Genomic DNA, 144,179 nt, shown 5'->3' on the forward strand with positions numbered 1-144,179 from the left:
TACCTCATTACTACCCAAAGAAATTCCCAGGAAACCCTGTCGAATGCCTTCTCGGCATCCAACAGGGCAGCCCCAACCGGGACACCCCTAGCCTGAGCCCAATCAAACACAGAAATAAGTTGTCTGATATGGTCGGTAGTTCCCCTCCCAGCGATAAAGCCATGTTGTTGTAATGAGACTAGAGGGCTAATGACTTCCCCAGTCTCCTTGCCAGACATTTCGAGTATATTTTATTATCAGCGTTAATTAGGGAGATTGGTCGATATGAAGAGAGCTCATAAGGATCCTTTCCCTTCTTCTTAAAAACTACTATCACTGTTTGGGACCATGTGGCCGGGGGAACCCCGGCGAATGCTGCTTGAAATACTGTAGTCATTATCCCCTCTAGAGACTTCCTAAATTTAATATAAAACTCCAAGGGGATCGAGTCTGATCCCATCGCTTTCCCTAAGGCTAGGGATGACATATCAGCTTCGATTTCTTCCCAGGAGAGCCCCTCCGACAATGCGTCTTTTTCCTGTTCCTTTAAGCCCAAATTCACTTTTCCCGCTAGGTAGCTCTCCGCGTTTACGACTGGTTCAGACGCATACAGCTTTTCATAATATTTTTTAAATGCATCCTGAATCAAAAAGGGAGTCTCCACCATTTTGCCATCGACATCTTTAATCTTGACTATCCTAGACTGGACCTCTTTTTGACGCAACCTATTAGCAAGGACTCCCCCTACCCTTTCTCCATACTCATAGAGCTCGCTTCTATGTATTTGATAATTAGCAGCGGCTACATCTGCATAGCCTTGGTATATTTTCGCTCGGCAAGCAGCCAGTTCAGCCTGCACCTCCTTGACCCTACCTGCACAATTTATCTCTTAGACTAGCTTTTGCTCCAGCTGGGATAAAACTGCTAAGTCCTCTGTAGCCCTCAAAGATTCTATTTTGCGTTTCCTCGCGGAGAATCTTAGTGTCTCCCCTCTTATCCCCGCTTTTAATGCGTCCCATACTATATCTATCCTGGCTGATCCTATATTGTTTCGAACAAATTCAGGAATCCATTTATCCATCCAGATACAATAGTCCTCATTAAGCAGGAGCTTTCTATCAATTGTCCATTTTATACTCCTAGTTTTTAGTCCTACACAGTCAAACTCCAAGACTATCGGATTGTGATCCGATATAATTTTAGGTAAAATCTTAATTGATGCCCTTGATAAAACGGCATCAGAGACCAAAAAATAGTCTAGCCGTGCCATCCTACCTTGTGGGGCAGAATAGTATGTGTAACCGTCTTGACCTGGATTGAGTTCTGCCCATACATCATATAGTCCTTGATCCTGCACCAACGCCTGCAAGCTCTTAAATCCTCGCGGCTTCCTACCCATATAAGATTCCTCTGTCCTGAGATTAATCTGCGAATCAATATGGATATTTAAATCACCACAGAGGATCATGGGGTGTGGATATAATGCTAATTCTATATTAATCAGTTGGAAAATACTTGGGTCGTCCAAATTTGGACCATATATTGTGCATAAAGTAATAGTCTGCTGGGCGACTGCAGCCTCCATAATTATCCAGCGTCCCATTTTATCAGCTTTAAACTTCTTGACTTTCAGTAACCCCCTTTTCGCTAATATCGCTACTCCTTTAGCCTTAACTGTCTGTGATGTACAGGCCAAAAGTTCAAGGCCTAAAAACCCAAGCCAATCCCTATTAGCCCATGCAATATGCGTCTCCTGCAAGAAGAGAAGATCCCACGAACTTAAGTGGATGATTCTGGCCAGCACCCGTCTTTTCCTAAAGTAATTCAGGCCACAGATATTAAGCGTACAACATATTAATTTCCTCATCCTGCTCAAGTCGATTTCCAAATTTGATCATAACACCATAGCGTTGTAGCTTTCTTCTACCACACAGATATTCATCAGACCTCTTACTGAGCCCTAATACAATTGACATATATAAGGTTTTTTCATACACTAATGCACTTTTAATTCCAACATATAGGTAACTGCAATCTTTAACAAAAATAGTCTAAACAAAATATAAAGTACGTAGATCATGCCCCTCTCTGGATCAATTACACCCTGCTTCCCCACTCCCCCACACCACCCCTCCCCGAACCCACCCACGCCTCCCACTGAGCTACCACCCTTCCCCCCCTTTACCCCCTATACCTCCCACAGAGAGCATTGGGGATCACTTCCCCTTAAGATGAAACAGCGCAGTGCCCCTCTCCCACCTTCCACCTCCACAGGCCACTTTCAGCCCTCCATATTCCACATAGAAAAGGAAAAAAAACAGACCCTACCCCCCTAACTGCAGACCAGGGACTTATTCAGAAATTCATATATCCCGATCCTTCCCTAAATACTGAATCTATTAATCGTACAGCCAAATAGAGAGGAACAGAGGAGACCTCAAGGCAAAATCCAAAGAGCCTACGATATCCTACCGTAGTCCCTCCTAACAACAAAAGTAACCTGACCACGCTGGCCTATTAGGCATGCTCACTGAGTAGTTCCAAAACTGTAACCAAGAGCAGAAAAAAAAAAAAAAAAAACAAGCCGTATACAATAATCAGATTGACAGAAGGTGCTCTTTTGCCTTGATCTCAGAAGTGAAGAACTGACTACGGCCGTCCTTGACCACCTTCAATTTAGCTGGGTTCTGGAGGAACACCTGAGCACCCTTAGCTTGAAACCCTGGGATTAGCTGTCTTAACTTCCAACGTTGCTCGACCGTGTCCTTACAAAAATCCGGTCGGACAAAGAAATCACAACCCTTAGCGCTTCTCCTTCTATTAGGCCGTGCTAAATCATATAGCTCCTCTCTTGCCCTAAAGTTGCATAATGAGATCAAAATAGCTCTAGGAAAAGCTGGCCCTTGACCTTGAGCTTTCTTCTGTACAAATGGGAATCTATGCGCCCTTTGGACTTCCCTTTGCCAGTCCCAGTGCCCCAACTCTGGGAATGCCTCAGAAAGTAACTCCACCATGAACCTTAGTGGATCAGACCCCTCTTTACCCTCCGGCACCCCCAGCACTCTCAGATTGTTACGCCTAGACCTATTTTCAAGGTCCGTTATTTTCCAGTGAAGGTCATCCCTATGTGCCTTGAGAGTCCCCACTATTCCCTTCTGGGCACAAAGTTCATCCTCCAGCGTCGAAATCCTAGTCTCTGCCTCATTCATCCTTATGGCTACATCCGAGCAGGTCTTAGCGACTCGTCTGACAGCGTTCTGCAGCCTTTTACAAGCATTCTGTGTGCGTACTAACCCGGCCTGGGTCTCCACTCTATGAGTCATGATTAAATCATAAATAGTAGCTAAGGTGATCTCTGCTGGTGCGGATGGGGTTTTATCTACCATTGAGTGGCCCTGCGGGGCTGGGGCTGGGGCAGCTCCACCTGATCTAACAGAAGCAGCATAATTAGGCGAGCTTTGTTCGTCCCATACAGAGGAAGCCTCTGATCTCCTCCCCACCCCTCTTCTGGCCTCTTGGTCACCTTGCGCTGATAGATCTGCATAGTCCTCCAGCATATCCTCCTCTCCCCCCGTGCTTGTCCCCTCCAGCCAGTCCTGAACCACGCTGTCCACCGAGGATCTATCGGATAGGGAGAAGAAGTCCTCGACCGTAGAAACTTTGTCTGGTAGCACCAAGTGCTCCCTCAGTGGCTCTGTGCTTCCTGAATTTATATTAAGCTCAGTTAATAGAACATCCGCCCTTTTCTGGTCTGCAGCGCTTAATCCAGCCTTGTCGTTCTGCTGCAACTGCTGTGCTGCCAAGTCCACCACCTTGCTTAATTGCTCAGGTCCTGCCTGGACTCCATCTCCCAGAATGCCATTACCAGGGCTTACCGGAGCCTGAGCCGGGATATGCACTCGTTGCAGTTGTTGTGAGTCCTGTATGCTGATCTTCTGTGCCATCTCCTCGCCCTTACTAGACATACAGAGTGGGACTACACCCCCACGCGTTTTACCCTTTGATTTAAACATCGCTGGAATATGATGCGATACACTCGGAGAGGCCAATATATCCCCCTCTACCTCAGCTGCAACAGGGGTTGAGATTACCAGCTGTGGGGTGCCATTTACCTCCTGCCGGTAAGTTGGAAGCTCAGCGAACCCATCAGCCACCTTCTCTGCAGGTTTCTCCCTTACTGCTGCTTGTCGCGTTTTAGCCAGTATTCCAGCTGCCTGCACAGCCCCTCTGTTACGCCCAGAGCGAGTGAGGGCATTCTTCCCTGTCATGGCGCCACAGAAGCCAGCAACGGGACCCAAGAAGCGCCGCTGCCGGCTCCACGAACTCGATAAGCTCCGCAGCGCGCCCCAAGCTGCCGCAGCTGTGAGGAGTCTCCACAGCATCAACGGTGCGATCGCTGCCTGCAGACCCCAACGCTCCGCCAGCCAAAGCGATACCGAGACGATAACAGAAGCCGGTCCAGATTTCAGACCTCCGCTAAATTTTTAACACCAGCATAGACGCCCCCGGTCTGTAATCCGTAGGGTAGGTAAGTAAAAACGCCGTCAGAGGTTCCACGGAGATGGAGGTGGAAGCGCACTCGCTAGTCGGTCATCGTAGCGGCCGCCATCTTTGCTCGAGACAAATTCCAGTATCTCAAAATAATCTTTTACATTTCATTAGACTCTGTGCTGCAAACCAATACACTTCAGCAACCGTCATTTACAGCAACTTCAACCTACAATGGGACCTAACTGACCTCGCCAAACACTCTGATCTTATCCAAAGACACAATGCTACCCGCATGATCCGCCATCGCCCCAGAAGAAACCACTGCCACCATGAAGTCCATCCACTAAGGGTCTCTTTCAAGCCTCTGTCCCCACCAGGTCTACTCCAGAGGACTGCTATACATCAGTACCATGCTCACATCCATTTTGAATGCCTCCAACTCTTCCACAACCTTCCCAGTCGTTGGAAACATGAAACTCTCCTCCCATTGCAAAAAAAAAAACCCTATGCAGACACTTCAATGCTTGCCAACTACAGACCAATCACCCCACTACCATTCCCGTCTATGGTCTTAAAAAAAAACATTAATAGATGCCTCCCCGAATACCTCAATGACCACCAACTCTCAACACCACTCAGTCTGGTATCAGACCCAACCACAGCACAGAAACTGCAAAAAGCAGTGAAGCAGATCTCAAGCAGCAGAGCAGTCCTCTGAGAGCACAAGGCAGGCTTCAGACAGTAGGGCAGTCGTCTTGGTGCAGCAGGGCAGTCCTCCAAAGTACACAACAGGCCACAGGGAGCAGGGCATTCCTTAGAGTCCTCCCAAAGATCCAGAAGTGAACTGTAGAGTGTTTCCAATGGCCCAAGTTTTGTACCTGGAGCCAGCTTTGCAGTGGAAGAAACTTCTGGAGTCCGCCCCCCCCCCCCACATAAGTGTCTGCAATTTCCTGCCTCCCTGCCCTGAGTCCAGGCTGTCTGCAGTCACACTAGGCTAGTGTGAAGTTCTCTGGGTGTGTAGCTGAGGAAGTGATTTTGAAGTGCTCTCCCCTTTCATCCTGCTAAGATCCATATTGTTTGGCTGTCTGGGAGGAATACATAAAGGTCAACTATCCCTAGTCATGTGATCTAGGAACAGGCTACAGGCAACAAATAGTTTGGACAAGAGAATGACAATGTTCTAAAAGTGGCATTTTCTGAATTGTGATTTAAAATCCAAGTTTAGCATTAAAAAGGATTTTAAATTACAATTCCTTAGACACCCAAACATGACATTCATTTCTACCTCCTCCCAAACAAGGACTTATATTTAATTTCATTTCCTGTTTAACCATGCTTCCCACTGAACCCCTCAGGATCTCAGGACCTGAACTCCAAAACTCTTGGAACTCCACACATCACTACTCCAGGTGTAACATATTAGTTATCGAGGTGGCATCTCAATCCTTCCCCAGTAATGTTTGAGAATATTTTGCGTACATCTCTCAGTGTTAAATACTCCACATGTAACAATTTAAGATGAATAAGTCAGAAACTAGAGTTGCTTGAAACTGTATTCTTTTACTTTAAATTTCTAGTCCATTCTCCCATCCCAATCATGCTCTAGACCCAGGGATGGATAGGGAAGGTGGGGGGAGGGAGAGAGGGGGAATGCAGAATGGCTTTTTGGGGCTTTAGGAGTAAGGGTGCGACCAGATACCTGGAAGAACCAGGCCCCACACCCTTCTTTATTAAAAAAATAATAATAATAATCTATCCCTGGAATCCAGTGGGCTTTCTCCCGCCCAGGTGTAACTAGAACCACGGTTCACTGCGAACTCATTTCAAGGTAACATTCTATAATATGTGGACGCATAATCCATCCACGACTGGAAATCAATCATATACCCACCAAACATTAGAGCTGTTAAATATATTTACTCCTGTGCAATATTGTAAGCCAAAATGACAGAGCTTTGATCAGTGATCACAGTGCAACAAACGTGAAAAAGTGATGTGTTTATCAATAAAGTCAAATGACTCTTCACTCCAGAGAATTGTTTGCTGTACAGTCAGTGAGCCTGTGCTGTTTTGACCTCTCTGGTAAGTCAGAGGTCATCATCAGGATTGGGGAATAGTGAAAGGCACGAAAGTCTAAAAATACAAAGTAATAGTTGCTAGAGGAGGTGGGTTGATAAGGATTGAGGGCCTCATTTTCAAGTCCATTGCGCCGCCGGTGCGTCATTTCTTTAGACGCACTGGCAGCGCAGTGTGCCTGCCCATATTTACAAGGCCACGTAAAGTTACCCTGCGTGTCTTTTCATGGCCTTGTAAATATGGGCAGAGTAATGCTTGGAAGGAGCATTCCATGGGTGTTGCTGTGGGTGTTCCCACACAACATTAATGGAACCTGACACATTCGCAGATTTACAAAGTGTCGTAAAACTGGAAATGTGTTAAATCCTACGCCTCCCCAGGGGTATGCTATGGTCACTATTAGATGAATATTGCAGAAGTTCTATATGGGAATATGAAATGGGGTGAGTAATGTGGCCGGCCAGATAATTAAGGCTGAACCAAGGTATTCATGATGGTCCAATTGTAGGCACTGAGTGGGGGGGCAGAGCAACCAATATAGATCGAATTGGCAAAAGAAAATTGCAGCAACGTTTAAGGGCATACAACAGAGTGCGAGTGCCTTCTGTAATGGGCTGAGTTTCAAGGGTGGTGCCTGGTGAAGAAACAACGGCTCGGAGAATTCAAGGCTTGAATGTGCAAGGAAATTGATCAAATGACAAAGCAGGATGTTACGTTATGCAGATTTGTAGAATGCAACATCACTTGGTAGGGTATCATGGCGCTGAGCAGGTGTGTCTAGCCATACCTGTGGCCTAGTGGGACTGCTCGAAAAGCCAGGTATTCAGCTTCTTGTGGAAGTGAGGAGGAGGCTCAAATGTGTGGCAGCAGATCGTGCCATGCTTGAGGAGCGATGTAGAAGGCTCAATAGCCAGATCTCGTTTTCCCGAAAGTGTGGGAAGTGTACAAGTAGGAGTCTGCATGAGCCGAGGTGTCTGGAAGGTTTGTGAAAGTAGATGCTATTATTGAGGTATGCTTGGCCAGTTTTATGTAGTGGCTTGAAAGTGGGGGTGAGGAGTTTAAATTGTGCTTGTTTGTTTATGGAGAGCCAGTGGATGGTGTGCGCAACCGAAACAGCAGAGCGAGTTCGCATGGGTGTGGATGGAAATGAGGCGACCACATAATGAAGCACAGGTAGCATCAGTACAAGTCATCTGGGCCGCGTATTAAAGTACCTGTCGCTGCAACATGCACTGCTATGGACCACATATCCAGTAGCCTAGAGGGGAGTTTTCTGCTAAAGGACAACAAACTGGAGAAAGTGATGTACAGTACCATATTGTGTACATTGATTCAAATAAAATAACCAAATATAACTCCCATGGCATGAAAATCATCAATACATGTTGTCAACAAATAAACATTAACACAACCTAAAATACTATAGGGGCAAGCAAAATATTGTGTATAGGCCCGACATGATCAGAGGCGGAAGAAAGCTTGGGGCCTTTAGGAGTGGGGGGGGGGGGGCACATCCAATGCCTGGGCATCCCAACCTACACACCACTTCCTTTCTTAAAGCAAAAAAACAACAATTATATTAATTAATAATATTCCTGGTTTCTCTTGGGCTTTCTGGGCCCCCAGGGAGGGGTTGGGGACACAGCCTGATACTAAGGCAGATCAACCCAATTATTTTTTTTTAATTAAAAGAAACACTTGTTGCTTTGGGGGTAAAGCCCCCATCTGCCCGCGGAGGGTGGGGTGGAGGGAGAGGGGATAGAAAGTGTTGATGTAACTGGATGGGTTACAGCCTGATGCCACAACAGGCATCACCCACAATTTCTTTTTTAAAGTATATTCCTTGGTAGGTAGAGGATTTTCTGCCCTGCTAGGGACATTAAGGGGTAACCTACCCCAGGGACTAAGGTCAGAAAAACTGAATTTACTTTTTGAGGAGGATCCCCTTTCCATAGTGTTATGTGGGTGTATCCCTGCTTTGAAATCGTTCTCCTACAGTAATCAATAAACAGGGATCCACTAGCAAGGGGTACCATAGGGAAGGGGATGTTGCCATAGTATGCTTTTCAGATGTAAAATAGTCCTTCATGCATTCCAATGTAATAAATTACTAGAAGGTGGAATCATACACCAAATAACCAGTAACATAGTGAGACAAAAATACTGCTCTAACCAACCATATTTATATCTTAAAGAATTGGTAAGAATTCGTCTGCAGACAGCTGAGCTGTCAAGCAACAAAAAAGGGAGGCTTTAGAAAGCAACTGGTTATATTTCCATGGACAGTCTACATATTGCTCGACTCTATTGTCTTTAAAGTATGCCGCTGTGGCATTAAAGAGATGATAATGCTAGGATTTGCCCCATGGATGCTAGCGGAGATGCACAACAGTTCAGCTACAGAACATCACAATTATTCAAACACACACAAAAAGACAGAGCTTTACTAATTTTCTTCTTAAAAGATATGCTTCGATGAGGGGTATGCGGGGTGAAAGCTCTTGGCGCTGTGTAAGCGACTCAACCTGTTCCTTGCTCTGTTAGACCAGATATTGGTTCTGGTGAGACCGCACAAGCACCTCTTGACAAGTGCTCTACGTGATCATGGTTTGCTGCTTACCAACAGAGTTCGAGGCTCGTTAGGTGATTGTGGTCCACTTAAATAGTACTCCTTTTAACCTGTGTAGCTACAGCCACCATGACACTACCAATGTTTGATGGCGGCTGATTATAGTAGAAAGGGCTTGTCAGTTGGGAAGCTACCTACATTACTGGCCTAGTATATTGTGAGCAGGCCCCCTCATTCCATCTGTGTTGTGTGCATGAGTGCTTGGGTATGTGTTACAGCCAGATCACTAGGGTTTAGTGGTTGGCAGCGCTTAGCGTCACCCTTCTCCATGCACTGCTCCATGAACACCGCCCTCCACGTACAAGCGTTTTTAAAGTTAAGTGCAATTGCATGGCTTGCAAGCCATATTGGAGTAAAGAGACTTTCACTTTCATTCAGCCTCCACTAAAACAGTTCTAGTAGGTCATTCTTTGATGTTGTTTAAGCAACATCTAACAAATCCAAGGTCACAAGGCAAGGCCAATGCTGCTCACCTTCAACAGACCAGATGGGCTGCTCTCCCATGCAATGCGCCCTGTGCTTTGGGGTGCTGGAGAAGAGGCTATCCAAGTGCAACGCACAAACTCAGTATCCGCTTAACCTGAAACCAGTATCCATTAAGAAGTGGGTCCATGAAAGAAAAATGCACTTTAACCCTCATGTGTCTCCCTCCCTCAAAGGTTTTGGGGCTACATATGAAAGTAATTGCATAGTTATACCATGGACGCCCCCTTGGGGAAGGAAGGGGTCACAGCCAGTAGATTTTCTTATCCCCCAAAGTCAGCTGTTGCGTCCCAAAGAAAAGGGAAAAACACACAAGTACTTTCTACATACTCCTTAGAACTATACTTAGAAGTGCCGAGGCTCAGTCGGACAGACCTACCAGAGACGCTCCTATTCTTGCAGCGTACTGATAATGAGCCGCGCTCTGAACCCCTAGAATCAGTACACAAAAACCATGACACATTATTGTATTAGTATTTATTGTACTCCAATCGAAAATAACCCATATGATTTAAGAATATCACCTTATTAATGGATAATTCAGATCATGATTGTAATCCACAAAAAACCCTTCCAAACATTATTAACCACACATGTATAAACAGTCTAGAATATACACACATTGCATTTATGTTACCATGTGGTTTACTGCCAAGTAAGAAAATGGTTGCTTACCTGTAGGAGTAGTTTTACAGCATGAAGAATTTTCTGAATTCACAAACTGAGCATTATTTTGCCATATAGTGGTTGGGTCTGAAATTGTCCTTAGTAATGCCTACTCTATCTTTTTTTTTTTTGCGTGGGTGTTGTCTGTCTTCCGACCATCTGGTGCTATGTCAATCCTTGTGTGACATCAGACATATGACCCCGAAAGTTTGATGTAGCCGCCATCTTCACATTCTTCCCCTCCACCCCCTTGGATACGTTGATCTGTTTGCTTCCTCTACCTTTACTGTTTTCTCAGTTGTACTTGTTTGAAAGGAATATGCTACTTACCAGTATGCATCTGTTCTTGGCATGTAGAGCTGCAGATCTACACACTTTTGCATAGATCGCCATCTGATGTTGGGCCCGGATGTTTGCAGTTTGTTTTTCCTCTTGGAAAGTCTTTGGAAGTCACGAGGTCGGCGACTCCTCCCTTGGATCGTATTGCGCATGGGCTTCGGCTCCATCCTCAGATTGTTTTTCGTCAACAGGGAAAGATGGAGCGTAGTAATAACAGTGAAGAAACCCATGTGTGTTGTATCTAAATAAGCTAGACTGGAACAGATACAGGTAGCCGGGGAGGCGGGTGGGCGTGTGTAGATCTGCAGCTCTACATGCCAAGAACAGATGCATACTTGTAAGTAGCATATTCCGTTCGAGGCATATGAGCTGCAGATTACACACTTTTGCATAGACTATATAGCAGTTCCCAACCTTAGCGGCGACCACCAGTATCTGTTGCAGTGGTTTGAAATAGTGTTTTTAGTACAGCCTGACCCACAGCAGCTTGTTGCTTGGATTGCACATCTACACAGTAATGTTTAGTGAAAGTGTGCGGTGTTGACCATGTAGCTGCTTTGCAGATATCATCTAATGGGATGTTCCCTAGAAAAGCCATAGAATCCCCTATCTTTCGTGTAGAGTGGGCTTTAGGGGGAACAGATAGCGTTCGTTTTGCTTTGTGGTAGCAAATCTGTATGCATTTTACAATCCACCTACCTATCCCTGATTTTCAGATGGGGTTGCCCTTGTGTGGTGGAGAGACAGAGACAAACAGTTGTTTGGTCTTTCTGAAAGGTTGTGTTCTCTGGATATAGTAAAGTAAGGCCCGTTTAACATCTAGCGTGTGTAGAGCCCTTTCTGCAACAGATTGAGGTTGCGAGAAAAATACCGGTAATTCTACCGATTGGTTTAGATGGAAGGGGGAAAAGACTTTGGGTAGGAATTTTGGGTTGGTACGGAGAACAACCTTGTTCTGGTGCATTTGGAGAAAAGGTTCTTGTATAGTAAGTGCTTGTATCTCACTGACCCTTCTAAGGGAAGTGATGGCTACAAGAAAGGCTGTTTTCCATGTGAGAAATTGCAGTTCGCATTTATGGAAAGGTTCAAAGGGCTGTCCCATTAGCCTTGTGAGAACTATATTTAAGTTCCACATAGGTGAGGGTGGTACTCTGGGGGGAATTATTCGTTTGAGGCCTTCCATGAAGGCTTTAATGGCAGGCACTCTGAAAAGTGATAGGTGCTGTCTGTTCTGTAGGTAAGCGGCAATTGCTGCGAGGTGTAGCCGAATGAATGTATATGCTAGGTTACACCTTTGTAGATGGAGCAAGTAGCATATGATGTGCTGTATAGATACGTCTAGAGGGTTGATTGTGTTGTTATGGCAATAAACAACAAATCTTTTCCACTTTGCAGCGTAGCAGGCCCTAGTGGTAGGGCGTCTAGCTTCTCTGATGACAGTCAGGGGGAAGGTTAAGGTATCCGAATTCTAGGAGCCAGATCGCAAGGTTGAGCTGAGCTGGGTCCGGGTGTCTGATCTCTCCATGGTTCTGGGTTAGGAGGCATGGTGAGAGGTGTAGCTTTTGGTGTGGTACTACCGAGAGTTCCAGCAGCGTGGTGTACCACGGTTGTCTGGCCCATGTTGGAGCTACTAGAATGAGTATGAGGGAGTGCTGTTGTAGCTTTCGCACCACCAATGGAATTAGTGGGAGAGGTGGAAAGGCGTATGCGAATTTGCCTGACCAGTTCATCCATATCGTATTGCCTTTGGACAATGGGTGTGGGTATCTGGCGGCGAAGCTTGGGCATTTTTTGATTTCGTGGGTGGCGAAGAGGTCTATCTGTGGATGCCCCCACATCTGAAAGAACGGGTGAAGAACCTGTGGGTGAAGTTCCCACTCATGGATCTGCTGCGTCTGTCTGCTGAGCAGATCTACCATGGTGTTTTGGACTGCTGGGACATGTTGGGCGAGGAGAAAGATTTTGTGTGGAATTGCCCATCTCCATATGCTCTGTGCTAATTGAGAGAGCTGTGGAGAGTGAGTGTGCTGTGAGAAAGTGGCTCTGTATATACTGTTCCCTAAGAGGTCCAGGGTGTACAGAGTCCACAGTCCCCCAGGGGCTGATAGAGGTTAAAGTTAGGTATGACCTTACTCTCTGAAGTGGTAGCTTGGTCGAGCAGTAAGGCAGTACCAGAGGACAGTGTAAAGCATTTGTTGTACACACTCAGTCAGCAAATGGTCTCACACACTCAATAACTGAACTCTAGGCCAATGGTTTATATATATAAAATATATGCTTGTTTTATTTTTAGAACCACAAAGGGAATAAAAATATACTTTCTCAGAATGAGAGGTTGAATATAAATACTTTTGCAATAAGCAATGGATTTTTGTAAATAGTCACAGTTGGTTGCCATAAACAATCCTATTTCCTAAACATAACAATGCATTGAGCTCAATGGTAAATTCAGGTTATTTGTAATAAATTACTTTTCAGATTACTTTTGTAATTCCAGGTCTGGCTCCTAGATCCAGCCCTGGGACAATATTCAGCATCAAGTGGTGAAAGTCGACTTAATTACTGTACTGATTTTTAGATAATATTTAGCTATTTCAAAAGTTGACACTTAGAAAATATTTCAAAGAAAACATTCAATGGATCTCTATGGCAAGAAATTCAAGTTGCAGGTAGAGTACTTTATCGTTACTTTTGTAATCCAGGTCTGAGTACCTAGACTCAGCACTGGGGTCTTTATCAGAAACAGGTAAGTAATTACGTTTGCAGAAATTGTATGATTTTAAAAGAATATTTTAAGATTGCAGAAATCAACACTTAGAAGAAATTTCACAGAAAAGCAGTCAATGGTTTCCTATGGAAGAAAAAGGAGTTAAAGGTAAGTGTAGTTGTGGGTACTTTTCAGAGTCAGTGCTGGGCACCAAGATCCAGCACTGGGAGCTCACCTAAGAGCAGGTGAGTAAATTAGTTTTTGGTACTCGGCTGATTTTTGGTGAATATTTTGAGTTTTGAAAAGTTCATGCTTAGAAGAATTTCCAAGAAAAAACCAGCCAATGTTACCCTATGAGGAAAATGAAGATCGCGGTTTAAGGGTAAGTTCTCGACTGGCAGAGTTGAAGTTCTGGGCATAGACTCAGGGGTCTCCCAGTGTCAGGTAGGTACAGTCAGTTCACCCTCAGCGGTTTCAGGACGGCCGGGTGCAGAGAGAGTTAGGCCCAATGTTAGCCTATGAGGAATAGGGGGGCCTGGTTTGGTGGCTGCTGACTAGCAGGCCACGCGGCTGTGGGAGCTGGGCTCCTGGTCACTCACTCAGGGCAAGTGGGGAAGTAGGCTAGTGTAGAGATTGCACTGCCAGGGCCACTCGGGCGGCTGGGTGCAGGGTGCTTTTGAGCCGTCGGGCGCTCAATGGAAATCAATGGGAATGTTCCGGTTTGGAAAAAGGCTGCAAGCTCGGGGACGAGGATGCTTCAGGTGCCACCACCACTTACAGAGGTAAGTTGGGTAGTTGTAGGTTAGGTGGGTACTCCGGGATTGGGCACAGGGGGCCGCAGGGCGCCGGGTGCAGGGGTGCCTTTTGATGTCGGAAATCTTACCCTCTTGTTGATCGCGGTTGGGGTGGCACTCTGTTCCGAGGCTGCAGGCTTCTTCCGGAATGTCGAGGGGGGTCCTTGGGTGCCGTACTCGGGGTCACAGTCGCCGTGGGGTCGTCCTCAGGGTCTTTGTCCACTCCGGCACTGGCCAGGCCTGGCTGGTGCAGAGTGTGTTGGGTTCGCGGTTCCGGGCTGCTGCCAGGGGTTAGAAATAGGTTTCTGAGTAGAGCCTCTACTCATGGGAGTCCCAGGGGCTTAGAGCCAAAAGGTAGCCAGGTCCTCCGGGGTTTGGTGAGGTTGCTGGCCACAAGAGATGCCGCGCTGGTGCAGGTCCGGGAGTCGACAGGCCGGTAGGGCTGGGGCCAAAGCAGTTGGTGTCTTCTTCCCTTTTTAGCAGCTGCAGGGCAGGTCTTTGTTCTTCTTGCTCTTCTTGTAGTTTTTCGAATCTGGAATCTGGGGAAGGAAGGTTCAGGGTGCCCCTAAATACTAGATTTAGGGGCGTTACAGGTAGGTGAAGGCCAGGGACCAATGGGTCCTTGTCCTGTGGTGGGTACACCCCCTATTCTGCCTCTCTCCTGTGGGAGGGGGGCAGTAGCCTAATCCTGATAGGGTAGGGCCCCCCATCTTCAAGATGGCGAGAGCCCGGGGATGTGCTTCACCTCGCCACCCCCACCTGAGGGGTGGGGTGGGCAGGCTGGCACATCCCCTGTCCTTGTATGGGGTTTCCGGCCAAGCTTCCCGCCAGAGTGGGGGGGTTGCAGTGGCCTGGGGAAACTCCAAGAGGCGGCATGCCTTTGAAGCTTCCCTTTGCTCATCCTGGGGGAGGAGATTTATCACCTCACCCAGGATGTGCATTGTTGCAGGCCCGGGAGAGCAGGGGCTCTCCCACCCAGGGGTCCAGCAAAGTGTCTGCTGTGTGGCAGCCTGGGCAGCCTCAGAGCAGACGTGGATTGTAGGTTAGTTGTAAGGGGGCATCTCTAAGATGCCCTCTGGGGTGCTTAGTACATTAAATCCCACACTGGCATCAGTGTGGGTTTAATGTGCTGAGAAGTTTGATACCAAACTTCCCAGTCTTCAGTGTTGCCATTATGGTGCTGTGGAGCTCGTGTTTGACGAGCTCTCAGCACCATGTACTCTTGAATGGCAGCACTGCACTTACAGTGCCCAGGAATGGACCCGGGTACTGTAAGGGCACAGGGCTCCTGCTCCTGTGCCCACACCATAGGCGTAAAGCACCCAGCTAGAGGGGTGACTGATATATGCCTTGGCAGTGTAGGTGATGGGCATGGCACACAGAGATGTGTGCCATGTCGACTCTTTGTTTTGTCCTGCACCCAGACACTCAGCCTGCAAAGGCAGTGTGTGTGTGTAAGGGTACAGGGCCTCTAAGGGTGGCACAACGAGTGCTGCAGCCCCTAGAGGCCTTCCCTTGCCACAAGGCCCTGGGTACCTAGGGTACCATTTACCAGGGGCTGACATGTGGCTAGGGTTTGCCAATTTGGAGTTGGTGTGTTTTAAGGAAGGAACATAGGCCCTGGGCACCTGATTGGCAGGAGTCCAGGGTACACTTAATCAAAGTACATACAGCAATTTAGCAAAAAGTGGGGGCATACCATGCAAGAAAGATGGCACTTTCTCACATGTGTGCCGCCTTGTTTTTGAATGTAGTGCATGGCCGTCATGTTGTCTGTGCGAAGAAGGACTGCCTTGCCTAAAAGCTGTGTCTGAAAGGATTTTAGGGCTAGAAAGATTGCCAGTAACTCCAGGTGGTTGATATGGAGTAACGTTTGTTGCGGCGTCCATGTGCCTTGCACTGTGAGGTGTAATAGATGAGCTCCCCAGCCGGAGAGCGATGCGTCTGTTGTTAGGATTATTTGTGGAACCGGGTCCAGGAACGGTCGACCTCTAGAAAGATTTGTGGTGTTCCACCACTGCAGAGAGCGATGGGTGCGACCGTCTACCAACACCAGATCTGTCAGTTGCCCCTGGGCCTGGTTCCATTGGGGTAGGCTATGGCTTTTGAGGTGTCTATGGTGGCACCGAGGTATTGCTTTGTGTGGGATGGTGTTAGCTGGGACTTTTGGTGGTTCATCGTGAAGCCTAGCTGGTGAAGTAGTTGGATTGTAGTGGCGGTGTGATGTACACATTGGTTGTAGGACGTGGCTTTTATTAGCCAGTCGTCCAAATATGGGAAGACGTGAATGTGCTGTCTTCTGAAGTGTGCCGCCACTACCGCTAGGCACTTGGTGAATACCCTTGGTGCTGTTGTGACCCCGAATGGGAGCACCTTGAACTGGTAGTGTTGCCCGTCCACTACAAATCTGAGGTACTTTCTGTGAACATGGTGTACTGAAATGTGAAAGTATGCGTCTTTCAAGTCCGGTGTGGTGAGAAAGTCGTTCTGGGAGAGGAGCGGAAGTACCTGCTGAAGTGTTACCATGTGAAAATGGTCCGAATGTATGTATGTGTTTAGAGGCCGGAGATCTAGAATAGGTCGTAGACTCTCGTCTCTTTTTGGTATCAGAAAATATAGGGAGTAGACCCCTAAATTTTGCTGATTGGCGGGGACTTGTTCTATTGTCTGTTTTTGTAGGAGGGAGATTACCTCCTGTTTTAGTAATGTGGAATGTTCTTGTGACATTGGGCGTTGCCTGGGTGGAATGTTTGGGGGGATAGATGTCAATTCTAGGCAGTACCCTGAGCGAATAATTTGGGTCACCCATCTGTCTGAGGTGATGGTCTCCCAGACCTGAAGGAAATTTTGTAGCCTGCCCCCGACCGGAGTGGGATGGTCTGGAGGGAGCGGGGGGGAAGTCATTGGGTAGGCGGTGTGGCAGAGCGGGCGGTATTTGTTTTGCCTCTGCCTTTATTGTTATTGTGAAGGTGGATTGAGCAGGGGATTTATAGGAAGTGGACGCGCTATCTGAGGAGTAGCCTCTAGCCGTACCCCAAAAGGGAGAGCGACGAAAGGAGTGCCTAGGAGTGTGTGACTGCAGGGCTCCCATAGATTTCGCCGTATCCGCGTCCTTCTTCATTTTCTCGAGGGCCTCATCTACCTTTGGGCCGAATAGATGTTGTTGGTCAAAGGGATGATTTAGGATGGAGGCCTGTACCTCAGGTTTAAAGCCTGAAACTCTCAGCCAAGCATGGCGACGGAGGAGGACGCTAGTGTTAATGGCCCTGGAGGCTGTGTCTGCTGCGTCTAAGGCACAGCGTATAGAGGTGTTAGTTATAGTCTTGCCCTCTTGAATTAATTCATTGGCCCTATTTTTGTATTTTTCTGGGAGATGGTGCATGATGGTTTCTTACTCATCATAATGCGCTCTATCGTATCTGGCCAATAGCGCTTGAGTGTTGGCGATACGCCATATATTGGCTGCCTGTGACGCAGTGCGCTTTCCTGACGCGTCTAGTAGCTTTGACTCTTTGTCAGGTGGTGGTGCTTCGCCTGACGCCTGGGAGTTTGACCTCTTCCGTGCAGTGGAAACCACTAGGGAATCTAGTGGCGCTGGCCCTTTGATATAGGCAGGATCTGTGGGGGCAGCTTTGTACTTTTTCTCTATGCGTGGGTTAATGACCCTAGCCCTGACTGGGTCTTTAAAAACTACTGGCGCATGTTTTATTACCCCCTTGAGCATAGGTAGTATGGAGGTAGACCTATGTGCGGTATCAAAGGTGCCGAGGAGGAAATCCTCCTCTACCGGGTCAGTGTGTAGCTCTACCCCGTGATAATGTGCCGCCCTCTGAAGTAGGTGGTGGAAACCTAATGAGTCTTCCGTTGGAGATGGCCTGGACGGGTAAAGGTCATCCTGTGGGACGTCTGGAATGTCTGGATTATTATAGTTGTCCCATGGGTCTGGGGATCCTGTAGGGGTGGGGTCTTGTGGCACATCCCCTGGATCGTAATATGGGTCCCCCTGATCATCATCGTCTGGAGACGGGGTCGGGGAGCGATGAGGTGGGGGTGGAGAAGGCGGAGGGGGTGGAGGTGGAGAGGGTGGAGGAGGTGGAGGAGGTAGGGAAGGCATTCTGAAAGGGGAGGTAGCAGAGTCTTTCCTCTTTGGAGGTGGAGGCGGAGCCGGTTTGTCCAAATGTCTCTTTTTAGAAGAGAGTGCCAAATGTCCAGTTTTTAGATCCTTGGTAAGTGTCTCTTGGAAGGGATCCGGAGTAAACAGTTCCTGTGACAATGTTTGTTCCGTCGGCGCCGAAGGTTTCGGGGGAGATGACTTTTTAGGCTTGTCCGTGCCGTGCTTTTTGGGAACCTCCGATTTCTTGGCCGGCGCCGAGGTGGGCTTCGGCGCGGAAGTGTCGGTGCCGAGGGCCTTATGGGGTTTGGTCGGTACCGAAAGGCTGGGTTTCGACCCAGAGGGCTTCGGTGCGGAGCTCGGTGTCGAGGTGGAGGGCGGTTTCTTTTTCGGTGGCGAAGTGTGTTTCTCGGCACCGCTGGAAGGCTGGCTCGAGCCCGAGCCGCCGGAAGGCTTATGTGGCTTCTTCACCGGGCCCGAAGGTGGGGTGTTTGAAGCAGTGTCTCTGGTCTTGCCTAGGCCCGGAGGCGAAGGCGTGACCGAAGCCTTTCTGTGTGTCGGCGCGGGTGTGGGAGGGGGTATAGTACTCACGCCCCTCTGCGCCGGGGTGATGTCCTCCACATCCGAGTCGTCGGCTTCCGAAGCACTGACGAGGTCCTCTTCGGTGTGCTGCTGTCCCAGAGCTTCAACGTCGTCTCTGAAGATGTCGACTGGAACGGAGGTCGAGGAGTGTGCCATGTTTCGTCTGGCTCCTTCGATCTCGAATTGTCTTTTTCGATCTGAAAGACTTGCAGGCGGGACAGTCTCGAGCCTCGTATTCAGGGGAGAGGCAGAGGTTGCACACCTCATAAAGATCGGTGTGGGGGAATTTGGACCCACATCGAGGGCACTTCTTGAATGGAGTTCTTTCCATCAGCCGGGACCGGAGCTTGGATAGGCCCAAAGGCCGCCGTCGACTACTGTAATCGAAGATGTGTAGAAGAGAAGGTGATTGAGGAGATCTGGATCTGAACAATACCGCGATGAGCGAGGATTCCGCTTCGATCGTCGAACTGGAAATGTTCGGAACCGGAGCGCGAAGTATTACATCTGAGCCCGATGGCGGAAAAAAACAATCTGAGGATGGAGCCGAAGCCCCTGCGCAATACGATCCAAGGGAGGAGTCACCGACCTCGTGACTTCCAAAGACTTTCCAAGAGGAAAAACAAACTGCAAACATCCGGGCCCAACACCAGATGGCGATCTATGCAAAAGTGTGTAATCTGCAGCTCATATGCCTCGAACATACTCTTCCCTTGGTGGAGGTCAGGGGGTCGCATGTAAAACCAGAAAGTTCTTAAGCTGCAAAACTACTCCTACCGGTTAGTAACAATTTCAGTTTGCAGCTTGAACCTTTTCTAAATTCACATGCTGTGCACTGATTATATAGCTATATTCTGTCTTGTGGGGAGGCTGTGTTCTCTGGAGAATGTGTTTCCAAATAAATGTTTTAGTACTCTTTGTCCAACTTGTGCTTCCTTGTTGACTTGGATGTCCACAAAGTAGTGTTGCGTGAAAGTCCATTTTGGCTGCTATGCAGCTATCGTCCGTCTTCCAGTGCCACACTTTTTAGGAAGCTACTGTTGCTCCTTTTCTTCTTTTTAGGTATTCCCATGGTCTCTCCTTTAGTGTTATTCCTGCTGCCTTGTGGCAGTATCAGATTGCCTGGACTAGCCATCTTGCTATCATCCCCTTGGTGAGCTGAGTGGCTCTGTTCGTATGGGAAGAAGAAACGAAGAATTGTTCTTTTCTTATTGTCTTTATTCTTTGCAGATAATACATAATTGCTAGTCTTACATCTAAAAGTGTGTAGTGCTTTTTCTGCCTTTGTATGTTGGGAAAAGGCTGGCAGGTGGATGGCCCCATTCGCATGGAACAGCAATACCACTTTTGGTGTGAACCTTGGATTTCTTCCCATTACTACCTTATCCTTGTGTATGTGCAGGAATGGTTCTTGTGTAGTCAATGTCTGGAACTTGCAAACGCTGGTTAGTGATGTGATGGAGATCAGGAAGGCTGTCTTTAGCGTTGAGAACTTTAGTTGACCATTCTGCACTGGCTTAATGTCATCAGTTGTGTCTGTACCACACTGGGGTTCCAAGTTGGTATTGGGCAGTTCTTGGTGGTGATTATTTCTTTGCTCCTTCTAGCAAGTGCTTTCCTACTGGTGCTGTGAAGTAACCTCTCTCTATTACTCCTCTCGTTCATGCTACTATGGCCGCTAAGTGGTTCTACAGCGAAGCGTAGGAGGTGCTTGTCTAAAAGGTCAGTGACATATGTAATCACTGCGGCACCTTATGTTCAATTATCTACTTCTCCTTTATTGTTACACCAGTTTAGGATTTTTTTTTTCTTTTGCTACTGTAGAATTTCCTTGCGGTCTGTCACGTTGCTTCTGTAAGTATCTCTATAGATCAGGTGGGTAGGTTAAGGTCTCTGCACTCTACATCCACAGGAACCATGATGCCTGGGTGAGGGTTGCTATCTCTGGGTGGCATACTTGACCTTCCTATATTGTCAGCAGGTCTTGAAGTGGCAGAAGTTTTATAAAATTTCCCTAAGAAATATCCATCAGATCTGAAAACCATGTGTGTCAGGCCCATTGTGGGGCTATTAGGATTACTGTGCACTGTTCCGGTGTATTCTGGTTTATCATGTGGTATCATTGGAACTGAGGGAAAGTGTAGGCAAAGGTCCCGGACCATTTTATTGATAGGACATTCCTTCGTGACCTTGGCTGGTGGAATCTGAATTTGAAATTTTGGTATTTGGCGTTCTCATGTGTTGCGATTAGATCCACTTGTGGCGAGGACCCATCTTGGGAAGACGCTTAGCTGGACTTCCAGTCTCGACTATCATTCGCGAGCGTTGTTTGAAAGTCTGCTTAGCCTGTTTGCTTGTGTCTTTAGTTCCCCAGGTAGGTGAATACTAGTGATTTCCTGCTTTCAATTGCATATTTCCTGGAATAGTCTTGACAAAGTGTGTGTTCTGGTAGAAGACTACGTTTGTGTCTGTCTACAGGAGTACTGTTCTTCCCCTCAGGTGCTTTTGAAAGGTCTTCAGTGCTAGGAACACCCTCTTCCGTTCCAATATATGTGTGTGTGTTCTATTGCTTCTGCAGGGTCCCATAGTTGTTGGATCCTTAGGTCGAGCATGTGCGCACCCCACCCTGTGTGGGGTGAGTCTGTCGTGATGGTCTTTGAGGGAGATGATGTTGGCGAAAGGCTTCACCGCTGTGATGTTCTTTAGGTTTCACCATCGAATTTCATTCTGAACCTTGCCTGTACAACCTCTAGATCATCCCAACACTCAGTTGCGTGTGCCTATAGTTGCAGCCGCTCCTGTAGTGTAGTCTCACGTGTGGTACAGGGGCGGTCCATGAGGCCATCAAGCTCATCATTTTCCCCTCTTTACTCACTGTCAGATCTCGGCCTTTCTGCTAGAGGTGACTTTGCTCAATCATTGCTTGAATCTCTTGTCAACAGGGATGGCCCTAGTCGTCTTCGAGGCTAGGGCTGCTTCCAGGAATGTCTTCTGCCTTTTTTTGGTGTAGTTGAAGATTTTCCAAAGGTTTTTTTTTTATGTTGGTTTTATTAGCATTTTCGTGCATAATAAGATAAACAGAAGAACATCAAAACAGTGTAGCATATTTTGGGATACACAAGTGCATTACACAAATTCCATGAGATGCCGGGCCAGCCCGCACCAGGCGGAAACTGTCACCCAAATACCACACTCACAATGAACATCCTACAGTTGTCCAGCTTGGGCTTGCCGGCCCACAAGACGCTATAGCACAGAGGTCTTCAAACTTTTGGATGCCGAGACCCCCCTGTCAACATTTTGAGGCGTAAGGACCCCCTCCTGACAAAAATGTCTAAACCTGTTGACTAAATCGCGTGGGATGAAAATGTGAATGAGGTTATGTGATGCAGCGTATTTTGGGATAGCATTGCTTCATTATTTTGACATTTGTTACACACAGTAACACCGAGGAAAGATTTCACCCAATCAGTACCCATTTATAACCAAAATACAGCAATTATCATCAGAAAGATTTCAAGTCAACCTTTGTGAAGGCCCTTCCACTCTGCAGGAATACGTGCTGCCACATTAGAAGCTCACCTGACCCTGGACGGGAGTAGCAGGGGTCCCTTAAAACCCTGGGGGTCTTGTGCAAGTTAAGCAGTTTACCCATGCAGCTTTCCTCTCACCCCCACCCTTCCATCCCTCTCTCCTTTCCTAACCCCGGATCCCTCTCTCACTTTGCAGGCCATTTTCTTTCACCCCTTTTTACAACTTCTGAATTCTTCCCATTCAACCTCTCACTTCACTTTTAATCACCTCTTGCCATTTTGTCTTTTCACTGCCCTCATCTCTAACAGTCTCTCACATTTATCTCATGGCCTCTCTGGCCCTGTGACCTCCCGTGCCCCTCAGCACTTCTCATTCACCTCGTCTCTCCATTCAAATTTTTTTCTATTTGTATCTTACACCTCTGCAGTCCCCCCATTCCTCTTTCACATCTCCCCTTTGTTCTAACAGAAGCCCTCATCTTTGGATCACACTCACTTCTTGTGTGTCCACACTTCTATTCGACAATTCACATTTCTACTCATCCCTAACCTCTTCAATCAAACTCTCTCACTCCCTTGCTGTCCTCTCTCATCCTCTCATCACCAAGCATACGGGTCGGACCCGTATGCTCCTCTCGGCAGGTGCCACTCTGCTTATTGTTCCCTAATTCTCCTTCTCCTTCTGTGTGTTTCTCATTTGCCTTCAGGCAGTAGATGGTTATTAGCCTCAGGACATCTTTTTGTAACAGTAGCGCACTACAAATGTAAATAATATTAATAGGGAGAAGCAGGGGAGCCACTAGACCAGAACTTCAGAGGGGGGGGGGGCTAACACTCCCAGTCAGGGCTGGTCCTAACGCTGGTCGCACCCGGTGCATCAGTCTTTTTTGATGCCCCACCCCCGTTTCCTCCTTCTCCATGAATTCCTTCACTGCCACTCACCAACAATGCACCACATTTATTTATTTATTTATTTAGGTTACTTATAAAGCGCTAACAATCATCCCGGGGGATATCACGGCGCTGCGATTGCTACAGTGAGGATGCAGTGGGAAAAAATAGGTGTCTTTAGTCATAGTCAGGGAAAAGAAAAGTTTTCAGTTGTTTCCTGAACGCCAGATGATCCTCTGTAAGTCGAAGGGCCATGGGAAGTTCATTCCACTTCTTTGCGGCAACGTGGGAAAAGGCTCGTTCACCCATTCTGGCTTTCTTTACCCTCGGTATGCTGGCCAGAGCCGCGATTTGTGAGCGGAGGTGTCTAGTGGGCGTGTAGAACCGGATCCTGTTTCTAAGGATGAGAGGGCCTGTCTCATGAAGTGCTCTATGAGCAATGCACAGCATCTTAAAAGTTGCTCTCTGCTTCATCGGAAGCCAGTGCAGATCTCGCAGACAGTTTTTGGCCGAGTCATATTTCCTTTTCATACAGATGGCCTTGGCTGCTGCGTTCTGCAGTGTTTGTAGCTTGATGAACAAATACTCCGCCATGCCAACAAACAGAGAGTTTCCATAGTCCAGCCTGCTCATCAAGAGAGACTGAATTAGGATCCTTCTGCAATCTAATGGAATCCAAGGAAAAACTCTTTTGAGCATTTTCAGGATCGCAAAGCCTTTGCCGCATATAGCGGCTACATGAGCTTTCATGGAAAGGGACGTGTCGATCGTTATCCCCAGATTCCTTGCTGTTAATGTAGGGGCTGGGGGGATGCCCAATGCTTCGGGCCACCAGGTGTCATTCCACATTTGTGTGTGGCCTCCAAACAACAATATCTCTGATTTGTCTGCATTCAGCTTGAGATAGTGTTTATGCATCCAATCAGCCAAATCTGAGAGGCAGCTCCTAAGTCTGTCCTTGGAATTGGTCTTCTCATCCAGGACTACCGTAAGTTGGGTGTCATCTGCATAGGAGCAAATTTCCACCCCCCATTTTCTGCCAATTCCGGCCAGAGAAGACACAAAAACGTTAAACAGAGTAGGGCTTAACGAAGCCCCCTGTGGGACCCCATATTTGATGGTCCGGGGGGAGGATGAGAACTTGCCCAAATGCACCGATTGGGATCTTTCCAATAGGAAGGACCGCAACCATCCCAGTGCTCTGTCCCTAATGCCTCTGGTGGCTAGTGTCTCCAGGAGCAATTTGTGTGGGACGGTATCGAATGCCGCCGAGAGGTCCAACAGGATTAGGGCAACTGTTTTCCCCTGGTCCACCAGCATTCTGATGTTATCAAGCACGGCCAGGAGAGTTGTTTCCGTACTATTGTTGGCCCTAAAACCTGTTTGCGTACTGTCTAATAAATTATTAGTCTCGAGAAAACTGACCAATTTTCTATTGACCAGTTTCTCCAAGACTTTCGACAGGTAGGGAAGCTGGGAAATAGGTCTATAATTGGCCGGATTGTTAATGTCTAGGCCTGCTTTTTTTAAGAGGGGGGTGACTATGGCATTCTTCCAACTGCGTGGAAATTCTGCAACTTCTAACGAGTGATTCAAAACTTGAGTTACTGCAGGGCAAATGAAGGGAATAATTTGTCGGAAGATATGATGGGGGCACGGATCCAAAGGAGAGCCAGATGTAATTTCAATCATTGTTTTGCCTACTTCCTCTTCGGAAAATGGCCCAAAGCTAGTGCACAGGACTTGAGGAGAGGGGGGCTCATGATCTATGAGGGGTCCTGCTTCCGAATTAGGGAAAGAAGCATAAATCTTGTCTATCTTTTCACAGAAGAAGCTGCTTATTTTATCGCAGCTGATTTGTGATGGGATCAATTCAGATGATAGACTAGACGGGCTACATAGCTCCTTAACTATTTTGAAGAGTTCTTTGGAGGAGTCTTTATTCTCTAGAATCCTCTGGGAGAAGTAGTCCTTTTTTGCTTTCCTGATGGCCAAGGTGTAGTGCGACAGAGCTATTTTATACATTGACCTATTCTCTTGAGATTTTGTTAGCCTCCATTTATGCTCAAGCTTGGTGCATTTCCTTTTAAGTGTCTTTAATTCCTGGCCGTACCATTTTTCTGACTTAGTACGGCTGGGTTTGGGATTCCGACGCTGTCGAGAGCAATGCTCAAGGGCCATTGCGATGTGATCCTGCAGTCTATCCGTTGCTTCGTTGACACTTATTTCCCCTGTGGTGTGATATACAAAGTTTTCCTTAAAGGTTTCGGCCTTGAAGTTAGCATAACTTCTTTTATATGCTGCTATTTGATACAAGGGCTTAGTGTTCTTGACTGATAGTTTTATATCTCTCTATAGCACCTTTCTGACAAACATTTCATTTTGTATAGCACTACTCATAGTTTACTCACACTCATTTCTAGGATCTGCATGATACATATTCTTTGTAGCAGGCACATTAACCCTCTGCACTGTGTTGGTGACAAGAGTGCCCATGTGAGTGCACATTGAGCGATGCAACAGTGAGAGTAGGACAAGAGGAGTGACTGCAGGGTGAGTGAGGTGGCGTATGAATTTGGGTGCGGATGCAAGTTCAGAATGGGATGAATGAATGTATGATTACTCATGGGCTTGTTTGATTGAGTTGCATATTGAGTAGTGAGGGGGACAGGTGATTGAAGTGTCACATGAGTGCAGGATGAGTAGTGTACTCGTGTGACTGCAGGTTGAGGTATAGGGTGAGCAGCACAAGTGCATTGTGAGTGCAGAGTGATCACTGTGAGTGCAAGGTGAGCGGGTGAATGGTGCGAGTGCATGGTGATCAGTGTGAGTGCATTGTAATCGCTGTGGGTGCAGGGTGAGCGTGAAAATGAAGGGAGAGAATGAGGAATGAGTTGTCTGAATGCAGGGTGCATTCCCAGACCCATGAAGTAACTCAGCATGTTATTGACGTCGGCGTAGAGTTTAAGATCTAAGTTAAACTATTGCGGCATTAATCGGGGATCGAGGGTGAAGGAAATAAATAATGTGCTGATCCTGTAACAAACTTCCAGTCCTATGGTTAAGGTTGCCAGCAGATTATTTTGATGGCCAAGTCGGTACAAAAAAAAGCAGTCACCTAAAGCAGTATTTTCAGCACTTATCTGTGCATACTTCCAACAGCAAATATAAATAGAAAGCACTTTTAATTGTGTTCTAGGGCTGCCTCAATGATCCATGACTGATAATTAAAGAGAACAAAGACAGAAAAGTCACATAACGAATGCATACATACTTTTTTATTTCTATGTCTATTTAGTACCAAGAGGAGATCTTTGCAGGCTCTTTAAACAAAACACAGCAGGCATTTTTCTTTTGGCAAGCCTACTTTGTATTCCTTTCCTTGAAATGCATTCTCACACTACAGCAGTAAATGTAAAATACAAATGAAAGGAATAGGCTGAGTGGGGGCCCAGGGAGTACTGGAACCAGGAAAAAAACCTAAGCCTCTGTAACCAGTTTGCAAAGGCATGTAAAAATGCAAATGGTCTTTAAAGACCTGTGAAAAACATGGGGGTGCCGGAGATAAGACTCCAGACACTGCCCAGCTGAGCCCCCAGCAGCTCAAGTTTCACTGCAGCAGCCCGGGCTGAGACACAGGACGGGGGAAGAGGTGGGGGGGGGGGGATGAAGCCCTTGGGCCTGGGCAGAAGTGTGACTGGGAAGGCGCGACCCCCTTTGCATCACTCCACGGCCCCCCGGGGGTCGCGCCCCACAGTTTGAAGACCCCTGCTATAGCACAACATGCTAATCTACAAGGGCCTAATCACAATGCCATGGGCAGTAGTGAAACAAAAGAACTCCGCAACGCCCGGGTGGAGCTCCCTCCTGATATCTTCGCAGTTGTCAGTTCATCATCTCCCTAAGCCTAGCATTCATGTGACACCAAGTACCTCACTGGAGAGTGGAGTGCCTCACCAGTCTGCTATCCAACACCCAATTAATGTCTCCCAACCACACTATAGGCATCCCCCATACAGGAGCAATTCCCACTCTATCGTAACAAAGCACTCCCCATCGTCCCTATTCGGTGCGTATACATAACCTGCACAGTTGGAATGAAACCTTTGGTGCCATCCATATCGAACCCCCGGTGACGTAGCTTGAGTAAGTGGAGGAGAACAATTGGAACCTCCATTTCTTCTGCAATTTCTGCACATCCCCATCTAGCAAAGTGTCTCTTATAACAGTGCTATATGTATACCAAACAGTCGTAAACTCTATAGCGCTTAACAAAAGTTTTCCAGGTTCATACACGTTTGTTTAGACATTACACCAAGCAATCTACAAACCAACCGCCAGACCAGGATGGGCCTCTCCACCCAAGCGCATGCAGCCACAGACATCTCATTCCTCCTACACACCTCAAATGTGTGCACCATGCATCAATATGCTGCATAAACCAAACATGAACTCCCCACCCCAGGTAACACTCAGTCTGTCTCCCCACCCATAGCTGAATCCCTCCCTGAATTTGCCAAGTTAGATGGGTGTGACTACCATAGTATGCAGTGGAGTAGATCTACGCCTCCTAGAAGATTTTTCAAAGTTGTTGGAGAATCTCAGGTCCTGTAACATCTTCATGGACTTGTTTAAGTTGTTCTTGCATTGTTTGAATGTTCTGGACTTCACTGGCCAGTTGTCCGTGTACACGTGCATTCATTTTAATTTGAAGCGTGACACTACCACAGCGAGACATTTTCTATATATTCTAGGTGCTTATTTTATTCATAACGGTAACACCTAGAATTGGTAGCAAGTCTTGTACACCACGAATCTGAGCATTTGTTTTGCATAATCTGTTCATTGGTATGTGTAGATATGCATCTTTGAGATCTATGATTGCCATTGCTGCCATTGGCAGGGAGGGAGGGGGAACCTCAGAGTGTGAAACCTGCATCCTATCAATATACTTCATGTCTTTGACCTAAATGCTTCCGACAAGACTTGGGATGACTCAAAGTAGCCTCCATGAAATAACTTTTGCAGTAAGACTCAACGTTGAACAGAAAGCAAGGGCGCTATTAAAGACATTTGGGCTTGTATCATGAACCCAGAAGGTGCCAGCTCCATCTCTTTATCATGTTTTTAAGTGTACTATGCTACTTACCAATTAGTTACTGCTTTGCCTTAATAAAAGGCCTTTAATAGAGTCTTGCGCTAATGTTATCAATTGTCGCATTGGTCCTGAGTAACTTTCCAAAGTAAACTTTGGCTGCTCAACCTTGCAACCTTAGGAGTGAAGTGCAACAGGATTGTGGCCCTAAAAAGAGTGTCCATTTGGAATCATTGAGAGCAAGGGCTCTTGTCTCAGTTAGTGGCCAGAAGAAATTCGATAAAGATTATGGAGAGATTTTGGCTAGGCCTGTTCTGGAAGCCTATGTGGGCACGATTCCACAACAATTCCAATATGGAGCTGAACTGTATATCTAAGCGTAAAAAGCAGATGGGAAGTTGAGGAAGAAAATGCCTACAAAATGTACGGTCTCTACCTGGATCTTCAATGATCCAGGCCATAAGAATGAAAACGGACATGGATCCTGGAATCTAATGGCCTGCAGGGCCCGGATAAGATTCTGGAAGCGCCTAAGCTCGGGGGAAGACCAGAAGGTTTCTCAGTTGTGTAAAATTGAAGTGGGCAAATGGGGTTAGGGAAATCTTAGTAAGGGTTTGTAGGGGCATATGAATTAAGTTGTGCCACAAAATCTACAAATTGAGATTGTAAAGAGAGCTCAGGGCACTAGGCAAGGAATTATCTGGAAGTGAGGACAAACAGTACCTTGATGGTGGAACATAATCCGTTCATTTCATGTCTAACTCATGGCAAAAGGAAGTGGGGTACTCGCATGTGGAGGCATTACCCAGTCACTGCTAAAGAAGAGAAGTGCTAACGTTAAGGGTCAGAATTAACCCCTGCTATACCAATGAAAAGAGAAAAGTGGCCATGATTGATCGCGAGGAAATCTACATGTAGCTTATATACCAAGTGCGATTAATTGCACATTTTATTGGCTTGTTTTAAGATTTTGACTGCACAGAAAAGGTTTAGACAGAAAGGAAAATACGTTCTCAATGCCGAAAGTATTTTTGTTTTATAATTAAGCCCGGCACAATTTACAGTTGCACCATCATAATGCGTTTGTATGAACTACAGTGCTGTCCAAATGTTGACATACCAATTTCAATGGTGAACGTATTTTCCTTTCTGTCTAAGCCAGTCACAATTTACAGTAATGCGTTTGTATGTATTAAAGTGTTTTCAGAATGTTTAGATATTCCTTTAAGAAGAGCATGCTTGCGCTCTGTGATTGGTAATTTTCCCTTTGAAATCGATCCCTTGAGCTCCCAATCCTATTCGATTACGTGCATGACTTGCACGTCTCCCAATGAATATTTAAATGACCAGTTGACATGAACCGGGGTTAGTTGCCTGATTCATCGGCGCTTCCCCACAAGGTATGTCACGTTTCTCTTCTGCTCTCCACCTTGGATGCGCACGCCAGCTCCCCTTAGAAACTTCCAACCAAGTCCACCGCAAACGCTTTGTGCTATATCAATAGGCATTGGTACACGCGCTGCTACTCAACGGGTTTAGCGCTGACCTCATTTTTTAAAACCTTTAATACCATGTATCTGTACGTTTTCTCCAACAAGCACGGGCACTCGCATTGTCGTGCCATGTTGCAGTTCACGCTACCCATCACCGTACGCTTTAACGCGCTTTTTATCAAACGCTCGTATGGTTCCAACCACCAAGGGGCCGGAACTTTTAACTCGCGCTGTTCTCCCAGCAAGCGCTCCACTGTGGCGTGTTGAGTCACGTACACGAGCTACCTCCTTTTCCTGTGCCTAATACACGCTTTTCAACCCTGATTAAGCGCGCATATGGATTTAACTACTAAGGGGTCTTAATTTGTAATGCGCGCTATACCTGCTTATCATCTAGCGCTCGTTTTTGCTTTTAAAGGCCCACATTGACTCACCCACCACATCGATACTGGGCTCCCATGCATTCTTTGCATTTTTACCTTTAGAAATCTCGCGCGTTCAGTATAACTCCGAACTGAACTCAACAACCTATAGTCCTAACCCTACTTTGTAGCCCTGACCAAATGCGCGTTTCACCTTTGACCCCTTGGATGAGGTTCTAATTTGAATGTTCCCCTTTTCTCCTCCCCACGCACCTTTCTCCCGCTTCTGTCCCCACTATCCTGTAGGAGCCGCGCAGGCCCTTAACTCCACTTCCCAGCACAAAGGATCCCTGCTGATCATGGTAAATTGATACTCCTTAGTACATACCCGTTGGATTTACTCCTTGTTCAGACACACCCCCTAACCGTTTATCATTGCTTTTAGGTGCACCCCTCCCTTCACCCGTCTCCCTCGTCCTGAGGAAGACCCCCACCACCAAGACGCTCAGTTTGCTTGTTCCCTTAGGGGTCGAAACGTCAACTTTCTTTCTCTTGTACATCATACCTGATTGACAGTGAATTGTCAACTGCATCGGTCGCCTATGATTTTGCATTTATTGTTTAAGCCAAGATATCTGGCTGGTTAGGTTCCCTACTATTGGATGTTAATGTATATAAATGCACCACCTTCCCACTGCACAACCACTTGCACTGATCCTAATTTCACCACTTGTCACCTCACATTATTTGCACCTGCCTTCTTAAAATTGTAGAATGCAAAATATAGTTTATCTTGTGAATTATTGATCTATTGACAATCGCTAATTAAATTTCAAATCATTTACTGTATGATATCATTTTTTTGGGTGTTGTCACATTCTTCTCTCCATTTACCATTTATTGGTTGTTGATACATTGTGAATGATTTCCACTGTGACTATCCTTTTGTGTATGACTTAGAGTCTTGGCAGCCATGTTGTATTCCTGTGAATCTTTGATTGCCCACTGCATTCAGGAGATGGCGTAGAAGAAAACGACTGAAAGGTATTAGGAAATTTCCAAATTGGGTATTGATGCATTTCCCTTTAGGGCCGGTGATCCAGTTTATATTCCCGACACTTTCCATGGAGAAGGCACACCTGCAGTCCTATATGACCACTTACCTGTCAGACATGATGGTTCCATACAATCGGCACAACTTCTTTGGCCAGCCGCCAAGACCACACTTTGAGCCAGCAAAGCAGCACTGGCAAGCAGCACTGGATCTGTGTTGCATCTGACCAAGATGGGATCACTGTCTTCCCGCAACTGGACAGGGACACCCCACCCTTACGATAGCTACCGCCCTATTTCTCTTTTGAACTCCAATAACAAGATACTTCCCAGTGTCTTAGCAGCCCACCTCAAACGAGTTGTTCTCACCCTGATCCACCGTTCCCAGTTACGGTTCGTCTAGAGGCCACTTGCAATCAGTTGCACACTTTCTCTGGCTGTCCAAGGATTCATCATGGGCAACTCTGGCCCTTTCACTGGACGCCGAAAAGGCATTTGACAGAATTGAAATATTTGTTCTGTACCCTACAACAGTTAGCCATGGGTGAGGACTTCTTTGAAAACGTTAGATGGTTCTATACCTCGCCCACAGCCCAGGTCAACTGAAGGTGTTTTCTATCAGACACATTCCCGGTCCATAGAGTAACCCACCAAGGCTATCCCTCTCACACCTGCTGCTCCTTCTCACCATGGGACCACTGGTGGCAGCCATGCCTCATACATCAAGGGAATCCCCATCCAATTTATTATAATTTAATATGCAGAGGATATCCTGCTCACCCTTGGCGACTCCCTCTTGGCACTCGACCTATGTTCCCAGTAAGGTGTGTGCACACGAGCACCTTACACTTTCACAGTGCCCAGCACCTCTGCAGGAGTGTACAGCATTTTACGGCACTAGGAGAAAGACTTCCCCAGCTGCTGATGTAAAAAGAATGCAGCGGGGTGGAAGGAAGTTTTCTTTTCGTGTGTGCTTCAAAAGGAGAAGGGATCCAGTTGAAACAAGATCCTGCTGGGGTCCCTTCAGTATTCTGATGGGGCCCCTCAGGGCAGCAATGTGAAGAAGCAGCTCTTTAAGTAAATAAACGAATGCATTTAACATCTTTAAAAGTCCTCTTGCTTGAAAGGACTTGACAAGGTGTTAAGTGCATTGACATGTCAAGAGGCTGCAGTGGAGACACAGGTTCACTGGTCTGGGGCTATCAGGCTGGTCTTACAGGTGTTTTTTTTGGCTGTGGCCTGTATTATGGGTTGGCGGGCCAGTTTTTACTGTCGATTATCACAAGCACTGTCTGCAGTAAACACAAAAGCAAGGAGTGTCCCATACCTTGTAAAACACAAACCGTATGTCTTTACACGTTCAAAACTGCCCTTAATTTGCAAATGTAGGACACTTTTTTAGCAGTTTCATTCACTGATGGAGACCGCTTGCTGTCCACTCCAAACTTGAAGGCACATGCATGGCTACAGTAACAAGCATTGGCAAAGCCAATAGGTTTCGTCTATGCAAGATCTATTGACTTTATCAATGTTTTATAGATATGCTGCACAGCAGCACAGACTTAAATTAAAGGGGGGAAAAAGTGCTAGGACACAGCCAGCGTGGACCACACCATAGAGATTTTTTCCTCCAAGCCATGTTGCATAGCAGCCCATGCTGCTATGCAGTATAGCTACAAAAAAAAAAAGCATTGACAAATCCAAATAAATCTCTTGGTTATGCAAGTGCTATTCAGCTTTAATGCTTTTGTGGTGGACTGGAAGTTGGAGAGAGGGGGGGGGGCACTTGAGGTACTTATCCTTGTATCCAGAGGCCTGGAAGGGATGGTCTCTGTTATTCTTGTGCAGCTCATAATAGGAAACCATTGCGGACAACACAAAATGACTAGTTGGGGCACCTACAGATGGTGAAAAAGGTAGTTGCTCCCTGCTTCACCAATGTCCTGGGCATGCTGCTTATCCTGATGCAGACCTCTGTTCTCCACTCTATTGACAGGGGGATGGAGTTTTTGTGTAGGGTGCAGTACGACCCCACTTGATCACCTATGGCTAGAGCAGGAACCGGGGCCTACCCCACATTGAAAACTACCATATGGCCCTACACCAGTTGTACTCCATGTGGCCTAGGGCTGCCAATACAACTCGCTGGTTGAAACTGGAATTAATCACTGTACACAGAGGCTCCGGCCTGGACATCATCTATTGCTACAAGACCCCGCGACATAGCCTCTAATCCCCATCATACAGGCTATGTTGAGGATTTGGAACCATGTTCACAAACTGCAGCAGTGCCATGTAGGACTACACCTCCGTGCCCCTCTCTAGAACAACATTGCCATACAAGTAAATAGCAAACCTATGCTCTGGGGCATGTGGTGAAACTCTGGTACTGTCTCCCCGAACAACCTCAAATGCATGAGCGATGAAAATATTTCAGGCCCTCCGGGAGAGCTCCACCTCCCCCAGTCTCAGCAAGGGTGCTATGTGCAACTCAGTCACGGTTTATATTGAGTCCCCAGGACTCTGCTGTGGTAATTCCCAGACAGTACGTGAAAAACTGGGGTATCCTTCAATGGCGTCTATAACCTTATTGTCCAATACCTGCATTCCATGTCTCTCCTACACACTAAGTGGCAGAGACGACACCAAGTAGAGAGGGAAGAGCAGGTTTGGGTGGAACTGATAAAAAAAAAAAGCTGGACAGGGAGAGGGGGGGGGGGGGGGGGAGTGGGGGGGGGGGGCAGGGGGGGGACTTGTGAATCCAGACGAATGTTCTGCCTCTTTAAGACAGTCCAAGACTCATACTAAACCACAAGAAGATGGTGGCCTTAGGCCTCCTTCACCACTCCCGATACAGGCAACATCTTGCACATACCACTCCATTTCGCCATCTTTCTTTGTGGCCTTTGTCAATGTAGTGTTGAGAGTCTGGTTGCAGTTCTCGAACACAGAATTGTACTCCAGTGTTCTGAAACTCTCATGCAAACTGGTCTCATTGGCATTCCCACATATAGGAAGTTACATAGACATTTTATTATGTATACCACATTCTTGGTATTACAATTCATAAGGTTAGATTTTCTAGGGTGATCTAAAGCCTACATCAATCTCCTTAACCTTTTTTGTCAATGGGCATGCATTACACTTTGCATATGATGAATGTACTGCATGTGGCAAAAGGTTCCACAGAGTGGTCAGAGTGTTTTGATCTGAGAATTTTTTGTTTGTGCGTGAAACAGCAGGTCTTTTATTGCTTGTCCCTCTCCTAAACGAGAACGTGGGGTTTTCAAGTTTAAGACCACAAGTTGGTAGCATTTGGTATCAAACATCTTGTCTTTTGTCTCAGATTTACAGAGACATGCACCCAGATGGCACCTTAGAGATGCCCCCTGTAGCCAGACTAGGCTCTCACGGTGCTGGTAGACATATCTTCTAGCCTGCCACCAGACTGGTTTCCGATTGCCCGGCAAGGGAGAGCCCGTGCTCTCAAGAGATCAGGCACAATGTCTGCTTGGTAGGTGTCCTCACCTCCTCCAGCAGGATGGCTAGCAATTTGGCATATCAAAACCAGCTGCCTCAAAAGCCGCTGCCACCTTTGAAATGCAAACTCCCCCACCAGACATGGGAAAAGCCACCACTGCCCTGGGACCAATTTGGCACCAGAGCAGGTGGGAAATTAGTTATTTCAGAGGCGTTTCACCTACAAGCTAGCAAAACCCCAACGGTGCGCTACCTGAAGTGGCTAGAGAAGGGTTTCACCACCTTTCTTTGTGAAATAGGCACTTCTGGGTCAGGGTTATGCCCACTCCTCACATGAAGTTGCTATATATAGTGGGGGGTGGGGGGGGGGGATAGTTGCCCTTTTGGCTACTACCTCATACTCCCATAAAATACCTTTAAATTGAGTATTTAGGGCCCCCCTGCCCGACACCAGGCCCACAGATTCCAATTCCTGGGAACTGAAGACTACAAAGAAGAGACGCCGTGAGCACCAAACTGCTTTGCAGCTTGCTCCATAACACTTGAAACAACCCAACTCGTCCTGCATCTGTGCATCCTCCCCAACAATTGAAGGACAGCCCAGCACTTTGTTTTCCTTAAGTTTGCAGATCTACCGACAACTATGAGAGCCTTGATCTCCAGTGGCCGGCCAGCCAAGACCCTCTGCACTTGAGCTCTACAGCCTGGGTCCACGACTTGCGACTGTGTCCCCTTGGCACAGAGGACCCCACAACATAAGCCCCCCCTTTAGGTTCATCTTGACTTGCCACTAAATCCCACATTACAGCCCTTGTTTCAAGTCCCATTCACTTAAACGTTATAGCTCTGGAGGCTAACGTCCAAACCGGCACCTCTGCACCTGGACACCCCAGGGCAGGTAAAGCAAAACTGCTGCTGGTACATTGGACCATGCTGCTGGTACATTGGACCATGGCCCCCTAGCACCTTAAATTCCAAAGGGCACCTCTGATTTCCATCTGCAGGTACCAGTTTGCTATCTGTATTGTTCTCCCATTGAGACTCAAGTCCAATTAACATTGGGGCATTCAAGGCTCATGCCTCAAAACCCGAGTATTATTTTATTCTAAACTAGATATATTCGCTTGCACTCAAGTTATTCTAAAATGATGGTGTATAAAATTCTTATAAATATCGGCTTCATTTTTATAAATTGTTCTTGGATTTCTTATAGTGTGTGTACCATTTATTGACTGTGTGTATACAAGGAAAATTCTACTTACCAGTATGCATCTGTTCTTGGCTCTGTGCTAAGACCTGTATGTTAAGCAGTGCAACCCCAGATACCATTTTGTGTTAAGTCAGTGAAACCAGCCTCCCCCCCAATCTCCTGAGACAGCAGTATTCTGCTGTAAGCTGTTTAAACTGTTTAATAGGCACTGTGCACTTTGTTTTTTGGCCAGGAGAGGGAGCAAAGCTTTATACAAATAGTGTTGTTAGAGGACAAGTTTTAGGGCCTTACCAAAGTGTGGATTGAGCCTGTCTGTCTCCTAGGAGATCTCTGAATAGAGCAACTCCCTAGTCCCAGCCCCACTCCCAGGCCAGCAGACCTAGGACTGCTATTGGTTTTCCCCAGTTCCAAGCAAATCTGAGCCCTCCTCTCACACCTGCCTAGGCCCCTTAAGGTTTTGCTGGGTGCACCCCAAATCATTCTCCTCCATCTTCTGAGTTGCAGCCCAGATTGCAGTGAGAAGACTCCAGGAAGTGGTTAGGAGGCAGACTAGTGCTGTCTCTTTCCTAAAAAAAAAGGTTGGAAAAACGATTTTCCCTACCTATGAATGCATCATCTTATTTTTTTCTTTTTAAATTTCTTTACCTATCTTTGCCTGTGGCTGTTACAGTTAAATTGTAGTTTTAACCTGCCAGTGATTGCATAATTTATCCCATGTTTTTGTGTTTAAACTGGTGTTTTTTTTCTGCCCGTGACTGCTTCCATTTAACCTGTTGAATTGTGGGATTTGCAGTCCAAACTCTGTAGTTTTCCCCTCTCATTCCCCATGTGTGAGAAAGTGCCATCTTTCTTACATGGTATGGCCCCACTTTTTGCTGAATGTACTTTGACTGAGTGTGCCCTGGACTCCTGCCAATCAGGTGCCCAGGGCTTATGTTCCTTCTCTAAAACACAAATTGGCAAACCCTGGCCACATGTCAGCCCCTGGTAAATGGTACCCAGGGCCTTGTGACCATAGAAGGCCTCTAAGGGCTGCAGCACTCATTGTGCCACCCTTAGAGGCCCTGTACCCATATATATACATACATATACACAACCCCCCCCCCTCTTGCAGGCTGGGTGTCTGGGTACAAGACAAAACAAAGTCGACATGGCACACATCCCTGTGTGCCATGCTCACCACCTACACTGCCATACATCAGCCACCCCTCTAGCTGGGTGCCCTATGCCAGTGGTGTGGGCACAGGAGTGGTGTGGGCACAGGAGCCCTGTGCCCCTACAGTACCCAGGTCCATTCCTGGGCACTGTAAGTGCAGTGCTGCCATTTAAGAGCACATGGTGCTGAGAGCTCGTCAAACACAAACTCCACAGCACCATAATGGCAACACTGAAGACTGAGAAGTTGGGTATCAAACTTCTCAGCACATTAAACCCGCACTGATGCCAGTGTGGGATTTAATGTACCAGGCACCCCAGAGGGCATCTTAGAGATGCACCCTAAAACCTAACCTTCAATCCACGTCTGTTCTGAGGCTGCCACACAGCAGACATGTTGCTGGACCCCTGGGCAGGAGAGCCCCTGCTCTCCTGGGCCTGCAACAATGCACATCCTGGGTGAGGTGCTAAATCTCCTCCCCCAGGATGGGCAGGGGGGAAGCTTCAAAGGCATGCCACCTCTGTTAACTTCCCAGGCCACTGCAACCCCCCACTCTGGCAGGAAGCTTGGCCAGAAACCCCAAATAAGGTTAGGGGGATGTGCCAGCCTGCCAACCCCACCCCTCAGGTGGGGAAAGCAAGGTGAAGCACATCTCCGGGCTCTCGCCATCTTGAAGATGGGAAGCCCTGCCCAATCAGGATTAGGCTACTGCCCCCCTCCCACACGAGAGAGGCAGGATAGGGGGTGTACCCACCCCAGGACAGGGACCCATTGGTGCCTGCCCTTCACCTACCTGTAACACCCCCTAAATCTAGTATTTAGGGGCACCCTGAACCTTCCTTCACCAGTTTCCAGATTCCGAAATCCGAAGAAGAGCTAGAAGAAAGAAGACCTGCCCTGCAGCTGCTAAGAAGAGGAAGACACCAACTGCTTTGGCTCCAACCCGGCATCTCTTGTGGCCAGCAACCTCACAAACCCCGGCGGACCTGGCTACCTTTTGACTCTAAGCCCCTGGGACTCCCATGAGTAGAGGCTCTACTCAAAATCTACTTCTAATCCCTGGCAGCAGCCTGGAAACGTGAACCCAGCACTCTGCACCCGCCAAGCCTGGCCTGTGCCGGAGTGAATAAAGACCACAAAGACGACACTACAGCGACTGACCTCGAGTCCGGCACCCAAGGACCTCCCTCAACACTTCTGAAGAAGCCTGCAGCCTCAGAACCCCTCCCCCCCAACCACAATCAACAGAGGGTAAGATTTCCCAACACCAAAAGGCTCCCCTGCACCCAGCACGCCACGGCCCCCTGTGCCCAATCCCAGGGTACCTACCTATCCTCCAACTACCCAACTTACCTCTTGAAGTGGTGGTGGCACCTGAAGAATCTTCGTCCCCGAGCTTGCAGTCTTTTTCTAAACCGGAGCTTTCCCATTGAAACCAATTGAGTGCCCGAAGGCTCTAAAGCACCCTGCACCCAGCCGCCTGAGTGGCCCTGGCAGTGCAACCTCTACACCTATCTCGTTCCCCACTTTCCCTGAGTAAGTGATCAGGAGCCCGGCTCCCACAGCCGCGTGGCCTGCTAGTCAGCAGCCACCAACCAAGGCCCCTCCCTCCCCCCCCCCCCCTACCTCTCATAGGAACACATTGGGCCTAACTCCCTCTGCACCCGGCCACCCTTGTGCCGCTGAGGGTGAATCAACTGTACCTACCTGACCCTGGGAGACGCCGGAGTCTATGCCCAGAACCTTAACTCTGCCAGTCGAGTACTTACCTTTAAACCGATAACTCAATTTTCTCCACAGGGTAACAATGACTGTTTTTTCCTGAAATTTCTTTGAAGTGTGGACTTTTCAAAACTTAAAATATTCACCAAAATCAGCCGAGTAACGAAAATACCCACCTGCTATTAGGTGAGCTTCCAGTGGTGCCCAGCACTGACTCTGAAAAATACTGACAACTGTACTTACCAGTAACCCAATTTTCTCCCATAGGAAATCATTGACTGTTTTTCTGTGAAATTTCTTCCAAGTGTCAATTTCTGAGAAACTTTAAATATTCTTTAAAAATCGTATAACTTCTGAAAACGTAATTACCTGTTTTGGATAAAGGTCCCAGTACTGAGTCTAGGCACCCAGTACTGGATTACAAAAGTAACGAGAACATACTATACCTGCAACATGAAACTACTGCCATAGGGAATCATTGACTATTTTCTATGAAATATTTTCTAAGTGTCAACTTTTAAAATAGCAAAAGATTATCTAAAAATCACCACAGTAATTAAGTCCACTTTTATCACTTGTTTCTAAGTACTGTCCCAGGACTGAATCTAGGATCCAGTCCTGGAATTCCAAAAGTAATCTATTGCAAATAACTTGAAACTTCCACTGAACTCAATGCATTATGGTTTAGAATTGTGTTGCCTATTGCAACAACTTGTAATTATTTACAAAAGTCAATTGTCTATTGCAAAAGTATTTACCTACAGCATCTCATTCTGAGAAAGTATATTTTAATACCTATTGTTGGTTCTAAAATAAAACAAGCATATTTTTTATATATTTAAACCATTGGCCTAGAGTTCAGTTATTGAGTGTGTGAAACCACTTGCTGACTGTGTGTGTACATCAAAATGCTTTACACGACACTGCCTTACTGCTCGACCAAGCTACCACTTTAGAGAGTAAGGTTATATCTAACTTTAGCCTCTGCCAAACCTCTGGGGACTGTGAACTCTGTACACCCTGTACTTATTTGGGAACAGTATATACAGAGCTACTTTCTCACACCATGACTATCAGTTTTTCCCTCCAAATGTCTCCTTTGCTCTGTGCTAAGACCTGTATGTTAAGCAGTGCACCCCCAGCGACCATTTTGTGTTATGTCAGTGAAACCAACCCCCCCCCCCCCCCCCCCCCCACAGAAAGCAGTAATCTGCTGTAAGCAGTTTAAACTGTGTTTAATAGGGACTGTGCACTTCGTTTTTTGGCCATGAGAGGGAGTAAAGCATTATACAAATAGTGTTAGAGGACAAGTTTATTAGGGCCTTACCTGCAGAAGTCCAAAGTGTGGATTGAGCCGGTCTGTCTCCTAGGAGATTTCTGAATAGAGGAATAGCTTCCAACTCACTGGCCAGCAAACCTTGTCTAAGGTAGCTATAGTCTGATTATGGTTTGGTACATGTGTACACTGATTGGTGGTTGTAGCTATAGTCTGATATGGTTTGGTACATGTGTACACTGATTGGTGGTTGTATCTGATGTTTCTATTGGGTTAGGGTCCTCATTGGTTGGGTATTTGAGGGTTCCGATTGGTTTCTGGGTCTGTGATTCAATCAATGTAGGGTTAGGGACTAGGGTTAGGATTTCTATTGGAAGTGGGGACTAGGGCTTCCTGTGTTATTGGGACTAGGGTTAGGCCTTTAATTGGAAGTAGCGATTAGGGCTTCTGGAGTTTTTGGTTGCTGGACTAGGTGTGGGACTAAGAGTAGGATTAGGCTTTCTATTGGAAGTAGGGACTAGGGCTTCCTGTGCCACTGGTTGCTTGGACTAGGGTTTGGACTACTGGTAGGGCTAGGGCCTCTATTGGACGTAGAGATCAGGGTTTTTTAAACTGATTGGGTGCTTGGACTAGGACTCAGATTGGCTTTAAGGTCCTGGTCTCCTATTGGCTCTAGATTTTAGGGCTAGTGTGATTGGATAGTGTTAGGACTAGGGTTCCCATTGGCTGAAGGGGTCACCTGACTACTAGGGTTATAAACGGCCAAGGCTTAGGGCGTCTCAGCCCAGACGCTAAGGGTGGAGAGGACAAGGGTGAGTGCTTGTTTGAGCCTGATCAGAACCTGGTCCAGAAATGCTGCCAATTCATTAATACCCCACCCTATGTATGTGTCCCTCTGTATATAAGCAATAATTTCACTATAGAGATGTACCTAACTTTGTGTATTGCTTTGTATAAACATGTAGAATAATTATGTTTTTATAAAAACAATCTTTGGTCTACATGTACTTGCTTCCATTGTGCATCTATGTACCTCCATGTACTTGGATCTGTGTGTCTGTTACTTTTCTCCTGAAAAAGCATATCCAATGCACTACCCTATTTAACATCCTGTACCTTTATCAATATCTTTAATCTGCACATAATTAACTCCTTTTTGCATCTATATACTTTCAATGTATATATGTATCTATATGTTTCACTTTCTAATTTAGCATTTCCAATGCACTACCCCATTTCTCAGTCTATACTTCTCTCAATATATCTTCAAACCCAACTGACTCATCTCAAACTTTTCTACTACTCTTTCCAATGCACTACCCTATCTCTCACCCTATACATCATTTCATGCTCTACACCCACTCTCTCATTTATCCCGAACCCCATACCACTATGTTCCCCAAAATAACCCTTTCCTGACTCTCTCCTACTCTACCCCTCCTTGCATCATCGGACACTTCTTTTACTATACCAATCCCCCAAAACAAACCTTTCTAAATTTTTCCATCTGACTCTTCCCCGCCAAAAACCCTTTTTACTCATCCAAAAGCCTTCTACGACCTAAAAAAAAAAAAGAAATCCTTAACTCTTCTATCCCTCCACTATCCTTTTCAATCAAAATAACAGACTAACAAGTTCACTTCTCTAATTCCATATTCCACTATACTGATTCACCACTAATCCTTGAGGGGTTCTAGAGTAGCGTGCTACTCGCCAACAAAGCGTTTCAACACCTCATCAGGCTTACAAGCGCTATATAAATGCAAACCTTTCTTTCCTTTTTCTACCCCTCTCCAACCCTTCTCAATCCAAATAACTGACTAACATATCCACCACTCAAATTACATCATATTTCAATATACTAATTTTCAACACTAATCCTTTATGGGTTCCAGAGTAGCCTGCTACTCGCCAGTAAAGCACTTCAACACTCCATCAGGGGTAACCGGCACTATATGAATGCAAACCTTTTTTCACTTCTATCCCTCCGCTATCCTTCTCACTCCAAATAACGGACTAATATCCACCACTCAAATTACTTTCATATTTCACCATACTAATTCACCACTAATCCTTTATGGGTTTCCGGAGTAGTGTGCTACTCGCCAAAAAAAACCGCTTCAACACATAAGAAGCGCTATAAATACAAACCTTTTTTCCTCTTCTATCCTTCCAAATCCAAATAACTAACATATCCATCACTTACAATTTACTTGCATGTTTCACTATACTAATTCAACACTAATCCTCTATGGGTCCCGGAGTAGCATGCTACTTGCCGAAAAGCGCTTCGACGCCTAGTCAGGGGCAGTAAGCGCTATACAAATGCAATTACAATACAATGTAGAGCTGCAGAATGACATACTTGTGCATAGATCACCATCTGGCATTAGGCTCGGATGATTGAAGTTTGTTGTCTTGGAAGAAGTCTTTGTAGTCACGAGATAGGTGACTGCTCCCTTGGACAATAGTGCACATGGGCATCGACTTCATCTTCAGATTGTTTTTCGCCATGATGGGAAATGGAGTTTGTAAGAAACAGCAAAGATGTCCATGTGTAATGTATCCAAGTAAGAGAACACTGAAAGAGAGGTTCCGGGGAGGTGTATTTCTGCAGCTCTACATGCCAAGAACAGATGCATACTGGTAAGTAGCATTTCCCGTTCGAGGAATTCGAGCTGCAGAATACATACTTGTGCACAGACTGTATAGCACTGTTCTCCCCTAGCAGTGGTCACCTGTATCAGTTGCAGTGGTCTGGAAAAGTGTTTTAAGAACAGCCTGGCCTACAGAAGCCTGTTGATTTGCCTGCACATCTACACAATAGTGTTTGGTGAAGGTGTGTGGCGCAGACCAGGTTGCTGACTTACAAATTTCATCTAAGGGTATGTTCCCTAAGAATACCATGGAAACCCCTAGGTTGAGTGCGCTCTAGGGGGAATTGTTAATGTGCATTTTGCTTTCCGGTAGCATATTTGAATGCACTGGACTATCCACCTGGCAATTCCAGCTTTGGAGATGGGGTTTCCTTTATGAGGTGGAGAGAAAGCTACAAATAGTTGGTTTGTCTTTCTAAAAGGTTTAGTTCCGTCAATGTAATAAAGTATAGCTCTTTTGACAAAGTGTGTGAAGAGCTCTCTGCTACAGAATCTGCTTTTGGGGGGAAAAACAGGTAATTCCACAGTTTGATTAAGATGGAAAGCAGAGATTAATTTGGGAAGGAATTTTGGATTTGTTCCAAGAACCATCTTGTTATGATGTATTTGTAAGAATGGTTCTTGTATGGTTAAAGCCTGGATCTCACTTACTCTTCTGAGAGAGGTGATTGAGACAAGGAAAGCTACGTTCCATGTAAGGAACTACAGTTTGCATTTGTGTAGAGGTTCAAATGGAGGACCCATGAGCCTTGTAAGGACAATGTTTAAATTCCACTCTGGAGAGGGTGGGATTGTGGGAGGCATTATCCTTTTAAGGCCTTCCATGAACGCTTTGATAGCAGGTATCCTAAACAGTGACAAATGTCTGTTTTGCAGGTAAGCGGCAAGGGTAGCAAGATGTAATCTTATGGATGTGTATGCTAGATTACATCTTTGTAGATGCAGTAAATAACGTTTGGTATTTAAGCATCTAGCGGGTCAATTTTGTTGTTATTGCAGTAAATTACAAATCTTTTCCATTTGGCTGCATACCAAGCTCTAGTAGTAGGGCGTCTCGCTTCTTTAATAATGTTCATACAATCTGGTGGGAGGTTTAGGTAACCGAATTCTAGTAATTCAAAAGCCAGATTGCCAGGTTCAGTTGAGATGGATCTGGATGACTTCTCTCCATGGTTCTGTGTAAGCAGCTTTGGGGAGAGCTGTATTTTTTGGTTAGGAACTACTGAATTCCAGGAGTGTTGTGAACCATGGTTGCCGGGGCCATGTTGGAGCAACTAAGATCATCTTGAGAGACTGTTTGAGCTTGCGCACTACTAACGGAATGAGCGGGAGTGGCGGAAAAGCGTACGCAAATCTGCCTGACAAGTTCATCCATATCGCATTGCCCTTGGAGGTGAAGGTTGGGCATTTTGCATTTGCGTGTGTGGCAAACAGGTCTATCTGGGTGGCCCCACATCTGGGAAAAATGGATGAACTTGAGGATGAAGTTCCCATTCGTGTATCTGTTGTGTTTGGCGAGTTAGCAGATCCGCAATCTTATTGTGTACTCCTGGAAGATGGTCTGCTAAGAAGATCTATATTTTGTGGGATGGCCCATCTCCATATGCTTTGCGCTAGTTGAGAAAGCTGCAAAGAATGTGTTCCTCCTTGTTTCTATATATAATACATTGCTGTCATATTGTCAATGCGGACAAGGACAGTTTTGTTGATGAGATGGATTTGTAATGATTTCAATACTAGAAACTGAAATTTTGCCAGTCATTCTAGGTGATTGATGTGGTGCACTTTTTGTTGAGTGGTCCACCTGGCCTGAATAGTGTGTTTTAGAAGATGGGCTCCCCAGCCGATGAGTGATGCGTCCACTGTTAGCACCTTTTGTGGAACTGGGTCTAGGAACAGCCGCCCTTTGGAAAGGTTTTGTGTGTTCCATCACTGCAGAGAGCGAGGTTTGCGACTGGCCACCAACACCAGATCTGAAAGAGGACCTTGAGCCTAGTTCCACTGATGTGCTAAGCATTCCTGTAAAGGGCACATCTGAAGTCTTGCATGAGGTACTATGAAAATGCTAGAGGCCATCATTCCTATGAGCTGCATGAACACTCAAGCCGGTAGTGAGGGTTGGGGTTGAAATTTTGTGATGAGGGTTTGCATACTGGCTATCCTGGCTGGATTGGGGTATGCAAGAGCTTTGGAAGGGTCTATTGTTCCCCCCAGATTCTGATGTATGTAGGAGGGCTGGAGATGTGATTTGGTGAGGTTTATTGTGAACCCAAAGTCGTGGAGCAGCTGAATTGTTTAGAGAGTGTGGTGAACACACTGGCTGTATGACTTTGCTTTTATCAGCCAGTCGTCCAGGTATGGAAACACATGAATTTGTTGTCACCGCAAGTGTGCAGCTACTACCGCAAAACACTTTGTGAAGACTCTGGGTGCTGTGGTTACTCCAAATGGGAGGACCTTAAACGGATAGTGTTGTCTGTCCACTGTGAACCTTCCATATTTCTATACACCCTGCTCACAAGAAATATCTAAGTAGGCGTCCTTGAGATCTAGAGTGGCAAGGAAGTCACCATGTTGTGAAGCAGTGGAAGGACCTGTTGAAGACTGATCATGTGAAAGTGATCTGACTGTGTAGATAGAGAGGTCTGAGGTCCCGTCCTTTCTGGGATGAGAAAGTAAAAGGAGTAAACCCCTGTCCCTTGATGGGAGGGGGAACAGGTTCTATTGCATGTTTTTGAAGCAGTGAGAGAACTGCAGTTTGAGAAGCGTTCGATGTTCCGTGGACATTGGATGTTGTTTGGGTGGCATGTTGGGTTGGGGGGAGGGGGGGGGGGGGGAGGTGGGTTCTGTAATTTCCAGGCAGTAACCATACTGGATAATTTGTCTTACCCACCTGTCTGTAGTGATGGAGTTCCAGACAAGTAGGAACTGTGAGTCTTCCTCCAATCGGAGTGGAATGGTCTGGAGGGAGCAGAGGGAAGTCATTGTTTGGTAGTGGGGGAGGTTCGATTGTGGTTACCTCGGCCTCTCCCTTTGTTACTATTTCCCCTGTACCCACCTCTAAAATATCCCTTGTTGGTGGAGGTTTGTGTGGGGCTTTGTAGGAGGAGGAAGTAGTGTCTGTACTGATGTTTTTTCATATTTTCTAAAGCTGTGTCTACAGCTGAGCCAAACAGATGTTCTTGATCGAACGGCTGATTTAAGATAGTTGTTTGCACTTCTTGTTTGAAACCAGAAATGTGCAACAATGCATGTCTACGTAGTAAGACAGGTGTTAACAGATCTATATGCGGTGTCTGCTGCATCGAGGGCACATTTGATGGACGCATTTGTAATTAACTTGCCCTCCTGGACCAGATCATTGGCTTTGGCCTTGTATTGGTCATGCAAATGTTGAATTAGGTCCTCAAGCTCATTGTAGTGAGCCCGGTCATATCTGGCAAGTAGTGCTTGTGCATTAGCTATCCTCCAGTGATTAGCTGCTTGGGAGGCCACTTGTTTGCCCGATGCGTCTAGCAGTTTAGACTGTCTGGCAGTGGAGCATCACCAGAGGTTTGTGAGTTAGCACGTTTTCTTGCATTGGACACTACCAGAGAATCTAAAGAGAGTTGTCCTTTAAAGTAGGTGGGATCGTTGGGGGCAGGTTTATATTTTTAACTTGAGAGGAGCGAGAATCCTGGTCCTGACAGGCTCTTTAAAGAAGTCTGGTGCATGTTTAATGACACCTTTGAGCATAGGCAGTGTATGTATTGTCTTTTGTGACTGGGCAAAAGTATCTAACAGGAAGTCTTCTTCCATGGGGTCTGAATGTAGTTGTGCACCATGAAATTGCACAGCCCGATTAATAAGCTGAGTAAACCCTATGTTGTTATCTGGGGGAGATGGCCTTGTTTGGTATGCATCTGGATCAGGAAGGTCTGGAGGATCTGAAGTATCATTGTAATCTGCTCATGTATCCTGTGGTATAGCAATGTCATCATCAGGGTCATCTAAAGGGTAATTGAGTCCACCCCCGTCCCCTGTGTCATCTTCATCCTGTGGTGGTAGGGTGAGCATGGAGAGAGTCTAGGAGAGTGTATGAGAGGCTTTGTAGGAGACAAAGGCTTAGTAGGAAGAACAGGATCTTAGGGGTGAAGGTGCGAAGTCTCTTTTCCTCACAGGCACCACAGGAGTGTGAGGTATCTAATTTCCTCTTCTTTGTTGGGAGACAACAATATGGCCTGTTTTAGGGTCCACATGCAATGTCTTGTTTCGGATCGATAAGATCTGGTTGAAACAGTTCTTCCTGGTTGTTGTCTCCTTTCAGGGCCTATTTTTTCGGTTCCGAACGTGGTTTGGATTTGTGCTCTGGAGTCGTAGGAGCGGTTTCGTGCTCCTTTGGCTTTGATGTAGAGTCGAAATCTTTTTCGGATCAGAAGGTTTTCCAGGGTTTGTTCGGATCTGAGGCCTTGTGGTCTTTCGGTGCCAAGGAGCGCGACGCAGAGGGTTTTTTGGACGTAACAAGAGTAGGATGTATTCTCGATTTCAGTACAGACTGTTTTTGGGGTACTGATATGCAGCTTGCTCGGTCCAGAGCTGCCAGAAGGCTTTTCCTTTGTCCTCTGAAACGGGCCTGGAGGCGGGGCTTCTAAAGTTCTTTCGGTCTCGACTAAGGCCTTCAGGCAAAGTTTTGACCAGAGCCTTCTTTTTTATTCGGGTGGGGCAGGGACAGAGGCATTTGTACTCGCTCGTCGTCTAAGTGAGGAGTCACCTATCTCGTGACTACAAAGACTTCTTCCAAGACAACAAACTGCAATCATTCGAGCCCAACACCAGATGGCGATCTACGCACAAGTAAATATTCTGCAGTTCATATGCCTCAGACATGCTTAACACTCCTCTCCGATAAGCCTAAGCTACTCGGACACACTACCACAAATTGAGCACTTGGGGCTATTAAAGTAAGACCTGTAAACCATAAGGGTCATCTGGACTTTTTGCATGGTGTGCCCTTACATTGGCATCATTACATAAAGAGCCAGCTTCCTACATAGATGCTTACCTTTTATTAAGAGTAAATCAAAGATTTGATAGAGGTTTGCAGAGAACATTTCAAACATCACTTGACTACAAGGTGTTCAATTAGCATCATGAAATCTAACAGGTTAAAAGATTAAAATAAGACATGGTTGAGAGCCCAAACTATGTACTCTGCTCCAAAAGTTTTGAATCGGGGGGGGGGGGGAGGGAGAGAAGAGACGCGTTAGATGATGTAGGCAGCAAATAAAACGTGTGTCTATGCGAAAGTGAAGTATGTAAAAAAGCAGGCACAAAAAATGAGTCCAGAGATGATCATTGGTCTCAGTACTTACAAATGAAACTGCATGATTTATTTACTTGAAACTTAACACAACTGCGTGGGTTCAGCCCAAGATGCTCAGACACCCACCCATGCAGAAACCACCACTCATATGCAATGAATCGTACGTTTCTCCCAATTGAGACTCAAGTCCAATTAACAGAATCCTCCAGATAATAAAAATGCGATATCTTCCCGTCAGGTTTTAATGTTGTTCAACTAAACAGATCCAAAGATGGCTAGAATTCCCCATTTGTTTTCAAATTAAGACAATCAAATCCGGCAGTGTTGACGTCCTGTTTGTTCACTCCTATTTTCTCCATCGATGCTTTGCTCATGGTCTACAGGTTGTGATCCACAGATTTAAACAAAAGCATTCCATACTAGACATGATGTAAATAACAGGAAAAACTCCATATGTCTCCCCCACAGCCACATTTGTAAAATACATAGCCAACCATAAAACACTAGCCATCCATCAGAAAGTTACTTGGAGGGAAAAAGGACAACAATGATGTCAGAAAACTACTATGGTATTCTGCAATGATGCACCCTCAGATTAGGCAAGTCCAAAGAAATGACAACTACTGCCAGATATAAATATATGTATACACACATTCACTGTATGCACATACATGGGGGGCCGTGGGGGGGAGCACACCATGTTCTGAGGAAAGTTGCAGTATTGAGAATGTCAGTGTAGTTTACAGATGCCTTTTAGTCTTCAATACCTTCTTAACTTAATGACACGGCAAAGTGAACAAAAATATAACAATAGCGGCTTGAGAAAAAAGGAGCATGGCTTAATTTTGCACTTCACCCCGAGTAACCTCCTTGGGAGCTCGTAATGGATTTGAAATGTGGTTTCAAGATCATCCAAATTTGAGACAAGTTAGGCAGCAGTTTCATCTTGGATAGCAGATGAGCCCTGGAAACAAACACCAATCAAGGGCTGGTAGCAAGTTTGCAGAGGGTCAAAGAGCTAAAGGTGCAACAAACGGATTGCCATCCAAAACGTTGGTCTTTCAAACCGCAAAAAAATAAGCAACCCCTGAAGGCAATTGTCACTCAAAAGCAGACATCCGTAGACTGATTCACCTGAGGTGTGCACTGCAAGCCATGCTCCTTTACTGAGCGCAAATAAACATTTTTCCATGAACAGTGGGATTTTAATCAAAACAATATTCAAAAGTGAGAGGAGCCATGTGGATTTAAGTCCTTGTCTAACTAAAAGGAATATGTTCCGTTTACCCAATAACACACCTGTGCTGTCCCAACAAGCACAATCGATCCACCTTGGTGGCAGTGAATACTAATAAAATTATGGAACTCTCAAAGCCTGTGGTAGGGGCCTCCATATGTGCTGTAAGCCTAATTGCTTATATGAAGTAATACGCAAATTACTTCACCAGGCAAGAAAAGACCAACACTGGAAGAGATGCAAGCTCCGATAATGTTCCATAAATTAAAACATTACCTGCAAGAGATTTCAGAAGCAAACCAAAGCCGACGTCTAATTATATGTAAATGGAGGGAACGCAATTAAAACAAAAACAATTTTAAAAATGCAAAGAATGCATTTCACCATCTATTAACCCTTAAGAATAAAAAGTCACCATCCTTTAACCCTGGCAGCATGCAAACATTTTAATGTTCACATAAAAATGAGCTCTGTTTTGCACTGTAGTTCATAAACACTGAAAATTGGGAGATTCAGGAGGGCAGTTTTGAAAACAACTGTTGTTGAGATCTCAATAAGCACTACATTAACCTGAGCAGAATCAGAATGTGGCTGGTTTGATTTCTCTTGCCTCCTGGCCCGGGAGTAATACTTTCAATGGTCGCTAAACAACTGCTTAGCCTGCACCAACCTATCTACTTACAAAAGCAGTTTAAAATATGAGGGGCAGCATCAGGGCCTCGATCTTAAGAGGCACTGTAGTGTTACACATTGAATGGGATGACTCACTGCAAGATTAATGCACGGCTGAGAGGAACTACTAAAGGTAACAGGCACCAAGCCATGAAGATTTCTGGCCTGACCGGTGCATTTTAAAACAACGCAAAGAGATGTAAGGCCTGTTGTCACCTGGGTCCATTAGCTTTCCGATATCTCAGAGGTGAGGACGGTGAGAAGGGATTAGGCAAGGAAGGGTGAAAACCCATGATTTTACGGTTTCTTCAATAGCATTGTGGTGCAAGCACCCGATTATTGTTTGATGTACAGATTGCAAACCCCCTTGCAAAAAAATAGAATATCCCAAGTCCGATAAGCATACTGCCAAAACAATATATGTTGTAAAGAAAAAAAATCCAAGCTTATACAATACGATCCCTTGTCCTTCAGTCCCGCCCCCCTCCCTCCCAGGTACTCGAGTCACAGTGTCGAGTTATCTTTTCATTCCCGCCTGGCTTTTGTGCAGCGTTGTCCCAAATACTTAGGGACACAGTCTTTTTTATTTATTTTTTTTAAGTTCTGTAAATTTCAGTACTTCACTCCTGGAATAAACTCCTTGGCATCAGGATTCAGATTGCTTTTGCTCTGTAAAGAGGAAAGGAAAAAATTAGCTAGGTTAAGTAATTCTACAAAAAATCTATATTTCTTTGGATTTTTTAATAGATGCATCTTTAGAACGTTGTATCAAGCAACATAATCCATGTGCCAACAATTAGTAAACAAAAGTTAACTTTCTTTCAAAAACGAACACTAGAACAGAAAACTTCCTCTTCCTGCATCAACTGATCTGATTACCTTTTGCGCATCTATATTTAACAATAGATCTGGTCACTCGTTACTGTGAGACAAATACCAAGCCACTCCCGACACAAACCTCACCCCTTCCCACCAAAATGGATGTGCAAAGGTAACCCAAAACCCTAGAAAAAAGTCAAGATACAGCCTTCATGGGCCCAACGTAGTTTTATATATGGACCTAAAATTTATGAAAATGACTACACAAAAGAGAATAAAATAAAATCTTGTAGGTTTTAAAATGGGTACAGGTTTAGTACAACAACAAAAAATGAAAGAAATCTAGTTTCTTTCCACTTTAAATTATTCTAAATAATTCTGGTTCATAAGCAAGCTGGATATTCCGAGACTAGAACAAATGTTATTACTATTCCAATTATTGCGATTATATAAACAGACCATAAAAATAAATTGTTCCAGAATCTGTAGAAAGGTTCAAATTTGGTCCAACACCTCAAGGAGGGATACTGCAGATCCTCTAAATTACACTAACCAGCTAAAAGAGGGTCCTTTACTTTGGGCTAACAAGTTGTTTCCATTATTCAAATCATTAGAAACAGAAATACTGCCATTGTGGCCGGGCATCCCACTGCAGTCAGTACTAAAGAAAGACAGCCAGTAACTTACTGCTAAGTACGACAGGATTAGATACAGAGGGGAAAATATTTGCTAAACTACTATCAAATGATAGTAATTCTGGATAGAACAAGTTCTGAAGCCCTCCATACCAGACAGAACTCAGACCAGATTGTGAAACCACTGTTCGAGTCTTGGCAGTTGATAATACTCACTATTTAAGGGAAACAATGTTATACTGCTGTTATGCGTGCCTCTCACTTGGGGTCCTGAGTGATATTACAGAGAAGTCCAGCTTCGCTCTTGTTTTCTATTTCATGAGGGATGCAAATGAAAAGGTCATGTTGGCTACACCCAAAACCTACTTGCTGGAAATAGACCCATGCCCCAAGAGGAAAACAAGCATTGGCATAGCCAATAGGTCTCGCTTTTGGGACCTTACAAGTATTTAGTTATGACTGTTGCATGGCTAAACACTTATTAGGTCCCAAAGGCCAGACCTATTGGCTATGCCAATGCTTGTTTTCTTTCTAATCGCGGCACCGGTGCTTTACTTTAAACATTAAAAAGTGAATGAAGCGCGGGTGCTGCGATTATAGCAAAAGTAAAGAAATAGATGTTTGTTTCTATTTCTTAACTTTCGCTATAATTGCAGCACTGGCGCTTTACTTTTAATGTTAAAAGTAAAGCATCAGTGCCGCGATTAAAAACAAAAAATGCTACTGCCGGCCACAGCTTGCAGTGCATGTGCGCGAGTGGTGCACGCACAGCAGTAATCACGCCATATGGCGCCTCTGCTGAAGCGCGCGCCTGCGCACATGCACTGCAAGCTGTAGCCGGCGGTAGCATTTTTTTTAAAGCACTTACTAAAGTCTCTCCGAGCAGCGCATGCGCGCTGACTCAGCGAGACTTAAAAACAGAGCTGAAAGTAAAAGAGGGGCTCAGTGTTTCACAATGGAAGAGTGATGTGGTAAAAATGGGTGCAACACAGAAAGCTGCATTGAGAACCTAATAACAAATGGGGCAATCGGACCCCAGAAACAGCAAAAGTCTGAACCTATTTTAGATGCTTTCAGGCACCCAGTGGGGTTCCGAATGGATCCACCCTTTCAGGTATGCTAGAAAACATTCAATTATTGCCTCCATGTTAGTTAGCTGGTGGGGAATACCATCTACTCTATGCTAAAAAGTATGTGAACCGTATAGCCACTCAACTGGCAAAGCTGGAATATGAACAGAACTACAGAAAACAGATTGATCTGGGAAGAAGAAACTTCAGCATATCAATTCCACAGTGTTTCTTGATGAAGTTAGGCTGGTGTGCTGTTTAGTTCACAATTTACATCAGGCTACCTATGTATAGAAAGCACACATAGCTATATAGATGTTTTGGAGATAACTGGGTGACTGCTGATAAATGATCAGACATATGTTTTTTAGGAATGGGGCAGTTGTAGGGCTGGGGTAGTCTATGTTAAGGGGCAGGGCTTTAGGCATCAGGGCAGGGGGAGTTTTCAGACCTCACAGCGGTGGGGGAGGGTTCATAATTTAAGGCGGGGGGGGGCAGAGTAGTAGTGAAGTTAACCACGCATACCCACTAACCATTCATGCCTTTACAGCAAAATAGTGCGGTAGAGGCACAACTGGTTTAGCCATGCGTGCCTCTATCATACAACTATCATACAACTGGGTCCTGCTAACCAGGTTCCCAGTGCCTGTGTTCTTTCCCAAAACGGTACCTTTTTTCCCCACAAGTGGCACACCTTTGACCCACGTTCAAGTCCCTGGTAAAAGGTACCAATGGGACCAAGGCTTTGTGACCAGAGAGGGTCTCTAGGGGCTGCAGCAAGATGCCACCCCAAGAGACCCACCCCATGTACATTCTTAGTATAGCTTCACTATGCAGTTATAATGTCAGAGTACACTGATGTAAGTGCTGTATTCATTAATAAATGCATTCCGAGGGCACCTCAGTTGCCCTCTGAAAACCTACCTACCCACTAGTGTGTGCTTGACTAATCTGCAGCAACATGCCCCTTCTATACGCGTTTGACCTCCTGAGGTAGGAGCTTTGAGCTCTCATGGGTCAGTAAACAAAGCTGCTCTGGATGGAGAAGCTTCACGCAGACAACAGAGCAGGAACAGCAGTGAAGGGTGATGAGCCTCAATGACTTCTTGACCTTTGCTATGCTAGCCAGGGCCTCTCCAGCTAAAGGAGATGTCCAACCCCCTGACCAAGCACCACTTTTGGCAGCAAGGTCAGCAGGAACATTAAGCCAGACAGGTGTCCCATGTAATCCAGGACAACCTCTATGGTGTGCTGAGCTGAAGTGACTCCCCCCTCCTCCTCCCCCCTTTTGAAAATCTTCCGTATTGTTTGAGGATTTTAGTCAATAGGATTAGGAATATACCCCTCCCCAAACGGAGTGGACATACAAAAGGATGTAGTCACCCTAAAGACAAGTAGCCCATTGGCTACTAACTTCCATCCCCTGTAATGCCTCTATATTGAGTAGTTAGGGGCACCGCTGAACCGTAACTTTGTCCTCTTCCTTCATAGGTAGTGAGGATCTAAGAAGAGCCGTGCAGCAGAGGAAGACTATAGCCCCCCAAACCTACTGGCCTGTCTGCAGCCTCAAAGATCCAGCCAAAAACTACAACTGCTGCCTTCAACAAAGACCAGAACTCCAGTGAACAGCAGCACGTTCACCAAGAAACTTCAAGACAGGAAACAGACCTGCGGAACAGCAAAACCCCGCTTCCGGATCCACCTCTGCACCAGACGCCTCCGACCAGAGTCCAAGTGGCCCACTGGCCCCAGTGATCCAGAGCCCACTGTGAGCAGACCCCCTCCTGGACTCCACAATGACTTGTGCAGCCGCAACACTAATGACCCCCAACTGTGACCAGCTCCAGTAAGGATTTTTCAACCGCAATAGACACCCCTGCACTTGCAGCCACCCAACCTTGGGAAGCCTGAGCAACTGTGCCGAGGTGACCCTCAACATCCAAACTAAACTGCTCAGCCACCGGTTTCCCTCATCCAGCTTCCTAGTCCAAGCCTGCAGCCTTTGTTCAAAACAGTCATCCTCCATTGATTTGTACATGGGGCCGACACGGTTTTGGCACTATGTATACACCCCCCCCCCCCCCCCCCCCACGTACTAGTCTTAAACCCCAGAGGTTGACCTCCAACTCCGCTTTACTTCCCTCTAATGAGCACGACTTCGAGGGCCCCCCGGCTTCATTGTTTAACAATGGGTACCAGACTCAATTTGACATCTGCACTTGGCTGCCCCAATGCTGCTGGTGGTAGTACAGTCTTGGTGCTAACTGAATCTTGCCCTGACCTAAAACCCCAAAGACTGGGTGTGTGAGTAAAGTACTGACATGTAAAATTGCATTCTTGTTTTCCTCCCACAGGATAACATTGCTCAATTGAGATATTGCACTAAGTGCATGTTTTTCTAGGCCCGCAAAGTATTGCTATTTCTAAAAACTATATCTTGCTGTATATATCCTTTTATTCACCTGGCAATAGACTGTTTAGTAGACCAGACCTTGTCTAACGGGACCATAGTTCACAAATAATTACGTTTTTGAACGTCACTGGTTTTATCTACGTAGATCCAGAAGACCCTCCTTACATCCAGTGAAAGAAGAGTCCTCTCTGCAGAGCATAGACTATTAGCATGAAAAACTGTCGATAGAGCTTGCAATTCACTAACTACTCTCGCTGATGTGATTCAAAGAAACTGCACTTTGTAAAGTTGTTGGAAAGAAGCTCTTTGTATAGAATTAAATGGTTGGACTTCGAGACAGCCCTAAGTTGAACTCCCTTGGAGATAGGTTTTTCCACCAGTGGAAAAAACTTCGAGCTTTTCCAGATGATCTACTGCAGAGATTTTTGCTGTAATCCACTAGGTCAGCTAGTGGAACAGTGTACAGCAGCACTGAAAACATGTTTTGAAATCTACCACGAGTACCCTGACAGCAGCAGTTTGAACCCTACTGCATAGATCAGTCTCTGTTTTTAAACAATAATTCACCCCTAAGTGTACCTTGATGTCCACAAGTAGGGTGCAAAATATTTAGGAGTGAAATATATGTGACATTACAAATGTCACGTTCGTTCAGTGACTTGTCCGACTATAGCCGGTACATTGGAAAAGTCAAATTGGAATATAAATATATATTTTAAAAATCCCATTTGATGGTGAAGACAGATTTTTTTAAATAAATATATAGGAAATGAAACTTTTACAAAGTTACTTTTACCCAGCCTGAAGCTGCAGAAGACTAATTTGCATTAGCTCTCCAGCAACTGCCCGGCTGGTACTCTGCCTGAATTAGGTGTGAAGGAGGATTGAAAACTGCCATCAGGGCAGACAGAGACAAGGGCCTGGGAGTGGAGAGGTCTTTTCTTCCCCTAGCAGGAAGACCAGCTGGGTTTGGCCCAGAACTTAATTTACTTGAAGTGAGTTTATAAGGAAAAATAAAAGGAACCGGATTGCTTAGAGGTAACCAAGAAGTTAAGCTTGCCCAGACCATATCTGTTACTACCAAGCTGCCCACCTTTGCACACTAGTTGAATGGCCAGTCAGACTCCACAGAATGGTCCCAGGGAACAGCCTTACAGGAAGAACTCTCAAACTTCCATGGGTCCAGAGGGACGTAGGCCCGCCAATCTATAACTATCTGAGAATACTAAAACTGCCCTAAACATTAGAAAGTTTAGCGTGAAGGAGACCCAATATATTGATACTTTGTGTGCTTCACTGTAGTTTCACTTCTTAAAGCACACACTCACTTTCAAAAACTACACCTCCACCCAATCACTAGAGAGCCCTAGTCATATGTTTACTTTATAAAGAGTCTTTGTTAATACTACATAAAAAGGTTTTCCATTTTACATTTCCATGGTACATTGCGAACAAATTTATCTAATGAATGAGGAGAGGATGTGGCCCAACTGCTAGATCAGGAGACCTCTGAGCTGGGGAAAAGGGTAAGAGTCTTGGCAGGGATGCTGAACATCCCGGGATTCTGGCCATATCATTTAATCTCCCTGTGCCCAACAATTAAATTTTTATATGACAGTCTGTAAAGCAACTGGTGCTCATGTAAAGCACTTGGGATACCCTTGGGTCTAGTTCACGCTACATTAAAAAAAAAAAAAAAAATCCTGCCAAAATAAAATTATATATATATATATATATATATATATATATATATATACACACACACACATTACTAATTACAGATCAGGAAATAAGCTAATTTGGTCTAAAAGAAGTCAGAACAAACCCTTATTTTGGATATATGTATTGCACCTGGTTCTTAGGGATACTGGGATGCCCCGGTTTATGTAGGCTCTAAATCAAAACTAGCATAAACTCTTCCAAGGCAACGATCATGCTAACAGCCAGCAAAATTACACACACCTATAAATTAGAGTTGGCAAAACAACCCATTTTAAGATGGTCTAACAAGCACTACCACACTGCAAATCTTTTATTCCAAGGGTTTATCCGAGGGAGTAACCAACAGCAAAACTCTAGCTTACTAAATTAAGCTGTGAGACTCCATGTAACAAAATCCCAGTCAACAGCTTTCAACAATGCAACAACTCATCACAATGACCTACAGGCTTGAATAATAAAAGCATTTCACGATAAATACCTTGGTCATACATGCTCATAACAAATGGATCAGACCTGTGGTAGCTGACAAACTCTTAATGAACCAATTAGGCCTATTGCCCTCATCTTTAGCGTGTGACCATAAAATTGGATGCCTCCCGTATTGCATAGAATGCCGGCAACCATCAGGCATAGAAATATAAGATTGTATGTACAAAAAAAAAAATTACAGTTAGCAAAACCTCCATGAAAAGGCGTAACAAGGACTATCACATTGCAACTCTTCAATTTCAAAATCCTTGCCCCACATGTCAATGAGGTATTGTCAAATGGCCCATTGCCACCTTCTCCAAGTTAGCAAGAGCACACTGCAAACAGTACACCGCTTTGCGCACGTTACTCATGGCTTTAGTTTTGCAACTGCTTTGTTTTTGCTTTACACATGAGAACTGACTGCTGTGAAAACTCTGCAGGTTCCTGGGATTAGTCTGAATATTATGAGCAAAGTCGATAAACAATGCCCCTTGTTATTCTGTTCAGGCCCTAGCACCTAGTCAAAATATACCAATGCAGCTGTTTGAGAAATGGGAGCACACACTAGGAGAGGAACTTTTCCAGGGAGAAGAGCGAGACAGCACCTATGATGGAGATCTACCAGCCATCTATAGTCTAAGGTATGGGGTCTGCAGACAAAGTCCAGAGATCTTCTAATCTATAATATCGTCTTTTCATGATATCCCCTTTCATGATTTACGGACTAACTGCTATGCTGACCCCATTTGTATTCTGCATTTTTCCGCTTGTATTGGCACGTATACTGCATACTAGAACATGGAAGTTAAGATAAATGTTAATCTTATTAGGGTCTGTCAGATCTTATTGTTGACAAGTACAAGTGTGCGAGGGAAAGGGTGTGTCTTACAACCACGATTCCTGAGAAAGACCGGAGTGTTGTGTTCTGGGGTGTCTAATCATTTGTTTCTCTGTGAGCGAGTAGGAGAGCAAGTGAGACTATAGCTAGTCGGTCCTGGGATCATGGGTACTAAGGTAGTAGGATGACTCCGTCCCTATGCACTAAGGTCCCATAATCCTACGCATATTTGTGTTTGTGCAGAATCCCTGCAACATGGCGCTGCCAACGTTTGGTCTGGTACTTACTCGTGAGACCCCCCCCCCCCCCCGAGTAGCGCATGTGCTTGTCCATGAAACCCTCTCACAGGTTCCAGGAGATGTCCGTGGTGGGGTTCTCAGCCTCCTATATTTAAAGGTTTTTCAAGCTTGACATTTAAAAGGTTTGTTTTGTGCCATCTTTTCCTTTTTATTCCATATTTGATGTGGCGCAACCGGTCGCTAGTGCGGCACATAACCATGCTGCGGTTACGGTTTTCTTAACTCAAACACGGAGTCCTCAGTGCTGGGGATACCATTGTTTGTGGTTGAGGCGGATCCCGCGGTAGATGTGAATGAGGATTTTTTTAATGAATACACGAGGGCTGCTGTTCCAGCAGCTTATCTTCCTTATACATTGACTGAAGTTCCGTTGACATCCTGGGAGCATACCTTTTGGTTTAATGGCGCCCTTACTCACCCTGTATCTTATTCGTATGGGCCCCTTATCTACTGATTGGGCCACTTGGCCGGTTTTGGCTGATTTTACACCGCATCCGAAAGATCTAAATCTTACTGTTGTAGAGCTATATCTGTTATATACACAGTTGATACATATTCAGACGTCTCATACGGTTTGCCACATGCACTTCAGACTGCTACGGCTGGAGCTGCTCCTCTGCCGCCAGGACACGGCGGTGGTCTTGTCATTAGTCGTGTAATGATTAACTCCGTGATGGGCAAGTGTCCCCAAAATTGCGAGGGCTTGCCATTTTGGCTTGCACAAAAGTTTGAGCAGCTCAAGGCCGTTTTTCCACATTAAACTCCCCTTGAAAAACACAGGATACTTACAAGGAGTTTATAGAGTGGTCAGATTCCTGCTTTAGCTGACTGCACCACCTGGGGACAGTGTTTGCTTCAGTGTATATACTGTGCTTTGGCACCCCCTCCATGACCGTTCTACCAAGCGTTGTGAAAAAGGTGAAGGATGAACACAGGGCTGGTCCGTGCCTGGATTTGGGGATGAAGTTAGTGGGCATGTTCCCCATTATCTCCGATAGGGTTCTGGACAACATTAAAGGTGAAGCAGTTTGCAAGTGGAGGACGTGGATCGACAGTTGCAGATTATTATTGCAGATGTGTATACATCTTTGGGTCGCAATAGCTTGGGAATACGGCCGTTCACACAGGTACAGAGTAAACCTCCACCCCTGAAAAGGAGGGCAGTCTAGTCTTTCCTAAAAAAGGCCTGGCACAAGGATCAGCAGCAGCAACACAGACGCCTGGGTGGTGTGCTGGTTTGCCTACATCAGACACTTCTGAACGCAGATACGATTTGCATGGCCTCATCAGCCAATGAATTGCCAACAGCGTGTGCTCCCACACACTGATGTCCTAAGGTATGAACATGTGGGAGTGTCAAACCTTACTCTGACCCAAAGTGGTGTAAGCTTTATTGTCCTACTTACAGAATCATGACAATCATTGTGTCCAGAAGAATAATTTGTCATTTTAGGTTTGTAAACAGTAAAATAAGTCGCACACAAAGTGTGCGGACTTCGGGATCAGCAAACTCAAGGGCCAAAACCAAAGCACGTAATTCAGGTAAATTGTGCTGTACAATACTCAAGGGATTGTGAGTGCACAAATGAAGATCTGAAATAGCCATCTACAATCGAGCCTGCCACAATTGCGCAGGCTGCAGAATAAGCATGCTATTAACCAATGGCAGGCTGTGCAGACCCATCAGTGTAAATAATGCATTTGTACTGATCAAGAGGGAGTGCTGATAAAGGAGGATGAACATGTTCATATTGTTAAAAAATCCTGTGTTTGCAAAGAAGGATCAAAGATAAAATTGACATCAGCTGACGTTAACAAACTGGCCCATTCTATCCAACAGGGATGCTGGTCTTTAGAATTTGGCACACTAGCCTTCGTGACTGCTTCTAAAGCAGGCACTGGCAAAACCATGAAAACACGTTTTCCCTGAGCCAGAGAACGTTCTTAGAATCTGCATCTGCACTGCTGTCAATATTTTTTCTGTAGAAGAAAAATGGAACTCAGCAGGAGTATACAAATGCAATTTATAAGCAATGGGAACAGCGTCTCCTTCACTGAAAGTCACAAAAGTAAATCTGAACACTCATGGTACAATCCATATGACCAAATTTGTCGAATTCTCTCGTTGACAAGAACTGAGTCGCAAGCAGATCAGACTACAAAGAACAAAGTACTGCGGTATGTTCCAGAAGCCAACAGGAAGATGAAAAAGAAGAAGGTTGCATCAACGCATAAAGCGGTTTGATACGCTGGGCATAATCAGGAATGCAAGTCCTGCCAAAAAAACAAGCATTGTAAATGCAATAGGTCACGCCTTTTATCAAGTTAAAGCCATTTGCTTTGCTATACAATACCATTAGCAAAGCAAATGGCTTTACTTGATCAAAGGCGAGACCTATTGCATTTTCAATGCTTGTTTAGGTAGCCATGCGCTCTACAAATCACGTGAATAAATACATTCTAGTAGGATCAAACCCAAACACTGTGCCTTAGAAACATAGTCTGGATCCTGGCTGCAATATACATTTGGCAGAGGCTCTTACTTGAACACAGATGACTGACCAAAACTATTATGATTGCCTCAACAGGTATACTCCCAGATCTTTCTAGAAATGGGTGACCTCCCACCCAGGCTGCCTGATCTGTGTGCGGGCCAATTCACATGTTGTGGCCATTTTAGGACTTTCCTTTTATGCACATGTTGCCAAAGACTGTGTAGATTACAGAGGTGCCACTTAAGGGGTTGGTTCTGCCTTCTTTGAAATCTGTTAAAGAGTTGTGAAAAACGAGGAAGAAAGGCTTTTGCCTTCAACAATGTGTGCCTCTTTGTGTGGGGTGTGGTGTTTGAACCTAGCACCCTAGCTTGGTTGTCTCTGGCTTCACGCCAGCATTCGGTTCCCATGCATTCAACAGGATTTCTGGAGGTCTGCTGAACCAGCATAAAGGAACGTTTTATGAGCAGCAAAACTCTGAAAAATCCTGTATTTCTCCAGGGGAAGAGGAGGAAGGTGTATGGCCATTGTGTGGACGGGGAGGAGCAAACCGCTGACCATGAAAACGGGAAGCAGGACTGCACCCCAGTTAGAGGTCCTATTGAGGAATGAACAAACCAGGAGATGCAAAGAGTCTGCAGGGCAGCGGTCTAGATCCAAACTGAGTATGCCAGCTTTGGAAGAGTTGAGGCGCTGCAGGAAACACCCCCTGGAATCACGCATGAGCGCGCCCCAGCATTCCATACTAGAAGGCTCACATCACAAGCATCTGAGGCCGTGTGTTTTCAGTATCATAGTGCACCGATGGGGCAAACATGGGTGTGAAGGCCTGTTCCCACTGCATTTCTGTGGTAAGTTGCCTGGATTGTGCTGGTGCGAAGGACTGGTGCGAATCTAATGACATCAGTAATTAGTCTGAGAATGGAATTGGTTCAGCATTTACGTGAAGCTCTGGTACGGAACTGTCCTTTTACAGTCTTGAATATTGCAGTGTATGTATCTCGCGAAAAAACGTGTTGGCCGTGGTATGTGGTACACTTAAAACGGAAAAAACACGTTTAGTAATATTTTACCTTTTTACTGGGCAAGTGACTTTAATGCTCGCGGGAAGCCTCGTGCCAGCTCCTGGGGTCGAGCGGTGGCTGCGCGCGCCACGGCGGATTCCTCAGCACTGCCGCCGGGCCCTTCAGCCTGTCTGGGAAAGCGAAAGCACGCGGCCATACACATGTAGGGACAAAGAAATGAGCGCGCATGCACATCCCAACACTAATGAAAGTAAACAAAGATGGCGTTGGGCTGTCCACACGAGCGTGCATTTTTTTGTCCCTACGCGTGCATTTTTAGATTTGCAGATGCCGAGAGCAGCCATCTTTGTCCATCTGGACGCGCGTGCATTCAGCTTTGGCAGAATCTATTCCAAAAGGTCCTCTCCATAGCGAGAGCAGCGCGTGCGAGCAAACTCACAAATGCTAACATATGGAAGAAAAAAAAGTTCCAATACTCCAGGCCATTGGCAGATATATACTATAGAAAAAAAAAGTGTCTCCGCTTTACTTGCAGTATTCAAAAGGGTAAGAATCTTTTCTCCACCAACAATACGGAAATGGTGGTAACTTATAAGTTGTGCTCTCAACTGCAGCCCCCCCCCACCGAAATTCCTCAAATATGTGAAACAAGCAGCAGATCAGGACCTTGGTGGTGGCAGCACTTTTCTTTCCTACTTCAGGTTTCCGACTCTGAACGTATGGTACTCAGATTGTGACCCCCCCCCCCCCCCCCCCCCCTTCAGCATTCAACTTAAAATATGGTTTTTTATTGTATGTCACCACGTATTCTACCAAAACAGCACTATGCTAAAGGCTCCTCCCACTTATTTTCTGTTCCCAAGAGTCCAATGCATGAGCAGTTAGAAGATTGAGCATACCTGCTACCCATCTTCACTTTATCACAGCACTTCCAATTTTCTCTAATTCAAAGAGAACAGAATCATAGCAGATTGTAGCAATAGGGACTGCTGTAATAACTGATGTGTTGACCTTTTATAGTGTCAAGATATTATGTATATTTCCAGATACATTAATTTCAAATACCGTTGAAAAGCATATGGGTAGTGTACCGAGTACATATAATGTATATGAATAATTAAAAGGTTTATTTAAAATAAAATAAAGTAGAGCATACATTAAAAAAAAAAAAAAAACTAAAATGGCTGTGAAAATATACGGGGAAAAAAAATAAACATGGGAAGTTAAATCCACCCACTACATAACACAGAAAATGGAAATCCAAAAAGAACAAGCCAATGTTAATACGAAATAAGCTAGATCAAAACAGCTGCATGCAATCAGCAAATGCAGAAATAGTTTAAGAATCTAGCCTTTTCTTAGATTCCAAGTCAGGGCACAGAGGCAAAGATTATTCCTGAAAACTTTGTTTACTCTACACAAACCATAAAGCAAATGGAAAAACTACAATTTACAAGGCTTCAAAGTGACCAATAATGGTCCCAATAAACACCATCTGTCTCCATGCCAAGCCAAATGCCATATGGTGTTTTCCTATAGTGATTTTGGCAGAAGTTGGAATGCGTCGATTACGACTGGAATAGAATTACTCTGACATGTGTAACAAAGTATAATCCTAGAGGTCCGACTTGCAAATTTGTGACCAGACTGATATCTCTAACTTTTTAGGGGGCGCATATACTTCCGCCCAGAGCATTATGAACATGGTTTGTTTGCCACAAGGTACCTCCCCCGCCCCCTTTCACTGAGCTCTGACCACAGAAGAGTTTCACATTTTACCCAGAAGTGCTATTTTTTTTCCACCCTTCCAAAACTGGCCGTGGAGTACAAGGCTGCAGTGCACAGCTCTGCACTTCGAGAACAGATTATGGGAGGCTCTGTAGTACGAACATCAAAGCCTTTGCAGGCCTTCAAGCAAGGACAGCACAAAAGGCAGCATGTTTCCAAAGAAAGGCCAGTGCCACCATCTTCAGATGGCACAGACATTCCACAGCAGCCTAAAGCTGGTAGAACTAGCTTCCTCAGAAGACTGCAGATCAGAGTGACTCTTCCTGCCTTAGACAAACCCCACAGATCCATATAAAAGGTGTCTCAGCCACACTGAAGGGAAGGGTGGTCTGTGGAAGATGTGTATGTTCAGTTCTTTCTTATAAGTCCCCCACAACCTCCAGAACTTCGGTAAAAAACGTTTCTGGAGCAATCAGAAAAGATCTGTTAAGTTCTTTCCATCAAGGGCCAGAGCTGGCCAGGGACAATTCTCTAAAAATTATAGAGGCTGAGCCACTTACAACTGAGGTTTCTCAGTAGAGTGGTTTCCTTCCTTCACAAAAAACTCAGAGGGAGGGTGCATGCAGTCATACTCTTTCCAGTTTACTTGTTCAAACTTATACGAAGACCTCACAATGTCAACCATTCTGCTTTTTTGCATAGCAAACATTCCTTGCCTTCTGATTAATTGTGCAAGACCTGCCAAACTAACAGTGTATTAGCGTCAATTACAACAACAAGTTTATGGGCTCTTCTATTCCTATTAATGAATCAACCAGTATTGTTTATATACCGTACGCATGAATTTTTTCTGTTTTTTATTAGAAATCTATACAGTGGATTCCAAGTCACAGAAATTTTACATTCTGTGCCATTAGAATACATTGAAAAAGCAAAAAGTGTTGCAATTCAGGTGTCACCATGTTTTAGGCTAAAAGACTGGACTGGAGTACGACCTCAGTACAGTGTAAAACATTGAAAATGAGCAATTCTAGAATCCAAAAGGAAAAAGTTACTTAACCCAGCCCTCCCGATTGGCCTGCAGGTGAGTGGTGTGTCTTTTAAACAAGCCTTCATCTTGTAGGGCTCCGACCAATTTTGCAACGTTTTTAGACTTTCATTTGTTGCAGGGAACATCCATCGCCACTCCAAAGACGTCCCTTGTGAAAGGGATGCTGACAAATTATGCCTGAATTTTGGGCTTAAAACCAGAGATCTGAGCCGACATACTACCTTTACTTGGATTCAGTGCATATCTGCCTGCCTCTACTGCATGTAGGAAGTGAAGCTAGGTTTTGAGTCTTGCTTTCAAGTATTACCACTTTTCCCCTTCATTTACATTGTTCCGGCAGGAGATAAACTTCTGGACAAAAGCAGTGGGAGATCTGCCGAGTAGGGCATTCGTGTTAACAATATACCCAGTCATTATTGCTGACCTCTCCATCTCCCCTGCCTCCATCTTTCGGATCTCCTTTATCAGTGGAGGCCCCATGGAATCGGGAGCATTAGGTCTCTTTCTGGGTGTTAACAGAATGCTGGAATCGACTGGTGCATTACCCTGGATATAAATCAGATTCTGAATTGAACCCTTGCATTACATTTTCCACCCTAGGGTGACTGGCGTACAAGAAACTGCATCCCTAATCATTCCTGTGACCCCAATCTATAAGGCTTGGAAGCATGGGCATGACCTGATGTTTTTTTCTGTGATGGAAGAATGGTTTCTAATAGGTCTCCAACTCAGTACCAGATTTAAAGGGAGAAACATAAATAGGTTTATTTCGTTTTGATAAACTCCTTTCTCAATCTTGATCAGAGATATGTTCAGTATGCTAATTAGCTGCTAATCCTAAATGATTTTCAAAAATATTTCCCACTATGTGCATAATTTGAGGAGAAATGGTTTACTCTAATGTTATGAAAATACAGGGAGAAAAACACTCGCATCACTCCTAGGACATGGAGAAGAGACCATGGCCCTTCGGAGTTATTTGGAGAAGAGTATATAGACTCAGAGTTGTCCGATTTAAAACTAGTTTAAGGTAGTAAATCGAAGGGGCCACTGAATCTCTCCCATCAAAGCTTTTCAGACCCTTCCAGGATACCTGAAAAGGTTTTGATTACTTCCTGTGGGTGCCCTAAACATTGTAGGAGGCCATGGACGGGAGTGGACAGTCTACGTTTTCGTTATGATGTACCCAGTGGCTGTAGGAAGGGATTAGCCTGCTTTGTGTTTATGAATATTAATGAAGATCCATGGACGGGGGAAAAAAAGTTACTTCGCTGTAACATCAATTCTCCATCTCAGGAGTATCGTCATTAAACACCCTCGTCCTAATCATCAGAGAACAGGAATGGTGGCTAAGAATCCGGAGACAAGTGCCCATTAATAACATACCATCAAAATATATAGCAAAGGACTAACAGACAGGTGTTGCATCTTGGAACTGTCCATGGGCAGCCTGAAAGTGTTAGTTTCATTTTCATCGATGCTAGGCTGCATGTCTATAGAAACATGTTTTTCCCCCCCATCTTTTACTTTTGAAATGGGAAAATGAAACTTTTGGACAAGGCGAGTAGGGTAAATGTAATTTTAGACATTTTAAATTTTAGAATGGTTTCAATACTTTTGCTATACACTTGATTTATAAAACATACGGTTTAACATTTACTTGGCGAGTTCTACCCTCTTGGCTGCTCCAGGAATGAATGCATGTGTAGTACGAACTCCTTCCCATCAGTCATTCTATGAAACCCACTCTGTTTCATAGATTCAAAAGCTCAAACACTGCTTGCAAGAAGCAAATAGTTTTCTTTTTTTGTTGTTTTGTGTTTTTACAGGAAACATACGCTAGCAGATGGCTGTGCACACCACATTATCCATTCGGAATGAGAATGGGGGGGGTGGCTTGTTTCACGCCTGCAAAGTGCAGACAGTTCATCATGTAACAATCATTCCTCCATGGGCTTCACCAAGCACCGCAAGCCATATGCCAAGTTCAGATGCCGCCATCCTGCATTGTGTAGCTCGGAGCTTTAACTGAGTCTGAATAATCAATAGAAGGGCTAAGGCCTAAGGCTTCATCTTTTGTTGCAAGAGTAAGTGCGATACAAATTGCTAAGAATGTGCGAGTAAACAGAATGGCCACACCAACTGTCATCTCAGTAGACCAATAATATGTAAAACTTCCAGCCGTAAGTGCCATCTTCTAGGCAATGCCAGCGTAACAGTTCATGTCAATGACAGGCACCATTATAGCAAAAACAACAACCATTACCAAAATCAATAGTCCAGCCTGCGGAAATTTGCATTTAATTTTTTTTTATGTGCAAATATATGCAAAATAATTAACTGACTCGTAAATAAAAGTAAAAATGTCATTGTAAATGTGATGTGCATGCAAAATAAATCTAAAAACATACCAACGAGGGGCGTGCATTGGTCAGCCAACATGGCGGACGCAGCCTAAACAAGCTACATGCGCCCACTTCTTTAATCCGTCATAATCCTTCCAAAATCTATTTATTGCAGACCATCTGCAGCCCTAGGACGATTGCCCTACCTGGTTCACCTGGTGTGGTGTCGAAATACCCCCGCCAGTGCAGGATCGAGGAGACGCCAGATCTGTGTCAGGTGTTGCGCGGCCTGGGCCGGAAGACCCAGGCCTGCTATCTAATACCTGGGGCGGTGCAGTCAGGGTCTGAGCTGCGGCCTGCAGGGACGCGGGTGCGATGGTTGTGCTGGTCTCTCACCCCCGACGGGGCCTGTTGTGGGGCGGCTGCTCTGCCCCCTGCCGTGGTCCGGGTCGCGGGGGAGCTCCAACGGCCCCCTTCTGTTCACTGCAGGTGCCGCGGGGCTCGCTCAGGTCCTGGCTCTGGCGGGTGGGGGTGTGGCCGTCCCAGGTCTCCTGCAGTGGGGGCATATTGGCATGACCCACCAGGCTCACGGCCGCCTCCCCAGCGAGCTCTGATCCCGGTGCCCCCCTGGGTGAAGTACACAGGGACCAGGTGCGGAGGATTCATCATCCAGACCTGCAGCATAGCAGACCACGGCGGATCTTATTTTGGACATGTTGCATGCTCCCTGTGGCTGGGGAGAAGACAGTGGACCTCGCCTTCACACGCGAGGCCCCGACCTGGCAGCTGGGAGCACTGCGACACCCATTTGATACCTCATGGGCCATCGAGTGTAGGTTTTGAGCCCCATCCAGAATCTCTTGAACATCACAAACTGCTGAGGCAGGGCTGCGCGGCTCTGGCCTACGTGTGGAGTTAGGCCCTGGAGTTGAACGGTGTGGAGACCCGTTAGGACCCCATAACGCACCCTGTCAACGTTGGATCACTATACCTTCTCTGCTGAATCCACGATTCCAGAAGTTGGCCTTGCAGCACAGACAGTGGGAGGCGTGGGTCGTGCTGGAGGTCCAGCGAGCTAGGTCCAGATCGGAGGGCCTGCTTGGCTTTCTGCTACAGGCTGCGGAGGAGGCTGGGTTAGTCCAGGTGCGGCTTGCGACCTGGCAGTAGGGGGATTCCGTGACGACCAGCGTGTAACACTCCTTGGGGAGCCCCCAGAGCAGCACTTCGGTTTCATTGCAACTTATGGCGCCATGCAGACTCTCTAACAGTGTCCCTCAATTCACGTGAAGAGCCGTATTCGCGGAAGCGATGGGGAAGATAAGCCGGGCGCTGCAGTCCGAAACAGAGTACTTTGGACCAATATGCTACATCGGCGAGCGGAGGATACACGCCAGGCCCAGTACCAGATAATATGGCCCTCTTGGCGGCATTTACGGATGCTAGGGACACACTTGAGGCTAAGATTGGTGCCGTTGGCACCAAAGTCTCCTTCCTGCGCCAAGACCTGCGGAAAGCGGTTGATCGCATTATATAGGCTGAGACGCAGGTGTCCTCCTTGACAGATAAGACGACCACACAGCAGCAGGTCTATAAATTGACTGTCATCTCTCAAGAACTTGTATCCCGGGCCGAAGACGCGGAAGGCCGCGTTAGGTGTAATCTCAGATTTGTTGGTTTCTCGGAAGGTTGAAAGCAACTTGATGAATCGCTTCCTCACCGCTTGGCTCAAGGATTTGCTTACAGCGGATATGATCTCAACGTGCTTTGTGGTGGAGAGGGCACACCGGGCACTAACGAGGAAACCACCTCCTGGCGAAGCTCCACAGCCGGTCATCGCCAAGCTGCTCAATTATGCTGTAAGGGACAAGGTGCTAGTTTGCTCGGACACAAAGATAAACTGATCTTGGACTCAAAGCCTATCATGATCTTCCCGGATTACACCAGTCTGGTTCAACAGCAGAGGCAGTCCTTCACTGCAGCAAAACGGGGACTGCGGAAGCTAAATCTCGTACATGCTGCTCTACCCTGCTAGGCTACATGTTCAAAGACCCACTTTTTCGACTCGCCTGAAGCAGTTTTCGCATGGTATGATGAAAGAGCCCAATTGAAACTACATTCACCGCCAATTGTCTCGGAGTCCTCCTTGGGGCTCGCACAGGAACAGATTGCATAGGACGAAATCAAAGAGACGGCATCGCTCCAGATCGGCCCGGCGTCCCTCCAGTCGCGAGCGCACATCCTGATCACCCCACAGCCGGTGAATCTCCTTACTTGCTCATCTCTGAACATCCATGGGTTGGACTTAACCTGTCATTCTTGCACCAAGTGGAGGTGGACATAGTACAATGTGGCTGACCTGACCCGGACTCTTGAACCCCAATGTTAATGTTCTATGGGAATGTTGGGATCCATTGGCATGGGAGCCCTAGGGTCTTCAATTTGGGCCCTGGGGCGTTCCATACCGCGACGACGCTCCTAGTTCTTGGCAGTATTGTGGGGAAGGGAGGGCGAAGGGGGAGGGACATCTAGTTTAAAGTTTTGCTGTTTTCAGTGTTTTTTCCTTCACAGACGCCAATTATGCTCCTCATTAGTTAGGCCAGTATCTTTAGACCCAAATTCGCAGCAATTTGCCTCTCCTGTGGGTGACCTCACCATGGTATCGTGGAATGTTCGCGGGCTGCTAAATAAAATTAAGCGAGGGCTGTCCTTCGTTAAGCTTAATGATACGGTGCTGACATCCTGGTCCTGCAAGAGACTCATCTTTTAGGCAACAAGGCTCCCAGTTTGGCCAGGTTTAGGTTCCAGCAGGTCTATCAAACGGGTTTCACTAGGGGCTCCTGAGGAACAGCCATCATTAATCCAACGCGTCCTCTTCATTCATTGCAAACACTGGGTGGATGGGGAAGGGGGGGTAGATATGTCCTGTCCGGCACACACTATGGGGAACCACTTAACATAGGTAGTGTATATGCACCTCCGCCTTTAGGTAACACGTTTGTCAAGTGTATCACTCGCCGTTGGGCGTGATCTCCCGGAGGCGATTGGAACAACGTTATGTCACCGCTTGATAGACGGTGCTCAGGTACACAACATCCCGCCAGAGCCTCCAAGTTGTCACTGCTGGCCAATGCATTGGGAGGGCAGACGTATGGGGCGAATATCATCCTGCTGATATAGGTTACACTTACTTGTCCACGGTTCATAGTTCCTTGTCTCGTCTAGATTACATGTTCACACCACGCAACTACATTCACAGGTTCTCCCAAGTCTTCCACCATGCAGAGGGCTGTCTGATCATTACCCAGACACGGTGACACTCCTACACTTTCAAAAGCTCCCTCCTCTCCCCCCACCTCCCCCCCCCCTCGGCGTATGTCCCCTTGGCATCTTCGCGATCCAGACTATCAAGAGTGTCTGGACACTGTGATCCAGGATTATCTTACCCTGAATACAGACTCTGCTCCCTCCAAGGAAGCCCTCTGGGAAGCTTTGAAAACTACAATTAGGGGGGGTTGATATGAGTTACAGGACGAATGACAAATGCAATCACTCCACTCAGTTGGAAGCCCAGTGCACATCCCTGGAGACGCAGTACATGCAGGCCCCCCAGCCCCCACCCTCCAGCGTAACCTATCCCTCATGCACCAACAGTTGCACCAGCACCTTATGGAGGAGGCGAAAGATCTGGTTGGCATCTCAACACCAGATATACCAGTGGGGGGGATAAATCTAGCAAGATGTTACACAGGCTGTGTCAGTCCGAGGGCGCCCCGGCCACTGTTCCGATTATTAGTGGGTAGGATGGTGTTTTACGCTCATCCCCCGCAGTAGTAGTTACAGAATTTGCGCATCATTTTTCTATGCTAAAGGGAAGAGAAGAGGTGTGGCGCCGCGGCCAGGGCGACTGACTCTGGAATCTGGAGATCACGGTTCGATCCCGGGCAGCAGATTAGCCCAGCACCATGTGACTCTGGGCAATACCTTGCTTAATCTTCCCGACAGCCCCCAGCGCCTAGACACCCTTACGGGTAATTGTTTGCGCTTTACAAATGTGGATTATTATTATGCTATATACTCAGAGGGAGCAGCTCTCAGAGGATCACATAGCGGAGTTATTTGAGACATTTACCCCCCCACGACTATTAGACCAGTTGAGAGACCAATTAGAAGCCACTATCACTGTAGACGAACTGGCGGTGGCCTTGAAGGTGATGCAACCCAGCCAGGCCCCAACGGGTTCCCCGTGGAATTTCTTTGTTCTCACATGACCTTGCTGGGCACGCACCTACTGGAAACCATACACAAAGCTCTCTCGCGCCAGTTATTACCCAGGGTCTGGCGTCAGGTCAAGATTGTCCTCCTCTTGAAGCCCAGTCGCCCGCTAAAAGATCCACCGTCGTAGCACCCCATTTCCCAGATTAATTTTAAATCCAAACTACTGGGGAAGGTCCTCGCAGATCGCCTGCGCTCCTGCATCCAAGTTCTGATTTACTTTGATCAATCCGGCTTCATGCCTAATCGAGCCACTCTACATCATATTCGTCGGGTCAATAATGCTATGGCGTTGACCCCTGAGTTGGGGCATCCTGCAGCGATACTCCTGGCCGACATCAATAAGGCCTTCGACTCCCTGAGCTGGGAGTACTTATTTCAGCTGTTTGAGGCGGTCAATCTTGGCCCACGCTTCCTGGCATACGCGCGTCTATTGTATACAGAACCCATGGCCTCCGTGCATGTTGCTGGTCATCGATCTTCCTTCTTTCCTATTACCTGTGGCACGAGACAGGGCTGCCGTCTGTCTCCGCTTCTATTCGCCTTAGCGGTGGAGCCCCTGGCAGTTTGGGTTTGCCGAGACCCGGTGCTTCGCAGCTTTGAATGGCCAAGATCGCAGCCAGATTGTATTGCCTTATATGCAGACAAAGTCTTATTTTTCATTACTTATCCCTGGATCTCGGACCCGAGAATCTTACAGATTCTCTGTGTCTTCGGCCAGACCACTGGACTCCATACTAACCCTTCCAAATCGGTGCCATTCCCGGTTTGCGGACAAGGTAGAGGTACCTGGGCATCTCAGCTCCAACATGCAACCAATGGTTTCCAATATCTCGGAATATTTATGTCCCCTTGCCCTACAACCTCATGGGCGCGCAATATTAACTCGCTCCTGGCCGGCCTCCGGGGAAAGACATCCGTATGGTCCTCCCTGCTCTTCTCGTTGTATGGGCGCTTGGATTTTTTTTAATGGTTTCGCTCCCCAGAGTGCTTTATCGACTCCAAAACTTCCCGTATCATATACCAAGGTCTTGGTTTCCGCAAATAAATGCCATAATCAAAAAGTTCTTATGGGGTGGGGGTGCAGTAAGGGTGGCGTTACAGATGTGTGCAATCTACATACTGCGGCGGCATGGCGGCCGCGGATGTGTACTCTTATTACGCTATCTCCCACCTCCTGGTCATTAATGACTGGTGGTACAATTCAACTATAGACCCGGCATTTGCCCTTGTACATGCAGCAATGGAGGGGGTTCCCCTCCTTTGGCTGCTGTACAGCGCACAGTCCCTAGATCCTCTTCCCCATGACAGCAGAACGACAATTCGGCTGTGGAGGTATACTGTCCTGCGCATGGGGCGGCATGGGCATCTAACCCAGACAAAGTCATTGTGGCATGGAACACTTGCACGCCAGGTGGCCACGTTGCAGGAGTTCCGTCAGTGGGATCAAATTGGCATCCCCACATTAGGGGACATTATGAAGGGCACCACTCTAAAATCCTTCACGCACTCTTCATAAATCTCAGTTTTATAAGCATCTCCAACTGCGTCATGCTCTCACCCCATTGCTTGTTGATCTAGCTGATCTCCCGGAATCCGACCCTTTAGAAGGTAGTCTTCTTATGGGCGATTTAGGTGCACACAAAATTCAGCAGATGTACCAAATATTGACCACGCACGACCCTTCACAAGACTAGGAGGGCATGGAAAGAAGATATTTCAGAACTCACTGATTGGGCGGAGGCTATTGCCAGTCCCCGGGGAGCCGCTGTGTCCTCCAGGTTCCGTCTTACCTAATTAAAGTATGTTCGTGTGTATTACACATGCCTCCCTCTTTGAAGGATGGGGGCCATTGCATCTCCCCAGTGCCTCCATTGTGACAGGGAGGAGGGGTCGTTCCTCCACACGGTATGGAGCTGCGTTGCCATACAGCCCTTTTGGCGCCAAGTTTTGGCCTGCCTTAAGGAGGTGTTCTCTTGGGACCTCCCACTCGACCAGAGGTTGTTCCTACTCCACAGCACAGATGACATAGGTGGGAACCACTATAAACAACACTTACTTTTCCTTGCACTCACAATCACTAAACGAAATATTGCCCAGCAATGGAAAGAAACCTCCCCACCGACAATAGGGAAATGGCGAAAGGAACTGGACAACTGCATGGGTAGCAGTCTTTCAGGCATGGGTTGCCTTCAAAAACAAAAAAATCTGGTCTAGATGGGCCACATACCGGGGCATATACCTCCCACCTCTTCCTTCGCAAACTCCCCCCCCCCCCCCCCTCCCCGATAGCTTCCACGAGAGGTTTTGGGCCATGATATTGGGTTCTTCATTTTAAGATTCACATCGGCAATCATATATGCTTGCCAGGTGGGGTGGGGATGCCTGCGTACAGTTTGGTTTTTTATGATCATTTTTGCGTCTACACAATGTACCCAATGATGTCGGCCTATCTGGCGACTTTTCAGTATGTTGTATCATGATGGTATGTGTCTGGCATTTGCCCAAGAGGTACTATAAAAAAAAAAAATTAAAAAAAAATAAAAAAACACAAAATGTACATTTAAAAAAAAAAAAAAAATACAACCAAAAAAAAAATACAAAATAACAAAAGCAGAAATAAAAAAGATTATAAGCAGAGATTGGCCCATCAGCCCAGGCACTAAACTCGTTTTTTTTAGGTGGATGTGCATTTCTACACACCAAAATATAGTCACTTAAAGTGATTAGAACGAATGGCTGGAGTAGGCTGACCTTGCCCATTATGTACACTGTAGTGGGTGGGAAAAAATGTGAACGAAAACAGACCAATGGATGTAGAGAGCTAGCCAAAGTTTGATTGATATATATATATATATATATATATATATATATATATATATATATATATATATATATATATATATAGATAATGGGAAACCATAACTGTAAAACTGATTTTGCAGTTTATGTTCTCACTTGTACCTGTGGGCTTAATTATATCGGAAGTACCAAACTACAGGTACACGAGAGAATCCTTCAACATCTACGTGCCATTTTGCATAGTGATCCCAATTACCCAGTGGCACGCCATTTCAAACAAGTCCATGGTAATAATCTATCTTGTTTAAAATATTATGTGGTAGCTGCTGTCCCTAAACCACGCAGAGGAGGGAACAGAGGCTTTGAATAGGAGATTGGAAACTAAATTTATTCTCAACTTCGACAGCAAATGCCCAAATGGTCTGAATAACACCGAAGATATGTACACATGTTTGTGAATAGGTATTCTGTGTGTTACCCGGATTAATGTGTTTTATATCGTACAGACTCTGAGTTTGTTTTTTGACTTGGTTCTAAATAATCTATTGTTTGACTTTGTGAGTATCGGTGAAATTTGTGGTTACGGGAGAAGGAAGAAAAAAATGTTTAGTAATTTTGTACTAACGATTTTTAAGGGTGATCAATTTACACTACGGCAGAGACCTTGTATCAAAGGGATGGCATTTATTGTCCTTTTTTGTAAAAAAAAATGGTTAAACTTGGACGTGATCTAAGTTTACAATATAAATCCTTCAAATAGAAGCTGGTGCCATCTTATAATATATTTCACTTGGTGTAATATCTCAGCCGAGTTTAGGTTGCTAAAAAATATATATTTTATATTTATTTCTATTCTTGTAACCATTTTGCGACCAATATTCTTCACACTAAACATCACATTAATTTGCACATGATATATTTGTAAAATAATTCTTCAATTAGCTCTGCTATGCACTTTATAATAAAAAATTTTTTTTTTGCACATTGCCTTCTCAAAGTTACAAGTTTGTTAATGATTACATGCATTTATGCAGTTATAATGAATTTTTGCACTGCTTATAAACGTGTATTTGGATTTACCCAGGGATTTTTACATTGCCAATATGTATTTATTACATTGGTTATATCCATGTAGTCTGTTTACTATGTTCATTAACTTCTGGAGCATGTGACTGTTGTGGGAAGGGCATATCACTTAAAAATGGCGAAATCTATTGCAGCCTTTATGTGAACAAGGGCGCCTAAGCCCGAAACGCGGCATCTGTCGACTGCTGCTAGGTTCTAAATAAACATCTTGCCTGAAAAAAAGAAGTGGTTCGTATCTTTCTTCGCTGCCGAGGCTTTGGTAGAGGTGGAAGGAGTGCTATTTGTGATATATATATATATATATATATATACACACACACACACACACACACACACACACACACACACACACACGAGAAAGCTAGGGCGATCTCCAAGTGCGAAACCCAAAAATTTTAAATAAAGACAAGGAAGACCAGGTGGATGGGGAAGGTCTGGGATGATTGGAGACTTTTGCCTTGAAAGATTGAAAAGTTTACCGGATCTGAGAACAGGGGCTTGAATTGCAGTCACCAATTCGGTTTGCTAGTGACAATTCAGTATTGTATAGAATCTGTAGTACTGCAACAGATTCTTTGGATTGAAAGGAATATTAGTGAATTTTCGATAAATCTCTGGCTACAGACAGAATACCCATTTTAGTTCCTGGCAGCAATATAGGTCTCATCCAAACTACTGCACAATGGTTTTCTTTGCCATAGTGAACGTAAACATACACCCCTCCAGAACATTATATGGGGAAAAAGGAGGTACAGAGGTCAACCTTAGTCATAGGCCTAGTCCATTGCCTGCTATGATGGAACCGGTTTGTCTAAACAACTGATATTGCTTCTTGTCAGAAGATTGGCGGCACTCTGCATCCTTGAGTGATGTTACACTTAAAGGACGGCAAACTAAATAAGGGACAAAGTAAATATACTTTGGTGCTCTGTATCTGTTTTCCAGAGACTATAAGCTGGATATCGCGGTGGGGCTTCTTTTTAATCCACTAAGCCTTTGAGAACTTGTGGTCAGACATAATGGGACTCTCAGCCTGACAAGTCTAGAAATCAGGCAAGGTGGGGCTGAACACGGTTTCTAGTTACTTCATAGTACCATCTGACGCACTAATATCTGGTAATGGGAAAACAAGGACAGTCACATCCTACAGAGTTAGGCTTTGTTGCATTATAGACTAATACTCAGCATCTCCAGGCAGCTGATGAGGAGGAGGGATGCGCGTCTTGGGAGTGGATGCTCAGTGCAAACCGTGACTGGGGCAGACTGAGTGGACACCATGAACCATCCGGGAAGGCAGGCATGCTTAAGCTCTGCAATGTGTCCGAAACACCACACACAGATTCAAAGGTTCCTCAGTCCCACTCACTTTACGTTTATGGAATAGTAGCTATTCCAGCTCAAAACCGCAGAAAAATAGTCCGGGGGGAGGATTTTCATAACTATAGGTAGTTTATATTTGGCCATTAGGGGTGGTATTGACGTTCGTCACAATTAATCAGCATTTGTATTGCGCTGCTCTGTCACTTTGAGGGGCATCTGGCTGCTGTGGATGAGACATCAGAATAGGTCATAAAAGTGCACAAAGACAAAACAACGAGCAGAAAGAGGCAAAACAGACGGCAGGAGCAAGCAAAGAGGCAGAAAAATTTGAAGAAATCGAGCAGAGGAAGCACAAAACCGAAGGCAGCAGAGGGTAGTAGAATTCAGGCAAGCAGGACAGAAGAACCGCTGCAAGTAGAGCTGGCATGAAGTTCTGCTGCTGAAGGTATCCAGAAGTTATTTCTGAAACATTCTCAATGTGAATCTTGTGTGGCAAGAGACAGGTTCTCGATAGCAACTAAAAAAATATTTCAGGACTCTACCATAACCAGAGGATTTTAGGATCAGCAGCTTCCCTTTTAAAACCCATGGCCGTTGTTTCAGAAAAAGAAAAAAGTAGTACTGGGCTGGGAGATTGTAGAAATGAGGTTGCTAAATGGCCTTTGAGCGCTGCTTATGCTTGGTCAGACTGGAATCACATCTCTCAAAGACCAAAATACTTAGGTGAAGTCTTTCTGGTTAAGCAGGGCAGAAGTAATTTTAAGAGGCGCTTTTCAAATACCAATATCCCTTACTGGACCACAATGATTTAGAAAAGTAGACAATCTTTCTAATTACAACAGCATCCGTGTGCAATACGCCATCACATTTGTAACCACTTACAAGAACGCCAATTTACGTTGGGCTTGCGTTTTAGGATGCAATGGCGATGTGCATTAATAATGTAATTCCATTTACCAAAATGTCCTCTGAAACGCGACCATCGTTGACCGTGAGCCCATTTAACTGTTGCTGTAGCTGCCCTAAACCTTGAGGCAAGTCACGGGACGGAATGAACCAATCCTGGTCTTCTTCATCAAGCATTTCTTGGAAACAACGATCAAGGAAATCCTGTTCTTGCAGCTCTTCTTCCACCTAAAACAGAGTAAAACAAAATTATATGGAGGATTTCATAAGAACACATTATTTACATGCAATATCAGATTACTAGTCTGTTCTTGTAATAGTGGTTCTACAGTGACCATCTCACAACAGTCTAGTCTGAAGCGCAGAGATACCCCTTCGGGTTGATTCAGGTGCTATATAAACAAATTAATAGTCATAAAATTCACAGCATTACATCTCTATGAACAGCTTACCTTTCTCCAATAAAATATACGTACCAATTGCTCAGCTATATAGATCGTATTAAAAAAAAAAATCTAAATATAGACCCAAAATCTTTCCCCACTGCGTGAAAGTTATATATGCAAATCAAGTTATTAAAAATAAAGATGAGGCATATACTGCCGTCTATGTCTGGTGGATAGGCATGCAACAGAAAGCCACCCTTTTAAATGATTTATACCGGACAGCAGAAGCCTAGATTCAATTGCAAATGGCACAGCTCAGCACTTACTATAAGATGGTCCCACACATTCAGGCAATTTTATTCACTAGGCGAAAATGTGCTGTATTTAAATTTAAGAAGCTTTCTTGCATATAGACTCATTACAGTACTTTACTTTCATCTCAATTTGTGCCCAGGGCCACTAAATGGCTTTTATGTATTTTAAGAGGAGCCTATAGAGCAATGCAAAAATGACTTTTCACCCGAGTGGTTTGTAATATCAGGTTTCTTATTTCTAAGCCGTATAATTTCAGTGGGAAGAAATTAGTTATCTACTGAGGATAAGCCAATGTTAGCAAGTGCAGAAACTACATTGAAACCCTGATCCAACTACAGTAACCACCATAGCCACTAATCCACACTTCCTTTCAAAGATATGTGGGGAAAATCGCCCTGGCGAAGATGGTTTTATTACCTTGCCTTCTGTATCATTTCATGAATCTTCCGGTCATCTCCCTCTCCTCCTCCCCCCCCCCCCCCGCCTCTTTTTTTCAGAAACTTGATAACCTGTTTTGCTCCCTCATTTGGGGCAGCGGTCATCAACAAATTCACCCTGGCCAAAATGCAACTGCTGGACAGGGGGAGGACTGGGCACCCAGTCACTTGAAGCATATTTTCTTGCGGCACAGCCTCAGTGCCTTTCACGATGGACGGCAGGGCACTATCTGGTGGAGACCAGCTCCAACTGCAGGCCTTTATCAATACCAGTAATCCTGCTGGGAAACGGACCTGTCTAGACCCACTCGATCCAGGTGGCGATGGCAAGGTCCTGCATGCTAGGGGTCAACCGCCTGTCCTGAGGAACCCAGCTATACAGCCCCCCGCCACCACTAACTGTCCTGCTTCGTGGCAGAGTCATACTGCCCAGGCCTTACAGACCTGGACGGCCCATTAGATGCTAGAGGCAGAGTCCCTTTCAGCTGACGGTCAGCTTCTCGCTCGTCTTTGACCAATTGGCAGAGGAGAGTGAACATCCGATGGCAGTTCCTTCTCCACCAGCAAATTTCGAACTGCCACCAGCTTTGGGATCTGTCCGAAGGTGAACCCACAAAGTAATGCACATGGGCACATGGTGATTAGCGAGCTTACGGCCTTACCACTTACCCAACTGAGACACAAGTGGGAGGAGTAGTTTAAAGGCCACTAAACGATAAGAAATGCCCTAGAGTTCCTGAAGGTATCCCAAACATTCGGTTTAAAAACATACAATTCTTCATCCTACATCGTGAATACCTGACACCGACGCAACTTCGCATTTTCCTGTCCCCGCCGTCGGGCCCCTGGCGCAACATTTCTGCACATGTTCTCGACCTGCCCCACCTAACAGTTCTATTGGGACGGCGTTCACAATACACTGCTGGAGGTCACGGGGCTCTTCGACAATACCAACCTGGGAGGCTTGCTCGCTAGGCATATTTCGGCGCTAGAGACATTGCAAAGTCCAGACGCGGTCCACGTCCCTGGCCCTCCTTTTGACGAAACTGGGAATCACAATGCATTGGCTGGCAGCTGCAGGGCCCCCTCTGGCAGCCTGGACGGGAGCGGTCCGTAAGTAGGGTACACAGGAGGACGCAATCAGATATGAAGAGGTACAGGAAGTGCGCCGATGACATGTCTCCACTGAATGGGCCACACCACTTCAGAGCTTCCAACAAACGACTAAGAATGCCCAGTCTCCCCCAGCACCGCTAGTCCCACCAGAGGTGCCCTGTCGCACCTCCTTTGCCCCAGCCTCAAACAGGTCCTCTACCTCGTACAGAAAAAAATCTACATGAACACTTAACATTGACTGCCCCCTCCGGAACCCGCCTGGGCCTGCAACCTCAACAGAATAGCCACAAACGGTAGGCACCCACCCGCCCATCCACACCTCCACCCAGTCACATCTCCATGGATTGTCCCAGAGTTTACAGTTTATCAGCCCTTCCCACTTTTTCAGTATCTGATACACACGTGGGAGCACTTCCCCCCCCCCCCCCCCCACAACCCCTCCCTTTGGGAAGAACTAGCTCCTTTAAAGCACCATTCGACCCATCACATGGTTTGTTTATATCTCCTGTCTGTAACCATGATTCAGTAATTGTGATACGTCTCATTACTATGCCTATAACCAGGGTCAACAACGATGTGTAATGATCCTAAAATGTGGAAAACCCAATAAATCGATTCAAATAAAATATAAGAACATCAACACTCCAAATTCGTTCTTCCCTAAAGAGGACTCTGCTGGAAGAGTATCTTGCTAGGAACATGCCTAACAAAAATGAATGAGTCTGTGTAACGCAGATGGTGCTCATGTAAAGTGCTGCGATACCTAAAACCTTCAGGTCAAGTTAGTGCTATATAAAAAAAAACATCCTGGAAAACTCCAGAACCATGACCAAATATGCACAAAAAACACGAGACCAAATTCTTAACTAGTTGGCTTTAATAAAATTGCATTGTATATTACATGGAATATCTAAACAGCTATTTACTGGATGAAAGGAAGGGTGGCGTTGGGTGTGAAACAGCTCTTATAAGACGACAATGACCGGATTGGAATAAGGAAAACCTTTGTTTTCTAAAAAAGAAACAAATCCACTCATAAAAGAACATTTCAAACTAAACAAAGCTGCTTGGCAAGAAGTAAATCACGGAGCGTTGATCACTCAGTCATCCAGGTACAGAAACAAATGAATCACCGTAAGATAAAGATAAGCAGTCTGGGCGTGGCCAAGTAATGAAGATGGCGGACGAGTCTTGCTAACGCTCCGCATTTAATCCCCAGTTTATCCTCAGCATCCACTTTCATAGACGGTATTCCCTACCTCGCTGCACGCCTACCATGCCTCGGAGAGGTGGCTGCATCAGATGAGGGTTTTCCAAGCCTCGGCAACATACTGCAGAGGCTCCAGGCGGTGTGGCCTGTGGAGCGGCGGGAACCCAGCACTAACAGGGTGCGTGGGGCAGCTGCGACAACCTTGCTGTTGCCATAACTCACGGTGGTCCCGGTGAGGATATGGGACTGCCGTATGCTGCTGCCCCCCTGTCTTGAAGCCCCGGAGAAGTGCAGGACATACGTGGGCAGCAACTGGTGAGGAGGCGGTGATCACTCCTGGGTCTACTGTAGATGGCGCCTGCAACGAGGGCCTGATCAGTTGCCGCAAGGGTCAATCCTGTTGTCTGAGAGGGATCTCCTGGCTAGGGGACCTCTGGCACAATGGTACGGTTGTGAGCTTTGCCCACCTACAAGAACAATACACAATGGCTCCGGGAAAAAAAATTATAATAATTTTTTTTTTTTTTTTTAAATAATCGGTATATGCAGCCCTTCCAACAGCAGAAACACTCCCTGTATCATCCCCCTTAGAGGGCCGGCTATTAATAGACTATCTAGACAAAAAAAGCAACCTCACTCACCTACAAGAAAATGATTAATAACCGGATGGACCCCCTCATCTGATTTAGGGCGATTTGGCAGACGGCAGGTGGGGATATGGACAACCCTGACTGTCGGGACCAGACTGCGTCACCTAGAGAGGTGGCAATCTCCTCTAGACTATGGCTGGTACAGCTAAAAATACTACACAGGACCCATTACACAAGGGTAACACTGCATAAGATGGGAAGAATCCCTGGCCCACACCGTTTACGCCTCTGTGGTGACATAGGTATATTTTATCGCACCCTGTGGGAATGCCCACTGCTTACACCTTACTGGGCAGTAGTGATGGACATCATTACGGAAGTCAGTGAGAAACAAGTCCCTCTCGATCCTAAATGTTGCCTTCTAAACGTGTGGGAACCAACAGACCTTAACAACGCTGAACGCCAGTGGGCAACGACAGGCACAATGATAGCTAAACCAAATTTGGCGCAGAAATGGGGGTCGGCACACGTACCAACTTTGCTAGAATGGTGTAGAGATATGGATATGGTATGGTCATGGTGGCTGAAAAGGCCACCTTCATTCACAGAGGATGTCCAAAGAAATGGGGAAGGATGTGGGGCAAATTGAATACCTACAGAGGCAACATCTGTACGCCTCCGATATTGGATCAAGGTTCGGACGATAAGATTTAACATTATTGTAGTCATCATGGAGGTGGTGTCTTTGTGGAAACTGTACAGCTAGGCAGATGCAACTGTCCTCATGATTGTAAAACTGTATATGCAGATTGTATTTGTTTCAATCAAAACTTCAGAAAAAAAAAAACAATACGCAACACGAAGTATTTAGACTCCCCCAAAGAGGTCTGGGACTGGCTCGAGGAACAGGGGCTGGCAACAGTGCCCAAATCAGAAGAGCCCCCAGCACCCCCGCCACCATAGGTACTGGGGCAAAAAGAACGACACAAGACCTAAAATAGTCGCCCCTCACCCTGACCAAATTCGACAGGAGCGCCAGGAAGCCCTACATACGATGGCGGCCTTCCAGCCCGTGCGAGCTCCCTCCCCGGCTCACTCCGCTGCTTCACTGACAAAATGCAGTGCCACTGAGTTTACCCCTAAATGGTCCATGGACAGACTTCCCCCCCCCCCCGCTCCGGGGTGTCACTCCACAGACTGCATTAATGGAACTTAATTTGTCTCAGAATCTCGGACCTCCATCTCCAGTGGACTCCGCTGCCTCTCTGCCAAAGTCTGGGGCCTCCGAATCCACACCTGAATGGTCCTTCGATGTAGATTCCCCCCCGCTTCAGGGTTTCACCCCGCAAACGGCAGTGACATTTGACTTTAGCCTGTACTAGAACGTGATGTTTCCAGACATGCCATTCTTAGTAATTCCTTGATGCACTATCTCCTGCTCTTTTGAGGTCACGGAGACAGGGGGGGGGGGAACAGTCTTTACACCGGTACCTCCCTTTCACTGGTCTATCCCCCTGAAATCTTTCGACACTAGTTCAGTAGCCATGACTTAGTGTGATGGTTTGGGCAGTTCCTCATGTTAGGGTCTCACTCTTTTCCAGTTTCAACGTTTTCTACAGCTCTACATTATTATTTTCCTCCTTCTACACACGTCGCCATACCTACAGGACCTGCTGCCTCCAGCCCCCTTACACCCCCCTTCGAAGGGTTCCTCACACAGGGGGTGCCATAGTACACGGATGGGGTACACTGATCAACTGCCCAGATGACCGATCTTGATATCATAACCTGGAACGTCGGGGGCATTCATACACCCTCCAAGCGATACGCCATTTACGCCCATTTGCAACGCCGCAAGACGAGTGTGGCGCTTCTACAGGAGACCCATCGGACTGTTGAAGCTACCCGCTTGCACAGTCGCTGGCGGGGCCAGATATACAGTACCAACTATTTGTCCATGGTTAGAGGGGCGATGATATGGGTCAAGGCAGGGGTTCCATGGGAGGAGAAGTAAGTCCTGACAGACCCAATGGGGCGCTATATCTTAGTGAGTGGCAGGCTGAATGGCCAGCCTATTTTGCTGGGCTCCTTATATGCCCCAAATATAACACAGGGTGCTATCTTGACGATCTCGGAGACACTGCTCCGGTGGAGAGATATCCCGTGGCTCCTAGGAGGAGACTTTAACACAGTACTCAATGTCTCCCTCGACCGCTCCCCCCCCAGTTATTACTCAACGATCTGGGCCGAGAGCGTAGCACCCAAAGAGACATTCACACGCTGATGACTGAACACTACACTCTGCTATATATGAGACCCACCCGACGGCCAATGCCCAGGAAGTGGTGTCCTTTTTGAAAACTGGAGTTGCCCACTCTTACGGTAGACCAGTCCTTGGAACTGGACTCCCCTTGCAGAGGACAAGATATGAGACGCACTGCGGTCCTGGTCCTCCGGTGAAACACCGGCACCGGATGGCCTCCCGGCTGAGTTTCTCAAAACCTATGGGGAATATTTGGTGCCACATCTTCACTTAATGTACACACAGGCAATCTCGGATGGAACTCTACCCCCAGCCATACGTACTGCTAATGTGGTATCCCTGTCGAAACCTGGTAAGGGCCCCACGTCACCCGGCTCCTATCGGCCGATTGCAATATTGAACACTGATAAGATTCTGGCTAAAGTCCTAGCCAATCGCCTGGCCCCACTGGTCCCTGATCTAGTCCACTCTGACCAGAATGGTTTCGTTCCGCAGCGTAATACGGTAATGAACATACGTCGCTATTTTCGAGTGGCGGAATATGCCCCGATCGACTGGCCACGCTCAGGGTGTATGGTGTTGGACTTTGAGAAGGCCTTCGATTCACTGGCTTGGAATTTCCTCTTTGCCGTTCTGGCTCGCTTTGGGATTGGCCCCCATTTCCTTAGTTTGGTGCAATTGCTGTATCGTAATCCATCGGTTCGGATTCGGAAGGGGTCCTACTTCCCAATTCAGGTGCGGCATGGAACCAGCCCGGGATGCCCGCTGTCCGCGCTTTTGTTCGCATTGGCAGTGGAGCCTCTGGAGGTCCACATCCGCACTCATGTAGACATGGGGATTCAGCTCGGAGATGGCACTCACACCATTCTGCTATACGCAGACAATCTGCTGTTATATGCTCGGGATTGCCATAATACCCCCCTCCCTCACTTGAGCGAGCCCTCAGCCATTTTGCGCAGGCCTCGGGACTGCGAGTTAATCTGGCAAAATCTATACTTTCGCCGTTCTTGGCAGATGCTCCCGATCCAGGCTACATACTGGGCAGGAGGAGGGGAGGGTGGGGATACACCTGTGGCTTGGTGCAGCGACCTTTTTCGCTATTTAGGGGTCTTAGTCTTTTGTACCAAAGCCGATCTCCTCTACGGGAACGTATTCCGGGCTGCCACTGCGATTCGGTCGCAGATGGGTTTATGGAGGACTCTCCCATTGGCAATCTCTGGGAGAAGTGCCCTTGTCAAAATGGTGGTACCTCCCCCAATACTCTCCTACTCACTGTAGCATACAAGTGCTTCCGTAGGTGCCTTTTCCTCACTAGAACCACTGTTCCGTACGCGCCCGCTATCCCACTGCTGGGCACTCCCATGAGGAGACACCTACACGATGGCGACTGAGCTACGTCATTGGGCCTCGGAGGGGATACAGGACGTGGGGGACCCGTTTCAGTACGGCACTCTTATACCGTACCAGGAACGCATAGCAGAAGAGAACCTGCACCCTGTGCAGTTTCTACTACATAGAACAATCATAGCCTCGTTAGCGTCCAAATGGGGTACACTCCCTCAGGAACCTCCCACTCACCACACTTTGCAATACCTTCACGTGATGGGGACAGGAGGACATCTCACGCGCTGGTTTTCATCCTCTCTCCAACACACAGAGGTAGACCCTCACACTGCTTAGTCTTCATTGGGAGGGCGTTTACAGCTCGAGAGTGGGCTGTCATCCGGAGCAGCTCGGCCTACGTCCCCCGTAACCAACGATTCAAACAAATTCAATTCTTTGTACTACATCGGGCCTACCTTACTCTCAACAGATACTTCCTCCACACGGATGCAGCTTGTCCCCGCTGCCGGCAGTTAGATGCAGACATTCTTCACATGCTTTGGGGCTGCCCGGTCCTGACTGACTATTGGAACAATGTGATGGTCACCCTCACATCCTGCACCTTCCGTACCATCCCCCCTACTTGGGAGGCCCATGTGCTGCATCTCTTCAGCAGAAACAAAAAAATATAGGGCTGCCAGACGATTTCTAGACCTGGTTCTGATAACAGCCAAACGCTTGATCACCAGGCGATGGAAATCCCCTCTGTCGCCCCACCCACTTGCCTGGCGCCGATCCCTGATAAACTGGGCTACGGCGGAGGGGGCGGCGCTACGTTGGGAAGACCTGCTTGGCATTCGCATGTTTCCCCCTAGCGCCTCAGTGGGACACAATGGTTTCCAATCTCCAAGAGCTGGTCACGGACACAGTGGACCCGAATGCGCTCCATGAGGTCAGTACTCAAGGTATATCCCCAGCCGGTGGGAACGTAGAGTAGCACTGACACCAGCGCTGACCAAACCCTTCTGTCTCAATGCCCCATTATTACAGGTCCCGACAGTTTTTGGCCCCCCGGTTACACTAGACACAGCAGCAGGTCTTAGGCGACTCCACCCTACCCTGACTTATGTTGTCCTCATTTTGTTGTGCCCTGTGTCCCCAGTTGGGTTCGAACTGCACAATACCAGAATCGTGTACATGCTACTCGGTGCCATGACTCGTCAGCACTGCGCTCTATCCTCCCTGGGACGTTGCCTCATGGTTGGAAATACCCACCATAAATTATATATGTGTTTTTCCCGCTATTATTGTGCATTGTGCTATTGCCACTCGCTTTTCTTTCTTCTCCCACCTGCGACATGAGCGCTGCTCTGACTTTGCTTTATTAATAATGTGCAAAATGTTGGGGGGAACTAGGTAAAGTGCTAGAGGTTCCATTGCAGGAAGATCCCAAACTGGTATTACTAGGCATGACCAACGATGTCTATCAAACTCGCCCACTACTGACCACCTTGGTTCTGGCCCTAGTGGTGGCTAAAAGGGACGTAGCGAAATACTGGGGAGCGCCCGCGCCGCCCTGACTGGAGGAATGGAGGAGGGGTCTCGACCTCCACATGGCAGCAGAAAGGGTAACATACAAGGCACGGGGATGTCGCGAGAAATTTAGCAGAGTGTGGTCTAGGTGGAGGAAATATCATGGCTTGGAGGGGGGTCTCTAGGAGGGCGGCTGGGAGGGGGTTCCTATACGGTTCACGGAGGGCATGGATAGCCCAGGAGCCTGGGCAGATATGAACATTAAGGACGATTGTGAATTGGTGCGGAGCACTCATTGAAATGGCTCCTCTTATGAGGGGGGAGAGGGGCGGTGGGAGACAAGCAAAGTGGATGTGATGACCTGTCTGTTTTTTCTTGTTTTGTGATAAGAAAAATGCAAATAAAAATACAAAAAAAATATGTGCAAAATTATAATAAAAACGATTTAAACAAAAAGATAAAAGCTAAGCAGTCATCACAACTGCAAATATCTTTGTAAACACTCTAGTTGTACAGAAGTCCAGTCTTCAAATCGTAAATCTGCAGCCACATTGCATCAATGCCTGCAAGTTGCACCATCGAGATAAGATTAAAATGTGGACGTTTGGAGAGCTTCAATTATCATCCACGGTGGCCATCACAAGATTTATGCTAATTTATCCATGTAGCAATACTCTAACTAGAAACTGATTAAGGTTGTACAGACCTGCTGCACCCAGTGCAGTGGGCACAATGGAGCTTGGAATAAAATCACAGGCTTCCATCGTTACCCAAGAAGGCATTTTTCAATTTGTTACGGGAATTTTGGAGAGAACATCACCAATCTTGAGGAAAATAAACATTCTTGTTGTTATTAAGTGCCCAATAGTCCAGAAAATGCAAGCGTCCATAAGGGAAGTAGTCTAACTCCAACTAGGGATGCCTTCATCACTCTCGTTTTTGGACCCCTAAGTAAAAGTCAGCCTAATTTCTGGATGAAATCTTGAGTACCTGCAAAAGGTTTGGATTTCAACTAAACAACTCTTGTTAGATACTTATTGTCGCCCTTGAGACAGTTCAACTGTTTTGAAACGTAAGTAACAAGGTTAACTATTTGAAGCTTTTTCATTGAGATTATGTAGTCTTAGTGGTCACTGTGCAGCATCTTGTGTAGTTTGGCTGTTTACCACCAGCATCCCAAGGGCATATTACTGACAGTCCTACTGAAGAACCAATTATACGGCTTTTGGGCATTTTTATGCTGAATAGCACAACTGAGCACTCAACACTCCAGGAGGTGGTTGGAGGCTCAGATAAAGTGTGAAACAATAGAAAATACTTTAACTTGCCAATTGCAGTTGTCCTCAAGGCCAATTGCATACTTTGGGGCTCTGGACTGCTAGGTGTACTCATTAGCAAGAGCTATTCTCATACAAAAGGGTTTGCAACGCAAGCAAAGAACGCGAATACTTTGTCCCATGACATATCTGGATATGAACCAAATATTAGTGCTGCACTGGTACTACGGTCAGTGTCATCACTTAAACCACCGAAAACATCTTGGTGAATTCCTGGTGAGCCTACTATCTAGTTGTCACTGAAGCTCAGCCACCAGTCTAATTCACCTGCTCGTTCTACTTTTTGCAAGGACCGAATGTACTAGTGAGAGGGTATTGACTTGGCAGGTCCTTGGGTGCCTTTTTACTTAAAGGCCTGTACTTGGTCTTAACTGGGACCAGAAATGCCAATATACCTGGTATCGTAATGCTTGCAGTCTTTTTCCAACAGTAAGATGCATCCCACAGACAATACAGCAGAACCCAAACCAGGGTTATGAAGGCCAACTAGCCCAGGGTCTGAAGATAAATAGTTAATGGCACCATGGAGCCAAATTGTGGGTCTGAAACAGTGCACATATGCACATACACCCACCCCCTCCCCCCCATTACGTCAAGTTCCGCTGCAGCACACACACACACACCATAATGGGGTCTTTTTTTCTCCTGTACAGCTTATTTGTAACAAAAAGTTCCTGTATGTCCAGATGCACTATCATTAGGTCCTTAACAACTGAGCTATGTGCAGGTCTCTCCAGAATAAAAGGCAAAATCCTACTGGCGACTGCAATTCAGATCATGCAGACTTGAAAACCTGCATCCCGGTGATCATGTCACACAGCCACAAGGCCTGTCCGCTCTTTAAAGTTAGGCCAGGTCTGGAGAGAAAATTGCAACTGCAGACATTCCATTCTTGTTTCTCGGTCTTCATCACTAAACTCATGGAAGAAGCCCCTCAGTGCAGAGAGGACTATGAATGAAATTAAGGAATGATGTAAGGGTATAATACTTTGATCTCTCTGGTAGTCAATTGAGCAAATATGCAATATTCAATTTTTGAGCTCCTCCAATTCTAAAGAAAAATCCTCTCTGGTCGGACACATTTTACTAATGTTAGTGTCGATGTGTACTTGGCTTAGACTGCCAGGTATATGGGCCTTCTGCCACAGGAAACAATAACAAGGGGTGAGCTCAATTTGTGGAGAGGAAACTTAATGGACAAATGAATTGTTGGATAATGCCTCTACATCAGACTGGTATTTGTTAGGGGAGAGTAACAGCAAGGCAAAATTGCAAATGGGTATGTTTGCGATTGAGCCACTATACATACAGTAAGCCATCATCTTGTGCAATACACTCCGTATCCTGAGGGACTTCACATTCACCAATACAATTGTGAACACCACACATCCACACAAGTTGCCCAATTCATGACGATGGAAAAAAGTCCCCAGTTATGAGGACACAACTGACACTTACTGGGGAGAAACCAGCAGAATCCCCTAGTGGTACAGGTCGGCTAGTGCAATAAAAAAAAAGTGGATGCTGGGGCCAGTCTCCGCTCAACAGCAAAGCGATAAGTAACCGTCTTAAGATTGTCAACAAGGCTGTTTCTGTAGCAAGCATTCCTGAATACCACCTGAATGTGGTCAGACAAAGAAATCGTAGTACTATTTTTTTCTGGTTTAGAAGCAGTGTTTAGGTCATAAACTGGTTATCTTTTTTTACTCCAGCAGAGGCAATTATTATACTTTAATCCTAAAGAACTACGTTTGCTCAGATGAACATTGAGATATTGGTTAATGCAATCCAGGCAACAAGAAAATTCCCAGCACCACATTAAAACCAAAAACATTAAATACTATATTGTGAGGCAATACAAGTTTCAATAACTATGCTTAGCAAGACTTCAGTTAAACAAAAGCCAATTTATATAACTACTCACAAATACACACAAAAGTAGAAGCGTCCAAGGCCACACCGCTTGGACTTTAACAGACAAAAATAAAGTGCATTAATGTCTCATGAGAAGAAACAATCAATTTCCACCATTTTAGAGTCAACAGTGCTCTGAAAGAACTTGTTTCAACCTACACAGCTCTCGGGCAGCTTCAGATGACATTCGCAATGCACACTTAACTTGTGTTATCTCTGGCCTTGTTAAGTTATATAGAAATACTGAAATGATGTTAAGATTTCAGTAATGAAAAATTGCAGATCTGCATGTCAATTTCAAGTATGAAGAAGCACATATTTGATACTAGCATTAACAGTATTCATTTTAACAGGGTGACTACTACATAAACAAATATTCTACACAATAGCCTTCAGTTTACAAGTTGAAATCTTCACCTGTCGATTGAAGTCCTCTTCATTTTCCATCCACATGTACTCTTCAAAAGGGTTGGATTCATTTTCATCATGCCCGTTCACTACCTGGTCATCTTTAGATTTGTTGTTGGATGTTGTGTTGGGCGCATTTGAGCCATTCATCATTATAGATTCTAAAAAAAAAAAGAGATAAAGTTTAAAAAATAAACTTTTATGTTTAGGGCCCTAGTACTAGCTTTACTGCTGTAGTAGCAATGCAGTGTCCAACTCACTGATGTGCTCTTCTACTTTTTTTTTTTTTAAAACAGGCACAATAACAGCCTGCTTGAGCCTCCTGTTACATCAAGGTTTTGTGGTGAGAAGTTGAGTGGAAAACCCTGTGCCAATATAGGTGTCACTAGTTACTGACAAACAATACTTATCTAAATGTCCCACAACACTTCACAAAAGCAGCCGAGTCTGCACTAATCAACCACCAAATGCCTTATATTTATTGTCAGCCTAAAAAATGTTTTAAACTGAACCAAATTCTACAAATTGAACAGAAATTCGTGTTAAAGAGGTGGTCAAAATGGGATTAAACAGATGGGGCTATCTGGACTGCTGGGTCCATATGTGCTCCGATTGGCCACTTTAAAGAAGGTTTGATTAGCTGGCCACAACCTGAACAATGTTGTAATGTGGGGGTGTGTTGGAGGGAGTGGGGTTCCCCACAGGAACCCCCTCCCCAGATTGGCCAGAACATGAACAAAATGCTATGGCAGCCATTACAAGACTTGAGCACATGGCACCCACTGAAATGCATTGTAGTGAATGCCTGGCTTTATGGGTCAAACTGGATTACATAAGTGTGATAAGATTTAAATCACAATAGAACTGATTTCTTGGTGGTCCATACCAATTTTAGAAATTGTGGTGTGTTCCAAGATGATTTTATCCTGTGAAAAATGCAGAGCCTCTGCTGGGATTATATACACAGTGTTTGAAAGAAAAAGGTTTACCCAGATTATGGAAGGTGCTCCATAAACCAAGCACATTTTCATTCGTTTCACACTAGGTTTCTCAGTCGTTAGAATAAAGTCTGATATTGAGTATGGCATATAGTACCAACATCAGCCTGTCAGTGGAGTTATACAATGTGCTAATAAACAGCTCAAATCCTAACACTGTTTTCAAGCTTAAAGTGTGGCACACCTAAAGCCGTCTTGACAGAATTAAAGCATTTCCTTTAGAAAGGAACAAATGTTGTGGTTCTTTTTGTCAAGACAGAATGGTTAGTGCCTTAGAAAGCTAAAGTGAGGCAACAGTTTTTACGAGTGCACAATATATATATATATATATATATATACTTGAAGATGAAGGATCACAAGAAAACAACAGCCAGCCAGGGCAAAAATCTGGATCCCAAAGGATACAATGAGTCACAAAGAAATAAAATATCCAAGAAAGAAGTGACTCAAACAGATAGATTCACCAAAGAACAAAAATATATTTCCACTACAACGTTTCAGCTTCCGCCTTCCTCAGGTAGTACAAGATGGTTTGCTCTGTGGCTGCACAGATGACAGCTGAATTTTCAAAAAGCATCATGAGTGAAGATTCCATTTGGAATGTGGAATCAATGCAGTCCAGAGAGCTCTTGAGATATGCAGTAATCAGGTTGTGTTGTCAGTAATGTTCAGTCCATCTGGATGCAGTGATTTTAAACGGTACATCCAGAAGTTTTCCCTGGAGTCCAGTAGTTCTTCCTTTGAAACATGTTCCACGGGGAAAATCTTCAAATCTGATAGTGAATGATCCACAAGGTTAAAATGATTGGCTACAGGCTGGTCAATTTTCTTATTAATTATTGCAGATTTGTGGTTCCTGAATCGTGTACGGAGGTCATTCACTGTTTGGCCTACATATTGCTTTTTACAGCTTTGTCGTTGGCACTGAATCACATAAATAATGCATGTTGAGCGACATGTAAGATGCTGCCTTATTGCATAGGTCCTTCTCGTAACAGAACTAGTTGCAGATGATGTTTGTAAAAGATATTCACACGTGATGCACCTTTTAGAGTCACAGCAATGAACCCCTGCATTTGTTACAGCTTGCTTGAGTTCAGCTCTCACAATAAGAGATCGTAAATTTGGAGCTCTGCGGTAAGCAATGACTGGTGGTTTTGGAAAAACCTTTTGCAATTTTTCACAAGTGGACAGTAAGGGAAATGTTTTTTGCATTATATTTCTGTAGTTAGGAGCTGATGGATGATAGTCCACTACAAATGGAGTTCTGTCACTTTTGTTTCTGCCGTTGGTATTCGAAATAAGTGCTTCTCTGGGTATCTGCAAAGACTTGTCAATTTGTTGCTGTATGATATGCAGAGGATAGCCTCGCCTTTTAAATAATGTAGCAAGCTCCTGTAGATGGTCTTTACAGGTTTCCTCATTGCTGCAGATGCGTCTTATTCTGAGTGCTTGGCTGTAGATGATGCTCAGTTTAGTGTGGTGTGGGTGACATGAAGTCCAGTTTAGATACAAATGAGCATCTGTAGGCTTGTGGTACAGATCAGTTGTAATTTTGTGTTCATGAATGGTGAGTAGCACATCCAGAAAAGGGAGATGAGGATTCTGTTTAGTATTGCTGCTGGTAAATTTGATGGTAGGATGGATATTGTTGATATAAGCTGTAAATTGTTCCAATGTTCTACTTCCGGAATTCCATATTATAAATATGTCATCAATGTATCGTAGCCATACCAGTGGTTTGATGCTGGAAGTAGCAAGTATACAGTTCTCTAGTTTGCCCATGAAGATATTTGCATAGGATGGAGCCATCCGAGTACCCATGGAAGTCCCTTGTATCTGCAGATAGTGTTTTCCATTGAATGTAAAATTGTTGGATTTAAGGATAACTCTTGCAAAGTTGGTAAGCACATTTGTTGATGGCTTTTTCACAGTTCTTTTATTAAGAGCTTCAGATAATGCCATAAGCCCATCCTCATGTGGTATATTGGTGTATAATGATGTAACATCAAATGTAGCCAGAAGAGTATCATCATCAAATGTGTAGGTTTGGTTTAATTTTTCAATAATCTGAAGGAAGTGACTGGTATCTTTAACAAATGATGGAAGTTCCTGTACAATGGGCTGGAGGTGCAGGTCGACAAATAAAGATAGTCTCTCAGTGGCTGTGTCATTGCCAGAGATGATGGGACGGCCAGGATTGTTCATTTTGTGAATTTTGGGAAGCATATAAAATCTCCCAGGTCTTGGTTTGGGATGAACAAGTATATCTGCTGTTGTTTCATCAATGAGGTTTAAGCTCCTGTATCTTACAACCATGTTCTTAATTTCTTTGTTCAAGTCTTCTGTGGGATCAGTTTCTAAAGGTTTGTAAGTGTTGGTACCTCCTCTTCCAACTCACCACTTCATAAATCATTCTGTTTTGGGAGATTTTCTTGTCAGTGAAAGCCCTGTGAGTAAACAGCATAAAAAGAATAGAAGATTTATAAGACAAAAAAGGCTGCATAGCACCAGTCAGCTACAATCCTTGCAGACATCCGACCCAGTTATTGACTTAACTGGAGGGCTCCTATCACCAGGCGAATTGAACCTCTTGAGCAAAGGCCTCTATTTCTGTCCTGTACCGAAGGACCATAATACTGCCAACATGATGAGAGACCTAAAAACCTTTGAGAGAAGATGCAGACTTGCAGAATACTTTTACAATAATTCTAATGTTGATCTGCCAAGCTACCATCCAGATCCATTTAAGAAGTTCCGCCATCCCAAATCATGGACTCCTCAATGTGGTAGAAATCCTGTCCTTGATACATACATTTTATCCATCAAGAAACTCATCAAGGAATCAACACCTAAAAGGATTTTTGATAACATCACCCGAGAAGAAAGAAAAGCTCTCCACCTCCTTCAACAGAGAATGGATGTCATTATAAAACCGGCAGACAAAGGTGGTGCAGTGGTTGCCATGAAAGTAAGTGATTATATTGAGGAGGGAATGAGACAACTAATGGATACCAACACTTACAAACCTTTAGAAACTGATCCCACAGAAGACTTGAACAAAGAAATTAAGAACATGGTTGTAAGATACAGGAGCTTAAACCTCATTGATGAAACAACAGCAGATATACTTGTTCATCCCAAACCAAGACCTGGGAGATTTTATATGCTTCCCAAAATTCACAAAATGAACAATCCTGGCCGTCCCATCATCTCTGGCAATGACACAGCCACTGAGAGACTATCTTTATTTGTCGACCTGCACCTCCAGCCCATTGTACAGGAACTTCCATCATTTGTTAAAGATACCAGTCACTTCCTTCAGATTATTGAAAAATTAAACCAAACCTACACATTTGATGATGATACTCTTCTGGCTACATTTGATGTTACATCATTATACACCAATATACCACATGAGGATGGGCTTATGGCATTATCTGAAGCTCTTAATAAAAGAACTGTGAAAAAGCCATCAACAAATGTGCTTACCAACTTTGCAAGAGTTATCCTTAAATCCAACAATTTTACATTCAATGGAAAACACTATCTGCAGATACAAGGGACTTCCATGGGTACTCGGATGGCTCCATCCTATGCAAATATCTTCATGGGCAAACTAGAGAACTGTATACTTGCTACTTCCAGCATCAAACCACTGGTATGGCTACGATACATTGATGACATATTTATAATATGGAATTCCGGAAGTAGAACATTGGAACAATTTACAGCTTATATCAACAATATCCATCCTACCATCAAATTTACCAGCAGCAATACTAAACAGAATCCTCATCTCCCTTTTCTGGATGTGCTACTCACCATTCATGAACACAAAATTACAACTGATCTGTACCACAAGCCTACAGATGCTCATTTGTATCTAAACTGGACTTCATGTCACCCACACCACACTAAACTGAGCATCATCTACAGCCAAGCACTCAGAATAAGACGCATCTGCAGCAATGAGGAAACCTGTAAAGACCATCTACAGGAGCTTGCTACATTATTTAAAAGGCGAGGCTATCCTCTGCATATCATACAGCAACAAATTGACAAGTCTTTGCAGATACCCAGAGAAGCACTTATTTCGAATACCAACGGCAGAAACAAAAGTGACAGAACTCCATTTGTAGTGGACTATCATCCATCAGCTCCTAACTACAGAAATATAATGCAAAAAACATTTCCCTTACTGTCCACTTGTGAAAAATTGCAAAAGGTTTTTCCAAAACCACCAGTCATTGCTTACCGCAGAGCTCCAAACTTACGATCTCTTATTGTGAGAGCTGAACTCAAGCAAGCTGTAACAAATGCAGGGGTTCATTGCTGTGACTCTAAAAGGTGCATCACGTGTGAATATCTTTTACAAACATCATCTGCAACTAGTTCTGTTACGAGAAGGACCTATGCAATAAGGCAGCATCTTACATGTCGCTCAACATGCATTATTTATGTGATTCAGTGCCAACGACAAAGCTGTAAAAAGCAATATGTAGGCCAAACAGTGAATGACCTCCGTACACGATTCAGGAACCACAAATCTGCAATAATTAATAAGAAAATTGACCAGCCTGTAGCCAATCATTTTAACCTTGTGGATCATTCACTATCAGATTTGAAGATTTTCCCCGTGGAACATGTTTCAAAGGAAGAACTACTGGACTCCAGGGAAAACTTCTGGATGTACCGTTTAAAATCACTGCATCCAGATGGACTGAACATTACTGACAACACAACCTGATTACTGCATATCTCAAGAGCTCTCTGGACTGCATTGATTCCACATTCCAAATGGAATCTTCACTCATGATGCTTTTTGAAAATTCAGCTGTCATCTGTGCAGCCACAGAGCAAACCATCTTGTACTACCTGAGGAAGGCGGAAGCTGAAACGTTGTAGTGGAAATATATTTTTGTTCTTTGGTGAATCTATCTGTTTGAGTCACTTCTTTCTTGGATATATATATATATATATATATATATATATATATATATATATAATGACTTCCAATACCAGCAACATGTCGGATAATTCCTTAATAATGAGCTGCAGCTTCACCACAGAGTTGTACTTAACAACTATCACTAACATTTTCTTTTCAATACAAACGTGCAGCACTTCTAAATACCATATTGTTGGAATAGGAGCTGTTAAATTTAGAGCATGTCCAAAAGGGCAGGCTAAATTAAATAAACATTCAAGTGTTAATGGAGGCATGAAGCCAGAGTTTTAAAAAAAAATGGGGACATGAGGTTTTTAAGTTTGAGGAATGTTTATAGAGGGTCTGAAAATAGTTCAGGACCGAAGTCTGCATAAGTACAGCATCCCCTTGCCGCATCCATTTACTCAGCCTACCCATCTATTCAGTCCCTGAACAGCTCCCTCGTTTTAAAACTAACATTTTGGTGGCTTTTTCCTATAAAGGTTTTTTTTTTTTTTAAACCACACACAAAGGTTGAAGTGACATTATATACAGCAACTGAAATAAGGTAACAAAGCATTGGCAATGCCAATAGTTCATGATTATGAATGCACAGTCAGTCCAGATTAAAACAAAATAAAAAATAAAAAAATAAAAAACAGTGCACGTTAATGACTGCCTCCTCCTACCTGTGATGCTGCCAGAGAAAACCCGATAAGTGATCTAGTTATCCAAGACCCTTTAATTGAATTACAATGGCATGCGTGTGCTCCTGAAAGTTCACGCTAAGGCAGGTGGAAAATATAAAGAAATGATCACAACTGCGTGGAGCGCAAGCAATTTTGTGAAAGTACCCAACTTTTACCCAATCAAAACATGTACTCCTGGCTCAACACGTGGAAAAGCCAAAGCCCCTCTCCTTGTGGTTCTCACATAATTCTCTGGTGACAGCTGTGGAGTTTGGTCAGGCGACAAAAACACACAAAAATAAATTTAAAAAACAACTTACATTCACCTGTTAGTTTACTGAGCTAATTGTAACTTGCGCCCTGCCAGGCACTGCTTATTACCTCACGTTACATTATCCATGACGTGTTAACCCCTTCGCCGCGGCGCTGGGGGGATTTGGGGGCAGTTGCGGTGCCGCCGTGCTCGTGACGGAGTGGTTCCGTCACGACTCCGCCCACTGCGCTAATCGCCCGCACAGGTGGGGGAATTAGCGCCGCGTGGGCGGAGCGGCCGCCAACGGCCGCAGCATGACGGAACCACTCCGTCATGAGCACACGGCGCCCGTGGCTCATGACGGAGTGGTTCCGTCATGAGCACGGAACGGGTTAAATTACATCACTGATAACAAGGGGGATAACACCAGTTATTAGCAGGGTCAAGAGAATGGAAACTGAATAAGCCTTGGAGACAAGCGTAATTGTGCATTTTTAATGTTATATAGGGGACAGTTTATAAAATCACTAATGTGTGGGGTGGAAGTCGTCATCCATGTTAAACAAGGTACAGGCTGAGAGCCTCGTGCGAGTTGCAGGGGTGTATTTGAAAGTAGGTTGTGGCTTAAAGCCAAAGCATCTTCTAAAAAAATTAATTTGAAAAAGCTAAAGTTGGCGTAAACTGCAAATTATCTGCAGTGGATATATAGGTACTTGCCCATGGTAAATAGTTGTAACAAAGTGGTATAGACAGATTCTATAAGCTGTGCAAGTTTATTTCCAGAACGTAGGACTGTCCCACTTATAGGTGGTTGTCATACATGTTGTAAGCACAGCTGTATGGTGGTATGCCCATCTCAGGAATGTGTGTAATGTATATTTTACCTAAATACAGAGCATTTTCCATGGGGACAGACAAGTGCCTTTGCATTGGCAAATGTTCACCTCTCAATTTATCACTTAAAATTGTGGGCGATGAGAAGTCTTAAAGAAGGCAATCCCATTAAGACGAATACAAATGTGTCATCAGGTGTAGCGGGTTAAACTGCTTACAGTTCACAAACTCTCCAGGATGGTGTGACAATGATTGCATAAAGTTAGTGATGTCGCCAATTATGTCATTTAACATGTCACGAGTGATGTAACGCGCGAGGACAGAAGCAGTGCACAGGGGAGGTGCAAATTATAGTTAGATCAATAAACTTTAACCGGTGAATTAAGTCCGTGTATTTTCAAATACACGTTTTAAAGATTTTGGCAGACAAATACACCTGTCAGACATTCCAAAGAGAATCTGTGTTTGTAGCTCACTGTTACTTCAGTTCTCCAGGCACTCTCGGTACGGTGCTTGTACCTCTCATTGCAACAACCCCTCGCTGTCACAGGTCTCTCATCCTCTACCTGTTAGGCTCAATCTGATGAGTTGTCACTAGGTTCAGAGGTCTTGTTTATCCCCACTTCTCTCCACTCACTTCTGCATATGCCATCTGCGCAGAGTTTGCAACCCGTTTCAAATAAAATCACCACAGTCTGCAGAGCTGACCAAGATCCAAATTATCCATCTTCAGCACTCCTAAACCCCCACATGCCACATAAATTATCTGTTTGTACACCTCAGCACATGCAATCATCTTGGTCGTCCACGTTAAAACTGAATCTGCAGGTTTTACTTGTTTGTTCATACTGTCTCAGATCTAAAATAGAATTCCTTCTTCTGCAACTGCATCTGTGTGCATGTGTTTCAGTGTCTCATGGACATGATTTGGGCTCTATGGCTGCGCAATAATCATTGTAGTTTAAGGCAATGCAAGCATTCAAGACACTAGGTCACAGGCAAAGGACCATGTACTTTAAATTCTAAATCTTGTTTTCACACAGAAATTTGCCAACACGCGTTTTGCGACTTAACACCTACTTTAGCTTCTTCGGGCCAGGCTTAAATAAAAGTTCTGAATGAACATTTTATCAATGAAGGTCATGGAGAGCGGAAGGCCACGTGACATATGAAATTAACAATCAACCGCAAATATAAAGGAATGAGAAATAACAGAATCCAAAGGGAAAAAAACTAAAGTTAATTATCACATTGTATATATGATCAAAACAAATATATAATGCTTTACTATTTTAACCATCTCCAAGAGAAAATAAAAGGGAGGTAAAACGTAATCTTTTGATGTAGCCAGGAACAGTGCAGAAAATGATGGATGCCCATCCCTGAAAGAACACAAGATAAAAGGCAAAATGTGATCAGTGCAATAGTGGGTGATATAACCTGAACAAATGAGATTAAAGACCTGAAGTAGAGAGAAAACCCGTTAGAGAAGTTCAAAGTGCCTGCTGGAAAGGGGGAAGCCATCAGTATCCAACAAAGCACCTCATGTGGCAAAAAAAACAATATTCCTTGCAATGTTTAACAGTTATCACAAGAGGTTACAATCATTGCATAAGTCTGCTTAACTTAGGCAATAAAATCACTGTATACAATACTGAAATTATTTTGGATCATTAAAAATCTTTCCTAAAAAGTTATAAAAAGTTGCTAAAAAATAAACTATTTGCACTTCAAGATAATATCGAATGCTGCCAACCTTTAAAGTAAAAAATTCTGGTTATAATGTTCATACCTGTTTAATGTGTTATGTACGTATACAGTTTTAGATTTCAAACTCATGGTGTCTTGGATGATGGTGAATAATCAATTCAGCTGAAACTAATAAAGATAAAATATTGTTATCCCATCAGTTCTTAAAGGAATTTTACTATTAGGTTAATAATGGGCACTGAAAAAAGTGTAAACTATTAACTATGAATTTTAATGCAATTACTTTTATAGACTGAAGAAAACTAAAAATGTAACTGGAAAAGATGAGTTGCATTCGTTTAACTCTGCTGGAACTGAAATTCTTTATAATTATAATTAGTACGCTAATATTGTCCACATGGTTAAAGTAGAAAAGAGCAAACATGTCTGCTTTGACTTTTTAATGAAGTTGTGTTACTCTCCAAATCTTAGTTTTAACCTTTTCCTATATCAGTTATTGTCTTAAGTTTAAAAAAAGACATAAGATGCAAGTCTTCAGTTGCTCCTAACAATACAAGTGATTATTGGCTCTAGCCATCTCTACCCGTATCTTTCTAGAAATTAGAGATCCAAATAACGTGCTAAACACAGTGTTAACACTAGGTGATTGAACTGACGCACCTATTTTTAAGGACTCTCCCCACTTTAAAGACCTTTATACAAGTTTATATCTAACACTATTAGTTTCTTCTAATCAGTTTAAATAAAATAAAGTGGTACAGATAGAATTACAAGAACCGTTGACTTAAAACATAGGTGTCTGACATTTGATCAGACAATGCCGTGGGAGAGGAGCTAAATATATCAGAGACCCTTGCTCCCCAAACTTGTTTGAGTGCGTTTGTGTGTGAATGAACTCTACTTAAACACTAAGTACAGAGCTAACAACAATTTTCTGCCACTTTATACTTTCTCAGTACAAGCAACCAAGCTCTGTAACTTGTTACAGGACCCGACTTAGAACATGCAGGAGCATTTACAGTTCTGCAGACAGATGAAAATATAACTGTTCCAAGTGTGACTGAACGCACGCTACCAATTGTGCACTGCCTAGTAGATGATGCAACATTCACCTACCTCAAAAAAAAAACAAAAAAAAAACGGTATTTCGAGGGGTAGGGGCACTTATTAAAATCGAAACGAGCAGTATCAGACTGAATATCACTCAAATCAGACAATAGACCGTCTTCTAGGCACATGCACCAAGAATGTTGGAACCACAACCCCTTCCAAGTAAGGCTAGCTAGCTGCTGCCCCCTATGAAACGGTAATAGAACTGTGTCTGCTCCAGCTGCATTTGACCCTCAAATCATATTCTCAGCTACCTCAATAATAATCTTAATACCACAAACCAAACCACTCAGTCTGTATCTCCAGCTCTCAACCGATTACTTGCTGGTGTAAGCCACTCCAATGCCTCACCATGGATAATCGATGCACTGCTGATCCACAATTCTTACCCCCACATGATGCAGGCTAGCCCAAGAACTCTCACCTACGCAGAGTAACCCAGTGTCTCAATGTATAGAAAAAAAAAGGTCACTAAAAAATGAAGTGGATGATCTAGGCGGCTTAGTGGACATATTTGATAATAAACCCAAGCAATAAAGAGTTCAGCGCGAGTCATGGAAAGGCTACCACCTAGTTTTGCAACTGGGTATTGTGCAATACTGAAAATTCTAAGTCTGTTCATACATTCGGGACAAAACCTCCAAGAATGGTGCAACAACACCTATTTTAAAGCTCTGAAAGTAATATTTAAAGTAGGGACACCTACCAATATAAAAGAACAAAGTTATCCCCAACTGAAGCTCATAAGACAACGTGTTTCACTGTTTGCCAGTTAGTCTTCGACTAAAATGGTTTCACCATGTGACAAGACATAACATTTCCAGATGTAGACAGAAAAATTAGCTTGGCGATACTAAGTGAAAGACAGATGCAGATAAAAAGACACATACAAGGCACTTTACTATAGATCGCGTTGCTCTTGCCATACTATAGGCAGTCCAAATAGACTCGTTCTCAGTACGCTATCCCACACAATTTCAACCTGCCAAGTTGATTAACATTAATTGAATTGCGAGAAGGCCAGTCTCTGGAGAGTCCAGTTTACCCCTAGGAGGCCAGTGTTGAGAGGGGACACCGGGCAGCTTAGCGCCTGGAGCAGGGTCAAAATGCGCATAGGGTTTTGGTGTGTTATTATCTAGCCAGATCAGGAGGAGTGTGGGGTCGTGTTGCGTCTCTTATCTTGCCTGAGAGATGGGTCAGGGGTGGGTGGGGTCATGACACGAGGTGGGTGCTGTGTGGTTCAGTCTCTGAGGAAGATGTGTCAGGGTGTGTGCGCGCTCTTGTCAAGCCTGGGAGGTCAGGAGTTGTGGGGAGTAGAGGGTCCTGTAATGTTCTTTCCTCTAACCTGGGAGTCGTGTAGGAAGGGAGTGGGGGTGAGATGAGTGGAGTGTGTTCCATTCTAGCCTGGTGTTTGGGTGAGGGGTCAGTGGGGTTGTGGTGTATGCTTACCTCGTCCAAACGTTGTCAGGAGACGAGTGGGTTGTGCTGTGTGCTGCTCTACTCTGGGGGTTGAGTCAGGAGGCGAGTGGAGTGGTGTGTGCTTGTCTCGTCTCGTCTGGGGTTGTCATGCGGTGAGTGGTGTGTCCTTGTCTAGCCTAGTGAGGGGTGAGTGGCGTTGTGGGCTTGTCTCGTCTGGGAGTTATGAGATGAGTGGGGTTTTCAGGAGACGGGTGGGTTTATGTTGTGTGCTGGTCTCGTCTGGGGTTTTCATAAGGAGGATGTGGTTGTGTGCTTTAGGATCTTCTGGCGGTTGTGGCAGGAGGCGAGTGGGGTCATGAGTGCTTGTCTGGATTGTATCAGGAGAGGAGTGAAGTTGTGCGATTGTTTCTCAGGTGGTGAGCGGGCCTGTGATTCTCTCTCATCTGGGTTGTTTGAAGAAGTAAAGGGGGATGTTTTGTGAGCTTTAATCTCGCCTGGAAGTTAGATCAGGGTGTGAGAGGTTGAGTTGTGTGATTCTCGCCTGAGGGTTGTGGCAGCAGGTGAGTGGGTTTGTGTTGTGCGTTTGTCTCGTCTGGGGTTCTGCGGTTTACTTTTCTCGTCTGGGGTTATACCAGGAAGGGAGTTGTAGTCTGGTCTATTCTGGGGGATAAGAGGCGAGTGGGGTTGTGTTGTGCACTTGTCTGATATGGATGTTGCCAAGTGAGTGGGGTTGTGTGCTGATCTCGTCTTGGGTGAAAAGTGTTACAGCAAACAATTGATGGACTTAATGCTGACAATGCAAACATTCTCCCCCCAGTCAAAAGATCTGGGTTAAATCCATTGTTCTTTTGCCCACTGCGCCATCCCAGTTTGGACCCAGCCAAATGCAAATCAGTCGTGACCCTGTGCCCCATGGGAACAGTCCAGACCGAACTGCCAGGCCCGGTCCTCCCTGGACCAGAAACAAGCATCCTTGGCTGGGTTCAAACTGGAACGGCATGGTGATCAAAAAAAACAACGGATTTAGGCCCAGGTCTCTGTACTGGGGTGAATGTATGACATTGTTCTGCATTCTATCCATCAACTGTTGATTTTGCATTTGTCACCCTGAGTGGGAAGGGTATGCCCAGACGTGGGACCCATGCTCTCCATGCTACTGGAATCAAGCTATCCTGACTGAAGAAGGGTGATACCCCGAAACCAGTCCTAGGAAGCTTGTTTGCAGTCCAGGGAGGACCTGGCTTGGCAGTTTGGACTGGACTGTTCCCATGAGGCAAAGGGTCAAGACTGATTTGCATATGGCTGGGTTCAAACTGGAACAGCATGGTGAGCAAACAAAACGATGGATTTAGGCCTAGATCTCTGTACTGGGATGAATGTATGACATTGTTCTGCATTCTAGCCATCAACTGTTTTTGCACTGGTCTCGTCTGGGGTTGCGTTAGGAGGTAGGTGGGTTGTGCTGTGTGTCTGCTCGTCAGAGTTTTGTCAGATGAGTAGGGTTGTGTTGTACGTTTGTCTTGTCTGAGAGTTACGTTATGAAGTGAGAAGTGTGTCCCTCTGAGTTTTGTGAACCCAACACCCTCCACCTCCCCGTAACTCATTCCAAACCCCTAGTACTGCTATTAACTTCAAAATAAATTAAGAAAAATAAACCTCTACATCCAGACTAACATGTCCACCACTCAAATTAATTTCATAGTTCCCTATACTAACTCACCACTAATCCTTTATGGGTTCCGGAATAGCATGTTACTTGCGGAAAAAGTGCTTTGACGCCTCACATGGGGTAGTAAGCACTATATTAATGAAATTACAATACAATTAACATTAATTGGACAGTACTCTGGCAAGTTTGCATTTTTGGGGAGACCATGTAACCACTTGAAATGCACATAGGAAAACTACCAAGCTGACGACCAGTAAATGCATACGATAAGCTGGATAACACGCCAAAAGCAACGTTTACTAGTACAGAGCTTTAAAGAGAATGCAAATGAGACGGTTCCTAAAACTGTAATCATTTGAAATGTATATTGCCAATCATTTGCAAAGTTAAGGTCTATTCATTTTATTGTGCGCTACTGCCAAAGACTTCACAAACATGTAGTAAGGAGGTTATTTCTGAGCACCAACTTTTTCTTAAACATGATCTTGTGCACTGTGACATTTTACTTTTAGAGAGCAATTCGGGTAAAAAAGCGCTCTCGCTGCAATGACCTAAACTCCAGAAGCTACGTCGGAAATAACAGACTAGCATTAGCCACAAACACAAACTCGTCAAATTACTTATTAGCAGTTTAATGTAAATGGAGACAAGGCCAGTGGCAGTGCACTTTACCCACCCAGAGGACATAATACGTAGCAAGAAAAAAAAAATGTATTACAACGGGGATTGTTACTCGATTACACGATATGTACAAATGTAAACAGATGTTTCACAAAGTGTAACGTAACTTGAATCTATGTAGGATAATCAATGTAAAGACCAACTGCTCAAAGGCATAATGTTGACTGGCAAGAAGAGTCCAGTACATACTGTAGAGATGGAAATCCGGAAGCAGGTAATGGTTGAACATTTAAATTTAATCCAGATACCGCGAGGCGAGTCGCGAGGACAGAGATGGCGAGTCGCGAGGACAGATAGATGTAAACACAACACATACTTTATAACTAGATAAGATGAATGTGACCTTGTGACTTCTGTTATGACCTATGTGGTGTCACTGGAAACACCGACATATTAATGTTGTGCAATGTTAACCGCGAGTAAAGGCCTGCAGTGTCCGAGGAATGCTTTGGCAGAGTACACGGCTTACTGACACTTGTAACGCGAGCTTGGGTTCCCATTTAACAAGTCTAAGCGGCAGCTGCTCCCAGGGGGCTTGCGGTAGATTTAGAACACCCCCATCGTAGCCGACACAGGACGTCGCAGGATGCTGTTGGAGAATTTAATATTTTAGATTTGCATAATGAAATCCAGAGCTAAACAACACACAACATGAAAGTTATATTAAAAACAGACAAGATAGGGAGGGTTTCATGCAGCTGAAGCCATGTCAGAGGAAACGCAGGAGTTTAGAAGGCAAGTTTTAACTCACCCAAGTAAAAACCTCGTTTATTTATTCGCGATTTCAGTACTGAGTGACATCCTCTCTATACTGCCGGGGTACATGGGTTGCGAGGAAAACAAAGTACACAAACATAGTAATACCGAGTCCCATGTTTATGCCACAGTTGAAGAGAAGTCCACAGGGACTGAATGCACAACATTGAAAGAGCGTTGGGTACCTTCTAGGGCTAGCAGGCCCTTATTTGGGAGTAAGCGAAAGCTATGTCGAGACATACCTCAAGGGTATGCAAAATAACCTCGTTGACCTCAAAACCTTCAAATTGAGATTTGGAAAAGTATCCGACAAAAAGGCCCTTTCGAGTGTGAAGTCCATATGGGGTAACTTGGCGGCGTAAGAGTACCAATTTAACCACTACAATATATTCACATTAATTCCAGGTACTGTCAAAAATGCATATTCACATAAAAAAACAGAACACCAAGGGATTCCTAGTACACAAGCTTCTTCGGGAGAATTTGTAGAGATGTTAACAACTGCAAGGAGATACTGTGAAGAGACAAACTACACAAATAGTTAAGGCAGTCCCGTACCATATGCGCTATTATAAAGCACTAGCCATCATATGGTTGACGTTTTATTTTCCGTATTATAAATGGGCAACTGCAAATAAGAGGACCCAGTTAGTTACCCGATCAAGTGAGACGTACATTTATCGATATTCACGGTTAAAAGAAGTGAAGCGGTGGCACCCCGCCAGCCTCCTGGAGTCAACAGCGCAGCAGCCTGTGCGGACGTGTTACTGAGCCCAGGGCCAGCACATGCGAGTTACAGGCCCCAGACTTCACAGCCCGAACCAGGGCCTGGCGGCCTCCACGGTGCCGACACGTCAGACACCGGATGGAAGGGTACACAATATTGCCGGGCGGGGCGCAGGGACTAACTCAGAGATGGGGGCTGAGAAGCAAAGAGAAAAACAAAGGGCCACGCGGTCACCCTGGCTCTGCACACCCCCAGGTTTCCTGTGAGAACGAGGCGCACGAGCCCTGCCCCGCAGCACTAGAAGGCAGCGCGAGGCCGGCCGCTCGGGGGGAGAGGGAGGGGGGTCGCGAGCTACGGGAAGACAACAACATCACAAGGGGGGGGTGGGGGCTGTGTTTACTTTATCCCCCGCCTGACACTTGGCTTCGGGGCTGCGCGGCGCGAGCGCTTTCCCCCTCCTCCGTCACTCACCTGGTACACGCCGGCACCGCAGTCGCGCGCTGGTGTCTTCCGTGAAGTGTTCTGGCCCGTGAGCACTATGGTGGCGGCCGCGAGCTCTCCGCTGCTCTCCTTGGTGTTCCAGCTTAGCGCCACACCCTTCCCCCCTAGTTAAGCATCCACAAAATACTGATAACAATCCGGGTCTTTCGGTGAATTTTAAAAAATAAAAAAAAAATAGCACCAGAGGACGGGGGTCTCGGTTACTCGCACTACGGACGGCGCGCACACACTAACACGCTATATCCGCCGGCCCGCCCCCGGCCGCTCGCCATTGGCTGCTGAGGGGAAGCCCCGCTCTATGTGAATGGCCGCGGCGGCTGCTCCTCAAGTCCTCGCCTGGGAGGGGGAGGAGACCAAATGCTGAATTCTTCCCTCCGGTGCGAGCGGAGGGGGTGCGGGGCTAATGGGCGGTGCCCGCATGCTTCTGGCATTGTGACGGCTTCAGTGCGCGTCGCCCCATTGGCCAACGTCGAGCGGAAGTGGCGTTATCCTGTTGTCATGACGTATAGTAGGGGGAGCAGAGGGTATGGGAATAGAGAAAAGAATCTATTGGCAATTTTGGCAAAGCCTTTTTTCCTAGATCGTTTATTAAAAGTTGAAGTATACAATGTGACTCATCTGCTTTAAATATCACAGAGGCGTGTTATGCCAGGAAACGCCACGAATATAGTACTAATGCCTTAGTAACATAAGCCTAACCATGAGGTCTGCATGCAGGGGATGGAAATGCGAACAGATCCTCAGCACGAATACATCTTCTCCATAGAAACATTAAATGACATCATTGAAATATGCATTGAACATTACATAAGTCATACCTCATAATACACAAAGATTGGTATTGGTCTAATCATGTAGGGTTTGTGTGCATAATAGTAGTAGTGTGTGTGTGAACAGTGTTTGACGCTAACAGGTATCTATTATGTACACGTCTGATAAATACTATGTACAACACCTCCCTTCTTTAACAAGAAACAATTAATATAAATAAATCATCATATTTGTACTTTGTCATTCTGCCTGAAGTCAAATCTTTTCCAATTTGAATATTATGACCAAATGTACATTGTCCAGTACAAGGTACGACTACACTCTTGTTCAAGTTGACACTCGTGTGACGTAAATTACTATCATCTCTCACATCATCATTTTGTTTCCCCAATTGTGTTTCCATCGCTTATCATGTCATCCCTATGACTTTCTGTGTCATTTGCATGCTGTTCTGTTAAATCCCAATCAGAATATTCTCCTTCATAGGAACTACTAGTTTCTTTGTCCTGGTTTCAATAGCATAATGCCACTCTTACTCCAACAGCCCTTATCCTTTAACAAGGCTGCACTACTCGTAACGTTTTCAACTTGGAAATCTGAGATAACCCTACATTTTACCTTCTGCACCTTCACAGGTGTTTTAATTATAATCCAATCACCCATTTCGATTATTTTGTCTGTTGTTCTATATAAGTCATTGACGGAATGTACCAACATCCAGATTATAACAGTCATCATGATACTTTTTTCCCATTTTTTGTTTTTCTTCAATTTTCTGCTGAACATTAAGTCCACGATCATCGATCTTACTGCATTCTTCTTCAGAATTATATAGCTTTCCAAATGTAAGAGTTAATATAGTGTCCCCCTTCCTTCCACTCATCAAGTAAAAAGGAAATAAACCTGTCACTACATTGATAATATTATTTTTGTAACTGCTCACTTTGTCTCAGAGGAATTCTTGAACTGGTAAACGAGACACTAAAGCTAACTGTACACCCTGTTTCAAAAATCTATTAACACGATCAGCTTGGTCATTGGAAGATGGGCTGTATAAGGGTGTTTTCTTTTGTTTAATACCAAGAAATTAGTCATTTTACTAGATACAAATTGTTTTCCATTTGTAGATACCATTATACTAGGTAAACCTTCAAAAGCAAATATTTTCTGGAAAAAGTCTGTTACCATCTCTGTAGTAAAGCTGAAAATAAACTCCTAATGAATCCATTTAGTGTAGCAGTCGGAAAGAACTTTAAGAAACTTACAATTAGATGCCAAAATTCTGTATGGACCTGAAAAATCAATGGCAACTTTAAAATATGGCCCATTAGGAATGTTTACAAAGTGCATATCATTTTTGCTAGTCTTCCAATCATCAACTTAAACACTGAAAATAATTATCAACGAAAGTATTACCATCAGAATCCATCGGGCCTCCAGTAATAACTTCACAAAAGTTTCTTTGTAGCAGTGGTCCCTGGATGTCCCTATGAGCTAGGTTTATTAACTTTCCTCTAAGTTGGTGTTCTGCTTGGGTTTTCGGATCAGATAGAACCCGCTCATCAGAGCCTCACTAACCCAGCCAGAACGTTACCCCCTCCCTAGAACCTATTTACAATCCTGCAACCACATATATCTATCACCTAAGGACAGGGGATTCCTACTATGCATACCAAGACCTCTTATAATCGGCGGCCTCGCGATCCCATACGGATCCAGACCTCTCTGCCCATACGACAGTATCACAAGTGGCGGCCTCGCGGTCCCATACGAACCCAGACCTCTCTGCCCATACGACAGTATCACAAGTGGCGGCCTCGCGGTCCCATACGAACCCAGACCTCTCTACCCAGACGGCAGTCTCAGCACAGTCGGCGGCCTCGCGATCCCATACGGATCCAGACCTCTCTGCCCATACGACAGTATCACAAGTGGCGGCCTCGCGATCCCATCCGGATCCAGACCTCTCTGCCCATACGACAGTATCACAAGTGGCGGCCTCGCGGTCCCATACGAACCCAGACCTCTCTACCCAGACGGCAGTCTCAGCACAATCGGCGGCCTCGCGATCCCCTACGAATCCAGACCTCTCTGCCCATACGACAGTATCACAAGTGGCGGCCTCGCGGTCCCATACGAACCCAGACCTCTCTGCCCATACGACAGTATCAGCACAATCGGCGGCCTCGCGATCCCCTACAAATCCAGACCTCTCTACCTAGACGGCAGTCTCATACGACAGTTCATCCTATGATCACCATAACATACAAAAAGGGAATCAGTCTCACTACTCATCAGATCACACAAGGATTGCCAGTTCGAGCATAGCCTGTTCTCAGGTTCGAGGGGCTCCTCTTTCCCTTATTCAGTTACCACTTACCTGATCAGGGTTAACATCTGTTCATGTAGCCGCAGCTGACTAGAAGAATAGGCTACCCTCTTATACAAGAACACGCAGCACATGTTAGTTCACTACAAACTGGATACTTTATTACTCATTACATACACAATCACATAACATTACGATATAACACATAACCTGCAAAGAAAAGTGAAAGATTAAGTTGTACACTCTAATAAGAAAGGGTCGACATCACCTTAGTAGTATGTAGCCTGCACTCAGTAGTCATCTAGGTTCCCTTCTCGTCTGTGCCTCGGCTCGCCTGGAATCACCCTTCTCCGAGTCACTGGGACCTCTTCCTTATCGGCTACTCTCTCCTCTCTGGCTATTCTGCTAGGAAAGCATCTGTCTCTCGGTTCTTCTCCGCCTTCAAGATGGCGTCTGTCTTCCCTGGAATAAGTAGTAGCTTTACTGCTAACGGCTAGATGCCGCCTACGGACTGAACATGTAACTGCCTCAGACTTTCACTAATATAGAGGTGCTTTTCCTCATGGAAAATTCCGGCCTGTAACCTGCCGCCCACCAAATTCTTGTACCTCCCTGTACCAAGGACACGTTCCCAGCCGGCCGGCCTGATGTAGTGTCTTCGGCATGAAGAAAAATACAATCCTTCGATAAGGGCCGGCCTGAACCGGTTCTCTCCAAGCGAATAACACCTCATAACTAAAACATTACGTTTGACCTAGAAGCATCTCAAGCTGCCGGAGCAGAAAGAAAGATGGAGTCTCTCCCGTTTGAGGCCTACCAGGCCTGAATTCAGCACAGCTCCATGAAATACCCTCACTACAGGACAGGTTATCCCTAATACTAACAAATCTATCCCCTAGGCTATGTGTGCGAGCCCTGATCTACGGGGAAGAGCATAGAATCATGTGGAAGTGCCTAGTAAATAGGCTCCATTCACTACTCTAACCCTTAGGCTTGAATGGTAAGAGACTGAAGTCACATTCAATCATTGTGCCTCACAAGAAGGCCGGGAAAATCGAGCAGAACATTTCACCCTTGACTTCAGTCTATTATACATTCATTAAACAGAACTAATATCTGTGGAAGAATAATATGAAACAAGACTAACTGATCTATGTCTAGTACCAGGTGTGCATAATTGAAGTAGTGAAGGAATACACTGAATAAAGCAACAGATAGAAATCAAAATGCCGATAGCAATCAGAATACCTCCTAATATTTGACGTAACAAATGTAAATCAGGTAACCAATTAAAGAGCCAGTCAAACCAGCCCTGGTCAATGTGTTTTCTAACTTCTTCTGTCAAGTCATGTAATTTATCAATGTGAGCTTGAATGGATTTTGTATGATCCGACAAGTTAAAACAACAAAGACCCTCAAAATCAGAACAATCGTGTCCATGTTTAAGCAAAAGATAATCAATGGCCGCTCGATTTTGCAAGATAGCCCTTCGTTCACCCTGGGCGTCTAATAGCATGTCAGACAGGACTGTAGAAGTATGATTGATGGATTTTACCATCCAGCAGGCCATTTTCCCAATAGATTTGGCATTATAAACTGCCAAAGCAGGAACACCAACAATTGAAACAGCCAGGCTAAGGTATTCAGACTTGGAATATAAATGCAAAGATGAGTCACAATCCTCCTGTAACCTCACTGTATCTCGAATCACACGAGAGTTGGCATTCGGATGTGACGAAAACATTAGTAAGCTCAGTCTAGTAATGGCACAAGGGCCTCCAGAAATATTTGCGGGGATATATGGCCAGGAAGTAATACCACATGAGAAAAGCCATCCGGCAGGTAGTAATATCGTGCGATAGTGACTGGGGGTAACTACCATACTCTTGCAAGTCATGTTATTCTGAACAGAAGTACATGTTTTCGGTGTCCTTTGAAGGCACAAAGTCCGTTCATGAGCGGTGAATGAAGTGGCACCTTTCAATTTTAAACGCATACATTCAGAAATCGCACTAGGATCACAAGTAAGGAAAAAACATAAATCGCCCTGTGTGATATTATAGGTAACTATTTGGGACTGGATGGGGGGTATCGGGTCTGACAGTACAGTACACAAGGGGCAATACTCATGGGCAGCGAAATCGCCCAGAAGAACATTGGGGCGAGCATTTGATATATTAAAAATATGAGTCAAAGTCTCCAATGAAGCAGGGACAGCAACTAAACAAGTTGCCAAAATATCCGTCACCGATCTCATCGGTGTCAAGCAGAAATGAGGGGTTTTAGTCACTTGCTTGGCCAATGTAATCCAAAAGTTCGGCGACGAATCCCACGCAGCGAAGGAACGCGACACTCGGGTTCTCAACTCAGCCCGGGTTGATGGGATCCCTCCTCTCTCGTCGTACCAGCCCAAAAGGAGTCCAACGCCGACACATCCTGCAGCAACAGTCCAAAGAATGATCTGAAAGAGAATCAAATACAGGCATTATTCATTCTCGTAAGTAACATTTGTCAGCCGGGACTGCTTCCCAGCTATCTTTCCCTGGTCTCATAACTAAAATGGTGTTGTCTTGACCGGTTGCAATCACTTCTGCTTGTTCAGGGGGATTCTTAGGCGACTGCACCCAAACTCTGGCCCCAGGATTATCTGTGGAGCCAAAACCTTTCTGGCCTCGTACAGTTAGCAACGTTGGGGCAGTGCCTTTTGTCATCTCACCACTGAAGACAGGCATTATTAGCAATTGAGCCACTCGGTCAGTTTTATGTATCAGTAAGTCAACCTCACTGCTATTCAGCAGGAGCACCTTAATCTCTCCCTGATAATCACTATCAATGATTCCTCCAAGCACCTGAATGCCTTTTACAGCCAGCCCCGATCTAGGGGCGATTAATCCGAAATTTCCAGTTGGTATATGAACACCAACACCGGTTTCAATGATGACTCGATCTTTACTTTTTATAATGGTGTCATCCATGGCATGCAAGTCTAAACCTGCCGACCCTGGGGTCGCTCTACATGGAGCCAAAGCTCCGGGAGTAATCTCCCAGTACATCACAGTCTCTCTGATCTCATTGGGCTTAGCATCAACATTCGGAGGAAACAAACGCATAAGTGGGGATTCAGCATTTAGAAAAGGACGGTTATTCAAAATCAATAGCGCTTGAGGCAAAAAATCTCGCCAATTCTTATACTTGTCATCTGTTAATTTGCGCAATTGGTCTTTCAGCAGGCCATTCAACCTCTCCACAAGACCCGAGGCCTGTGGATAATATGGTATATGAAACACCCATTCAATATTGTTTTCCACACAGAATTCCTGTACCAATCTTCCACGAAAATGGGATGCATTATCAGATTGAATTTGGAATGGCACACCATAATACATCATAATCAATTCCAATGTTTTAATAGTATTCAATTGGGTAGCTTGCTTACAGGGAAGGGCCACCAACAGGCCACTGTATGTATCAACAATGGTGCAAACATATTGACAATTCCTACTCATAGGAAGTGGACCAATGTAATCAATCTGCCAAATTTGAGCGGGCAATTTCCCGCGATGTAAATGACCTTTAACAATTTGGGGCACTTTGCGCTGCCTGATATGCTGACAAATGGGACAATGTAGAATAACATTTTTGATTAAATCTAGGGGAATATAAATTCCTCGATCAGCAGCCCACCTGCTAGTGGCTTTCTCTCCAAAGTGTCCTGCTTTCTGGTGGGCCCATTTCGCCAATCCCGCAATATCAGAATCTTGCGTATCCACCACTGCCTCAGCAATTTTAGATTTCTCATCTGCAATATTATGAAAGAATTTGTCAAGAGAGTCTATCGGGGTATGAGCATCCACATGGAAGATTGTAACAGTACTCTGTGGGAGCATTTCCCAAATCTCCTGCCATAATTCTTTTCCCCACAGTTCTTTTGAATGGATTTTCCAACTATGGGAATGCCAAGTCGGTAACCAAACTGCCAGTCCATTGGCAGTAGACCAAGAATCGGTAAAAATATGACATGTGCCAGGTAACTCTTGTTTCAGAACTTGATAAACAGCATAGAGTTCAGCAAATTGACTGCTCTTACCCTCACCAGTTGTACTCAGCAATTTTTGTGTGATCGGATTATAGGACACTGCCTTCCAATGCCGTTTCGTCCCTATGAACCTTGCTGAACCATCCGTAAATCAGACATGGTTTCTGTCCTCTGCGGACAAATCATCAAAAGGTTTACCCCACTTAACAGGAGACTCCTGTACTAAAGGTACGGAACATTCACTCTCAGTCTCAGTCGATGGCGCCCGCGCCACCTGCTCATGCAAAGATGCAACTCCTTTTTGTCCCACACGTGCCCTGTCTTGTATATACCATTTCCATTTAATCACACTCGCCTCTTGAGCGTGTCCAATTCGGTGGGTTTTCGGCGAACTCATAACCCACTGCATGATAGGAATCTCAGGTCGCAAAACTATATCATGTCCCAAAGTCAATTGCTCGGTATCCACCAGAGCCCAATAACATGCAAGTAACTGTTTCTCAAAAGGTGTATAACGCTCACCAGCATCAGGTAACTTTTTGGTCCAGAAACCTAACGGTACTCTACTCCTGCCTTGTTTCTGCCACAAACTCCAATTCGCATAAAGGCCTTGTACAGACACATTCAAATCCACCTCACCATCACATACAGGCCATAAATCCAGAGCATGCTGAATTGCTTCTTTTGCCAGACTGAACGCATCTTGCTGTGGTTTACCCCATTCAAATGCATTCTTTTTACGAGTGACCTGGTACAAAGGGGCCAATATTTGACTCAAATGAGGAATGTGCTGGCGCCAAAAGCCAAATAAACCAATGAAGCTTTGGGCTTCTTTCCTATTTCTCGGAACTGCAAAATCAAGAATTTTCTGTTTAACCTGAGGGATCACTTCTCGGTGCCCTTCATGCCAATTAATACCCAAAAATTTCACAGCCTGGGACGGACCTTGTAATTTATCCGGGTTGATTTCCCAACCTTTCTCACGCAAGCACTCAATGACTCTATCCAATTGGGTCTGAACTTCCTCTTGTGATTCGCCTTGGATCAAAATATCATCAATATAGTGACATATCTGAATTTGCGGATGAACCGGTACCTCAGCCAGATGCTCTGCCACCAGCCGGTGACATATCGTAGGACTATGCACATAGCCCTGATTAAGACTTCTAAACGTCATCTGACGCCCGTTCCACGTAAAACTGAATTGTTCCTGACACTCAGGGGCAATCGGAATCGAAAAGAAAGCATTAGCAATATCAATGGACGCATACCATGTACCTGGATGTTTTTGGATTCTTTCAATTAGGGTAATAACATCCGGTACTGCAACAGCCAAAGAGGGTGTGTGTCTATTCAATTCTCGATAATCAACAGTCATGCGCCAAGAATTATCGCTCTTACGTACAGGCCAAACAGGATTATTCCAAGCAGAAGTAACTGGGGTTATAACTCCTGCATCCACCAACTCCTGAATAGTGGTACTAATCTCTTCATGACCACCTGGAATACGATACTGCTTCTGACGAACCACTTTTGTCGCCTGGGGAACTTTTATGGGGGGCATTCTTAAACGACCAACCCGTACAGGCCTGGACGATATATAATGTTTAGTTCCAAATTGGTAACATCCATCATCTAAGTGCAAAGTCATTCCTTTCAAAATATCAATTCCAATTATGAATTCTAAGAGTGGCACCACTAATACAGAGTATTCTTTTCTAGGAATTCTACCTATTCTCATTTCAAGTAAAGTTTGAACTGCGGGAGTTTCCTTTCCACCTAATCCGGTAATTGTAAAAGGCTGACCTTTAAACTTCTTTGATTTTCCATGAATAAGAGTGGCCTCCGCTCCTGTATCTACCAATGCTCGGGCCCTTTGGATATTACGATGTCTCCAATAAATATCAATATCTACATAGGGTCTATTATCTCTGTGAGCCCATCTGTGTACTGGAGCTTGACCTATTTCCTAGTCCTTTTTACTGTGTTCTGTGTACCAGGATAAATCAGGATAAAGACTCTCACGTTTCCTAGGTATCGATACCTCCTGTTCATATCCATCTCCATTAAGAAATGGATTACTGTTCCCTGCATTGTACTGCAGGTTTCGATCAGCCAATATGTGTCGATCCTCTCTCCTTCTCAACTCAGGGGATTGATCCCTATCATCTCTACGTCTGCTGTTAACATAATCATCTCTCCCCCTCTCTCTTTCCCCCTCTCTCTCCCTGTCTCTCTCACGACGGGGGGCACAAATCACGCACATAACGTCGATCATCACGACGATCAGAGCGCCCACGGCGGTCGTCATCACCGCTACCGTCAGAAAAACCACGATCACACTCAGTCGTCCGAACACGCCGGGCACCCTCCTTTCGATCCAAGCCACGTTTGCGAAACATTTCCCACAAACGAGAAGTAGTCTCACCATCAATGTCCTCCTTCCGCACACCATTGGCCATAAGACCAAAAAACATATAACGTCTAGTAAGTTTATTGTCACCAGGAGTACGAGTGTCAGGCCGGGACTGCCGTTCAGGTTTAAACCACTCACCCAACTCACCGAGTTGGCGTACCGATTCCAGCACCACAGATAACATGTTACCAGTCTGATTAATCAATAAAGTCATCATGACCTGCTTATAAGCAACAGGGGAAGAACGAATAATACGATTCCGCACAGAAGATGTCAAGAAACCATCAAGCAACCTGTCGGCAGTATTAAGAAAAATTGCCGTTTTCATCACCTCCTCTTTGAGACGTTGCGCAGCATCGCGCAAAGTATACCACGGTTTGTCATTCAGAGGCCAGTCAGACTCAGTAGGATATTTTTGATTACAACCCTCAGTCGCCAATTGAAGCAAAGAAATTTGACCACCAGCATTAAAGTTACGAAAATGATCCTGTACAGTAGAATCCGAACTCAAGGAACAAAACTTCAAACAATCGCCAGCATCCAACATAATGCCAGCAGCGCCCAGTTCATAAAGGCGCACCATCCATGTGAGTAAGGGCTCACCAGCTCGCTGCCGAAATCGCTGCAAAATATCACTAATTTCTTGTTGAGTAAAATCCTCCAAAGAGTCTAAAGCAATACCATTCGGAGCACCGGGAGCCTGCTGCACTTTCCGCCGAAAAACTGGATGCACCGAGACCGCGGGACGAGCATCACAAGGAGCTCGACCAGTACACGTAGAGGAACAATCAGTGGAAGAAGCATCGACCCCGCTCGAAGGATGAGCGCAATCACGGGGTGCACCATCAGAGGCGCAAGAAGCAGATTTACAAGCACGGCCGGAGCGAGAGGACTCGCGCTTGGCAGACTCCTCACCCGAGGAAGGAGAATCACTCGAGTTCCAGATATTACCATCCCATTCATCAGGATTCCAATCCAGTCCGGCTTTCGCCACGACCAGACGCACCTTTCGCGTCGAGACCCGACCACGCCGATTCTTGTATTTATAACGAGCAATTCGCACAGCCGCCCTCTCGGCAATAGTTTGGTACGTCTCAAGTTTATCAGCAAGCAACTTATTTTGACACCGCAACAAAGTATGAGCATTCTGAATCTCAACAAAGTTCGCTTCCAAATCCTTATGCAAGTTCTGTAACTTCAACAACCTCTCATGCAGAATTCTGTACGCAGACAGAACAATCCAACCTCTGCGTCCCAAAACGGGAAGCTCATCACCCTTAGATACCGGCGCCTTCTGTAAACAAGTAATCACATTAGCCGGCTCCGCCAGCTCCAAAAAGGAATTCCAATTCTCACTCAAACCAGTAGAATCAGCCCACTCACGGGCTAAGGCTTCATAAGGTGTTGAATCCCAGCCGGGAATATCAACGGGCAACTTAAAAGTAGATTTCGACTTTCTAGAAAACATCTTTAAAAAGAAAGAAAAAGAGAAAAAGAAAAAGAAGAAAGAGAAAAGAAAATAAGAAACAATTATATAGAAATAATATAGAAACGAAACCACGCACACGCCGAAAGCAAACACGATACAACCACAACGCACACAGGTTTCGTAAACGGTTCGTGACGCCAAATGTTCTGCTTGGGTTTTCGGATCAGATAGAACCCGCTCATCAGAGCCTCACTAACCCAGCCAGAACGTTACCCCCTCCCTAGAACCTATTTACAATCCTGCAACCACATATATCTATCACCTAAGGACAGGGGATTCCTACTATGCATACCAAGACCTCTTATAATCGGCGGCCTCGCGATCCCATACGGATCCAGACCTCTCTGCCCATACGACAGTATCACAAGTGGCGGCCTCGCGGTCCCATACGAACCCAGACCTCTCTGCCCATACGACAGTATCACAAGTGGCGGCCTCGCGGTCCCATACGAACCCAGACCTCTCTACCCAGACGGCAGTCTCAGCACAGTCGGCGGCCTCGCGATCCCATACGGATCCAGACCTCTCTGCCCATACGACAGTATCACAAGTGGCGGCCTCGCGATCCCATCCGGATCCAGACCTCTCTGCCCATACAACAGTATCACAAGTGGCGGCCTCGCGGTCCCATACGAACCCAGACCTCTCTACCCAGACGGCAGTCTCAGCACAATCGGCGGCCTCGCGATCCCCTACGAATCCAGACCTCTCTGCCCATACGACAGTATCACAAGTGGCGGCCTCGCGGTCCCATACGAACCCAGACCTCTCTGCCCATACGACAGTATCAGCACAATCGGCGGCCTCGCGATCCCCTACAAATCCAGACCTCTCTACCTAGACGGCAGTCTCATACGACAGTTCATCCTATGATCACCATAACATACAAAAAGGGAATCAGTCTCACTACTCATCAGATCACACAAGGATTGCCAGTTCGAGCATAGCCTGTTCTCAGGTTCGAGGGGCTCCTCTTTCCCTTATTCAGTTACCACTTACCTGATCAGGGTTAACATCTGTTCATGTAGCCGCAGCTGACTAGAAGAATAGGCTACCCTCTTATACAAGAACACGCAGCACATGTTGGTTCACTACAAACTGGATACTTTATTACTCATTACATACACAATCACATAACATTACGATATAACACATAACCTGCAAAGAAAAGTGAAAGATTAAGTTGTACACTCTAATAAGAAAGGGTCGACATCACCTTAGTAGTATGTAGCCTGCACTCAGTAGTCATCTAGGTTCCCTTCTCGTCTGTGCCTCGGCTCGCCTGGAATCACCCTTCTCCGAGTCACTGGGACCTCTTCCTTATCGGCTACTCTCTCCTCTCTGGCTACTCTGCTAGGAAAGCATCTGTCTCTCGGTTCTTCTCCGCCTTCAAGATGGCGTCTGTCTTCCCTGGAATAAGTAGTAGCTTTACTGCTAACGGCTAGATGCCGCCTACGGACTGAACATGTAACTGCCTCAGACTTTCACTAATATAGAGGTGCGTTTCCTCATGGAAAATTCCGGCCTGTAACCTGCCGCCCACCAAATTCTTGTACCTCCCCGTACCAAGGACACGTTCCCAGCCAGCCGGCCTGATGTAGTGTCTTCGGCATGAAGAAAAATACAATCCTTCGATAAGGGCCGGCCTGAACCGGTTCTCTCCAAGCGAATAACACCTCATAACTAAAACATTACGTTTGACCTAGAAGCCTCTCAAGCTGCCGGAGCAGAAAGAAAGATGGAGTCTCTCCCGTTTGAGGCCTACCAGGCCTGAATTCAGCACAGCTCCATGAAATACCCTCACTACAGGACAGGTTATCCCTAATACTAACGAATCTATCCCCTAGGCTATGTGTGCGAGCCCTGATCTATGGGGAAGAGCATAGAATCATGTCGAAGTGCCTAGTAAATAGGCTCCATTCACTACTCTAACCCTTAGGCTTGAATGGTAAGAGACTGAAGTCACATTCAATCATTGTGCCTCACAAGAAGGCCGGGAAAATCGAGCAGAACAGTTGGTAAGGTGGTATGAATAAATCATGTCTTAACAACATATTATTTTCAATGGTTAACTCTTCAGCTACCTGTATGAAGCTCCTTAAATTCTTTTTTAAATTCCCTATTGGTTGCCAACTATTAGTCATATTCTCCATTACTTTTTGTAAAATGACATAATCTTTAACACATCTATCCAATTTTTTTCGGAAATATCCACTTCACTATGTTTTACAGCATCTACAGCAGCTATGACACATTCCATGTCTTCTAAACTTTCATCATTTTGACTCTCTAAAGGTAGTCTCAATAAACAGTTAAAACCTCCTAAACTGTGCCTAATTAGGAAGTTAAATTCCTGTATTTTTGCCATTAATATTACCGGTCTGGAGGATGCTTTTCCACCCCCTCTACCACAACCATCCATCATGTAAATAAGAAGCTTATGGTCTTCCTTAATGGTTCAGTTCAGTTCAGCTCAGTTCAAAAATGCTTTATTCGGCTTGTATATACAACCATATAGCAGACATAAAATATAAAACATATAGCAATCATACAATGAAACTATTAAAAATCAGAATGTATAGACCAATTGCATGGGTATGTACAGGGTATATTAACTACAATATAGTCCCCATAAAAGAGCCAATTCATAATAAGATATTCGGTGTAAATACAGATGAAGAGGGTTCTGATAAACTCAATAAATTTTACATATCCTAGTTGCTAAAGTGCCAAGTAATGTGCAAAATATGCAGTATAAAGTGCAGTTCCCATATCGGGACATATACAGGGCATTGCAAGAGAAACCTCTACGATGCACAATAAAGTGACAAGTGCAACATGCTAAGATCCTAAAAAATTAGATAACAATGGATTTTCTGGCGCTCATACATTTTAGGATATAGGTAGCTACATAAAAACATATATCTGCGCTTTCTAGGTTAAACATTAGCTGCATTGCATTCCTGGTAGACCGTACATTGTATTTTAAAAAGATAGGCTTTAAAAAATGTCTTCTTAAAAACGTATAACATTTACAAAACAGCATAAAATGACAACAACTCTGTTTGGATAAGTCATCACAGGGGCATCGGGTATTACTATGCTGCCTAATGATGGGGAAGGACACTAGATGGTGTACTATACCAAGCCTTAGGCGAGTAAGAACGAAACAGTGAGATCTTCTTGTGACTTCTATTAAGTATGGCTGGAAACCTTCACTCATGTTATTTTCACAATAAAAAACAGTGGTACATTGTTTGGCGCAGACAAGATCTCTAGATTGTCTTGTATGACATAAAAAGGACACCTTAAGATCTAATTTGGATATACTGGCAGCTTCCGCCGGCATTAAAAAAGGATCCAAATTAAAGAGGAGCTTATACCAGTAGTGAATATGTCTGAGCCAGGGTATATGCAAACAATGGTCCAGCCTTAAACAATCTCTGATTACTTTTTGGGTAAATATGGTTTCGGTTTTAGACCAGATGGACCGCCATAAAGCCTAGGGACGAAGAGCAACAAGATCTTTGATGTAATCTAGACCGACCTCTCTTTGGATTAGCTCTGTAGAGGCTGATGCGGGGGCACTCAAAAGATGCCTCAGGAATGTGTTTTCGTCAAGTTGGATACGACTACCACAGTGGGTATTGTGACCCCACACACCAGCCCCATACAAAGCGGATGATAAACATCTGGCTTTATAAATCGAAATCATGTCCCTTATTCTACTATTCCCAAGCTTAGAGGCAAATCTAAATACGCATTAGTATTCTTTACCATTTTGAGACGAACATTTTCACATTCGTTATCCCATCTCCCATCACCAGAAAATGTGACACCAAGATAACAAAAGTTATTAACAGATTGAATTTTCGCCTCATCCAGGAAGAAAGTCCTTTTGGCCCCTTTCTTCTTCCCACAAGTCATAACATATGTTTTTCTTTATTGATTAGCAGTTTCCTCCTATCAATAAACCTCAGGAAACTACCAATTAAGCATTGGAGGCCGATTTGGGTACGTGACAGGAGGACGGCATTGTCCGCATATAGCAGTATTGGAATGGGATCGCCGTCTACTCGGGGGGCATCCGCAGGAACCTGTCTAAGGGTTGTGTCGATTTGATTAACAAATAAAGAAAAAAGCAAAGGAGCCAGGACACATCCCTGCCTGATGCCTTTAGTTACTCTGAAAAAAGGAGTACATTCCCCATCGGACCCAAAACGCACTTTACAAGAAAGCCTTTCATATAACCTGGCCAAAAAATGTACAATATCTTTTGGAGCACCCATCTCCAAGAGTATGGGCCATAAAATAGAATGTTCGACCAGATCAAAAGCGCTGCTAAGATGAGCGAAACATAAAAACAAATTCCCTTTTTTGACCGTAACATATTTATTTATGATGAGGTCGAGGTTCAAGCACTGCTCCATCGTACCTATTCCCCTCCTGAACCCATACTGGACTGGCGATAAAATAGTATTTTCCTCTGCTCATATCTCCAGTCTATTAAGAAGGATTCTGCTCAGAATTTTAATTGATGAGTCCAGGAGGGAGATAGGACGATAGTTCCGTGCCTCGGACCTGGACCCCTTCTTAAATAAGGGGACGATAATGGATTGTCCCCAGGTCAAAGGAAGGTTGCCTTCTATGGCAGCATTAAAAATGCGGGTTCAAATTGGTGCCCATAAGTTCATCTCCTGTTTGTACAAGTCCACAGGGACACCATCCGGGCCCGGGGCTTTACCCCCTCTACTTTTTGACAGCCCCAAATAGACCTCATCCAATCTGATGGATAAAGGTGACGATTGCCATTCAGAGTTGTGATTTGCTAAAAAATCTAAAACCAACCTATCTGGGTTAAAAATGTTAGTGAAATGGTCAATCCAGGCATTGCAGTTTACATGTGACGTTAATTCAGGAATGGTATCATTCTTAAGGAAAGGGCAGTTAATTGTCTCCCAAAATAATCCATTGTTATTTGTGTTAGCTGCTAAATTGAGTTTATGCCATAACTCCTCCTGTATTTCTTTTTTCCGGGCTTCCAAAGAGTTCTTGTAGTTATGGCGTTCAACTTTGACAAGAGTGTTATCTCTAGGTTTGGTGGCCAGAGCAGTTTTTAATTTCGACAGGGCCCCCTTCACAAGACCTCTGCAACTCCCTCGCCTCCTACTTCCACAACAAGATCGCGGACATACACAACAGCTTCAGCACTCAACCGACGCATGCCACGACCGAACCACCGCCCCCCACCACCACCCTCCGCGCCTGGACCCCGATCAGCACCGAAGACACCGTCCGCACGATGAACTCCATCCACTCCGGATCTCCTACCGACCCCCTGCCCTCACCACGTCTTCAACAAGGCCGACGCTGTCATCACACCCCACCTGCGGGACATCATCAATACCTCCTTCGACACCGCTACCTTCCCGGAGAGCTGGAAGCACGCCAAACTCAGCGCTCTACTAAAGAAGCCATCAGCCGACCCCACCGACCTCAAGAACTACCGCCCCATCTCGCTGCTCCCGTTTCCTGCAAAAGTCATCGAGAAGACCGTCAACAAGCAGCTGGCCGCCTTCCTCGAGACGAACAGATCCCTCGACCTCTAGCAGTCTGGCTTCCGGGCCAACCACAGCACCGAGACCGCCCTGATCGCAGCCTCCGATGACATCCGAGCTCTGATTGACAACGGAGAAACAGCGGCCCTCATCCTCCTAGACCTCTCCGCGGCCTTCGACACTGTCTGCCACCGTACACTAGTGCAGCGACTCAGCAACGTCGGAATCCAGGAGAAGGCACTGGAGTGGATCATCTCCTTCCTCGTCGGAAGGACACAGAGAGTCCGCCTCCCCCCGTTCAGATCTGAAGCCACCGAAGTCATCTGCGGCGTTCCTCAAGGCTCCTCGCTCAGTCCAACCCTCTTCAACGTGTACATGAGCCCCCTCGCAGACATCGCACGCCAGCACAACCTCAACATCATCTCCTACGCCGACGACACCCAGCTGATTCTCTCCCTCACCAACGACCCCGCCACCGCCAGAGCCAACCTCCACGAAGGGATGAAAGAGGTAGCCGAATGGATGAAGAACAGCCGCCTGAAACTGAACTCGGACAAGACGGAAGTCCTCATCCTGGGATCCTCACCCTCCACCTGGGACGACTCCTGGTGGCCCCCCGCCCTAGGCAGCGCACCCAAACCAACAGACCACGCACGTAACCTGGGCTTCATCCTGGACTCCACCCTCTCCATGACCAGACAATTCAACGCCGTCTCCTCGTCGTGCTTCAACATCCTGCGCATGCTACGAAAGATCTTCCGGTGGATCCCCACCGAGACCAGGAAGACTGTCACCCAGGCCCTCGTCACCAGCTGTCTGGACTACGGCAACTCCCTCTATGCCGGAACCACCGTCAAACTCCTGAAAAGACTTCAGCGGATCCAGAACGCCTCAGCACGACTCATCCTGGACATCCCCCGTCGCAGCCACATCTCCGGACACCTGAGAGACCTGCACTGGCTCCCGGTCACCAAGAGAATCACCTTCCGTCTCCTCACCCACACACACAAAGCCCTACACAACCAAGGCCCAGGATACCTCAACAGCCGCCTCAACTTCTACACTCCCAAACGCCAGCTTCGATCGACCGGCCACGCCCTCGCCACCGTCCCCCGCATCCGAAGAGCCACCACAGGGAGACGGTCCTTCTCCTTCCTCGCCGCCAGGACGTGGAACTCCCTCCCGACCCACCTCCGCCTGACCCAGGACCACCTCGCCTTCAGGAAGCAACTCAAGACCTGGCTGTTCGAGCAGTAGCGGACCCCCCTCCCCTAGCGCCTTGAGACCCTCTGGGTGAATAGTGCGCTATATAAATGCTTTGATTGTTTGATTGATTGTATACAATTCTTGTCAAACCAGCCAACTGACCTGGTTTTCGGTGGCCTGCTCCTACTTGTCAATAAGCCTTCAATAACGGTATTAATTTTATAAAATTTGGAGAGCAGTATGGCAGGTACTATCTCGTTACTTAGGAAATAGTCAATTTCTGTTAAATATTTAGTTATAACTTCTCCCAGGAGTTTAACAGAATTAACATTGGCCCACTTAATTCTTACCCCATTTGGTCTCACTGCAACTATATCTCTGACAAGACTAATGGGGTCTGAATGTACGTTTCCCCACGTCAATAATGTTACAGAGATACTGTTATGATCGCTTACTGCTTGCTCTATTATCCATAGATCAGTGTACGCAGTATTGCAGGAGACAAGAATGTGGTCAATGTTAGAATAGGTACCCCTACCTTTGAAAGTTGGGCATTTAATATTGCCCTTATTCAGAGAACAATCAAGTAGTTCTAGGTCCAATTTGGCTATCAAATTATTGAGTGCGATTCCATAATCGTCATGGGGGAAGTGGATATGTAAAAGACTAGCATTATCGTCTCTTTCCCCCAGAAAGCCACATGTCCTTTGATTTGCATATGGACAAACCTGTATATTAAAATCTCCGACCCATAGAAGAATCGGTTGGTTCCTAGAACAGGCCAGCATCTTGTCAATCTCTCTCCCTATTTCATGCACAATGGGGCCCCTACGTGCGTCAAAGGTATTATTGTAATAGTTAATAATAATTAAATCCTTACCAGTGGCGTGCTCCAAACGTAATAACTGAGCGTAAGGGGCCACCTCGTAGTAAGGACTGGGCTTAAACTTAGTTAGCTTAGTTGATATTAAAGTTAGGAGGCCACCTTTCGCCCTTCCAACTGCCGAGTTCACTGCCAATACCCAATGTGAGGTATAACCTTCCACATATATAGGTTCTTTGTACCAGGTTTCTTGGAGACATATAATGTCAAACCCTTGTGCAATAAAATCGTTCCAAAAAGGGGTATTTAACTTTACACTAAGGCCAGCTATATTCCAGGTCATGATATTAAGTCCTGCCTCTGGTAATATAGCATTATTTGGTGTTGTTCGGCTAGTTGTTAGTTTGACAACACCTTCCTCAGAGATGTTTTGTTCTTCAACTAATGTCCTCGGGGGCACTACAGTTGACATCACCACATTGGATTTACTAGATAGGACACTCGGTTTAACCCCCGATAAAACTTTCCACTTGGTGGTATGACTGTTTTGGGCATCTGTTGCCCTCAAAGAGGTGGATGTATTATCGAGTATACTGCAGCCAAGGGAGAACAGGGAATTACTTGATGTCACTCCTCTGCCCCTCAGTCAATCAACAGACTCTAGACTACTAAACCGATTTTGCAAAAGAATAGGGTCTAGGGGAAAGGGGGGGTCTAGGCCAACGCCCTTAAGGTAGGCCCCTCCCATTCCTATGCACAATTTTCCATCCATCCGATTTTGTGGCAAAATGGCCAGGAGGATAGAAATAAGTCAAAGGAAGGGCATTAATAGATACACCTAATTTAGAATCATTCCAATTACAAATATAATCAACTATATTTGGGTCATCAAAGTTGATTAAAATACAATCCCCCCTTATGTTTTTCGCCAGATGGCCTACCCATGGCACCCTCCTAACCATGAGTATCTTACAGGCTTTGTGCGATGGAAGTGGTCTGTTTTTATTAAGCCAGTGCACAACCCTGTTTCTCAAAGTTATGGGGGATTCAACCTCGTGTTTACCCAATACGAGGACCCCTGTTAGGATAACAACAAATGGGGCAACTTCAGGAGGTAAATTTTGAATATTTGCTCCCCTAAGTGTCTCAGATCCAAAAGGCCTAGCATCATGTTTATGTTGAGGTACATTACATTGGGCAGATTGCTCGCAGTCAGGCACAACTGTAGACTTATTAATTACGGTTAGGTCCTGGTGGATTGGGGGCAGTATTGGCAGGTTTTGGGAAACAGCCAATACAGTTTCTGCTCTAATGCTGTCCAGCGGTTTGGGAACCCCAGATTGATCGATGTTACTTCTATAATCAGTATGACCCCGGAGCCCTTGTTCGATCCTTGATAAATGATGTTCAATCTTATATATTCTGTCCTCAATGGGACGGAGGAGGGATCTGATCACGTCATAAATGTTAGACAGATCAGGGGACATTCCCTCGTCCCTAACTATGGCATTTGTCCCCCCGCTTGCATTCTGACGTGCCGTTCTAGCAGGTGATGGAAGGGCTAAAGGTGCATCTTTATTTACAGGTGCAGTCGTGGGGGGCTGCTCCAAATGGGCATTAAACATTCTGGGGTTTCTCTGATGGTTCACTGGCTTTGTTTTTTTACTGTCTTTCTTGACCTTCCCACCATTTGTGGGGATACGCCCTGGTTTGTTTTTAGGGATAGCCCCAGGATGCCTGTCGCGCAGTTGTCTAGTACATGGCTCTGAAATCATATTGTGTGTAGATGGTAATGGGCAAGGTGAGCTCAATAATGAATCAGAGACCATGGACTGTTCACCCATTGATACAGCGACTGTGCCACTCGGTAACAAGTCCAAAGTCGAAATGTCAATGTCAGGGCATGGAGTGTCAAGACTTTTGGTAGTTTGTTGGGCAGGGGTACGAGCATTGGCAATGTGGCCCAACGAGGACCTCCTGGCCGCCGCGAGGTCCTGCGTTCCAGCAGCGTAATTTCCTGGTCGATAACGCAGTTGACCTTAGTGATAAATTGGTCCATAGTTCCATTAAATTTGGCGTTAGACGCTTTCCCTTTCATATCTTTAGATGGCATGGTGATAGCAAAGGGTCACGATAGCAAACTATGGCGCTATGGACTTCACAGGTCAATCCAGAGTATACAGGGAGTATAAGGACAATAAACCGTTTAGCTACCACACTATATCCTTGTCACAACACTCTCCGACATACAGGACATTATAAATAATATGAACAATACATGAGAGCATAAGCTAGGAATACGACCTTAGGGGGGTTGCCCAGTCCAGTCTGCTCCTGTCAGTGACGGGCAAGGACGGGCCCGCCCTTGGCCCGGGCGAGCCCGCGCGCGTCCCGCGCAGCGGGAGGCGCTCTTCGCGTTTATGGGCTTTGGCGCCCGTTGATGACGCTCTCCGTGCGCCTCGTGGTCGCGGTCGCCCCTGGGTAGTGTAGTCACTGTTGGCAGGCAAGCCGTGCCCCTCACGGCGCTGGCGCTGGCAAAATACGGAACTTCAAAGGAACTTCAAAGGCCCACAGCGGGAGTAGGAATCACCAGCCGTTCCCCTCACGGCGTGACCAGTATTGGACTCAAGTAAGGCGCGCCCGCACAGCGGGAGGCGCTCTTCGCGTTTATGGGCTTTGGCGCCCATTGATGACGCTCTCCGTGCGCCTCGTGGTCGCGGTCGCCCCTGGGTAGTGTAGTCACTGTTGGCAGGCAAGCCGTTCTCCTCACGGCGCTGGCGCTGGCAAAATACGGAACTTTAAAGGAACTTCAAAGGCCCACAGCGGGAGTAGGAATCACCAGCCGTTCCCCTCACGGCGTGACCAGTATTGGACTCAAGTAAGGCGCGTCCCGCACAGCGGGAGGCGCTCTTCGCGTTTATGGGCTTTGGCGCCCGTTGATGATGCTCTCCGTGCGCCTCGTGGTCGCGGTCATCCCTGGGTAGTGTAGTCACTGTTGGCAGGCAAGCCGTTCCCCTCACGGCGCTGGCGCTGGCAAAATACGGAACTTCAAAGGAACTTCAAAGGCCCACAGCGGGAGTAGGAATCACCAGCCGTTCCCCTCACGGCGTGACCAGTATTGGACTCAAGTAAGGCGCGTCCCGCGCAGCGGGAGGTGCTCTTCGCGTTTATGGGCTTTGGCGCCCGTTGATGACGCTCTCCGTGCGCCTTGTGGTCGCGGTCGCCCCTGGGTAGTGTAGTCACTGTTGGCAGGCAAGCCGTTCCCCTCACGGCGCTGGCAAAATACGGAAATTCAAAGGAACTTCAAAGGCCCACTGCGGGAGTAGGAATCACCAGCCGTTCCCCTCACGGCGTGACCAGTATTGGACTCAAGTAAGGCGCGCCTGGTTCAACTTTGTCAGTATAACCTAAAATAAAACTTGAATAATATTTACTGAGCACCATAAATAATTTGAGTGCATCTCTTAGGCGCTTCTCTTATTGCTTTGACTAAATACTCATTTGGTCTTATTGCATTAGAGGTTAACATATGCCCTAAATATTCAATTTCATGTTGTAAAAACTTACATTTTGGTTTAGAAACAGTCATACCTCTTTTCCTTAGTATGGATAATACATTGTTTAGAATTGAATTATCCTCCTGTATGGTTTCTGCATGTATTAAAATGTTGTCCTGAAATTTTTATACACCTTTCACATCTTTAAAAATGAGAACCATTAACCTCTGAAAAACGCTTGCAGTGGAGGTTAGACCGAACAGTAACCTCACATACATGTAAGAACGAAAAGGTGTTACAAATGTGGTATAATCTTTTGACTCTTTTGACAGTTTCACTTGGTGGTATACTGACTTTAGATATATTAATGAAAAGGACTTGGAACCTCAAGTAGCAGCCAACATTTCCTGAATTTTGGGTAGTGGATTATGTTTTTATTAAGACATCTCAAGTCAGCACAGAGCCAGATTTCCCCGATCTTTGTTTAGTAACTACAATAGCAGAAACTCATTCTGACGAGTCTGTTGTTCTATAACTCCTTCATTGCACAATTTATCTAGTAAAACCTTCAACTCACTCCTTACAAATAGGGGCCTCTGCCAAGGTTTGAAGTGTTTTATAACTATGTACAGACTGCCTTTTTGAAAAATGTGAGCGTAAAAATTCTGGCACACAGATATCCACGGTATAAAAATATTTTTCAGAAGCCGTTCTTGGAACTTGTTTTTGCTCCACTTTTTGGCAGTTTATATAGTGCAAACTCGACCAGACGGTATTAGATTGCTTCACATAAGCACCAGTTACATTACACAAGGACACGCCACTGTTACTTACACTCCATTGCAGGGTCAGATGGCCGATAGGGCAATCAGGTAGTGTCTGAAAGGCTCGCCTGACAGGTCAGCTTGTGGACCGTTTTTTTGCTGTTTGAAGGTATGTTCATTAAGCTGCATGGCCAGTTTTTACTAACATTTTCCCCATAGACTTTTTGGGGAAAGTAGGATCTGATTTTATGGTCACCCCCACTGTTTGCTGGTGTCAATATGCTTTTCTGACTAGTCTGACTGGGATCCTGCTAATCAGGACCCCCGTCTCTGTGCTTCTTCCATAAATTGCACTGTTCAGTGAGTGAAGCACACCTAACTTAACCCTATATATCTAAAATTAAGCTATTTATTTGAACTTAAAAACTAAGCGTGCTACAGTGGGTTACGTGCCGCTTTGACACGCCTGATATGTACACCCTATTTCAAGCCTAATCGACCTGACCACCGTGCACTTAGCTAATGCGACTATGATTGCATTCAATGTACACAATATACATAATAATTTGGAGACAATTCAATTCTCAAATTTTGACCACAGTTATTCACTGTTATTTTGAATTTAGAACACAGTTCTTTTATTGTTCAGATATTCAAATTTTCATTCTGAACCAAAAACGTATTGATAAACATTTTTACAATAATTTGAACATTGCCCAATGCATTTCGGTCTGTTGGCCCTTCGTCAGGGGATTCAATCTGAAACATACCAAAAAATGTACATGAATGATGTATCCAGCACTCGCTGTACAAAGAAGTAAGTTGTTTGCATAAGTATCAAAGAAATTAAACTCAATATCATGAGATAGTCATTACATATTTATACATGACTCATATTTTTGAATAAAAATACCAGTCAAATGAACATGAAAAGAACAAAAGAAAGACACCTCCTGCCACCATGTGAATAGACCACAAGAACTAACTTAGTACCAACTTCAAAGCCTTAATTCCCAATACACCACATCACTACCATAACCAGGTAATACTCACTCACGTCTTCAGCACTCCATTTCTACTAAAAATGAAAACATACCCTTTACTCGTACAACCTTCACCAAAATGAAAAGCGATTATGAACTTTAAAGTGAAAATTTAACACACCTTGTGCATGTTCCGAACTCAGTTAACTGCGTTCAATGAACCACTCGATATTTCAGAATACTGATTGCAAGCTGTTGAATAACAGAAAGAACAGTCGTGAAACTGCCTCTGAACATTTTCCTACGTGAAACAGATGAAAGCCTCCAATCTGTCTGCAACGCATCCGCTTACCTCTACCTCGATTTCAGACTCGTGTTCAAGTACAACCTCACGGACCCTTGCCGGTAGCAATTATCAACACCCGCGTTTACAAACTGAATATCTACGCTCGGACCAAACCTAAATAGACCAACTACCTCATAAGTTGAGCGCCGCATTCATGCAACTGTTAAACATCGACAACAGACTTAACTGTCTGGGTAAACAGGAGAAATGAAAATAACATGAGAGAACCGATCTCTGAATCTCCAAGACACAAAATAAATATTCATTTAGTGTCTAAACCTTCACGAGCAACCCCCACTAAATATTGCTGTATCAAACCATAAGTAAGAGACTGGCCTTTCTAAAAATGTGAGAAAAAAATAAATCCCAAACAAGTGAAATTAATAATAGTAAGAATATGAAGAACACAAATAAAAAAGTGAAGTAAAACGAGGAGTCACGGAACTTAGGTATTATACAGTTCAACCTCTGTGAATGATTCTGTATATAGAGATAATCATGAAGTGAACATCCCCATCCTGTTTATAGAAAACATCCATAATCAATTCTGTCATTAAGACCTCTAGGGCAGTTTCCTCATCTGGAACCATAGTTCACAGGCCGTCCGTATCACCTTCAGTTTATTATTTTTTAAATATTTGGGATGTCCAAATTTAAAAAGAAACCCATCACCCCCTTGCGGTACACTATTAGACATAACTAAGAGAAAAGGCGTAAAACTGGAAGATTTAAGAAGAAGAGATCTAATGTTCTTGAAGAGAAAAGCCCAGCTGTTAAACCCAAGGTCAGGACTGGCTATACACCCAGCTTTTTTTCCACATCTCAATTTCTTCCATGCACTCCTGATCCCTTTTTCAGCCCAGAGAAAACTATTTATGTCAGACAGCAAGTTTTTTCGAGCAGCAGAACTGAATAATAAAGGGATTGCATCAAAGATAAATGTCATTTAGGCAGTACCGACATTTTACTATGTTCAGAGCACTATAGCGCCTAGGACTTGTTTAAGGTTAAGTCGTGGTAGGTAATAAGTGCCGGCTATTCCAATAGGGTACGAGTTGCCTTTTTGGGTAGTCCTATTTTTATTTCATTGATTTTTTGAACGTGACTGTATTCTCACGTTAGTGATCTCTCAATCTTCATGCTGGGGGATTTGAAGTATGGTTGCTACCTTTTTTCAGCGTTAACAAGCGCTAGTTGATATATGTAGACCAATTCCCATGGTAAGGAGACTGGGGTAGTGCTGATTTCGTTTGCGCATAATTTAATTCTCGGACGATAGATTATTCGTCTTAATAGTGTGGGCTTGGATTACAGCTGGTATTTGCCTTATAGGCGTCTTTTTTAAGTACATTCGACTGGGGGCTAACTGAGGACCTCGCTTATAATTGAATTGCCATTTATTAGGTTCAGAGCACCATAGGTCCCAGTACTTGTATAAGGCTTAGACGCAGCAGGCAGTGGTTGGCCTACTGGCTGGCCGGGAAAAACCTGTTTGAAATCGGCTACACCCCGACCCAACTAGCGCGTGGTACCTTGCAGTCGTTGTTGTGCCCCGGTGCCCCTAGGCCATCGGATCCCCCGGCCCTACTGAAAATAGCGCTTCATTATTGGACAAGGGCATGTAAGTATGCTAAAATCCAAAATCCATATTCTCCCAATATACCGCTATGTGGCCTCCCCACGAGGCAGGGAATTCTGAGTGCCGGGCGATTACGGAATTGGACGCAACAGGGGGTGGAGACAATAGGAGCCTTTTTTCAGGAAGGCAGTTTGATGCCCCACGTGGACTTTGTGAGGGTGAACGCGGTACCCGATACCCAGTTTCTGCTCCATGCGGCGATCTCTCGGTATATTCGGGCACAGTGGCAGGCGACACCTGTAGAACCCTCAACATTTCACCTCCTGCGCTCCCTCCACATAATGGGCCATGGACGTTTCCTGGTTCGTTGGCTTTACCGGGGCCTCTGGGAACACACACAGATCTCCTTGGCTCCTCTCAGGTTGCGGTGGGAAACAGATTTGTCCCGGGCATTTAGTGATAGAGAGTGGACCTATATACTGGAATACCCTAAGAAAGTGTCCCGCAATTGCAGGTTGAAAGCAATTCAATTGTTTGTCCTCCACAGGGCTTACCTTACACCCCATACACTAAGTAAGATGTACAATACAGCGGTTGCGGCCTGTCCTCGTTGCCCGGCACCGGATGCCGACCTGATGCATATGCTGTGGCTCTGTCCGGCGCTGCGGGGATACTGGGGTAGGATAACGCAAGTCTTAATTACAATCACCGAGCGCCCCTCCTGGGACGCGGCAGAGGCTTGTTTATTGGGCCTTTTCCCGCTCCCCCTTAAAGCGAAACTGTTGCGTCGTTTTGCCAATCTGACTTTAATGCTAGCAAAGCGCCTGATAACACAGTGTTGGAAGCCTCGTGCCCCACCGCGTGTAGAGGCCTGGGGGAAGGAGGTGTTGCGCTGGTCGGTGGCGGAGTGAGAGGCCCTGCACCGTGAGGAGAGTCGGGGGCTGCGCAAGCGTCCTATATCCCTTGAATGGGCACACCTGACTGAGCTGTGTAAAAGTGAAATGGGGGAGGGGGCTGCAGGGACCAATCCCCAGAGTTCCCCTGTATGAGCCGGGGTACATGTCAGCGGATAAGATTGGTGATTGATGGAACCTGTCCTTGGCACTGGGTGATGAAGTATCCCGAATGATTGAAGTCACTTCACGGTGGGTGGTGGTTTACGCCTCCCCTCCTTACTCCACTTATTTTCATTCATCTAGTTCTCCCCTCTTACTGCACTGTTCTGCCTCCTCCCTTCCCCTGCGGCACGCTTTGGGTGTGGTCTCCTTCCCCTCTTCCCCCCCCCCTGGGGAATGCTCTACGGCCCTCAGACTGAATTTTTTGTGGCATGGTTGGTTATGGAGGGTGGGTTCTGGGTGGGATTGGGAGTTGGGGGGATGTTGGGTGGGCACCGCTCCCCGTGGGTAAAGTATCTTGAAGGATGGTTGCGTAGTACATAGCAATGTGCATGGTTGGTGGCCTTTCAGGCCGACCTGATATATTTTATGAATGTATTGATAAATATACTACACTATTTACTGGTTGGCGCAAGACGCCTGCGATGTCTCCTCTGCCCTATATGTACTTAGTGTGATTAATGCAGTTTGTAACTCATTGCTCCTTCTAATGAAAAATCTTAATAAAGTCTGTTTTAAAAAAAAAAAAAAAGGCTTAGATGCAGCAGGCAACAAGTGCTAGTTATTCCAACATGGCGCGATTTGTCCTTTTCGTTAGTCCTATTTTTATTTCCTGGATTCTATTAGCGCGTGACTGCAATCTCGCGGTAGTGATCTCTCAATATTTATGATGGGGGATTCGAAACATGGCTGCTACTTTCGTTCAGCGTTATTAAGCGCGTTTCGATGTGTGTGGACCCATTCCCACGGTAAGGAGATTGGGGTAGCGCTGATTTTATTTGACACATAATTTAATTTACGGAGGATATTATTCATTTGAAATAGTGTGGACTTGCAGTTTAGCTGGCATTTGCCCTATAGGGGTATTGGACGTCTTTGGCCTAATGATTACTTATCCCCACAACAAGACAGGGATATCAGGATAGCACTGGAGATAGCCTATGGGCTTGGCCATGTCAAATAATTTTGAATTTAATGCGGGTATAGATGGGGCACCTTATTGACGATATGCTTATTATTCATACAACAGATATTAGTCATATATTTTTGAAAAGACGACTAGGTATATATTGTCGTTATTTGAGTATTGACGGTTGATTTATATTGAGTTTGGTTACTCAGGCCCCCCTTTTTGATTATTTTTCATTTTTGGTGTGTCCAGGATCAATACGTAATATCCACTCGTTACTTTTGAGTGCTCTGGTACCTAGTTTTGTCAACATAGACGATTATTAATCTGCGTTGGAATATTCTTGGTGAGTGTCCATGTTTGCAATTTTTGCACATGTTTTGAGTTTATCATTTTAATTGTGCTGGATGTTGATGTATAGGGTTTGTTCACATTTAGATATTATTGACAAGTAGCGTGTTCTTATCTTTTACATTTATTCCTATTGATTTGCGTATTATATCATTATGGTTTTATGTATCTCCGATATTAGGTCAAGCTGATTACAGAACATAATCTCTCTTGTCTAACAGACTGAGGGGTTTTAAATTAGTGGATGACGGCTTTATATATATGGATATGAACTTTTTATCCTTGTTGAGTAATATTCACCGTCTAATAATGCACTTATACATACTATCACCTTAGATTATTTGAATCTGTAGTATGGAGAAGGAGACTATACCAGCACTTTTATATAGTTATTCTTTTCTTATGCTTGTAATTAGAACTGATGACATCTTTGTATAGCCATCGTGCTACATTTTATTGAATCACTACCTGACCTGGACGTCGCAATTTCAAGTCAGGATTGGACTTATCAACTATTAGGTGGGTGCTTTTGGCTATTATTTTGGCCTCTGGAATTTAGATGGGACTTCTTCTTTTATCAATATCACACTCTATTTTGTGTGGTTCGTTCTAGTATCACGGGCGTATGAGTATGGTACGATTGTATGTTTTGGTCAATACATAGTGAGTGTATATGATATCCTCACTTATATATGATCTTTAGAACACACGCTCAAGGATCTAACATGTTTACACTTTATTTCAGTGGATTTTCTTTCTTCTTTCTTATAATATCAGTTTTCACTCTGGGGACTCTGTGGATATACTATTTTTGTTCCTTGATCTGTATTTTAACACCGTTTCATATTTCGGGTATTTTCCACAATTGGTGAGATTCTGTTTTTGGTAGCCTTCTAAATAATATAATTTGAAAGTTTTATTTTATATTATTTGATTGATGATATATGCATTTTTATGTCTACAGCCTTGAGAAAGTCACAGTACTTATTAAGTACGGACGAAACACGTGTTGGCTGTTGCGAATTTGGATATGAGTTTGAAAAATCATTAAAAAGAATACGGTTTTGAAGATTTGACGTCTATGCGAATTATTTTATGGAAGTTTGGAACACTCTGGATTTTTGAAGGACATTGTAAAAATTGCTGGTCTAATTATTGGTTCCAAAACAAGGGTTTGATATATAACTTTTTGTATTTTCACGATGGGTGTGCGTCATTAGCTGTTTTTTTCTCACAGACTTTTTAACTAGGTTAGATCGACCAAGAATAGATAATGGGAGGTTACGCCAAGATTTCAATAGGGCTCTAATCTCCTTCCGTTTAACCTCTAAGTTAACCTGAGCCAATTCGTTGATGTTATGGGTTATTTGAACACCCAAATATCTTATTTGATGGTGTACCAAAGGCGAGCTAAATTGCCAGTTCCAGGACATAATCTCGTTTTTTTGGGAGTTAATTTGGTAGCCCGATATCTTCCCAAAATCTGTCAGCAGTTGTTCTAAACTTGGCAAGATTGCAGGTGAATCCTTTGTAAAAATCATCAGGTCATCTGCATACAGGGCCAGTTTTTTAGACCATCCCCTAAATTCAAACGGGGCAAATAACTCACTGGACCTGATTATTTGTGCAAGTGGTTCTATGTAAAAATCAAAAAGAAGAGGGGAAAGGGAACATCCCTGCCTAGTGCCTCGCTCCAGAGAAACAGAGTTGGTTAAGTTCCCATTAACTATAATCCTGGCTGTTGGGGATTTGTAAATCTTCCTAAGAGTTCTTGCAATATTTTCTCCTAAGCCAAACGCATGGACTAGCTCATGTAAGCAGGCCCAATTGACCCGGTCGAAAGCTTTGGCCGCGTCAAATGCAAAGATTGTAAGTGACATATTATTAGTTGAAGCAATATCAATAGCACCAATTAACTCGTGAGTTAAATCATGCAAATGGCGCCCTCTAATAAATCCCTTTTGATCGATATGGATTAAATTACCCATTATGTTGTTCAGTCTCCCTGCTATGATTTGCGCGAAGATTTTATAGTCACAATTGAGCAGGGAGATGGGTCTGTAAGACTCACATTTTTTTATCTTTATTGGGTTGCAGAATCAAGGTGATGGCTGCCTCGTTCCAGGAACTAGGGATTGGGGAATTATTTGTAAAGATACTTTCAAAAAGTTCCTCCCTGACCGGGACAAGCGTCTCATTTAGTGCAATATAAAACTCATTGGGGATTGCATCTAGACCTGCAGCACGCCCCCTCTTTACATTTTTAATTGCAGCCCTGATATCAGATGATGAGATCTTTCTATTAAGCTGTTGAGACAGCTCTTCAGATAACAACTGTAAAGATGTGTTATCTAGGTAATTTTTTATTTGAGAGTCAGTGACAGCTAGATCTTCAGTATAGAGATCCTTAAAGAAAATTTCAAACGCTTTTTCCATCTTAGCCCTATCTGAAAATATCTCCCCTGTTTCTATATTGTAGATCTCTTTAATCAGATTTCTCGTTAGATTGACTCGAGATTTCCAGGCCAGGAGTTTCCCACTACCCTCTCCATATTCATAGTTAGCCAGTTTGCTGGCTTCCCATCTTCTTTTAATAATGCTGTCTAAATAGTCTGCCATATCCTGTCTTTTAGCTAACAGCACAGGACTATCCTCCCTCTGATCTACACTATTCCAATTAGTTGATTGAGCAAGCGAGGCTTTATGAATTTCGGCTTCCAATATCTTCAATCTTTCTTTATTTGCCTTATTAATATTAGCTGAAATGCCAATAATTCTGCCTCTGATGAAATCCTTATAGGCATCCCATATTATCTCTAAAGGGACAGACCTATCATTTGCTTCAAAGTAAAATAGAGTGTCCAATTTTAACTGTGCAACCACTGACTCATCGTTAAGAATGGATCTATCAAGCGTCCATCTTTTGGTTTCTGGTTGGTGAAAGAATTTTAAATCCATCCGAACAGATGAGTGATCTGAAAGATGTTATGGAATGTGAGAAATTGCACCAACTAGTTCTGTTAATCTACGATCTATCAAAAAGAAATCTATTCTAGAATGGTGTTTATGTTTTTTATTATGAAAGGTGAAGTTTTGAGGACCAGTTATGGACTTATTTTTCATTCTCCAGATGTCTACCAGATTTAAATCCGCCATCAGTGTTTTGATCAATGAGCCCATTTTCGTATATAGTAATCTACCCCCTTTAGATTTATCCAAAGATGGGTTTAAAAGAACGTTAAAATCTCCGCCCATAATAATGGGGTGAGTCGAATCAAGTAGATGATTGTATATCGTTCTAAGAGAGGACTCATCGTCAATGTTTGGGCCATAATATCCCACCAAAGTCACCCACTTATTTTGTATTTTTAAATCCGTTATGATCCAGCGCCCCTTATTGTCTATCTTATAGGACCCTGGAACCACATTAGCAGATTCTTTCCAGATAATAGCCACGCCCTTAGTACAAAAGGGTTGTGTGGTATGAAGTGAACCCTCTATCCATCTTTGTTTAGCACTAACCAGTTCCCATTCATCAGCTGTGAGATGGGTCTCTTGTAAAATCATAATATCGAAGTCTGCTTGCCTTAAATATTGAAATATTCTCCTTCACCTGCTTGGGACCCTTAAACCATTAATATTCCAAGTACAAATTCTAATTTCAATCATTTGTACCAGCCCAGCAATCCGTGACACCAATCAAGCGGAATGCACCTTGGATGTCATCCTTTCCTATCTGGTTGGCAACTTCCTTAAAAAAGCGATATAAATGAGGACTTTTTCTTTTTTTCCCCCTACTTTGCTCCCCACCCAGTGAAAAATTAAAATTGTAGTCTTCCCGTGTATCCCCAACCCCCCCTCCCCTGGGAACCCTCCTATTCCACACGGGGTTTGATATAGAATAACCCCCTATGAGCTCCTTACCCACCCGGCAACCTATATTTGTCCTGCTTTTTCTACGCAACCTTATCCCTGAGCTTTAATTTAATCAACAAAGATCCCTACCTCCTTAGGGTCTCTAAAATTATGCATTTTGTTTCTCCACATCCCCCTAAGTAAGGCGGGAAACCTCAGCTGTACTGTGGCGCCAAGTGATCTTAAAATTGGTATAAATTTCCCCAGTTCCCATTGTCTGTCTTGTGTGATTCTGGAAAGATCCGATGTTATCCGAAAGACCCAACCCCCCTTTGTGAAATACCCGTTCTTTTAGAGCGTACGTTTTAAAATTAACCAAAATTCGCCTGGGATTTTTCCTGTTTGGGTTCTTGGAGAAAGGGTCTCTGTGAATTCTCTGGATGACAGCTTCTAGTTCCTTAACATCTAGTACGGGGATGAACTCTTTTGATAAACTTATAACATAGGTTTTAATATCCTCCCCCTCTGAACCCTCCGGAATATTCATGATTTTAATATTATTGCGCCTGGCATTATTCTCCAATGTTTCCAGTTTTTCTAGCATGTCCTTTTCTCCCATTTTTAATGCCTGAATTTCGGTACAGTTCAGCTCCACTTGCTTATTTAGAGCTTCAATTGAGGCCTCCATTACACATATTCTTTCAGTAATGGCCGACATTTTAACTTCTAAAGACTCACGTGAGTCTTGGATCCTAGCCTCATTTACCTCAGAAATGGCAAACTTACTCAGAATTTCCAAAGAGAGGGAGTTTAGCAGTTGCACCAAATCTGACTGGTCGGGAGTGGTTGACAATGCTAGAGGTATTGGAGGGGTCGGTATAGTGTTGGCGATTTCAAAACCAGATATAGGTTCCAGGCCATTTTCACTCAGTGCCTCAAACATATTTTCTGTTGTAATATTAGGGAGATCCACCCCTCCAGAAGCCGAGAAGATTTCCCTTGTGCCCATTTTGGCCTCAACTACCTTTAATATCTTAGTTGATGTTATTTTCCCACTGCCCTTACTTGTAGTGAGCCGGGACTCCTCCACTGGCAGTGGTGGGGCTAAGTATGTTTTCTCCTGTACCTTAAAAAACGATCTTAAGGACGGCTTAATATTAAGATTTGAAAATTCTTTTAACTGTCGTAAGGACCGTGAAGAGATAGTTTGCTGATCTCCTCTTGCCTGACGTTTTAATAGATTTTTTAGCAGCAGAGCCGGTGGTAAGGATCCCTGCTGTAGAATGAGAAAGAGAGGTAGTATGGGGACCTTCCGGACACTCCAGCTGGTTGTAAATTTTATTAAGAAGAGTATATCTGTTAGGATATTCTAAAGTGATTGGCCCTTCCTCTGTAGCCACTTGAGAGGACTGACTCTCCCGAACTTCCTGTAAATCAGCTGGGTTAGACAGAATGACCTCCAACGGGGACCCTTTCAGTCTGTAGTGTGTGCTTGAGGGGGTATCACAGGCGGAACCCTAGCTTTTACTTTTTTCCTCTCTTAGCTGGGAGGTTTGAAGAAGAGCTCACATCACAATCTCCCTTATTGAATTTTTTAGACCGTTTAACTCTTCTGGGGGGTCATAGGTCGGGATAGGTTAAAACGCTCCTTTTCTACTCCTGCCGTGGGAACTATTAGAGGACGAGGATGTTTGCAGCAGGGTTCTCTGCTCATGTAGATATTGAACGTAATCCTGTAAGTGTAATTTTTTAAAGTTTTCCTGTTGTAGATCAAATAAGGATTCAACCAAACAGATACTCCTGCTGCTGAGATCTAAGTTTGGTTTTACCCCCCGTAATGCCGCAGTTACTATAAGGTGAACTCCACCTAAATGAAATCCTACCTGGTGTTCCTCGCAGGGAAATCCTGGCGGTTGCACGCCTGTCAGAACGGAGTCCAGATGCAGTCTTCAGCAATCTCCCCCCTCGAAGAGGACTCCCTCACAGCCCCACCAACTTTCGATCCAGATTGCAGCAGGGAGTTCCCAGTCACCGGGAACCAGAACTGGGCGCCACCCCCACAACACCAAAGCAGCAGCAGGCAGCCGAAAGCAGCCGAAGACAACAGGATCCAACAAGATCCGGCAACCAGCGTGACAGACCACAGCACCGCCAGACAGCCCCACGCGTCAATTCACACAAGGTGGCAGCCAGAAGGAGTGAGGCAGCGATAGGCGGAGGCGGCGGCGGCAACCGGCAACCGGCGGGGTGCCGAAAAGAAGAGCAGAGCCTGCGTTCGCGTACACCCGACAGCGTACAGGTCCGGGGACGCGAGGCTCAGATGAACGGCATCAGGAGGGCACCAGCTCCATAAGTAAATAATTAGAATCTCTGCATAGTTTCTACGGAATTAAAGCTCAGGAGTCATGCGGAGGTGCCGGGAGGTGAAGACGAGCTCGCGGCGTGACCTAGTCAGCCACCATGTTCCCGATCCGAGGTGAGTGTCTATGTTACCCCAGAGGTGAGTGTCTATGTTATTGTGCTAGTGCCCCCATTTGGAACTCTCCAGGGACTCCAGAATGCTTAATTGATAGATTATCAGCCCCTCTATGGGATCATGGTTTTCAGAAATGGGGACAGTTACTGCGTGATAATAAACTTTTGCCATGGAACAAGCTTAATTCTCAAACAAATCAAAGCTTATCCAGATTTAAGTTTTATCAACTCTCCTCCTGGCTCATAAATCAAGGCAAAGATGGTGTTATACATGAGGAATTGGAGAGCAGGTTTTTAGTCCCGTGCAATAAAAAAAAGAAGTGGCGAAATGGTACTGGATATTGATTAAAGGAGATCTGCCACTACTGCCTATGGAGGAGCCCTGGAGAAGAGACTTGCCTTCCAGCGATATTTCATCTTTATGGCAAGTATCTTTAAGCATTTTGTGGAAGGTTGTGAAGGCTGCGTCATTGAGAAGAAATCATCTGCTCACACTCCACAGAGCTTATTGGACCCCGAAGAAGCTCTCTAAGCTGGGAGGCGGAGAGAAGTCCTGTCTGAAATGTAATCTGAGAAGAGCAGATGACGTGCATATTTTTATCCAGTGCCCGCAGATCCAGGGCTTCTGGATGCAAGTTGGTAAGACCATTTCAGATGTAATGGGACAGGAGATTCAGGTAAGCCTGTCATTAATTATTTTTGGGATCTTACCTGAAGACAGTACTAATATCAAATTGGGACCTTTTACAATATGAAACTGATTTTAATGGAATATTCAAAGAAAAACCATTGCATGCTTACCAGAGATCTAAAAGAACTATTAATGATGAGTCCATTAAAATTCAACAGTCAAGAGTTTAGAGGGACCAGTAAGTGCACCAACTGTGTACATTGTAACAACATGATTCTTGGTAATTTGTTACGACATCCACATACTGGTGAATCTATTAAACTTCTGCATAACTCTGATTGTAACACTCAGAATATTATTTATTGTATAAAATGTCCCAGTGGACTCCTATACATAGGAAAAACTGAAAGAAAGGTCAAGACACGGATGTCTGAGCACAAAAGTACAATCAGAACTCAAAATAAAACTAGTTGTCTTGCTGTCCATTGGGCAGAAGCAAGACATAGTATAGCTCAGTTTAAATTTCAGATAATTGAGAAAGTCGAACAACAGCCGGGTAAGGACCTTACTAGATCCTTACTGCAAAGGGAAGTGTATTGGATGAGGCGTTTGGATACACAAGACCCTAGGGGTCTTAATGACAGAATTGATTATGGATGTTTTCTATAAACAGGATGGGAATGTTCGCTTCATGATTATCTCTATATACAGAATCATTCACAGAGGTTGAACTGTATAATACCTATGTTCCGTGACTCCTCGTTTTACTTCACTTTTTTATTTGTGTTCTTCATATTCTTACTATTATTAATTTCACTCGTTTGGGATTTCTTTTTTTCTCACATTTTTTGAAAAGCCAGTCTCTTACTTATGGTTTGATACAGCAATATTTAGTGGGGGTTGCTCGTGAAGGTTTAGACACTAAATGAATATTTATTTTGTGTCTTCGAGATTCAGAGATCGGTTCTCTTATTTTCATTTCTCCTGTTTACCCAGACAGTTAAGTCTGTTGTCGATGTTTATCAGTTGCGTGAATGCAGCGCCCGACTTATGAAGTAGTTGGTCTATTTAGGTTTGGTCCTCTTTTTATGTTTATAATTCGTCGTGATGATGCACTCGGGTTCAGCAACACAAGCGTAGATATTCAGTTTGTAAACGCGGGTGTAGATAATTGTACTTGAACACGAGTCTGAAATCGAGGTAGAGGTAAGCGGATGCGTTGCGGACAGATTGGAGGCTTTCATCTGTTTCACGTTGGAAAATGTTCAGAGGCAGTTTCACAACTGTTCTTTCTGTTATTCAACAGCTTGCAATCAGTATTCTGAAATATCGAGTGGTCCATTGAACGCAGTTAACTAAGTTTGGAGCATGCACAAGGTGTGTTAAATTTTCACTTTAAAGTTGATAATCGCTTTTCATTTTGGTTAAGGTTGTACGAGTCAAGGGTAATGTTTTTATTTTTAGTAGAAATGGAGTGCTGAAGACGGAAGTGAGTATTACCTGGTTATGGTAGTGATGTGGTGTATTGGGAATTAAGGCTTTGAAATTGGTACTAAGCTAGTTCTTGTGGTCTATTCACATGGTGGCTGGAGGTGTCTTTTTTTTGTTCTTTTCACGTTCGTTTGACTGGTGTTTTTATTCAAAAATATCAGTCATGTATAAATATGTAATGACTGTCTCATGATATTGAATTTAATTTCTTTGATACTTATGAAAAAAACGTACTTCTTTGTACAGCGAGTGCTGGATACATCATTCATGTAAATTGTTTGGTATATTTCAGATTGAAGCCCCCGACGAAGGGCCAACAGCCCGAAATGCATTGGGCAATGTTCAAATTTTTGTAAAAATGCATCTTCCATAAATTGGACATGATGAGCACTTAGATACACTCCAGATTGGCTACTGGGGTACCCTTGTAAGTCTTCAGTATATGGTACTAAGGTACACAGGACATAGGTACACCACGGTCTCCCATGGGCTGAATCATCTATTATGGCACCCATGAGAGACCACTCAGATTGTGATTCCATGCCTGCCATTGCAGCCTGTGTAAGCTTGTGCTAGCACCACTTACGACAGATATAGATTTCCCTATATCTGAGGTCACTACACTTAAAACCTATAAGTCACCCCTAAGGCAGGCCTTTCAATCCTGAAGGCATGGTGCTGGGTCCTAAGTGTAAGGGTGCCCCTGCATGAGCATGGCACACCTACAACCTTCGGAGTCCATTCTCCCGGGATTAAGTGCATTAGCCATTATGACATATAGACTGGCAATGCGTCATTATGCGATGACCATCTCTAAACTGGCTGTAACGAACCCTGTCATGTTTGGTATCAAACATGTTGGAATCATACCATAAATGGTGTGGGAGGTATGATTCCATGCACTGTAAAGCTCCTCCAGGAATCCCTCAGTCCTTCCGGTACCAGTCTTCCAGAACCGGACAGCAAGCTAGGGCTGCTGCCGAGCAGAGACACATTTATGCCCTCCTGCTGCTGTGCCAGGCTCGAGCACTGGAAGGCAGAACAAAAGATATCCTGTCACAGGGAGGTGCTACCACCTCCCAGACAGGGTTTGGTGTATTGGGGCAGGGTGGGGTCGCTTGCCAGCACGACTGAGACTGCTTGAAGGACACCTTT

At 45.0% G+C, this 144,179-nt stretch overlaps 1 protein-coding gene and 1 long non-coding RNA gene across 4 annotated transcripts; both read right to left on the minus strand.

The window, feature by feature from the left end:
* Nucleotides 1–48,118: 48,118 nt before the first annotated feature.
* Nucleotides 48,119–106,700, minus strand: PAIP2B (poly(A) binding protein interacting protein 2B). Of its 3 annotated transcripts, none has more exons than XM_085642712.1 (4): nucleotides 106,370–106,700; nucleotides 90,132–90,283; nucleotides 77,342–77,518; nucleotides 48,119–50,665 (listed from the first exon to the last, which is right to left on the minus strand). In XM_085642712.1, the coding sequence occupies exons 2-4, from the start codon at nucleotides 90,273–90,275 to the stop codon at nucleotides 50,609–50,611; spliced, it is 378 nt and encodes a 125-aa protein (XP_085498838.1). In that variant the 5' UTR covers nucleotides 90,276–90,283; nucleotides 106,370–106,700; the 3' UTR covers nucleotides 48,119–50,608. The 3 variants fall into 3 exon arrangements, with proteins under 3 accessions (XP_085498838.1, XP_085498840.1, XP_085498839.1); XM_085642714.1 differs by lacking the exon at nucleotides 106,370–106,700 and adding an exon at nucleotides 105,847–105,996; XM_085642713.1 differs by lacking the exon at nucleotides 106,370–106,700 and adding an exon at nucleotides 99,619–99,699.
* Nucleotides 106,701–130,006: 23,306 nt separating this feature from the next.
* On the minus strand, nucleotides 130,007–130,742 carry LOC146863302 (uncharacterized). Its single transcript, XR_014978236.1, has 3 exons — nucleotides 130,624–130,742; nucleotides 130,453–130,523; nucleotides 130,007–130,047 (listed from the first exon to the last, which is right to left on the minus strand). It is a non-coding gene; the product is annotated as an uncharacterized LOC146863302 (long non-coding RNA).
* Nucleotides 130,743–144,179: the final 13,437 nt, after the last annotated feature.

Source organism: Triturus cristatus, chromosome 2_2 (genome assembly GCF_964204655.1).
Source record: "Triturus cristatus chromosome 2_2, aTriCri1.1, whole genome shotgun sequence".
Taxonomy (NCBI): domain Eukaryota; kingdom Metazoa; phylum Chordata; class Amphibia; order Caudata; family Salamandridae; genus Triturus; species Triturus cristatus.

Bases quoted from the DNA above. Each gene is read 5' to 3' on its own strand.
- PAIP2B (XM_085642712.1), bottom strand. From the start codon at position 90,275: ATGATGAATGGCTCAAATGCGCCCAACACAACATCCAACAACAAATCT. The intron at 77,519-90,131 runs GTGAAGATTTCA...ACTCTGTTTTAG, and splicing joins AAGAGGACTTCAATCGACAG to GTGGAAGAAGAGCTGCAAGA. The intron at 50,666-77,341 runs GTAAATGGAATT...TCCTCTTTACAG, and splicing joins GCGTTTCAGAGGACATTTTG to AGCAAAAGCAATCTGAATCC.